Here is a 144,179-nt window from a genome sequence, read left to right on the forward strand (position 1 = left end):
CATAATCGTGAAGGCGATATTAGAACAAACGAAATTAAATGTTTTATTGGAATTTTATTATATAATAAATATATGAGTGTTCCTAGGCGAGATATGTACTGGAAAGAATCTTGATTCTATTCACGACCTTGTAGCTAATGCAATGTCTAGAAATCGTTTCAGATTTACCATATAGAATATTCCTTGCTGTGATATTGCAAAATTGGATACACAGGACAAATTTTCAAAGGGTCAACTACTGATTGGTGTAATCAATCAAAAGTATCTCGATTTAGTACCTCAAGAAGAACACCACAGCTTGGATGAGTCAATGGTTCCGTATTATGGAAATCATGGACAAAACATGGATCCAAGCAGTTTAACCGTGCTAAACCTATCAGATGGGGATATAAGTTTTGGATGGGGACTAATAGGCTAAGTTATGTGGAGTGGTTTGATCCATATCAGGGATCTTTATCCACTATTCAATATAAATATAAACTTCTTGGTTTGGGACCTAGTGTTGTCTTACAGTTTGTTGATGCCCTAGAAGTCAAGGCTTCCAAATTATGGTATCACATATATATTTTGACAACTAATTTACCACGCTGCTGCTTGCTTTTAAAAGAACTTACATCATGGGGATGTAAAGGAAGAGAGGTACAATAACATAAAAACGCCTAGTTAAAGATTGTGATATTGAGGGTTCAGACAACTGAAAAATAAAGGAAGGGGTTCGTTTGACTACTGCACGGCAGAGGAAAGTAAAATAGTAGTTTGCAAATGGAATGACAATAATGCTGTTTCCATAATATCCAATTACAATCAAATATATACAACAGAGGAAGTACAACGGTATTCTCAAAAAGAAAAAAAGAAGGTGCTTGGGGTGTCGTCGATCAGGCAGATGAAAATATCAGTTACTACAGAGTAGCCATCTGTGGCAAATAATGATATTTTCCCATAATAAGCCACATAGTGGATCTAGCAGAATAAAATGCCTGGCAACTGCATAGAATTAGTGGTGGCAAAATGGATCACTTACAGGATCGTCGCTTAATTACAGTAGGGATTCTTGAATATTTTAAAAACACAACAAAAAGAGGACCCAGCAAACCTTCAACCAATTTGCATAGTCACTCAAGATACGATCTGATGAACCACCTTATTGTCTAAGGACACTCAAACTCGTTGTGCTGTTTGCCACAAAAAATGTAATTTTTGCTGCAATAAATATAATGTAAATTACTATTTAAATGGGAATAAGCCACAATTAAAGGTTAAAATACGTTTATTGACGTTTCAATTTTCACTTCGGAAATCGTTCTCAAAATACAAATCCGAAGTGGAAATTGAAACGTCAATAAACGTATTTTAACCTTTAATTGTGGCTTATTCCCATTTAAATAGTAATTAATTTAAAATGCCACAAGAAAATACCTTCAGAACAAAATATAATGTAGCACTACATCCAAAACAATCTTTTTATAAATATCATACAAACTAGCTATTTAAGATTTTTTTATTTTAATTTGTTGAAATAATTAGAATAAAAAACTTTGTTTTGTACTTTTAATTATTTGTTATTCACAACCATTGATTATGCCACCGGGCTTTTAAAAGGACACCATTTTTTGAAAAATGTATTGTATTTTTTGCAAAATTTCTTTCATACTTTATTTCTGTCAATCTTAATATGCCTAAAAATTAAATATCTCGTCAATATAAGAGAATAAAAGTTTCGGCCCTAAATGGGTTCTTAAATGGGCCTTAAATGGGTTAACAGGCTTCCTAACAAATCGGTTCGTCATGTGTTTAATTTTATATCGTATTATCTTCTTAATAGTTAGGTAGTTGTCTTTATGTGAAAGACACAAAGACAGATTTTAGAAATTAACAGACGTATATATCTAGCAAATAGAACATACTATGAATTAAAGAAACTTTTAGTTGTAATGGTTTATTATATATCAAAACTCGTTGAGGATATTTTCATATTTCTTGAAAATGGAAAGTGTGCAACTAGAACAGCAAATTTATTTAACCGAATTCATCAAGATAAGCAACTTTATCACTCATATGTATTATAACTAGTTAAAAAATTTTATGAAACGGAATCAGTAGCTATTAAAAAAAGGGATTGTAAAAAACTTTTTAGGACTGAAGCGACAGAAATATTAATTTTAGGTCAGGTTAATTTGAAATCTACTTTAAGTACTAAAAAGTAGTTCAAGAATATGATTTCTCCCGCACTCTGAGATTATGACTCAGAAAATAAAAAATAGTCATCCAAACTTTCTATACAATATTTGTTTTTTAAATAAAAGTTCCTTTTTTCCAAATAGTACTGTAAATCGACACAATTGCCATAATTGGGCTGATGAAAATCCTAGGGTTTTCCACGAAACAAACCAAACAGCCATTGAAATTAAAGGTATGGGCAGTGATTTTTGGGAAACATATTGTTGGGCAATTCTTTTTGCAATAAAATTTGAATCAGGATACAGTTCATCCCTTTTTAAAACATATAATCGAAAATCATACCAGGTACTCATAAGATGATTGGGTTTTTCAACAAAATGGCGCATCTATGCATTATATCAATATAGGGCGATACACTAATAAACAGTTTGCTAGACAGTGAATTGGCCAAAGCAATTTTATTAAATGTCTAGCAAGATCTCCCAATTTAACTCCCTAGATCTCTTCTTTTGGCATTGTTTAAATAGCAATATTTATAATACCATTCCAATTATCGGAAAAACTAGAACGACGATTTAGTTATGTAACCCCTGAAATGCTTTAAAATGTTCGTCATAATTTCCAATAGCAATTTTATAATTGTATGGACGTTGGTGGATCTTATTTTGAACATTGTTTGGAATTATGAATTTAGTTATTTGTGATGGTAAAAATTTAAAATTGATACTAGCAAAACATAGGCGTTTTATTTTTAGATTTTAAAAGGTGTAACACTGTCAATAAACTGATACTTTTTCACAACAATAGCGTAAATATGAAAAAAAAAAAAATCATAGATGCCTGAACTCTCCAGCGAAATATCTATCTAATGATGTGACACAAATTATGTATTCCCCATTTAAAAGTAAAGTTTTGTCTGGAAGGTGATAATGACAGATATCGTTATCATGACAATATGTCCCATTTATAAACGTGTAAATAAAACGTGTTTAATTTCAAAGGGGACATATATTGTCACAATATCTCAATTTCATTTGACGTGTTTTAGAATTTTCACAAAATCGAGTGAATATTTCCAAATATCAGAATGGACTATTGTGAGTGCAAAACCCTGAATATTAATAGTTATTTATTGTACAAGACGATAAAATTGTACAAGACTTTATCTTCGAGAGCGTTATATACGATAATGACAGATATCGTTATCATGACAATATGTCCCATTTATAAACGTGTAAATAAAACGTGTTTTATTTCAAAGGGGACATATTGTCACAATATCTCAATTTCATTTGACGTGTTTTAGAATTTTCACAAAATCCAGTGAATATTTCCAAATATCAGAATGGACCATTGTGAGTGCAAAACCCTGAATATTAATAGGTATTTATTGTACAAGACGATAAAATTGTACAAGACTTTATCTTCGAGAGCGTTATTTAGCGTCGAGACGTCAATCGAGACGCTAATTATGCTCGACAAGATAATGCGATTTTATCGTCATGTGCAATACAACATTTTTTTCTATAGCAAGACTTCAAGTTCAGGTGAAAAATAGAATTTCAAAGAAAATTGTAATTTTTAGCACAAAAATCGCAATTGTGTTGCTCCGTTGCTAGGGATATGAATTACTCTGTCAACAAATGTCAAACAAATGTTACGTTTTGGTTTTTGCGGAGAATATTGTTGCGTTTTGTGTACAAAGTGAATAAATACGAAATGGACGGAAAAGAATTGACACAAGAAAAGGAAAACTTGCCATCAGATGTACAAAATGCAGCGTTGGAAGCAGAAAGTTTATTGTTGGCACAAAAATCTATGATGATGTATGAGAAAGAATACCAGTCTTTTAAAAAGTGAAAAAGCATTAAGAACATCAATGGCGTGAGTGAAAAAATACTTCTGGCGTATTTTTCTGAAAAGTCGAAGAAAGCGATGCCATCGTCATTCTTCTTCTTCCTTTGCCCTATCCGTTTCGGGCGTTGGCTATTAACAAGGCTATTTTGACTTTGTTTACGGCACCTCTGAACAGTTCGGTCGATGTTAGTCCGAACCATTGTCGCAGGTTATGCATCCATGAGTGTCGTCTTCTTCCCGGTCCCCTCCTACTGTCGATTCTTCATCTTCTTCTACTGTTAACCACCTTACTAAAAAACCTAAGTGAAGGATACAAAGCTAAAAAGTCCAAAATCCTGGAGTCAGATGACATTATTAAATTTCTGACAGAAGCTTCTGATGACGTCTATTTGTTAATGAAGGTTATTGCTATTTTTGGTGTGCATGGAGCGACTAGGTCCTATGAATTGTACAAGTTAGAAGTGTTTAACATGGACGACAGAAAATCGGTGATAATCGTTTCATTATCTGATACTAAAACCAAGCAGGAAAGGTCGTTTTGTATTACTGACAAGAAAAGTGGACTGAGTTTCTTGGAAATTGTGAGAAAGTATATTGCCTTGCGCCCCAAAAACGTACCTCACAGTAAGTTTTTTGTAAATTACCGACAGCAAAAGTGCAATACTCAACCGGTGGGGATTAACAATATATATATAATATCCCCAAGAAGATTGCAGATTTTTTGAAAATTCAGAAGTGTACACGGGACATTGTTTCTGTCGTTCTTCAGCTACTATGTTCGCAAATTCTGGAGCTGACCTAGTAAAAGTTAAACGTTTAGGTGGATGGAAATCGTCATCTGTTGCCAAATCTTACGTTGAAGAGTCAATAAGCAATAAGATTGCTGTATCCAAGTGTATACTTGGTGGACCAGAAAATCAATCCAGTACCTCGAATCAAGTGTTTAAGCAAACGAGTACAAGTTGTGATGCTCCAAAAATAGATATTTCTAATAATGTTAATTGTAAAATTTTAGTTGTTTTTAATCCTTAATGTGTTTGAATTTGTAAATTTTATTAATAATAAAAAAAAGTTAAAACATTTTATCTACTCTTGCTGTTAAAGTGTCACTTTATCTACCCTTGCGGTTAAAGTGATACTTTATCTACTCAAAACAGTTGTTATAGCAACACTTTAACATTAGCTATGGAAAAAAATATTAATATAATGAAAGCTGGAAAACTGAATTGCATGACTGTAAAACATTGTTTGTCATAAACAGAATTCTACGTCATTTAGCTACGATAATACGCGATTACAAAAGTTTTTGCCAAACACACAATTCAATGTGGAGATACCGGGTTGCTCAGATTATACTGTAATTATTATAATTCTTATTATCAAAATATATATTTAACATATTTTTATTGTTATATCATTATTATCAAAATAATGTAGTTAACGATATATTATTTGTATTTTAGGATACATATCGACATTACTAAAAGGAATAAAACTTCAGTTATCCATTTATACTAATGGCAGGGTTGACAATATGAAAGAAATATTACGTGGTGTTCGGGTAATTAAAATGTACGGCTGGGAAATACCATTCGCCAAAATTATAGAGAAATCCAGAATGTAAGTTCAGAAGAGGTTTTAATTATGTTTTCATCGGTTTTTGCCCTTATAGTGTACCTGAATGGTCATAGTTTTGTTTCTTTAATGGGTTTCTTAAAGAACGATTTTCAATTTCTAGAAACTGCCTCCAGGAAAGTCGATTGGTGGATCAATTAGGTCGCTATTTAACATACTAAACTTTATTAATTTTTTCCATATACATAAGTTAAAAAGTTATCTCAACTGAATACTACTTTTTATAACTTGTAGTTGTAAATTAAGTACTTGTTAAAGCTCTGGTTTCAAAAACCACAAAATATCAGGAAACCTAACCATACATACTTTTTTGTAATTTGCAGAATTAACTTTATATATTTTATATTAAAGTTTTTTTTCTCGATATGTTATGCTTATTATCTGGTGCTTGTTATATTTGAGTCCACAAGATGCAAAACTCTATATTTGCAAAAATTGTAAAAATTGAGTTTCAGCTGACAGTTATTTGTCACATGTTATGCTATCTGCTGATGTAGAAACTCATCTGCAAAGGCAGGGATTTGATAAGAAATAGGCAGTAGAAATCTTGAGTCAGATGCAAAACTCTGTGTGTACGGTTCGTAGACTTACTACGGTTGCCTCTTCCGACTAGAGTGGAAATGCTTGAGTTACGTCACCAGAGTACACAAGAATACAAAACCCATTTATTATCACAGTTTGTTCGTGGTAATTATCTTTCAGTTTATTATTTGCTTTATTACATATCGTTTCTTAAATATCTCAGTTTACTTTATATTTTTGTATTTGAAATTTTGGTGTTGTTTTCTATGATAACTTATTTTGAATTATCGAAGAAAAGTTATTTATTGTAGTTGTACATCGTACCTATTGTCTTCGTATCTTTTTATAAGGTAGGTTAAAACTTTAAAATTTCATTGTGTATTAACGTAATAATAATGTTGATGAAATTTTAGAATGCCAGGCACAGGTTGTAGTGTGTAGGAAAGATATTAAAAAAATGGAAAAAACAGTTATGTAATTCGGTAATCCATTCAATAGTTAATCCAGTATTGATGTAAATTCAGTATACGCGACAAATTTTCAGTGTAAAATGGAGATTGAAGTCCTAGATTTACGTAAATCCTGCATTAACATTGGATAAACGTTAACAACCGGTTCTGATTAATTTTAAGTACCAAACTGCCTACATATCAACAGTTTTCCATAATTAGGTATTACATAATCCGCTAGACATCTTTATTTCATAACTATCTTTACTCTTTTCCACACATCAAAGACATAAAAACGACGATTAACAATGTTACGATTCAAATTACTGTACTCTCGTGACGTAATTTCGGGCTTAATGTTCATTGGTTAGTCGGAAGAGGCAACCGTAGTAAGTCTACGAACCGTGGTTTGTAGATTTAACCATTTGCCTATGCCAGTTGCATAACTGTGTAATGACAATTTGCCAATCGCTTACATTGTTTCAGTCACATGACACGTCACATGTGCACATGTCAATTATGCCATCATACGCTATTATGAAGGCGCACATGCGACCGGGTGCACTGTTTGTTGGTTAAGTGCTAAAAAATTTTATTGCAATAATTGACATTATGGATCTTCATGTGCACATTAGACCTTGTGAAAAAGGAAAAGGGAGAAAACGAGTTGTACAAACAGAAAAATGGAAACGAAATGTAATGAAACTTAAGAGGGAAGTGTATTGTTGTAAAGATTTAAAGATGCGAGATGCGGTTACATAATAATATAACCGCATCTCCATTGAATACATAATAATGTATTCAATAACCACATCATTCCGTAAAGTTATCATATTTTCAAACATACGTTAATGAACACTACAACATATCGTTCGGCACTCCCTTGAAAGATGCTTGTTCTGCCTGTCTCAGAACGAAGGAAATTTGGAGAAAAGAAAATTCAGAAGAAGAAAAGTTAAAGGTTATAACAGAGCAGAGAGTTCATATGTTAAGAGCTAAAGCCTTTTATTCTTTGTTAAAAAACGAATCAAATCATAATATACACATATTTTCTTTTGATTATCAAAACAATCTTTCCTTACCAGAGTTTTCTGACCAGGCGCCTTATTTCTCGCAGCAAATAAATTTTTATAATTTCACCATCATGGCTGGAATTTCGAAATCCCATCTTTTTTCTGCAAATCTGACGTCATGTGTGTGGCTGGAGTAAAAACATCCAAAATATTCAAATGCTGTTGCCTCTGCTGTACATGATACTCTCATAAAATTGAACTTTACAAATCAAATCGAAAAAGTTTACCCATTTGCAGATGAATGTGGTGGACAGAATGAAAATATCATGATGATGTCTATGATAATTTACTGGTTGGTTTATGAAGCACCTGGTTACCTCAAGGAAGCAGAGTTCACGTTTCATGTTGTTGGTCATTCCTTTTTGCCACCAGATAGGATTTTCGGTATGATAGAAGGGAAGATAAAAAAGAAAAACGTTGTAATAAACAGAAAAAAATATGAAGAGATAATTGAAAAGTACTCAAAGGTGCTGAGACTTGGTAAAGATTGGCAGATATCAGATTGGAGAAAGACGAGTGGTGTTGTTGTTAAAAAACCTTGCCAGTGGCATTTTAAATGTAATGCATCGAAAAGATTTATATTTTCTAAGGACAAAGATCATATAGCTATGGTCAGGGAGAAATATTTTATCATTCTGACACATCTTGATATTCATCAAGTTTATAATATAAATAGCGAAAAAGATTTCTTTATTGAAACCTAAGATACAACAGATTGGATTTTTGGTTGAAAGGAAATAAATCGTGCATAGTTACTCTCCTTAGAAAACATTTTGGTGAAAATTTTCACCACAAATTTTCACATTTTATAAAATAAGAGATACTGGCGTACAGACAAATAATAACGAGAGTGCTGCAAAAAATGATCATATTAATGATGACGACCCAGAGGAACTGAGAGTTTAGAAATTAATATAAATATATACACATAATTTGTAAGTCCTTCTGTACTTTGGATAAAAATAAACTGCTGACTAAAAGTTTACTTCCACATGCTTTCTTTCTTATTCGTAACACACTAGGTTTGGAAAACAGACTAATCCAAGAACCACTAATATCGTTAATGGTTGACTATTATCATGTATTTGCAAATGTTAGTTGCATAAATCTGTACTAACATAGTTCACTTGAAAAACTCGGTATTTTCAAATTTTTCTTCCTTTCCTAGAAAATACAATAACTTTGAAAGAAAAAAATCATTATATTTTACCTAATAAAGCATTTATCTATCACAAAAAAGTGCCATTTATTAAATCTAAGGCTTTTTTTTGCAAAATTTACCATTTTTTTGCAAATAACTCAGTTTGACATACGGTAAATACAAAGTTTTACATCTGGGGAACTTATTTTTTCTAGCAGCAGAGCGCACAATTCTCAGTTTCTCTACTAACAGGGTCACACAAACACAGCTGTTGGACTGCTCACCTCTTAAATCCATTATTCTCAAGCAGATTTCTCATTCGGGTTTTTCAATTACCCATCTATTTTTTCCCAATTATAAGGCTATTGCGATATCTCAGATTCCGTCTCTGATACTTTATACTGTGTTTTTCCATACTAAATTTCTTTAGCACGGCTGTCAGCTGCCCTTTTAAAAACCATCGTTCATTTAAAAAAGAAAATATTTGTTCTGCTTTCTTTTTGTTTCCTTGTACTCCCGATCTTGTGCCGTGTAGATTCAATTTGTTGTAACTGTCTTTATATCATTTGTCTAACGTACCGGAGGTCATTCCGAACTAAGATATTCTTCTTTTTTAAGTTCCGCCCCTATCGGAGATTGGAAATCAGTCTGCCAATTATAATTTTATTGGTTACGCGCCTGAATAGTTCAATTGCATCCAAACCATTCACTTAGAATTCATAGCCACGATATTTTACTTCTTCCTACGCTTTTTTTTAGCTTTGATTTTGCCCTGCATTATATTTCTTGATAGTTCGTATTTTTCACCTCTCACGATGTACCCCAAGTATTCCAACTTTTTGATTTTTATGGAATTTAAAACTTGCGTTATTCTTCTAGTTGTTCGAGAACTTCTGAGGTTGTTTTGCAAATCACCCATGATATTTTTAGAATACGCCGGCAATACCACATTTCGAATGCTTTCAGGTTGTTAATGTTGGATTGTTTCAATTTCCAGGCCTCAACACCATACAAAAGGGTGGAGAAAATAGAACATCAAAGCATTCTTATGCTAAGATATTATGTACTTGATTTCTGCATCGTTTCTGGAAATGATGCTGCTAAGGACTAGGTTAATTAAACTGTGGATATTCTGACGGTTAATTTTTAAACCTTCCTCGTCTGATGAAGAGTTTAGTGTACTTAACAACTCTTGGACTTTTCAATACTCTCTGAAATGCGTATGATATCGTCTAAAGTGGTTCATGTTGCACCTTTGTAGTAGATGTTGGTTTCCATATTCCCCCACTCAAGTTTCTTAAACATATATCTCAGCAGTATCATAAACAGTTTACTGAGATGTTATATTACTTTGCAGTATTTTTGCTGTTGCGCTTTTATATTCATTTTATATCAAGGTTGCTTATCGTGGCGGCCCTAGCTGGCTAGCTACTGCCTAACAAACCGGATGGCCCCGCTTAAATACCGGCACAGATACCAGAACATTTTCAATTTATAATTTAATTGAGCCTTCACCGTTCTTCGGAAGGCACGTAAAGCTTGGTCTTAACTATATAAGTAGTAGTTAATCGATTGTAAAAAGGTCGTATTTAATCCAATTGACTTCTTGTACATGTATACCTTTCATTAGTCTATCTTTCTGGCTCAGGTTTTAGCTAGTTTTTGAAACAGAAAGTTACACAAATGGAAGATTTTCAATACGCCAATTCGCTGCAAGGAAAGCGTTGCATATCTGTGGTCTACTGTGGAAATAGTTAACTTATTTACTAGTTAAATTAAATTATAGATATTAAAAAGTAGCAACAAATTTCCGGACATAGTTCTTTATCACTCTCACTTATTTCTCCATAATTACTATGTAGATTCTGGTCTCTGGCATTATTTTTACAAACAAATCTTTACGAAAACTCTAAACTTCACCGATCATTTTCTTTTTATTTCTTAGCAGTATTGAGTGGTAAAATCACTTTTATTTATAAATAATAAATGTTATTTTTCGTGAAATGTATTATTATTGACTATATATTGACTTATAAAATGTATTATTATTGTATAATGATTATTATTGATCGAAAATACATGACAATAATAAACAAATTAATTCTCAAAAATTTAAATTTGCTACATACAACATTAGAACCATGAGAACGAACGACCATCTAGAGGAATTAGAGCAGGAACTAGGGGCTATTAAATGGGATATTGTAAGCTTATGTGAAACGAGACTTCAAGGAGAGAAAAAGACCACCCTAAAATCTGGGCACACTTTATACCAATATAATTCAGAAGAGAACCACGGTCAAGGAGGAGTGGCTTTCATGGTCAATCGAAGAATAGAACACCAGATTGTAAAATACTCAGCAGTGTCGGAAAGAGTGATATATCTTGTATTAGAACTGAATAAACGATATAGCTTACAAATAATACACTGCTATGCTCCAACTTCCACTGCGGATGACGAGTCAATAGAACAACTCTACGAAGATATAACGCGAGCTAAAGACCTAGAAAAAACACATTATGTTATCATCACCGGAGATTTTAATGCAAAAATAGGGCGGCGAATACCAGGCGACTCAGACTACATAGGAAACTTCGGTCTAGGCAACAGAAACACCAGAGGAGAGACATTAGCAAATTTTATAAGAACCGAAAAAATGTTTTGCCTGAACACGTTCTATAAAAAACAAATACAAAGAAAGTGGACATGGCGTAGCCCGAACGGCCAGGTTAAGAATGAAATAGATTTTATCCTTTCCAGTGATAGATCAATATGTAAAAACATCGAGGTGCTGAACAAATTTAATACTGGCAGTGACCATAGACTAGTTCGTGCCGATATACATATTAACGTAAAGAGAGAAAGACGAAAACTATTAACAACAAACCCTTTACCAACGGCAGACATCCTAGCCAGTAATAAAGAGAAATATCAAGAGGAATTAGCACGGAAACTAGTAGCAAATACCTTTGAGCACAAGAATATAGATGAACTAGCTGAGAAAATAACTAAAGACATACAAACAGTCACTAAGAAACTTTGTTGCAGAATAAGAAAACAAAAAGAAGCTAAACTAAAACCCGAGACTCTAGAACAGATAGAGAAAAGAAGAAGAACGAACAGAGATAACCCGGACTATAAAGCGCTCAACAGAAGCGTTAAGAAAAATATTCGAAAAGACCTCAGAGCTTATAGAACAAACCAGATTCTTGAAACCATAGAGAACAATAAGAACATGAAAGTACTAAAAACATGTAAATCCGCTGGCAGGAATAAAATCATAAAGATAAAAGACGACCGTGGAACATTGTGCTCGCATAAGGAAGAGATCGTTAGAGAAATCCGAAAATTTTACGAGAAGCTGTATACTTCTACTATTCCGAACCCCGGTATACCAACAAAACATATCTTAAATGTGGGCTCAGAGGATCTCCCTGAAATAATAACATCAGAAATTAGAGCCGCCCTAAAACAAATGAAAAATGGGAAAACACCAGGAGAAGATAAAATTACTTCAGAGATGCTAAAAATGGGAGGCACTGCATTAGAAGAGGCAATGAGAACATTACTGAATAAATGCCTATTGGAAGGACAAATACCAAAAGCATGGAAAAATGCGGAAGTCATTCTACTCCATAAAAAAGGAGACGCCGCAAATATAGAAAACTACCGACCAATAAGCTTGTTGTCACACCTTTACAAACTACTAACCCGAATAATAACAAATAGATTGACAGCTAAGCTAGATGCATACCAACCGGTGGAGCAAGCAGGCTTTCGTAAAGGTTTTAGCACTATCGATCACTTGCAAACAATCCGGACAGTTATTGAAAAAACAATAGAGTACAACATACCACTACATCTGGCATTTGTCGATTATCACAAAGCATTCGACAGTATCGAGAAATGGGCTTTCTTAACCAAGGGCTTGAATATTCAAGATATGCTGCCCTCCTTAAGAATATATACGATGATGCTACTTTTCACGTAAAAATAGATGATGATCTGGAAACTATGAAAATAGACCTTGGCAAAGGCGTGAGACAGGGTGACACCATCTCACCCAAGTTATTTACTTTGGCATTAGAAAATGTCTTCAAAAAACTAAATTGGGTCGAAAAGGGATTAAAAATAGATGGAGTATATCTTAACCATTTGCGTTTCGCAGACGACATAGTACTAATAAGCACAGATATCCATGAACTAAAATCAATGCTACAAGATTTAAATCACAAATCGAATCAAATAGGATTAAAAATGAATCTCGACAAAACAAAGATATTAAGCAACAGCCTAGAAAACATCACGATAGATAACATCAATGTAGAAAAGGTAGAACAATATATATATCTAGGACATGCAATTAAAAACGAAAAGGAAAATCAAACCCTAGAAATTAAAAGAAGGACACAATTATCATGGGCTGCTTTTGGGAAGTTGAGCTTCATTTTAAAAGACAGAAAAATCCCAATACACTTAAAACGAAAAACCTATGACACTTGTATACTACCAGTTGCAACTTATGGATTGGAAACTATGGCAATAACAAGAACAATGGCAGAACAATTAAGAGTAACTCAACGGGCCATGGAGAGGGCCATGTTAAATATAAGCCTCAGAGACAAAATTCCTAACACCGAAATACGTCGAAGAACTAAAGTAACCGACATCATGGAAAAAATAGCGACATTGAGATGGCAATGGGTAGCACATGTAGCAAGACAAGACACCAACAGATGGTCTCATAAAGTGACATTCTGGAGACCTCGAGAAACAAAAAGAAGCGTGGGAAGACCCAAAAAGAGATGGATAGACGATATAACAGCTGTAGCTGGAAAGCAGTGGATGAGAATTGCAAAAGATAGGGAAGCGTGGAAACAATTGGAGGAGGCCTATGTCCAACAATGGATGAATGAAGGCTGAAGAAGAAGAAGAAGAAGAGTATTATTATTGACTTTGTCGTTATCATCATTGATTGTAAAATTGTTTTTCAAATAAATATAACTTTCTAAATTTTCTGAGAGAATGCCCTAACAATTTTTTTCCGTAACACTTTTGAAAGCTCAATTCTTTTTATTGAATATAACTTGATAGGTTCTTCTCAAAACCATAAATAATTTTCTGCTTTTAACTTACAAATCCATAAAAAAATTATCAGTTTCCTTCTCCATTGGTATCTATTAATTCTTCTAATTCATATATTATCTTTACATACAAAAAAGGCTAATATATTAAAAGTAAAATATTTTAGGTCTTGTGAAAATTTGCAAAACATGTCCCAACACATAAGCCTGGTTTTTCCTGACACATAAGGCAATGGTATAATGATAGAACTCTTTTTTTTATTTCGGGAGCAGTATTGGCATCGTGTTCGCAATGTCCGTCCTCTTTCATCTCTTTCTTAAATTCTCGTTAAATGGTGACTTGTTTGAGGGGTGGGAGCCCTTGGAAGTTGCCGATGTAGTGGTGGTATAAGTTTGTTGATAATAAAAAGTCAAATTATTGTTCCTTGAATATTTTCTAAATAGGTAATATGAATTAAACAAAAGCATTTGCCAAATATGAATACCGATTTTTTTGTACCGTCTCATCGTTTCACGGCTACAAGGGTAATAGAACATTAGTTGGTCGAAACGATCGATTCCACTCATATAGGTATTATATTCTATAATGGGACGAGGCTTTACTAACATTTTTCCTCTTTTGTTCTGGATTTCTTTGAACTCATTTTTAAATTCGGTAGACATATAATAGACAATTCTTTTGCTTTCCATGCTCCTACCAATACGTCGTTTGAGTATCTTGCTATAGTTTCTCCTTTCTTGAGAGATACCGAAACTACATCTTGTGGCAGATCTTTTCTATATTTTCGTATAGTACCTGTACAGTACGTATTATTTTGAAGCAAAATTTCTGCTAAGTTTGTACTGTTTTAAAAATTATCCATGAACAAAGAATGTCCCAAGTTTAATTTTTCCGTCATTAGATGCATGACAACTTTTTCAGTATGACCTGATCCTCCCAGTTCATCCAGTTGACCCGTGTATATAACAATTTTTAAAGGTAAGCCATCAGGTTTCGCCAAAATATAAAACTTAACCCCATATTTGTGTCGCTTATTTTTTATGTATTGTCGGAACACAAGTCTGCCACGCTACAGGACCATGGACTCATCCAAAGATAAGTTTTTTCCAGGGTAATAGATTTTATTTACTTTTTCGTTAAAATAATCAACAATGGGTCGGATTTTATATAGCCGATCATTTACAGAAATTTCTGTTGGGGGAGAGAAATGTAAGTACCTTAAGATGGCTAGAAAACGATCTCTACTCATATATTGTCCAAAACACAAACTAAATAATCTATGAGTTCTCCAATAATCTGGCAATCTTGAACACTTTATTGTTCCAGTGTGAAACAGAAAACCAATAAAACAACGCAATTCTTCAGCAGTCACAGATTTCCATGAAAATATGCGAGATTTTTGATAACTACTTTTTAATGTAAATTCGCTTTCCGCATATATATTAGTTTGATTAACTATAAGTTGCACTAATTCGTCATCAAACAGTAGGCAGAAGAAATCAAATGAATTTTTATGCTCACCCATTTCCACAAGAAAGTTCTGTGCTCTCTTAAATGGAATGGACTTCATGGAACATTGAGTTTCATTCCAGACTCTAACTTTATTTGTTATTTTAGGAGTAACGGTTACTTTGTCATTGATAGGTGGTTCTGTTACCTCCTCAATATTAGCGATATGTGGTTCTATTACCTCCTCAATATTAGTGATATTATCATCTAAAAATACTAACAGATACATTTTCGAAAATTTAAAAATCTTAATTTTTACCTAATTCATCATCAGAACTTTCCTCGTCACCGTGACGGACCTGCCTCCAAGTCACTCATTTCTTTTTATAATATATTCCAATAATTGCAATTTACCACGAGTTGCGTGTATTTCAACGTTTTTTATACAAACGACGATTTTAAAAATACTTAGATACTTGACTAGTTTCACCGACCCTTTTACTATAACTTCGATTTGAAGAGCATAAGTGATTTCAACCTTTTTTATTCATAAGTGGATTCTCGTCTGGCATATATATATATATATATATATATATATATATATATATATATATATATATATATATATATATATATATATATATATATATATATATATATATATCAGTTAGAGATAATAATTATATACAATATCTTATATACTTCAAAATTTATTTCTTAAAATATTACCCAGCACAACTTTTATAATGTTGCTACTTACTTTTATTTGTTGATAGATATTTCATTTGTTTATGTATTCTAAAACCAATGTAACTATATGTGAAAGAATACCTTATTTAACAACCTAATAGTAAATTTAAATCATTTGGCGCATTACTGTAAAAAAAACACATATTAAAAATGTGTATAATCAGTGGCATACATGCGCGCCGTCCGCATATTGGTAAAGGCACCTTGTGGCTCACATGTATGCCGTCCGCACGGAATGTGTTAAGTGAATAGATTGTGAAGGAGAGAACTGCTTTAAGTTGCTCATTTTGAACATATCTGTATATTTTAATTTGTTTATTTCCATAGATTCTAATAAAGAGAGTTTAAGGCCTTTATTTTTAATGTGAAGAATTTGAAATTCGTCATTAAAACAATGATTATGGTCTATAAGGTGAAGCTATTTTTCTATTATTGAAAGCCCGCCCTTGTATCTGCTATACATTTGTTAAAAGTTCTACTAGTTTGACCGATGTAAGTTTTTGGGCAGTCGCCACATTTAAGTTTGTATACACCACTGTGTAAGTGCTGTTTATTTTGGCTGTTGTTCTTTTTAATATACTTGCCTAAGTTGCTGTTTGTTATAAAACTAAACAAAAACTAGCCGATTAAATCGATATTTGATTGCTGCCTATAAATGTGTGCTATTAAATCTATGGGGAATTATTTTCCTACAACTTTAAGTCACTAATGACATAACGACTGCCCTATACCATATGCTCAGTTGATCCGCAGGTGCAAATTTGGTAAGACCTCGCGCCGTATCGGGGTTGAGGACTCTCCCGTCTGTCCGTCTTCCGCGGAGTACATAAGAGCCCCTACTCAATTCAGAACTCCTCCATGCAAGCTGAACAGACACGGTTTGTTTTTTATTCCTTGTTTATTGTACTCTTTTATTGCTTTTTTTGGGTTTTTGTAAACTCCAGGTGATTCTATATACAATTGACGATAAGAATAATTATAAAAATAACAAACTCGTTTGCTTAAATTATCATTTTTAATCAGTTGATTTATTTCTACCTTTTAGATATGAACTTAATGCAATTTCCAAGCAAATATTCGTAAGATGTATCTCCATTTCAAGTTTAATGTTTATTCAGTCAACAGCAGTTTTTCTGACCATAACCACTCAAGTATTATTGGGAAACATAATTACAATAGATGCTATATTTGCGCAAATTTTAATTTTTTTTAATCTTCAGCAATACGTTTGTTACTTTTTTCCAGAATCCGTCGAAAGGTAGGTATTTTTTATTTAAATATGTTTAAATAAAGCGAGATACTGTTCTTAACTTCTGAGTGTATTAAGAATACACGAAAAAAAAAATGTATTCTTTTTTTTTAAATACATAAAACTATGAAAAGAAAATAAAAAGACTCCATTATTTCAAATATAATATGGTTCTTTTTTATACCATAATGTATCAAGATACCATTATGTATCAAGTTTCACGATTCAATGACTAGTTTATGAGAATATGATATAAAATATCAATAAGGTTTTCTCGTATAAAAATTGAAAAATCTATAACCGAGAATAATCTTTACATATAGGCACATCAAGGAGAAGAATCTCTTTCATTGCTTTGAACATTTCTGTTCTATTTACAGAGTCGTAGTCTGCGTTGTAATTTTGTTATTATTTTTCCTGTTGTTTTTTCTGAAATTTGTCTCAGAATTGCAGTTTGATGAACTTTCGATTTACCACCTCTGAAATCAGCTTAATATTTTCCTGCTATTCGTTCTGCATATGGTGTCATACGGTGGCATAGTACTGTGGAAAATATTTTATACACTTTATTTAGAAGCTTCATTTTTCTGTGGTTAGAGCATTCAAAGATATCTCCTTTTTGTGTATGATGCACAGTATTCCAATATTTAAATCACTGGGTAGGGATTTCTGTGTCCATATTTCTTTTATGAGCTGCTATAGTGTCATAATGGTATCGCAGCCACCTCCTTATTATTATCTATTTAGGATGACTTGTTTCTGGTTAGTTTTTTAACTGCGTCTTTAACTTCAAGAACCGTTGCTCGTTTCCCTTCCCTCTAGTCGAATCCACTTACCTCATTTCCTCCATATACCAAGAGAAAAAATGTACTAAGTTTTAAGACTATATTTTTTTAATTCATGAATGTCCACTTGAAAAAGTACTGTATGCCTGTATCTAAGTACCATATCGTCAGAAATCATCATATATTCGGTATATCTAATTTCACTTAAAATATTTTACTATGTTCCGATTTAACTGTTACATTGCTCAGGTTTTTTCGAAGTCTAAAATTCTCGTCTACCCCTTTATAACTATTTGTAAAAGAGGAAGGTACAGTAGGGCTCCATTACTACCATTGGTGTGCTGCATGAGAATATTTAAAGAAGAAGAAGACGTGTTGACCCAAATTAAATAAATTTATTCGTTACATCAAGGTAAACCTATGTATTGAGTTGCGATAAGACATAACTGTTCACTTAAATAAATATTACTTTTCGAGATACACCTTATAGTTAGAGTACCCGTCGACAAAAAAGTTTGTAATAGATACTCTCTCCAAACTTTGGGTATCGCCTCATTAGGCAAAGTCTCACAGGGTTTCCTAAAAATTTTCTATTTTTCTCTAAAATTGCTTAAAAATGTAAGAAACACATAAAAATAAAATTGTCTGATGATAAATGTATGTCATTAAACGCATCTGACGATTCGAACATGTTGGAAAAACTACTGTGACGAAATTCATAGATAACCAGCTAATTTTTTTAGGATATTTTTGTTAACAGCAGCAAAAACAATTTTTCTTATTAAGTATCTGAAGGAACTGGTTTTACGGAAATGTTTCGGAGAAAATCAGTGGAAAAACGCGCCAGAACCAAAAAGAGTCTCAGAAGGAAATCTTGTCAGACTCGGCCTAATGAAGCGATACTCAAAGTTTGAAGAGAGTATCTATCTTAAACTTTTTTGCCGACGGGCACTCTAACTATTACAGTAGATCTAAAAAAAAAAAAGTGAAAATGATATATAAATTGAGCTATATTTGGTTTTTGTATATAAAATTTATTCTTGTAATTTGTAAGTCCCTGCTCATTCAATCTCTCATAGATCATAAATAAAAACTTTTTATAGGTTTTTGGAAGCCAAGGCATCAATTAGAAGAATAGAAGATTTTTTTACAATGGAAGAAAAGGGGGAACAACTAAAAATAATAAATTGTACGAAAGGAATTAGAAAACCAGGATCAATTATTGTTACAGATGCTAGTGCAAAATGGGGAACTCAACTTGTATTACAAGTAACTATGAATTATTACAAGTAAAGTCTCTTTTAATCCATAAATTAGTGCTATTTGAGAGACTGTGTATCTTTCGTATATATGAATGTGTACTGATTGTGAAATAGACGTAAAAACATATTTTTTACGCCCTGTTTTTAAAGTTCCTAATATATCTACCAAATTGCTATAACTAAAATGGCTGCTTACAGTTAGTGTGAAAAAAAATACAAAAAAGTTAAAAAATTCCCGTAACGTTAATAAAAGAGTTAATTATTGCAGTCCATTCATTTACCCACACAATTACACATCAATTATTGATGTTACGGTCACATATTTCTTAGTGCAAATAATTCAATTTTATTTAGTTTATTAGTTGTTCCTAGTATCCAGACTTAACGAATATGCCTCACGCTCCCTCTCACTCATAAGGAGAAAACTCACTTATCCCAGATACCTACGGTATCAAAAGAATTTATCTCTGATGGAACTCTTTTCGTGTTATCGAGACCTAGGTGACTTGGTATGCTGGAGTATCTTAATTTATATTTAAATGGGAATAAGCCACAATTAAAGGTTAAATTGCTGGAGTATCTGCCAAAAAGGAGTAGAACTAATCCGGATAGTAGGCACTCCAAACAAACTAAAATTCAAGACTAGTGGCTAAACCTATCTACCAGCACTATCTCCAATAGATACGATGTATTAGAGAACGAAGAGTTAGAGATCAATGAAAAAGAAAGCAGTTATATATCCAAAGATAAGACAGCAGCCAGAAACCAGCCAAACCACCATCATTAAATGAGTCAAAACTTTTTTTCCGCTAACCAAGCTATCAGAAAAAGGAGCCAAAGACAGTTATAAAATTAAAGTATTAAACTTCGATCAGGTCAGAATTCAACCAAAAAACTCAGGAAGTTACACGGTCATTAGAAAGGCAATAATTAAAAATAGCACAGAATTTCATACATTTAAGCTAAAAGAAGAACAAAGCTTCCGGGCTGTCATAAAAATATGCACTACTCAGTCGACGTCGAACGAAATAAAAACTGAATTAAAAAAGAGGACATGATGTGGAAAATGTGTGGAAAGATGAAAACTATAAAAACAGAATTCCACTTTCTATGTTTTTCATTAATTTATAGCAGACCAAAAATAGCAAAAAGATATACGATATCGAATTTCTTTTAAATTAGAAAATTAACATCGAAGCGCCAACACTTCGAAAACCCCGGTGCGCTAGATGTCGAAGATGTGACACACCAAAAACCATTGCCATCTAAGATTACGATGTGTCAAATTTACTGGTGACTATGGAACTAACCAGTGCCCCAGGAAGGAAATATCAAACAATGTGAAATGCATGTTGTGCGATTCAACTACCCTGCTAATTACAAAGGTTGTCCTAAGATCTACTGAAGAACAAATACCTCCGTCAGCAGAAGGCCCACAGACACTAAACATAACAAAAGATTTTTCAGAACTAAAAAACGTGTTAAACACTTGATCAGAGCAGGTGTCCATAATATTCAACCTGCTAACTACCGTCATAAACAAGCTGGTTAAATAATTAAGTTTTTGAAGATGGCAATTTGGAACGCTAACGGCCTATGACAACAAAAAGAGGAATTAAAGGCTTTTATTGTTAATAATAGTATAGATAACAGTATAGATATAATACTTATAACGGAGACACAATATATGACTTTCAGTATCTGGACGGTACGGCCCATGGTGAAATATAGCTATTATACTAAAAAAACAATTTAAAATTATGAACCCAATAAATACCAAAAAAACTAGTTACAGACCACCAGCATAACCATTTCCTGATTCTTCAATCCTACATACAAAACCGACAATTCTTCGTGACTCAGTATAAAGAATACTCTACCGTCCGTCCAGTCCAGGCTGAAGTTGCTTAGGGCAGTGTGCTTGGACCTGTCCTGTACCTTTTATACATTGCCAACTTGTCAACGACAGTTACCTCCACCATAGCTATATATGTTGATGTTATCTAGCAAACTGCAAAAACAACTCTCCACTATTAATTTTTAATAATTAGCAAATTTCCCAAAAAGAAGATGCCAAATACCTACGTATGCACCTGGACAAAATACTTATTTGGTAAAGACATATCTTCTCACAAAGGGAGCAACTGGAGCTCACACCCAGCAAAATGTACTGGATCGTGGGCCGTAAATGAATATTGTTACTGGAAAATAAGCTTCTTAATCAATTAATCAATCAGTTTATAACGTTCTACGTCGTCTTCTGATTTCCAGTCTCCATTTATCTCGGTCGTTCCAAAGGTTTTCTTCAACTTCCCTCTCCCTTAAGTCTTTATCGATTCCTTCTCTCCAACTTATCTCGGTCTACCTTGCTTTCTTCTTCCACGCGGTGTCCAGTTCAATACTTTTTTTGGTATTCTGTGTTCATCCATTCTTTAGACGTGTCCATACCATCTTAGTTGATTTATTCTGATGTCCTCTGTTATATTGTGCCCCATAACACCCATAATTTCTCGTATTATTTCGTTTCTAACTCTGTCTAATCTTGATTTTGCAGCAGCTTTTCTCCAGAAGTCCATTTCTGTTGCTTCTAATGCTTATAAGTTTTTTCCTTTCAGTGGCCATACCTCACTTCCATATGTAACAATGCTTTTTATAATGCTGTTATATATTTTGTGTTTTTCTTTGGAGATTGTTTTGTCCCACAGTACACTGTTTAATTTCCTAATGGCTTGTCTTCCCCGGTTATTTCTATGTTAAATTTCTTCATCTAATTTGCCATTGTTGATTATTCGCATGCCTAAATATTTGTATTTTTGACAGTGACTTATTTCTCGCTATATTTCTTCCAAGATTACATATGTTGTTGAATTCTTCCAATACACATGTATTCAGTTTTTTTTTATATGTACTCCTAGCCCCCATAGTTCGCATTTTTCGATAAGTTTACTGGTCATATATTCGAGGTCTTCATAGTCTTGGGTCATCACTATCTGGTCATCTACAAAACTTAATGTGTACAATATTGCGTCGTTTAGAGGAATTCCCATGTTTCTGCATTTTTTTTCTACGTCTTCATTGCTTGCTCCGAGTAGATGTTAAACAAAGTAGGAGACATGCAGCATCCTTGTTTGAGTCTTTTGCTGCTAGTGAAACCCTTGGATATCCCCTGATCTTTCTTTATTTTACTTGTGTTGTTCTTGTAGCGGTCTTAAACAGCATTGATTAAGGTTACACTAATATTTGATTTCTCGCGAGCTTTCCAGAGTTGTTGTTGTGGTACACTATCATAAGCTTTTTTAAGGTCTACGTAGAGGAGATGTATTGGTCGATTTCGTGCTACTTTTTTTCGATTAGCTGGGTCACAGTAAACAGATGGTCAATAGTTGATCTGCCTGCTCTAAAGCCGGCCTGTTCTTCGGCCTCCATTTCACAGAATTCATCTTCCATTCTCTTTTTGATGAGTTTCCCGTAAACTCCCGAGTTGGTGCTAAGGACTGCGATTCCTCGATAATTGTCACATATACATCTTTACTTTCCTTCTTATGTATTGTCGTGATAAACGATGTCCTTCACTCCTCCGGTATACCTACTCTCTCCGTTAATACATTTTTGGTAAAGGCTGGCTAGCTGCTTATATAATTTGCTTGTACCGTACTTGAGTAGCTCAGGTGGGATATTGCCAGGGCCTGGTGATTTTCTATTCTTAAATTCTTGGTACTCGTGCTACTTCTATGTCGTCAATACTAATTGGGGAAGCTATTGTATGTACTTGCACCTCTGATTGTATTTGAGGTGTTTGCAAATATTCTGCCCTTTTTTCTGCCAGTAGATTTGCGAAGTATTCGTCCCATTGATCTAGGCTGATCGGTGAGATGATGTCTTTAGTCTTATCTTGTCGAAGAGATCGAAGTATTTTCTAGCTTTCGGTGCTTCCGCTACCCCCAAGTAAGTGTTTATTCTGAAGCAGTTTCTTTCCCGAAAAGCTTTCGCTTTTCTTTTTAGTTATCGCACCTCGTACGTTTCTTTGGGCTGTTCGATATTTGTTTTTACTTTGATAAGTATTTATATTTAAATGGTATTTATCTAGTCTAATCTTTATTTTTTCTTCGATTTCTTCTTCCCACCGATATGACTTCCTTCGTTCGGTTTTTTCATATTTACTCAGGGTTTCTTCTGCTGCACTTTTGAGACATTGTTTTATGTAATTGTAATGGTGCTCAACACTATCAAAGTTTTCTTGTAAGAGCTTTTCATCGAGTCGCTATTTGAGCAGTGCCTTTGTGCTTTCATGGTTGAGACTATCCAAGTTGTATTTGGTTTCTATTGTTTTTTGCTCTTGTTCCTCATCGTGTTCTTTTTTCTTGGCTAGTGGTATGGGCAATATTTTAGCCTTTACTAGGTAGTGGTCGCTTCCACATGTGCTTCCTCTAAAAGCTCTTTTGTCTTGTATATTAAAATGCGTATTTTGTCGGGCGATCACATAGTCTAGAATAGATTTCAAATTTCTTGATTGTTGGACTCAAGTGAATTTACGTTTTTCTCGGTGCTGAAAAAAGCCGTTAAGTATTCTCAGATTGTTTTGTTCATATATGTTGATAAGCCTATCTCCATTGTCATTTCTAGTATTTTCTCCAAAATGACCAACTATTTTATCTTTAACTTTTTTGCCCGTTCTCGCATTTAGGTCTCCTAATAGAGGTATTTCTTTTGATGTTCCTATTTTTGTTATTTCGGAAGATAGTTGCTCAAAGAACTCTTCTTTATCTTTTAATAAAGCGTCCTCGTTTACTGCATAGATGCCAAGAATGGTGACTACCATGCAGGGTCAGGTTAAGTTTGATGAAGCGCTGATTCACCTGCTTCCTACTATATAAGATAATCATAAGGCCTATCTGGAGTTAGGGAATACAATTCTGGGGTTCAGCTTCTAAGTCCAACATCGAAACATTAGAAAGATTCCAGTCTAAAGTGTTACGCATAATTACCAACGCTCCATGGAACATTCCAAACTGTAATATTGTGAAAGATTTTAAAATGATGACGGTTAAAGCTGAAATTAGTAGTTATTACAAAAACTATGCCCTACGCTTACGCAGACACTTGAACGTCTTAGCAGCGGAATTAATAACCGATCCAATTGCCAGACGCAGGCTGAAACGCTTCGTTTCTAATGATATACCTAACAGATACCGTTAGAGTGAAGTGAGGTGTAGTGAATACTAATCCCCTAGTTAATATAACAGTTTTAGTTTAATAAGATTATTTAGAATAAAAAGGAATATACCAGTGGATGGTTATAAAAAATATTCTTTATCTTTATAAATCTTTTAATTAAATTATAATCATTTTGTAGGACATCAACTTGCGAATGAAGCCTACTAGTTTAAATTGTATTTTTGGACTGCCTGGATCAGCGAAAACGTCTTTTTTACAAATGCTACTAAAGGAGTTAACACCGTATTCTGGAAGAGTTGATGTAGTGGGAACTATATCCTACGCGAGTCAAAAACCGTGGCTTTTTCCTTCTACTGTTAAAAGTAATATTCTTTTTGGACAACCATACAATAGACATAAGTAAGTGTCTATAATAAATATTTACATCATCATGATATATCATAACGCATGTCCCTAAAGTTTTCGGAAAAAATAAATATGTATTTTCTGTGTAAATACGTGTAAATTAAGTTTATTTTATTAACTAAATACAGGAAATTAAGTCTACATATTTAAGGTTTATAATGTATCTTTATAGAACAGAAAGAGGTCCGTGATCTTCGATGGCACGTAAATTTGGTCTTGCATGTGCAATAAGCCTTTGGACTGTTTTTAAGTCGATCTCACGAAATTTTTGCAAAATTCTTTGCCTTAGCTGATCTTTATTTTGGGCTTCCCAGCCATTATTATACACTATTCGACTCAAAACCGCCCAAAACTTTTCTATACACCTCGCCTGAGGCACATTTGGAGGATTGTCGCGCTTGAACAAAATTTATATTTTGAGCAGCTAACCAATCTGTCGTTCTCCTGGCGTAATGGCATGACGCTAGGTCGGGCCAAAATATGATTTTATTATTAGGGTGATGAGTATTTATAAATTGAACAAGCTTTGTAAGACACCTGTGCTGATATGGTACACTATACCAAAATTTTATTGGTAAATTTCACTTTTCCCTTAAACCTAATTTCGTCCGGTGCATCTTGTATATTGCGTGTATAAAACTCGTCGTTGCCTTTCATTTCGGAATTGGATAAAGTAAAATACTTTTCATCATCAATATTGAGAATTTTACCAGGAAAATGAATACGTCTCAATACACGGCAATATCTAGGAATGTTTTCTAACTGGGCTGGTGAGTACTTAGGAGCTTTTTTTCTTTTATATCGTTTTAAATTATTTCTAGAAATTGTGCTACTTACAGTCATTCGTGAAACATTATATCTATGGCCAAAATTTCGCAGACTTTCCTAATCGCATTCTTTAATTGTCTGGTAAATCATTGACACAGAAATATTTTGAGAACTAAAAATTCTTACAATATCGGCTTTTGGTACATGTCCAACTAAACGATAAATACTTTGACGAATATTAAATTTGTACATCTTAACGAACCGTATTTGTCAAAACTGACATTGTTTATATCGTTTAAGTTGTTCACTAACTTTGGTTTCCAGTGGCAACTTGATTCAATGCTTCCTACCAATAATACTTTTAAATCTAAAATTTTCCGAAAACTTTAGGGACATGCTTTATGAGAAGATTAAAAGTAAAAAATTTAAGTTCACTTTTCTAAAAATATAAGCTAAGTACAGATTCGCATAATTAAATGGTATTGTAAGTTGGTGGTAAAACGATTTAAGTATATTTCGCTCTATATAGCTGTTACCACAATATTTAACATGAAAAAAAAATGCAGTTTGCATTAGTAGTAAACGAGTTTAGGTGCACTTGAATAACTTATTTCACTATACTGTATTTTAAGAAATGGCTACTGTTTTGCATTATCGCTAGACACTCTACAGCCAATGGTCCATTCTACACTACAGCATCAGAAGTACAAAAGTTAATTGCTCTAGTATAGAAAATATGAAACAAGTAATTTCTAAATTAAATTAAAAAAATCCTTTTATAATCTTTTTTATAATACAGTATTAATAAAAGTTTACTTACAGTAAATTATTTTGATATACTTTATGTGCATTGCACATTTTACGCGAAAATGTTTGTTTACCTAGTAGTTTTACCTCTTTTGTTCAACATTACAGACAGTTCCTTGTTAACACGGTTATGAAAAGATTTAGATTTTTGAAATACATTTTTATTTTATATTTATCATTAAAATATTATTTGTTACAACCAGATTAGTTTTTTATTTAGTTTAATAGTTGTTTAGTTTCGTTGCTTAGAATTGTTTTCCTTAGTTATTGTTTTCTTTGCGATCTACAGTCCGCTTTCGAGAAGCTTTTTATTTATGTTTTTGTTAACGTGGTCAATTCGGTCTTGATTAGGTAAAGGATCTGATTCGGACTTACTTGCTAAGACCTTTCGGAATTCCTCTCAATTTGTTCTTACTTTAAAGGCATCTATCCGCATTGTTTTTTAAAGATCCTTTTTTTATATTCTTTCATGTTAATAATTATTCAGCAATGGGGCACTGCTAGCGTCTCCAATACAAACATCTTACAGAGATTCCAAAACAAAGTGCTGCGTGCCATAGTCAATGCGCCTTCCTATGTATCCAACGAGGTGATTCAACACGACATCCCCTAGAGTCCGTGAAAGAAGCCATACAACGTTTTAGTGCTAAATACTCGACAACTAAATGTGCGTAACATCTTTGAAGTGCGTAGACTAAAACGGCAATTGCCGTCCGACTTGTCCAACTGAACATAATAAGTGTATTCAAATTAATAAAATTTTAATTTTAGAATTGTAAAGAGGTTACTCAGTAGAGTAACTCTCTACATGTCTGCATTTTATACCATACCAAATGCTTAATGCCCAATGGGCAGATTGTTGTACTCAATGGAGTTAATAATAAAAAAAAATGTTAATAATTGTTTTCGCTCTAATTACACAATGGTCACTACCAGTTGTTACTGATAGTTCCGTTAGGTACGATCCGTGTCTACTTTCTGTTGGGTTTCTTTTTGTAAAAAGTATTCATAGCATACCATGTTTTCTTGTTTTAGGAATTCTATAAGTTTCTCTTCTCTTGTGTTTCTTGTGCAGAATCCGAAATTTTCAATCTTGTTTTCAGAGTCTTTAATCTTTCTTACAAATTGGGGCGTTAAAATTTCCCATTATTATTATTACTTTAGATTATTTGTTGTTGTCTATAGCTTTTTCAAGATCTTTGTCAAAAGAATTTATTTCGTCATCAGTTGCTTTTTTAATTGGAGCATGATCCTGCATTATCTTTATTTTGGTTTGTAAATTAAGTATTAAGATCATGTATGTAACCCTGCCCGAGATGCTATGAATTATTTGAATTTGTGATTTTCTCTTTTTGTTGATTAAGAAACCTACTCCACCATATGTATAGTCTTCCTTGCCTTTGTAATCCCTTTTCTAGTGAGCAGAATTTTTCATATTTTGCCATGGAACGTTTTTTTATGTTGCTATATGAGTTCTTTGGTGTTTACCTTCTTGTTCAATGTCGACTTTCCCCACCCGCCCCAGAATCCTTGGTGCAGATTTTTGTTTCGGTGTGGATTGTGGAATAAAATTCCTGTCCACCTAAGGTACCTCCCGTGTCTCTGTTAAAATCGCCATTTTTGTTTTTTAGAGATTTTGGCCATATCCCACCACGTTCACCAGACGAGTTAGCGGTTGAAAAGAATATGTAATGTCGACCGTTGCAACAGAGGTTAAAAGGCCTACTTATTTCAGCCAACATCTCCGGGAAAGACAAGTCGACACCATTCACTCTTAATGGAATTCTTCTTCTTCTACAGCCTGGATTCCGTTTTCCTTCTATTTTTCCTTGCATTTTATTTTGAAGTAATGCGTATTTATGTCCTCTCATCAGGTGACCCAAATATTCGAGTTTTCTTCGTTTGATCGTTGACAAAATGTCTGGGTCTTTTCCTATCCTTTGCATTACTTCATTAATGGAATTACATTACATTAATGGAATTACATTTCCTTAATTCCAGGTGTTACAGTTATTCCGCTGCTACTCAGTCGTCAGAGCTTTGTTTGTGATAGCAGGGTTCACCCATGGTACGGGTTTACCAACCTTAAGACGAGGTTGACTTTTGAGTAGAAGAGGCTATTTGAGACGCTTTACTACCCATTAAACCACCTGGTATAACCTACATATGAACTAAGTACATCTTACATAACTATAAAATTGAAATTTGCACGAAAAGCAAGGTCGATATTATTATTGGTGTGTGTGTATAAATAGGTCCTACCTTAATCGTTACCTAACAAGCACGTTGTTTAAATTATTAACAAACGTATTGTGTTGCAACGACGTGTTAAGTTTGTCAACGAGTAAATTAAAAAAGGTCTCTGGTCTCACCTGCCGAAAGATAACTAAATCATTCTAGGATCAACCAACCATCACAGTGAGACGGCAGTTTCTGTTTATTAAAAAAAACGACTAGTTTTTGTTCGAGCAGGCTGGGAACATATAAAAAATAATTCTTAAAAGTTTGTTGTTTGCATCATGACTACAAAAGATTTTTACTAAAGTACGAAATTATATAAAATAATGAAGATTCTAAAAAGGATTCCATTCGTCATACATTGCAGTAGCGCAGTACTTCCTGGGTGGCATATTTTCAGACAGAAAAACTTGCTTTTAGTTACAAGTATACTTTAACCAATTAGCGCCCACGATTACAGATTTTTAGAATTAATATATTTTGCCTTAGGTATTTATTAGTAATATTATTTGGAATAAAACTTTCAAATGTAACTGTATTAAAAAAAAAATAGAATTACTTAGATATAGATATGTACCTAAATGAGGACACTGGGCACTACAGCGTCTTAATCAATAATGAAGTAACAGAAAAAATTTATTTAAATAAAAAGTTTTAAAACAGTCTCAATACAAATAATTATATTATACTTTTCACAACTTCATCTGGCTCTTTGATGACACTGAGCACACCTTAATTATTTAATAAGTTTTTTTTGGAAAGTGTCCTCCTTCATGTTTTTTTAGGGTAAGTAGAATATTTCCAAAATGTCTAGATTTCATAAAGATTGATTTGGCATTACAAACTAAATAATGTCGTATAAGTACTCTTTGAAAATCAAGAAGCCAGCTGATACAATCTCCATTTTTTTACAACAGTCATTCATCAGTTTATAAGATTATTAAAAACACCCACCATCATTTTTTATTTTATTCCGGTCCGGTAACAACTGTTTAGTTGATGATCTTGTAAGTCTACACCACCCATGGACTTATTATAATTTTTATATAAAGCAGGTTGAGAAACATCCACTTTTGCCTTAGCAGCAGTGTTGACCATCGTTTAATTTGTGCTAGCAGGTTCTATAGAGTCGTAATTTGTAGATATAGTTATTATATTATTATCCTTCCATCTTACAAATAATATAGCTTGAGCCTTGTCATATTGATATTTATAATAACCTCTGTGTTGTTTTTTTAATTGTTTAGTATCTCATAGGGAACATTTTTTTGTTCCATTGTCTCTTACAGTTTTAGTAGCTCTAATTCCTATTCTTTTTAATTTCTCCAACAGAGCGTAACTTGTAAAAAAGTTATCAAAAAATAATGTGTGATTTGATGGGCAAGCGATGTGGTCTAACATATCCAGAACTACTTGTGATCCTAATGGTAGGCTACTTTTCTTATTAATATTTTTGTCTCCACAATAAGTATCTACGGCATAACAATAACCATTGGCACTTTATAGCAACCAATATTTGTAGCCAAATCTAATGGGATTTCATTTTATAAATTGATTATTGGTATGTCTCCCAAAACATTTAAACATAGATTCATCAACACATAAATGTTCATAAAAAATATCTCACTGTCTGTAATTCCGATTTAGTTGTGTTAGCAGAGGTCGAACTTTTGCCATTTTTTCATGTGCTGGTAATGCTGTATTATCATTGAAGTAAATTTATTGCTTTATATGTAGAAATATATTTCTAGACATAGATGCACAAACACACGGCACATTTAAATCTTCGGAAAGACTCCAGTACATTTTTTCACTGGCTAGTTGGTGATATCCTATTAGTAATAATACACCTAAAATTGTTTGTATATCTGCCTTGGATACAAAAAAACTATGATTGTTGTATGGAGAAGAATATAAATTAGTTTGCGTAACTATATTATCAAATATGTCGTCAGAGAATAATTTGTCAAATATCTTAATTTCATTTAAGTCTTGCAATTCATGTTTAATGATTTTAAACCGCTCATTCCACCCTGATGTTCATACCACACTGTTATTTGTACAAAAGTTTGTCCATTGCGGGCTTTAAGACTTGTTCTCGTAATATTTTTAACCGCAGTGTCAAAAGTACATCCTCTAAGTCTTCGTCTTCACCTGAAGAGCAATAAACTGTAATTTCCCCTACAACTTATTTAAGTAGTGTCAATTTTCCTTCTATAAGGTTATTATCCTGAATATCTTCTAAAGCTTAAGGTAAACCTTCGTGTTTTTTCCATAGAAATTTCGAACACTAATAATCCTAAAATCATCTACAGATGCCATGTCCGTAACAAAATTATAAAATATCACAAATACTCTGATAGTCCATTGTACTCATATTATCATCATCATCATCATCATTATCATTTTCGGCATATTCTACCGATTATGGTGCAGCCTCCCTTAAATAGTCGTCCTTTATTTCTGCCCACGATTGTCTAAAATTCGCTGTTCTGTGCTATGTTGTACCGGTTTGTTTTTTTATGTCATAGTCCCATCTTAAATTTGGACGTCGTCTTGGTCTCTTAACGCCTCTTGGATACCACAGTGTAATTCTATTGGGTCACCTATTGTCAGTTCTTCTCGCTAAATGTCCAGCCCAGTGCCAGTTTAGAGATTTAATTAGATTTACTGATGTAATCCATTTATATGGATTACATTAGTAATCTTGGGTTTTTGTCTGATCCGTTATATTCTTTTTCGATCTCTCTTTGTTATACCTAGCACGTATTGCTTCATTGACCATTGAGTGACTTTAAATTTTGATGCTATCTCTTTTTTAAGTGTCCAAGTTTTGCAGCCGTATTTCATGATTGTTAGTATAGACTGATCGAATGCTTTTTTCTTCAGGTGGATTGGCATCTTCGATTTGAATATAACTGCGTTTCTACCAAAAGATGCCCAAGCCATTTTACTCGTACTGTTTTCGTGTGGGGAATCATCCTATTCTGGGTTTGGTTTTACAGTTTCTGCTGTGACTTCTGTTTCCATTACTCTTTTCTTCATTCTTCTCTCTCTTTGATTGTCCTTTCTATATTTCTAACTTTTATACTCCTTAAGTCTTGGTCTACTTGTTGTCTTCATCTCAGTTTAGGTCTGCCTCTGCTTCTTTTACCTGGTGGTATCCATTCCATTATAATTCTTGCCCTAAGAATTGCCCTTTTCTTTTCTCATTATTGTACTCATATAAGTACACCAAATTCTAACAACAAATAAACCATGTCGTAATTAAAGTTCTGAAAAATAATCACTTAAGCCCTTTACTAAACTTATTATAAACCACCGTAAACCATTTGATGGCAAATAGAAGTAAATGAGATAAACTTTTACTGTAAATTTACCAAGTCGATGCCGAGAAAATAAAAAACGCACGTGTTGACTTAAACAACAACTCAAAACTAACAGACTAAAAATCATTCAACGAAATCTGTTAAGGTTGTCGCCTTAGGTGTATTTAGTTTTCTGTAATTACTAACAATTGCATCTATTTTATTGTAGATGGTACTAGTACATCAAAATAGCAGTTGTACTTAAATGAGTATCGTGGGCGCTAATGGGTTAAATTAACTCACATTACTCACATTACCAATTAGAAATGCCAAATAAAAATATGCTAATTCTTTTGAACTATATTTCCTTAGGTCAGGATTGCTGTTGCTGCAAAACTTGTATCAGCTAAAGCCAGAGACGACGCGATGAGAATGATGCCTCAAAAGATATTTGATTAGTGATTGGAGTCGGATTACAAATGATACTTTACTTACTTACTCCGTGGCGTTAAAACCCTTCGTGGGTTTTAGACGACTTGACAGTATGCCTCCATTCATATCCGTCTTGAGCAATTTTCATTCACTTTTCCATGCCCAGAGCTTTAAGTTCCCCTGCTATATTATCTCTTCACCGAAGTCGAGGTAGTCCACGTGGTCTTCTTCCAGTTGTGACTTCTTCTCATATCAGCCTTACTATTCTTTAGTCATTATACTTTATCTGGTAATATTACAAGTAAATGGTAATGTTCACATTATAAAGTTTAGTTTAAGAATTTAAAAATTATTATTATCTTCACTTGAAACATTTCAAACAGCTTGAAACAAAACAGCTCAAGTAAATTTTTTTAGTTATTAAAAAATGATGGATAAATCAAGCCTAACAATATAACCTTTCATTTACATTTTATAGAAATTGTAAACTAGACATATTTTAGTTTATTAATTCCTAGAATCTATAAACCTAAATTACTTTTCAACTATTTACATCAGAACCATAAAAACTGCACTTAAATATAAATAAATAGTTTTGCTTCTGTCCCTTTCATATATAGCTCTCAGTGGAGCAAGAGCACATTATGGATGTGTCTTAATTGTTAAAGATAATTGTTGTAAAAACAACATTTTATATTAATTTCAGTTTATTTTTCGTTTCCACAAATGTTGAATTTTATCTTAGCGACAGACTGTATTTGACAGACTGTCAAAAGTGCGGTGAAAAAGTGCATTTAGTTTTCTCTATAGTCGCGCGCCCCTAAAACGCCGGTATAAAAATGAACAATTTATTAAAGCGAACTCTTTATTTAGTAATAGTGCCTTTGTAAATATTTTCTCGTTATTAAATGTGTAGTATCGATTAATTACGCTTATTTTTCTCTAAGTACAAACCCCTATAAAACCAAACACATACTGAACCATCGCCGTGAAGTCTGCTTATCTATATCGAAGGAAACTCTTGTACAGTCCATGGTCCTAAAATATTTGGTACTGTACACGCACGGGGAAAGGAATTTAATAAGCTTTCTCCCGAACAATTGTTGGAGATCAATCAAAGTTCCAACATTATTTTTGGTCCTTCGAGCCGGATTCTGTGTTTGGTGATCGCGTTGTTTGTACTTTACTCTTAGGTTTGCATATTTATATAAATGTGATTAAAAGACCCTCGAAAAGACTAATGTGTCGCGATAAACTCTAAAACAAAAGGACAGAAGTGAATTTTATCTGGTGTTTGTGCCTGTTGCTGTAAACTACTGGACAAATTGGGTGAGATTTTTCCATATTATAATTTCGCTTATGCACAAAGTGAACCGCTTTTCAAAAAGACTATCTCTTTAAAAAATTTATTAGTAGACATTTGTAGACATTTACCGCGTGTGCGAAAAATTTAATTGAAAAGTAAACTCTCAGTGTAATTTAAGACATTTATAGCGTTTTAATAAACTATAAACTCTCTCGCCGTGTGCTACACATGTTATTATATGATATAAACATTATTGACTCTATTCTCGTTGTGTGCTCTACAGGTTATTATAATATAAACATTATTGACTCTATTTTCGCCGTGTGATACAGATATTAGTATATAATATAAACATTAATTTCTCTAAAGAATTCGGTGTTTGCACGGCCTTAGGCATTTGTTTTTGGAGTAGTACCTTTTGTTAAAGTCAAAATGGAAGATCTCAAGAAGAAGAGAAAACCACTGAAGGCCAAGATTACCAGAATAGCAAACTGGTTACTAGAAAACGCAGATGCAGAAACTGACGGTCTCCAGTTTCAACTCAGACACACCGAATTGAAAACATGTTATCTGAAATATGAAGACGTGATGGATCAGATTGAAGAAATCGATGAAACCGATTCTGAAACAGAAGACAGGGTACTGATGGAGGAAAAATACTTTTCTACACTAGCTGGACTGCAGCATAAGATGGAAGCTTTAAAGTTACCCTCCCACTCGCTCATCTCAAACGATACTCCACCAACTGTAGCCACTGCTAAGGTTAGGTTGCCGGAAATTACGATGCAGGTATTCTCAGGAAACTTCGCCGATTGGAACGCGTCTTATCAGCTATTTGAAACGCTAATAATCAATAATGTAGAGCTAAACAATGTGCAAAAATTTATATATCTGAAATCTTTCTTAAAAAATGAACCTTTACATTTGATAGAAAATATAGAAGTTGTAGAAGAAAATTTCCGGATCGCTTTGGACACGCTTAAGAATAGATACGAAAATAAATCGCGTGTGATTAGTTTACACATCCAAAAATTGTTAAAGGCTCCATCTTTAGCTAAAAGTAACGCAAAATCATTACGAGAATTTTTAACTCTTTGTAAACAAACTTTACTTGCTCTTAAAAATATGTCTGTACCTATCGAACATTGGGATTTACTATTGATCGAAGTATTTTTACAAAAATTAGATTTCGCGACGCATAGGTCATTTGAGTATGAAATAGATTCAAAGGCTTTACCTACTCTCTCACAGTTTTTTAGTTTTCTCGAGAAAAAATGTGATATACAAGAAAAATTAAACGTTTCTGATAATGATAAAAAATTTAATAAACCTCAATTAAAAACATCTTTGTTTTCATCAGTTAATTTACAAACAAACTCGTTTTCGGATACTAATTGTATATGTTGTAAAAGTAATTCTCATAAAATTTATCAGTGTAATGATTTTAAATGTCTCTCTTTACAGGAAAGATTTAATTTTGTAAAAGGTAAGAAACTTTGTTGGAATTGTTTGGGTAATAAACATTTTTCTCAAGATTGCAACTCTTCACGCTCATGTAGTATATGTAAGAAAAGACATCACTCGCTCTTGCATAGTACCTCTGAAAATGTCTCTTCCTCTAGGAACACGAATAGGCAATATTTCTCTATTGATCGCAACGCTCAAGCTCCCAAACATTCTCAAGGCTCTTCCAGTCGTGTTGCTTACACATCTACTCCGCCCTCTTATAATGCTCATGCCCAAAACGAAGCTTCTACCAGTTCGTTCAAACCTCCTTTAGAAGTACAAAATACTGCAGGTTCTCATACAGCCACTTCTCTCTCTGCTTTATCAGTTAAAACTGATGTATTGTTGGCTACCGCTTTAGTGACAGTGTATTCTAAAGATGGCAGACCTATGCATGCCAGGGCGCTCCTAGATAATGGGAGTCAACATTCGTTCATTTCTCGTGATTTGGTTGAGAAGTTAAACCTCACCCCTTATTTTAAACAGTTACAGATATCAACCATATCCGAAAACACCTCAATGTCAAATCAAATGATTAACATAGAATTTTTTCCCTATAATGTGAAGGATAGAAGTTTTAAAACTTCTTTTGCTGTACTTGATAGTATAACCTGTAGGCTTCCTAAAGCTACCCTAGATAGAAGCAAAATAAATGTTCCACCTAATCTCACTCTCGCAGATCCCTCGTACTCTGTTCCCGGTAAAATTGATTTGCTTCTATCTGGCGACATCTATAGCGAATTATTGACTGATGGATTCATTCGTTTAGGAAAGAATCTTCCCATTCTTCAGAATACCCACTTAGGTTATGTTATTTTTGGTACTATTCCCCCTCATGTCTTTCATCGGAGTTCAAACTTGGCTATTTCTCAGTCAAATGTTTCTCTCTTTGTTCAGTCCGAATCCGAAGAGAATAATTTAGATAAATTGATACAACAATTTTTCGAAATTGAAGAAGTTCCCCACGTTAGTAAATTAACCCCCGATGAGGAATTGGCTGAACAAATATTCAATAAAACCACTCGTATTTTACCTTCGGGTCGTTTTCAAGTAAACCTACCACTTGTCTGCGAAAATGCGCATAAAAAATTAGATGAATCTTTTAAAGTAGCTTTAAAGAGATTTATTAATTTAGAAAATAGGCTCTTAAAAAATGAAAATACATACGCTCAATATAAGTCGTTCATTAGTGAATATCTTTTTCTCGAACATGCTAGAATAGTTCCTCTCTCTCTTACTAATGAAAATTTAGAAAATAAATATTTTCTCCCGCATCACTGTGTAGTAAAGGAAGAATCCTTAACAACAAAACTTAGTGTTGTTTTCGATGGTTCGATGAAAAGCTCTAGTAGTTACTCGTTAAATGATATCCTACTCAAAGGTCCCACTCTTCAACCGGAACTTTTTGATATTTTGCTACGCTTTCGATTATATTCCTTTGTTTTCACAACTGATATACAAAAGATGTACAGACAGGTTAAAATCAATCCTGATCAAACCTTTCTGTTAAACATACTTTGGCGTGACTCCCCGGAAAAAGATATTGAGTGCCTGGAATTGCAAACAGTTACATATGGAACTAAAAGCGCCAGTTTTCAGAGTACTCGCTGTTTAATGGAACTGGCAAATACTCATCAAACTGAATATCCCCTGGCCAGTGACGCTCTTGAAAATAATTGTTATATTGATGACATTCTCTACGGTGCTAATGATGAGCAAACTCTCCTCAAAGCTCACAAGGAATTAACTAGTTTACTTGGAACAGCATGTATTTCTCTACATAAATGGTGTTCTAACTCGGACTCGTTTCTAAAAAACATTTCTTCTCTCTCTTCAAACTCTTCTTATGTCATAGCTCCAGATAATTGCTCTAATAAGGTTTTAGGTTTATGCTGGAATCCTGTTCTTGACACGTTTTCAATCTCTCTTCCAGATTTCACCCTAAAGAACTCATACACTAAGAGAGAAGTACTGTCAATGATTGCCCAAATATTTGATCCTCAAGGTCTTATTAATCCCGTTACAGTTGTCGCTAAGCTTATAATGCAAAAGATTTGGATTTCCAAAATCAGTTGGAACGATACCATTGACGCAGATACGTTACATGAATGGCTAAGTTTTATTAGCAGTCTCTCTCATTTTAAGGACTTAAGTATACCTAGATGTCTCTTTTTAAGTCAAGAAATCACTGGTGTTGAGATTCACTCATTCTCAGATGCAAGTTTAAAGGCTTATGGAGCTTGTATCTACTTACGTGTGACCTATAAATCAGAACAGGTGTCTTGTTCCCTTCTAGCATCTAAGGGTCGCGTTGCTCCGTTAAAACCCTTGACCCTTCCAAGATTTGAACTCATGGGTGCTCTATTGTGTAGTAAACTCACAGCAAAGATTGCTAATATTGTTAAAGAAAAGTTATCTCAATTAGACTTTATAAATATGTGGTCGGATTCAGAAATTGTTCTCGCTTGGCTTCGTTCACATCCTTCTCGTTGGACCCAATTTGTAGCAAATAGGGTTGCACAAATTTTAGATAATTCTCCTAATGCTCACTGGAGGCACGTACGATCCAAAGAGAATCCTGCCGACATACTCTCCCGAGGAATGCTACCCTCTGAATTAATAAATTCGTCCTTATGGTTTCATGGTCCTCCATTTTTAAATCAACTTCGGTTGGATTTATTGAAATACAACCCAAAGGGGTATACTTCCAAGTTGCCTGAAGAAAGGAAAATCATTCTCCACGCTCGAAATGATCAAATAGATGTCTTCACCTCACTTTCTGATAGGTTCTCCAATTTTTCAAAGTTTGTAAGAACTTTAGCCTATATGTTTAGATTTGCTAATAATGCTAAACCGCTTTCTCGCAAGTTAACTAATACCCTTGAAGTCAACGAACTTCAAAACGCTGAACTTAAGATTATTAAGATGCTTCAGTATTCCAACTTCTCAAGTGAGATTTCTGAGCTTAAGAAAGGTAAAACTCTATCTAATAAGTGTCTTTTACCCCTAAATCCCTTTTTGGATGAGAATGAAATGCTCCGGGTGGGAGGTCGCCTCAGAAACTCAGAAGTTACCTTTGATCAAAGATACCCTCTTCTCCTCCCCTCAAAAAATCGTGTAGTTCGTCTCATCCTCCACAGAGAACATGTCAGACTCTGTCACTCAGGTCCTCAAAATACTTTGTCACAAATTCGTCTCAAATATTGGCCTTTAAATGGACTACGAGAAGTCAAGAAGGTCACTCACCAATGTATGGTTTGTTTTAAGTTTCGTGCCAAACCCGCTACCCAGATCATGGCAGATCTACCAAAAGAACGTTTAAACTCCTCTCGAGTGTTCGCTCACGTCGGATTAGATTTTGGCGGCCCCTTTCAGATAAAGTCTTCCAACCTTCGTAAGGCTCCTTTATTAAAATCGTATATTGCTCTTTTCGTTTGCTTGTCGACTCGAGCTGTTCATATTGAAGTCGTTTCCGGCCTCTCTACGGAGACGTTTCTTCTCGCTCTAAAACGCTTTATTAGCCGTAGAGGCCTCCCTCAAACAATATTCAGTGACAACGCCACGAACTTTCTTGGTGCTCGCAACCAGCTGTTTGAACTCTATAAGTTTTTCAAGGAAAAGGAAAGCTCTCGTTCTATTAAGGAATTTTTGGCCTCATCTCATATTCGCTGGAAAACTATAGTTCCTCGAGCCCCTCACCATGGTGGTATTTGGGAAAGTGCTATAAAGAGCGCAAAGCATCATATGCGTAGGCTCCTTGGCAATGTTAAGCTTACGTTCGAAGAATTCACTACAGTTCTCGGTCAAATTGAAGCTGTGCTCAACTCCCGGCCTCTTTGCTCCCTTTCAAATGACCCCTCCGATTTTACGTATCTTACTCCTGGACATTTCTTAATTGGACAATCTCTTACGTCCTTTCCTGAAAAGGATGTGATCCACATTCCTGAAAACAGATTGAATTTATGGCAACATTTGTCCAAACTCCAACAAGTGTTTTGGAAAAAATGGTCTATCGACTATTTGAATAGACTTCAAAATCGCCCTAAATGGTTTCTCCCTCATAAAAACCTAGAACCTAACGATCTCGTGTTGCTGATTGAAGACAACACTCCTCCTCTTCATTGGGTACTAGCAAGAGTTATTGAGGTCTTTCCCGGAAAAGATGGGAGAGTAAGAATTTCCTCGGTGAAAACTAAAGATGGAGTCTTCAAGCGCTCTATTACAAAATTGTGTCCTCTACCCAATGACGATTTAATTTAAGTTAGTATAAGATGATAATTGTAATGTATTTTTTCTTCCGCATGCTCTCTTGGCATAATATAATCTGTTTATTTGTGTTAAAGCCAGCGCTTCAACGGGGGCGAGTATGTTGTAAAAACAACATTTTATATTAATTTCAGTTTATTTTTCGTTTCCACAAATGTTGAATTTTATCTTAGCGACAGACTGTATTTGACAGACTGTCAAAAGTGCGGTGAAAAAGTGCATTTAGTTTTCTCTATAGTCGCGCGCCCCTAAAACGCCGGTATAAAAATGAACAATTTATTAAAGCGAACTCTTTATTTAGTAATAGTGCCTTTGTAAATATTTTCTCGTTATTAAATGTGTAGTATCGATTAATTACGCTTATTTTTCTCTAAGTACAAACCCCTATAAAACCAAACACATACTGAACCATCGCCGTGAAGTCTGCTTATCTATATCGAAGGAAACTCTTGTACAGTCCATGGTCCTAAAATATTTGGTACTGTACACGCACGGGGAAAGGAATTTAATAAGCTTTCTCCCGAACAATTGTTGGAGATCAATCAAAGTTCCAACAATAATGATGAACAAGCTTCTAAATCATGCCTTATTTTTAGGCCTTGTTAGGCCTGAATTTTACATTTGATTCTGCTTTGTTATCTTTTTTGCCTTATTTCTATTTATTTTTTAATATCCTCCTTTTCTATTGTTCTTTCTCATGTGTATATTTGTCTCCCTTTTCTTGTTTATTCTAGAGTTTTGTAATACAGGACTTGTCTAGCAATAGCTCTTGTTCCGTAAAATGAATTCCACGTTGGTTTTAAAAAAATGTAGCTTTATTATCTTATGTTAGATGTTATTTGAAAATCGGATCCAGATAGCTAAACTCCTAACTCTCTTGGTTTTCGTACTACTGCTTCTATTTATATTTTTGTTTATTAGTAGTTTTGTTTTTTACACTTTATTTTTACTCCGGTTGTTTTGCTATGTCATTCAATCTGGAAAATTATGGTCATCATTAAACTCTAAATCCTATAGCTTATCGAACTCATAACTGTACGACTGTCTACGACTATTCTATGACTAGTCCGTGTTTGGAAATAGTGTCAGTCACAACACACCTTGCTGCCTTACCGCATTTTAAATATTTATTTGTTATGCTAGTTCGTGCACATGTGTTACTTTTGCTGTGTACTCGTCGTACAGTAATCCACATTATTAGAATAATTATTAGTTAGTGGTATGGATCTTATCTACTTCTAGCAGTTCTTAGAAGTACAAGAATATCTATTCAACAAGTGGATCTTTTGTGACTAGAGCGATTTAGTTTTATGTTTCCTCACACCCATGTACGATGCTGTTTAGTATCAGGTTTAAATAATTGTAAATCTTTTATTATAGACAAAATGTCTGTTATAATCTTCATATAATGCATTATTAAAATCCATAAAATCTTTAAATATGCAGTTACATCACCAGATGGTCGAGTTTTAGGTACTGAGCCTGTGTTAGCTTAAAAGTGCTTTCCTGGTCTGTTAACATATAATTAATAGAATCACGTTAAAAAATGTAAAATCTTAAAACTGTCCTTTTTTACTTACAGATATCGCGAAATTGTAAGAATATGTGCGTTGGATGTTGATTTTCAGAAATTACCATATGGAGACCGAGCTTTGTTCATGGACAAAAGGGTTTTTGGAAATAATGTTCTCAAAGAAAAAATAAGTCTAGCAAGAACAATTTATAAAGATGCCGATATTTATATCATCGATGACTGTTTTGGATCCATAGACTCACAGACAGAGAAATTTATATTCAAGGAGTGCTTTTTAAAATATTTAAAAAACAAAACGAGAGTATTTGTTTCCTCCAAATTATATTATGCTAAAGAAGCAAATACTATTGTGGTTTTCGAAAATGTACGTACAGTTAACTGATCTTTATTAGATTTATAAGAAACGTGATTTTTTAATTTATATTTGTTTATACTTGTTTGTTTATAATTTATAATTGTGCTTTAGGACATCATATATTTCTTAATATGGTTCATTATTATATTTCTTGCTGTTCAATAGTTTCAAATAATTTTGTTCTCCGTTTCACATATGTTCCAACAAAATCTCACTGATCATTGTTGTTTTAATTGTCGATGATTACGTACTATAAAAAGGCCAAATTAAATTACACACATTTGATATAGAATGTAGATTATCAGAAACTATTATAAATCAGAGGAATAACTTACTATTCCCACAAAAATATACTAAAAGATATGCAACCAAGAATTCAGTTGGATTCATTAATAACTGCCTACACTCACAGATCACCTAGTGGTCTGTGGCCTACACTAAGTTTCAATAGTAAATGTAACATTAGGGGAGAGTGGCCCAAAATGATCCTCGAAAGACAAAAAATCCAAATAATGCTTAATTACAAGGCAAAAAATGCGGAAAATTATTTTTAGACTCATCAACTATTCTGTTCCCAGTATGGTATATACAATTAATATTTAAAAATGTATAATAAATGTATTTTATAATATTTCAAACGTTGCAAAATGATCATTTTACCCAACCGGGTGGGGCAAAATGATACCTACCATTTTTTTTTTGGAAAAACAGGTATTTGTTATTAGAAATAAAGTAAAATAAATTAGTGAACATCATTTAAAAAAAATATTATATATCTACTAAGAAAATGCAACCATTTAAACTCTAATACAAAAATGTAAACTCCTTATAATATGGTGCGTAACCAAACATGGATTATGTAGTACAGCAATTACAACTTTCTGCGAACTCGATCTATCGTGGGATTTTCATTACAATATTCGCAAGTGTAAAGGTCGCAGTCATTGTTCTCTATTTCAGCACCTTCATCATGGGCTCACTGTTTGCAAATATTATACAGCACACAGCCCTCTCCTGCGGGAGATCTTAGAAAAGCATCAGAACACGTAAAATACTCTGCATCTTCTTTAACATCCGACTCTTTATCATCTAGGTCCTTCTTTTTGTCTTTTATAACTTTAATTGAACGTGGTTTCTTGTTTTTCCCTTTTTGTTTTCCATTAACTGTAGCTTTATTTTTAATTTAAGAGCTGTTTTTTCGTTCAATTCTTCCTTTTTTTGTCACTCATCTAAAAGCTGGTATTTGTAAGAGGTGGTTGTAAGAATAACCGTACCCACAGATTTTCGTTTAGTAGTGCGTCGTGCTAGTGGCGACTTGAGAAATGGACCAATTTATGTCGGAAAAATAGTAAAAGATGTGCAAGGTACAGATGAGGGGCCAGTGTCCAATATGCTGAATAATAAGGAATAAAGTAGGCCCAATTTCTGATTTGTCAAGGTCATCGTTGTCTGAACTGGAGCCCTGACCAGAATTTTTCTTACAAGGAGTTTAATGAACTTAAGTTGAAGGAACTGTTATGATGACATTTCCAGTATGTTGCATCTTTTCCCGTTCGTCTTCCTCTATAACTTTAGCAGCTGCGAAATCGACTTCTAATAAAACATCTGGATTCTAAGGTACGATTCCGGCTTTTTTAAAATCATTAATACCATTTATAGGGTTGCAGGCTTTCATGTAGAATTCATTCAAAATTCTCGAAATTTAAAATGGTGTAACAGCTCTTCCTGGGTTATTAGTCAGCCATTTTTCTAGTTCTCGATCATGATGGTGATTAAGGAAATACATAAAGGTAAGATTTAATGGACGTAGCCTGTGTGTAGTATGCGGAGGCAAGCATAACATGGTAACAAAACTACTACTTCATCCTCTTTCGGAAAAAAACTAACATCGGTGAAACATACGAACCTCCCACAGACATACAAATCACTGTGGTAGTAGATACACCTCGTTTGGCAGAAACTGTTCTACCAACTTTTTTCCTACCTTTTTGGCAATAATTTTACAGTTTTTTGCTGGAACCGTACACACAGAAGTCTCATCTACATTATATATCCTGAATGTGGAGAATTGCGTTATATCCAATATGGTCTTAAGCAAAGTGAAAATGTTTTTTACAAATGTTCTGTTAAAAGCACGACTGCGGGCAATCGATGTTGCTTCAGGAGATCTCAGTGAAAGTAGAGGGTGTCTCGTGCGAAAACCCTTTAACCAGTTTTTACCAGCAAGTTTTAATGGGTCTAAAAATCTATGCACAATGGAATTTCTAACTTCGAATTGGTACGCCATAGAGTTTACTTCTTTGGTATTGATACATTCCGCTTTCCATGTTAAGAAAGTAGGTTACAACCCAAAATTTCTTGCTGCATGTTGTATGCAAAGCCATTATGTACACTTTTTATAGCTTGTCGCATTTTATCTTCGTCTGATTTTTGTCTGTCGGTCTTCTGTTCATATTTTTGAACCATTTTGTCACCCTGAAAAAAAAATCAAGTGGATTTAAAACATCAAAATAAACTCTGGGATCATTTAACCCGACACCATGAGGAATCATTTTGCCCGAACGAGTACACTTTTATATCAGCCATGTTTATTACGTAGCGGCTACGGTTTGGTATTTCGTAACTATCTCAAATTATCGGAAAAATGTTGGACTTACAGCAGCTATATCACAATTGAAGATTCCTACTTGTTTAAAAGTAACATTACAACAGCTTTAAGGGACTAACCTTACTTATATAAAATCACTGTTTACGCTAAAGTCCAGAAATACGATGTTTCTACGCTAGAGTCTTATATTCAACTGACTGTGAAAGTGCGTTGGATGATGAGTTTGCCACTACAAATACAGATGCATTACCAATCCTAAAAATAATATGAAGGATCGTTTTACCGCAAGGATCATTTTGGGCCACTCTCCCCTATAAATAATCAGAAATCAATATATATATATATATATATATATATATATATATATATATATATATATATATATATATATATATATATATATACTGAAAAAGCGATAAACGCTTGTCATCAACGCTGATCAAATAGAATACAAAACTCAAATATTTGGGTGTGCAGCGGAAGATAGGACAAAGAAGTACTCTTTTTAGTTAACCAAGCTTTCGCAAATCTTTATTTGCATCATCAGGGTGCTACAATAAACAAAATTAGTACAAAATACAGAAAAGAATTATTTTGCATCTTACACTAATTGAGGTTAGTTGTCGTGATGTTTATTAAATGAAATGGATCAAATGAGTTGCACATTTCATTTAATAAACATCACGACAACTAACCTCAATTAGTGTAAGATGCAAAATAATTCTTTTCTGTATTTTGTACTAATTTTGTTTATTGTAGCACCCTGATGATGCAAATAAAGATTTGCGAAAGCTTGGTTAACTAAAAAGAGTACTTCTTTGTCCTATCTTCCGCTGCACACCCAAATATTTGAGTTTTGTATATATATATATATATATATATATATATATATATATATATATATATATATATATATATATATATATGTATATATATGATCGTCAGCCTCTCTCAATCCACTGCTAGACATAGGCCTCCCCTGTTTGTCTCCAAAGTGTTATATCTTGTGCTTGCTGTATCCAGTTTTTTGTTGTCTTCTGGCAACGTGTCCAGCCCATTTCCATTTTAAGTTACAGCTTCTTTCAATGACGTCTATGACTTTGGTCTTAGCTCGTAGATCTTCGTTTCTAATCCTGTCTCGCAGAGTGGCCCCTATCATTGATCGCTCCATTCTTCTCAGCGCTACTCTTAGTTTTTCATCAAGGTCATCACCGGTAGCACGCATTGGTCGAAAATTTTTTTCTTCATATTAGTTGGGATATCACTCTTAAAACGTTCCTAAGAGCTCAGTATGCTGCCCATCCTTGTATTATTCTTCTGGAGACTTCGGTTGTTTAATTGTTCTTACTTATCTTAATTTCGTGACCCATATATATATATATATATATATATATATATATATATATATATATATATATATATATATATATATATATATATATATATTGGAATGGTATCTCTCGCAAAACAGAAAACCAAAAAGGGTATATCGATGGAAGGCAACCGCATATACGTATTTCTTACTTTTGGTCGTCTTCAGTACGGTGCAGCCAAGTTAGAAAAGGACCATGTTAATTTGAAAAAGGATCACTACAGGAGCAATGCGACCAATTTGTGACATTAGAGTTCCAAGACGCTGATGGTTTCTAAAGCAACAACTAACAATAACCACGGAGGAAGCTACAGCTACCTGAGGAAAGGAATGCCAAACGTTAAAACGTTTAAAACAAATGGAAAATGATAATGAGAGTGAATAATATCCTTTTCTATTTGTTATAAACGTTTCAAGGTTTGGCATTTCTTTCCCCAGGTAGCTGTAGCTTCCTCCAAAGTTGAAATGCTGTGTAAAGCATAACCACTCTGACGTAGAGTAGTCGCAAAAAATAAATCGGTACAAAATTAGTTTTATAACTTAAGGTTTCTTTCCAAATACCTTGTGCTCTATTTTCCTTTATTCTTAAATAATCGTACAACTTTATTTACTTTCTTTGAGAGACTCAAGATATTCTATGTAGGTACCACAATTCGTAATTCTTTTTCGTGGCTTAGTCCGTCTTATCATTTCTTTTCTTGTCTAAGGCATGCGATAAGGTTTTGTAATAGATATTTTTGGGGAGCTCGCCTATCACTACTCGTACAGCCCTACTCGTAAAACTGGCATTGGAATTATAAAAAATGACTGAAGTTATATAACTCTCTCCTTAGAATAGATTAGGTACAAAACATTAATAATTTTCACGTATTAAGTAAACTATATCCCCTTAGACAAGATACACTTGATCAAAAAACTGCATGAAAACTAGTAATGTTTTTTTAAGAAAAGGTTTTAAGAAATATAAAAGATATATCTAGGAATTTATCTACCTTTGCTATTAAAGTAAGGTAAATTTTATTGACAATATAATAGTTTAGAATCTAATAAATAAGACGTTTTACTTTACTTAACTAATTATTTTCTATATTATAGGGAACAATAAGTAAAACTTTAGATCGCGACGAACTCACCGAGGAAGATTTTCAATACTTAAATTCCAAAGTCTCCATGGAGAAGAATCATTTTTCCTCATCTAATATAAAACCATTTGCTGATGAAACAGACGTAAGTCTTACTTGAAAATATGTAGAAGTTATATATTAAAAAAAATATTTTTAGCTCAGCAATTACGAATTCGAACAGTCACCGGTTACTTCAAATAGACAAAAACGTGGCTATTTTGATACTCTTGCAGGTTTTCTAAAAGTATCTGAAAAGAAATATGTGGTGGAAATAGTTCTAATTCTTTTTGGAATAAGTCAGCTTTCTGCTGGTATATCGGATGTTTGGCTGTTACAGTGGTAATATTTATAAATATGTGTGATTATTAAATTAAAAAGTATTGTATAGCGCCAAATAGTACTCTGCCGTCCTTAGGAAAAACACCGCATAATATGCAAAAATTATGAAAATTTAGTTGGGCGCTAAAATTAGATCTAGAGAGTTTATATTACATGATTATTTAAGAAATATATACAATCCCAAATATATATTTTGAAAGAAATACTAAACCTAGCATCTACGAAAACATGCATGGAACTAAGGAAGAATCCCGCAACTACAGCATTACTTAGGTAAAACCCCGCATATACTTGACGGTGCGTGCAGTTAGTACTGTGTCTATTTTAAGAAAAACACAATTGCGGTGTTTTTGCTACGTAATTGGCGCAATTTATCAATTTATTTAGTTTCTTCTTAACTTGTGTATGGTGCGGTTGTGTTAGTTTGTGTCTGCTTGTTTGATCAAGTAACAACGTAAATTCTTTAATGTTAAAAAGCGGGTAGGTTAAAATTGAGGATAGTTTGGAAAAAAGAAAAGAAAGCAAGAAAACAGAAACGCAAAAAAAGCCTTTAGTATAACCACCTTGCAACATACAAATGTGTAAATTAGAATGTTTACAAAAAATATCAGAAGAAAGAAGAAGTGCTATTAATAACATGTATTGGCAACTAAATTGGATGGAGAAAAAAACATTTATCCTTAATTACTTGTAAAAAAGACATCAAAAGAAGGACAACATCTGTACTGAATCTTCTCAAAGAAAAAACACGTTCAAATACTTTCTAACAATTGAGACGGAAGAAAAAATTTTGGTATGTAAATGTTTTTTTAACAACACTTGGTTATCACCAGAAAAACGATTGGCCAATCCAAGCATTTGTCAGACAAAATGTGTTTCAATTGTCTACTCCCATCTGCTCTAAAAAAGATGGACGTGAGAGGGCGGCTTGTAAAAGTAAAATATCCACTCTAAACATTGATACACATATAGAAAGTTTTAATCGGGCAGGTAAATTTAAACCTGCCTAGTTATTTAACCATACAGGACATGCACAAGGATTATTTAGAAACCTATCCTCATAATAAATGCTCGTATGAGGTTTATCAAAAGCATCTTAAAAATAAAAACGTATCTCTCACAAACCTGGGCGATTAAGAGTGCGAACTGTGTGTGAAGCATTCCAACTACACAATAAAGAGCATAATTCTGAGAACTTGAATCCAGCATGTAGTGAATGTGATAGCTGAAAAGAACACATTCAACGAGCCAGCACGTTGGCCAACGTGCCAACGGGCAGTTGTGATATAGAAACTCAGAGCCATCATCATTGGCTCTACAACCCAAGGTGGGTCTTGCCTGTTCCAGAATCATCTTACATTCCTTCCTATCCTTTGCCTTGGATAATTTCATACTCTTGATACTCGTAAGTCATCTTCCATATGGTGATTAAATCATGCTCTGGGCCTGCCACCTACCACCAGTGTGCCATACCAGTGTGGGCGAGACCCACACTGGTATTTGCCTATTATGCTTTCACAATGTCCCAACAGTTGATTGTAGAGAAAGTAGGATAATATTTCTACTATCTACTGCGCACAGGTAAATCTTTTGTCATATGCTCTGCAAAGGAGACTACAAATACATGCTGTTTATATGTACCTGCTGATCTTTTCCAAATGATTTGATATTTAATGGTAATATAAGACTTTGACTCCCATCTGTTCTAAAAAAGATGGACGTGAGAAGGCGGCTTGTAAAAGTAAAATATCTACTCTAAACCTTGATACACATATATAAAGTTTTAATCGGGCAGGTAAATCTAAACCTGCCTAGTGATTTAACCATACAGGATATGCACAAGGATTATTTAGAAACCTATCCTCATAATAAATGCTCGTATGATGTTTATCGAAAGCATCTTAAAAATAAAAACGTATCTCTCACAAACCTGGGCCATTAAGAGTGCGAACTGTGTGAAGCATTCCAACTACACAATAAAGAGCATAATTCTGAGAACTTGAATCCAGCATGTAGTGATTGTGATAGCTGAAAAGAACACATTCAACGTGCCAGCGATTGAAGGGAATTATACCCTTTGGATACAAATGAACCAGATATATCAATGACCCTTAAAGGCTCTGTTAACTGAGAAAAAGTCATAATGTTACCAAGGATCGATATGTTTAAAAAAGCAATATTTACCCAAAGAATATCGACATTCAATAAAAGCTTTGTACCCCTGGGTTAAGGAAAAAAACTTTTGCATGTCTATGGCATGACGATATTGCTGGACGGGGAAAAGAAGAAATAATTAGCTCATATAATGCTTTCTTTTTACATTACAGAAATATTAAACATTTTTCCTTTCGGTTGCTTACTGTTGAGGAAGATAAGGATTAATAAGATAATTTCTTTCTATATTTATTTTTTTTATTTTGTGTTAAATAATAAATAAATAATAAATATTTAGTAAATCATTCATAAACTTATTTGCTTGTTTAATTATATTTTCTTTAACATTATGCTAAGAAAAAACACCGCATAATCATAACATCCGTAGATGCTGTAGTTTTACTTAGCAATTCCTAACTTACTTACAAGTTTTTCCCAGTATCTGCCATAGTAAGCATAAAATTAAGATAAACTACTGCTTTTCATTTATACATATCTTATTCACATATTTATTGATTAAAAGTAAAATCATTTCTAACCTCATTTTTGTAACAATTTTGACACTTTTTAAAAGTTGCAGATTCTGAAGTACATTTACTCATTATTATAAGTACTGCAGATGCTGTGGTTTTCCTTAGGAGGACAGTACTCTAGTCGTACTCGTACAAAAAATTACGCAGATTTAGGACAGAAATACCACTTATGACCACTTTAAGAACTTTTTTATTATTTTTCTATTAAGAAACATGTAGGATTTAAATAAAATATTTCCGCTCAATGCCATTTTTACTTTCGATTCAGCTCTAGGTACTAGGATATCAACTAATCATAAAGATTCAGTTCTTAATGAAAATATAACGTTTTATATTTTGAACCACAAAATCACTGCTTTTGGTCATCTGTTTCTAAAAATAGAGATACAAGTTGATATGTATTTGCTTAAATATTTATTGAACTACAAAAATAGCTAAAACAAACTAAATTTTTGGTAACATAAATGAGTAAAAATCATTGAAAAAGTCTATAAATAGTGTTCATGATTTCATATTTGTTCATAAATGTCTAGTTGTCCTGAAAAATGCTCTTAAATTTTCTTCCTTGTTCCTGGACAATGGGCTCGGGTAGTTGTCCCAATATGTCGCCTTAATCTATACTGAAAACGTGATTTTCTATAGGACAATACACAGTTTTATCTTCACTGGCACTTTTGAAACATTGTATGTCTCATAAGAATATTTATAATTTTGGCAACATATTTATATGTTGTCGTCCGTCGATCTTGTACAAAGTTGCTTAAATCTGATAAGCATAAAGTCTCCCAATTTGATACCATCGGTATTAAACATTTCAATATTTTCTTGTTTTGTTTCCATGAAATTAACATCGTCTCCACTACTACCGGTTTCCTCCCAGTCTTCGTGTTCATCTAAAGGAGAACCTGAATCTAGGTCTTGTTTTGAGGTTTCGTCGTTTTAAGTTTTGTTGTATGCAGACGACGCAATACTACTCTCACAAAGTGAAGATGATTTACAACGTATGCTGCACCAATTTAATATAAGCGCCAGAAAATTTAACACGTTAATTTCCCCAACAAAGACAAAATGCATGGTTATAACAGCAAATTTACTAAGATGTAAATTGGAGCTGGAAGGTCAGATCTTAGAACAAGTGATGGAGTTTAAATATCTAATATTATTCTGAAGCTATTTTCTTGTGGCATTTTAAATTAATTACTATTTAAATGGGAATAAGCCACAATTAAAGGTTAAAATACGTTTATTGACGTTTCAATTTCCACTTCGGAAATCGTTCTCAAAATACAAACATAAGTTAATTAAACAAATTTTGTTTTTTTGTTACTTAGTGAAAAATTCTTCTAATAATTTAATTTTATCTGACTCATCTATATTGACAATTTAGACATACATTATACATTTTAAAGTAGACGACTTTAAAATGATGTTGCCAATATTGTTGAGTTGCGTTGCTGGGACGACTTTACTTAAAAGATAGTTCATTCGATTACATGAAATCAACTTTAACTTGAGAATATCCGTCAGAAAAGATCATAACATGTAATTCGTCTTTAAAAAGACAAATATATGCCATGCTGACAGTAAAATTCTCCTGTTAGTGATTCCATAGTAAATTATGAGGGGAAAACCAGGAAAAAACCTCATAATACTATTCCGAAATGGTAAGTATTTGATCGTGCATTTAGTTTACCTTCAATAAACACCAAATTCCGATTTTATATGTTTGTTATTTAAAAAACATAAATGATGTATTCTCTATATGTTACTGACTTACCAATACTGGTATTTTCCTTTTAATAACTTCCTCTTTCAATATGGGTAACCAGATCCTACTACATTCTGCCGAGGAATTCGCGACACAATTGGCCTCATTTAGCATAATTAGAGCCGCTTCTTTGATTTTTCTCTTTTTTACCATCCGTTTCTTTTAGGACTATATTTGAATCATTCCATTGAACCCGATGTTCATTATCCCATGCGTGTTTACATATTTGAGATCTATCAAATTCTCTATTTTTAATATAGGATTGATGTTCACTTATTCTAACATTTAATGGCCTTGATCTTTCACCTAAATAAAACTGATCGCATTTACAAGGTATTTTATAAATGCAATTCCTTGTCCTTTCTTGTTCATTGTTAGGTTTGGTTTTGGACAAAATAGATCTTTGAACGTGTTTGTTGTTTTGAATGTTGTTGAAATGTTGAATTTATTTCCTATCCTTTTAAGCTTTTCCGATAATCCTTTTATGTATGGTATTGTTATTTTCCTCGTATTATTCCTTGTATATGCTGTAGGATCTCGTTCTAAGTTGTTTTGTTCTATTCGATCGATTGTTGAAAATTCCTTATTTATAAACGATAAAGGATAATCATTTTTTAATAAAACAGATGTTAACAAATGTTTTTCATCCAAGAACGAATTTTCGTTAGAACAAGTAATTTTGGCTCTATCGTATAAGGATTTAATAATTCCCTTTTTAATATTAATATTGTGATTTGATTTGAAATTTAAATATCTGTTGGTGTGTGTTGGTTTTCTATACACCTGAGTTTCGTATCCAGTATCGTTCTTAGAGATTAAAACGTCCAGAAAAGGTAATGTGTTATTATATTCCTTTTCCATGGTAAATGTTATTGTCTCTTCTTTATCGTTTATATCATTTAGGAATATGTCCAACAACTCTGATCCATGAGGCCATATTGAGAATACATCATCTACATATCTCCACCATACTGAGGGTTCTAAATTTTGTTTAGAAATAATATTTGTTTCAAAATCTTCCATAAATATATCGGCTAATAATGGAGATAAACTAGAGCCCATTGCTAGTCCAAAACTTTGTTTATAGAATTCATTATTTAGTTGAAAATATGTATTATCAGTACATAATGTTATTAACTCCATGATAGCCGATATATTTAGTCTTGTTCTAGTTGCCAATGTATCATCACTCTCTAATTTTTCTTGACTATATTTAAAGTCTTATCTAATGGCACATTCGTAAATAAACTATTTATTAATAGTTATTTATTAATAACGTAATATTTTAACCTTTAATTATGGCTTATTCCCATTTAAATAGTAATTAATTTAAATATCTAGGCATCACATTATCTAGCTACGGAAAGCTCGAAACCGAATTGGAAGATCAAGTGAATAGAGCAAACAGAGCCGCAGGCTGCCTAAACGAAACAATATGGAGAAATAACAATATCGGGAAAGAAACGAAAGGCAGAATTTACAAAACAGTCATCAGACCAATAATGACATACGCGGCAGAAACAAGACCTGACACAGAGAGAACAAAAAGGATGTTAGAAACAGCAGAGATGAAAACACTTAGAAAAATTGATGGTAAGAAACTATGGGACAGAGCTAGAAGTACAGATATACGACATAGATGCAGGGTGGAGAACATCAAAAACTGGGTAAGAAATAGAAGAGTAGAATGTAACGATCATATAAGCCGAATGACAACAAATAGAGTAGTAAAGACGGCAAGAAACGGTTCCCCAATAGGAAGACGATCAGTAGGAAGACCACGCAAACGATGAAATGACAACTTACTGGAGGCACATTGAAAAACAGACAGAGTCATGTCTATATAAAAAGAAGAAGAAGAAGAAGAAGACGTTTTGTTGTCTATTGTTCCATGTTTTAGATTTTTTTTGTGCCTTCATCTGTTTTTCATGCTCTCGAGCCTACTTCCTTTCTTATGTTTGTTTTCTTTATCATTTTGAAGTTTCTCACATTCTTCATGATACTCCACTCACTTATCAGATGTGACTACACTTGGTGTGTACTATTTTTTTAATTTTTTTCTTTGAGTCCGGTTCCTTTTGGTGAGGGAAGGAGAACATTGTAAAATACTGTTAAAGGAATCGGTTTTTGTGCAAAAAAAATATTACGTTTGACTTCTTCTCCTTTACTGGACGAAAACTGCTATCCATCGCAATATTGCTAGTAGTCGATTCGGAACTTGATTGCCTAAATAATTAGAATTAAACTATTTTGAAAATACATTATTTATCATATTTATAGTAGATACCAGGGGACATAAATTTGGAAGAGCATTATTATCAGGTTCTGGATATTCTCCCGCCAAGTTTGGATGATCTATTCCTACTTCTTTTGTAAAATTTGAAAACAAATACTGTACAGCGATTTGTCTTTAATATTATTTTCCCAATCAGGAAACTTCATTTTGTTGTTTTAAATTGGTCCAGGAGAACCACATTAATTTTTGATTCTAAATATTTAAGGAAAACTTCACAACTTCAGTGTTAATACTGTTAGTTTAAAACATATCGAGTTTTCTTAATACAATTTTACAGTAGTCCACATTATTTTTTGAAAACGGATACAGACGTGTGGCTTTAAATCCCGATAATATATTTGAGATCATTTTTGGATCTTCTATCAACTGAGCTACTATCATAGGTAAGAATGCTTTAGTAATCTCCTGAACGTTGTTCTCTATCTTGTGGTAGTTCGAATCACCCTGTAATATGTTAAAACACCGCAATATTTTCTCAATCCTTTTACGTCACTAATATTGATAATATAAACATTTTAAGTTGTTTATATAACTCAGACGCGTAATCCTTTGGTATTTCTTTGATCGTGATGCCGCTTAATATTGCGCGTCAAATAAATATCCACTTAGGTTGGTAAGAAAGTATTGCAGAAAAGAGAATTACATCACTCTACGATGAGTCGTTAAAGTGGTCAGTTCATTGTTTAGTCCGGATTTTTCTTTTTTAAATTCGTCATTGTTGTTCGTTATTCGTTTTTACCATGGAAACATATATTTTAAAGTGATTTACTCTCGGTGGAATTGCTGCCAAAGTAAGTCTGTTTCATTGTTTAGTCCGGATTTTCTTCTACTTCGTTATTGTGTTGTTCGTTGTTCGTTTTGGTTATGGAAAATGTGTGGATAGTAGCAATGTGGAGTGTAAGTTAAGTTTGGATTGAGATTTTGAAGGAGATAGATTTCGGCGTATGTAGTCTTCAAAAGCCAGCAAATTTTTTTGTGGAGAGGTGAATTTAAGTTAAAATGCAATGTGGCAGTTTTAGTTGAGTCAATCACCGATTTGTTGTGTTGTGCCTTATGTGGGAGATTTGTAAAGTAGCGTTACAACAATTTGAGAGATTCACATGGTTTTAAACAGGAGCGTTTAAGAGGCCGAGTTTTGAAGATTGCAGTTTTTTGTCAACCAGGATAATCCGAAGCCCAAATCCAGTGTCTAACTTCCAAAGAATTGTCCATTTGTGTTCTCTGGTCACTTCAGACCAATTTGCAGCTTAAGTGAGACACAGTTATGTTTATTTGCAGTTTTTTAGTCCAATTCTAATCCCAAAAATTATTGAAGGAAATACATCAGCCAGAGTGATATAAGGTACTTTTTGTTAAACATTTTTTTAGGTAAAAATAGACATTTTTCATTAAAATAAAAAAAATTGCTTGTTGTTAATCGTTACAAATAGTAACAATAAAATATGTAATGTTTCTCTCTAAATCAGCAGTTGTAGAATTATTTTTGTTAAAAATATTTTATCATTATAGTATTGGATTGAAAACGATGATTTCAGATATCTTTCTTAAGAAAATTCGTTAGTGAGCTTAACACGTGCTAGATACTACCATTTAAATATCAACAATGAAATAAACAGATCAGTTAGATAGGTTTCTATCACTGTTCCTACTTACTACGGAATTATTTGACGTTCTATCTGCTTCGTTCCGCTTCTTGGTTGATGGACGCCATGCTTATTATCCTACCAATCATAGTGAAATGGCCATAAGCGGGGTAGTGGCTGTAAGCGGAGCGTCTACCCTATATACAGAGTGTTCCAAAAAGGTATGTCATTAATTAAATCAGGCATTCCGAGGACAAAAATAAATTGATTGAATCCAACTTACCTTAGTACAAAAATATACACAAAAAAAGTTACAGCCCTTTGAAGTTACAAAATAAAAATTTTTTTTTTGCATTATCTCCTAAACTACTTGACATTTTGTAATAAAAATAAACACGTTACTTTCTTGTTCTAAAAGCATTTTTCATAAAAAAGAAACAACAAATTCTAAGCGCACAGAAAAATGTTAAGGGGGGTGTGCAGCCCTTAATCCCTCCAAACTTTTGACTACGTTCAAATCAAATGAATTTTGTGGCATTATTAGTTTAACACATTATTTTTAAAAATTTTTTGCCTCCTATCACTTTTTTCAAAAAACAGTTTTTATTAACCTTTAAAAAATTACGTGTAACTAAATAAATGGCTTAAATGAATTAACAAGTACAAAAAATGTCTATAACCTCTATAAATATGATATTACAATAAATGTTTTAAATGACCCCCATTTTCTTCAATACACATTCGGTATCGTTTTAATAAGGAAAACCGAATGCGCTAAAAAATCATATTTTTCTGACGAAATTGATTTGCAGCTTCAATTATTCTAACCCTCAATTGTTGTTCGTCCTCTATTGTTACAGAATACACTTTCTCTTTCATAAACCCCCAAAAGCAAAAGTCCATGGGGTTAAGACCTGGACTTTTGGGTGGCCAAGAAATAGTTGCGTCACGACCCCTTCCAATCCACCGACCAGGATACTGCCTGCAAAGGTATTCCCGGACTTCATTACTCTAATGTGGTGTAGCGCCATCTTGTAGAAACCACATATTTTGCATTATTCCAATATTCGCTTTTTCCAAATACTCTTGTAAATCGTTTTGGCAAGAACTGCAAATAATTATCACCATTTAAATTGCTGTCACCACAATTCCTGCCCAAACATTAACTTTGAAAGTCCTTTGATGATGAGTCGTTTTTTTGGTGTGAGGATTTTCGTCGGCACAAATGTGCTCATTATGATGGTTTGTTATTCCATTTCTACTGAAGGTAGCCTCGTCAGTAAACAAAATATTTCTAATAAAATTGACATTTCGAGTGTTTTCCATTAACAACCAATCGCAAAATCCAATCCTTTTAGGATAATCTTGAACCAATAACTCTTGAACCGTTGTTAAGTGATAGGGTTTAAGCAGCTAATCCTTCAAACGCCTTCAAACCGTTATGTGAAGAACATTTAGTTGAGCAGCTATTACCTTTGTACTTGTTTCAGGGACTTCTTCAATGATTTCCAAAATGTTTTGATCAGTCGCATCCATTATTGGACGACCACTATTGTCAGCAACTTGCGGTTAGAATGTACCTGTTTCCCGTAATCGACGATCAATGGTCAGAAATAATCGTCTATCGGCTGTATTTCGATTGGGGTATTTTACTGCATAACGCCTCGCTGCTGCTGCATTACATATTTCCTTTACATTCACCTACGATATTCCCGATAGTTTATTGAAATCATAATTATTTAATCTGATCCAACTTACCCAAAGTTCATATGCATATCTGCATATAAAAATTTTTAATATTAATCTTATTTTAAATTATTGACTATTATTGATGGAACTTTTTGTAATTATTGTATCCGTAGAAACTAATTGTAATTTTATGGTCAACTAGGAAAAAACTAGTTTTTCGAAAAAGTGATGAGGCAAAAAAGTTTTAAAAATAATGTGTTTAACTAATGATGTCACAAAATTCATTTAATTTAAACGTACTCAAAAATTTGGTGGGATTTAGGGCTGCACACCCCCCTTATAATTTTTCTGTGCCCTTAGATTTTGTTGTTTCTTTTTTATGAAAAATTCTTTCAGAACAAGAAAGTAACGTGTCTATTACAAACGTTTTATTACAAAATGTCAAGTAGTTTAGGAGATAATGCAAAAAAACAATTTTTATTTTGTAACTTCATAAGGCTGTAACTTTTTTTGTGTACACTTTTGTACTAAGGTAAGTTGGATTCAATCAATTTATTTTAGTCCCCGGAATGCGTGATTTAATTTATAACATACCTTTTTGAAACACCCTGTATTTACATATATACTTCCAAGTCAATGTTGTAATTGTGTTTTCTTATATTGATTTTCCACTAAACGGTTAAAATAAAAACAAAACTAATAGAATAAAAACTAATAAAACAAAACGCTACTATCAAATGGTTTCTTAGTATTTTGAAACTCGAGTCTATTTAGTAGAAACGGTCATCGTTTTCATTATTGTCGGCTTACTAGTCTGAATACAAATATTGTACCAAATTAGTTGTTGTTTTGGCTCGAAGAATTTTTCCACATTACTCACACGTTTTAGTGAAACTTACTAGATTATGTGTAAAGGTTTCTATAAAGCAGTGGACTATCGAACAAATATATACCCTAATAGAGGCCTTCCGGAAATATAATAGAAGTTTGTAGTATTAAAAGATTGGCAACTATAAAAATGGATTAAAGAAATTGCCAGTTGTTTGACACCAAATCGAACGAAATTAAATTAAAAATTAAAAACATTTTTTTTACAACAATTTTACAATATCAAAGTAAAAGAACGAATTATCTATTTATGTTATAAATAAGAAAAAAAAAGCAAAAAATCTGGTGCAGGACAGCATTTTACACTCGAGGGGTTTGGTTATACAATGAGTTTTATGCAGGATAGAAATAAACTCTTTCTCCCTGAAGTCTGTAGTCTGAAGGACTTCAGTACCGACCAGACAAGTACGAATAAAAAAATCTTTTTCTCTAAACATGTTGATTGGTTATTGAAGAAAAAACTGTATTTGGATTCTTAAAATAAGAGATTTGGATTTGTTTCAGTATCGCTTTTGTTTTTCAAGTGCAGAAAAATTAAAAAAAAAAAACATAAACTTAACTGTCCGTTTAGTGGAAATCCGCCATTAGATTTCTCATTCGTTTTTCTAAAGCATTTGACACATTATCAAACAAACTCTTCGATTCCGGAATTTTGGGATATTTCAGGAATTATTTTCCTTCAATAATTAACTAGCGCTATTCTATACTAATCATACTTAAATCCTCTTGACGTAATAAATCGAAGTGAGTTCTAGACAAACTTTTCATATTTAATCGTCCCTGACTACTGACTACCATATTTATCTGCTTCGGCTTTTATCTCCCACTTCTTACTCGAACTTGATACTCAGACATTATTTGTACTGATTTTACTGGTTTTCTAACAGACTCTTTAGGTCACCAAATTTGTAGTTGATATTTTGGACTTTCTCGTTAGTTTTTAGTATTTTTTTGTTTGGCTTGCTGTGTACTTTAAAAATATGATTTTGAATTTTGTTCAACTTTATAAAATTTTATTTTAGGATTCGACATTCAGCCAAAAATTTTACACATCAACTATTTCCTAGAAATGAGTACTTATCCCAAAATAAAACTTCAGCCAGCCGTACGATATATCACAAACTAATACAAGACTTCCTATTCGTATTAGACAAAAATCACACCAAATATATCACAGTGATTGAAACCGATACAAGCGGAGAAACCAAAATATTTGGAATTTATGAAAAGGATCTCTACATAACCTTGTATGCGGCATTTATAATTATCTGCATAATATTCACCGTTGTAAGGTCCCTTCTGTTTCATGCACTCTGTATGAAAGCATCAAGGGTATTGCATAGTAAAATGTTCGAGAAAGTGCTGTTTTCTCCAATGAAGTTTTTTGAAAATTACCCATCAGGTTAAGTATTAATTTTTAATTAAATGCAACTATATATATTTATTTTATTAATTAAGGCATTTTCTAAATCTTCGACACTATATTAAACTATACGAATATGATTTTGTATAATTTATAGGACGTTTAAAAACTTTTTATATATCTTTTATATATATATATATATATATATATATATATATATATATATATATATATATATATATATATATATATATTAAATTCTTTAGTTTGCAGTATAGGCTAATGTGTATAGGGTTATCCTAAAAATGAAACACAGTATTGAATATGCAACTTTTCTGTAGATTAGCTAATGTACGATAATTTTTCATTTCAAGATTAGTCACTCTATATAATACAAAATTAATAAAACATAAATCATATTAATCAATAGATGAAGTAAAAATTACCATAATTCATTTAATAATGAAAACAAATACAGCTAATATTATTTTTTAATACGTACAAAAACTATATCTGTATAATAATCTGTGAGGACATACATCTGTGATCTCTGAGGATTAATGCAAAGTTGAGATCCACATTAATGGTAGAGGTGTTTTTTAAATGCTTGTTCACTTCATTGATGTCAACTTGCACTAAATTTGGCAACAGCCTGGTATGCTAAGTGATATGAAATTACCGCTCGGTCAAGCTGTAAGCAAAATCACTCTTGTTTTTCAGGCATACTCGTATTTGTATACCTGTTGTAATACCTGTTGAATTTGTGGATCTCTGCCGATACAACCTTTGAAGTGATCGTATTGTGTCTTGGCCAAAAATTAATTATAACAAGCCGATCAAATAATGTTACCTAAAGTTAAACGTAAACTTCTATAATGTCTATTATTATTAAGTAATATTAGTGCTAACTTTGGAATTTTGTTTGTCATCCATATTGGTTTTTTTTGCCTCAACGTAATTGACCCTATATTTGACAGGTTTTATCAATAAAGTAGATTTGTGGTAGTAACGCCATATTTCATTTGTTCTAAAATTAATCACTCTGACTTTCTTACTCAGTTGGTAAAACACGCACCAAAACAGCAGTTGTAATGTGCATGCACATGGTGCAATAGCACCTGTTGTGTTTTGATGTGGTGAATACATTAAGGTGAGTGAAAATCAGTTTATTTTTCAAATGTGTTCTACAATGCTGCTACTGATGCAAGAAAGGTTTTGTTGCTTGATATAACAGTTGTAGAGTCTAAAAATCAATTTTTCATAAAAAATGCTGTAAAATTTTCAATATGTCAGCTATTTTTAGAGTATCCAATTTTAGGACATCACCTGGTAAAGTGCTATAAATTTGACATGTAGGTGTCAAATTAAGGGACACCTAACTATTAATATCAGACGTATGATTTCTGTATCATCTCACAGAAATTACTTATAGTTTTCCTTTTTTGATATATTTCATTACCAATTTTTTAAAAAACTAATCTGACACTTCAGTCAAATTTAAGATCAAGGGGTGTCAAAAATAGATACACGAAAGTTGCTATATGAAAAATTAAAATAATTTAGTATTATTTTTTTAATAAGTAAGGATAACCATTTTTAGATATGCCTCACAAGGGAAATATTTATAGAAAATATTCTAAGGAGGATCTGAGTAGAGCTATAGAAGCCTGTAAAAATGGAATGTCTTTTGTTTCAGCAGCTAAACAATTTAATGTGAGACGTATTACTTTGACGTATAAAGTGCCAGAAAAAATTTCCTATGAGATGCAAAAGTAGAGTGAGCACTTTATTATCTGAAGGCGAAGAAAGTCTATTAAAGGATTGGATAATAAGTGTTGCTAAAACCGATTTTTCCGTAACAAAAGATCCACTGTTGGTGGATTGTGAGAGAGTGTGGCTCTGCTTATGAAAAGGTCTAATAATTTTACAAATGGTAGGAGTAGTAGACATTGGTTTGCATGATTTTTGCAGCGACATCAGGAATTAAGTCAGCGAATAACCCAAAACCTAACAAGCTCTAGGTCTGCTGTCTCGGAAACAAATATCCGAAAGTGGTTTAAGGAAATAAATGAATATTTTGTTGCAAAACAACATTAAAATCACTTACCCCAGACAAATATTTAATGCTAATGAAACAGCCTTTTTCTTTTCACCAAAGGACAAAAAAAGTCTTACTTAACAAGAATCAAAAATAATAACACTTTTCTCCAATAAATTTTCGTGTTTTTTAGGCAATGCTGCAGATAAAGTAGCTCCGAAGTAGCTCCATCCTTATGATTATTATTAAAATTCCTACAACTTGGGTGGGCAATAGGACGCTCGGACTCTGGCTGGATGACAGCTGAGAGTTTCTTTGAATTCATATCCAATAATTTTTACAACTAGTTGTTAAAAAATAACGTCCCATTTCCAGTTGTTCTACTTGTTGATGATCGTAAGTCAAACTTAATCTACAATTTAAGTGCCTTTTGTTTCAAAAAGAATATACTGATAAGCTTTCTGCCAAACGCCACACACATTTTACATCCTATGGGTGTGGGCGTTGTTCATCCATTAAAAAGTGGGTGTCAAAATTAAGTTCATGCTTAGAGATTAGAAAATAAAACATTAAACCTTTAAAAAAGAAGATTTTACGCCATTTCTTAATAAAATTTTGCAGTAAGTCCTTGGTTCGGGACAAGAGCAAGTACAAGTATTTGACGTTAATGGTATCGATTTTTCCAAAATGTTGAGAAAATAAATTTCATCAACTCTGTCAAATGTACAAGATGCATACCCCTTGAAATCAAATAAAGTTAAAGATGATTTAATAGGTGCTTTAAAGTCATATAATCTTTTCTAGTCAAAAATTTACTAGATAACTTTCGAACTAAGGTGAAATTGGCTAAATGGAATGAAAAGGTAGAAGATACAAACTTATTTTTTCTTTGGAAAAACACTTTGGTACAAGAAAACAAATACCCTAAAGGGGAGGTCTCGAATGATATAATAATAGACATTGCACGTCATGTTGTGTCCGAGAATATATGTTGGGAAGACGTAGGTATTGACACAGAGAAACAAAATATTTTACATAACGGAGAAAACGCAGGAGTTATTAAGGAAATAGAAGAGGCAAGTGTAACAATATTAGATAAAGAAGATAATATTATTTTAGACCCTAGTAAGAAATGTGAAGAACAAACAGCGCACTATAAGACTATCACTAGTATAGATAGAGTGATAGAATGAAAAGATATAGTTTTAAAAAACAATTGCAAATATTTGGAGCAAACTGATAATGGGAATATAACCAAAATAATAGAAATAGTAGGAAACAAACAACAGAAGAAACGATTTTCAAGGCTGGGGGGAAATTAAATGTAGCGAGCAACTAAGTGATGAGACAACTAAAGTCAGAGAAATCAATTGGAAAGAAAAAGAAAAGGTAAAGTCAACTTTAAAAAATAGTGAGAAATGTAGCGCGCTAGCCAGCCATGAAATAACAGTTAATGGAGCTGAAACAATAGAGAAAGAAATCGTCGAAAATAATAATAAAGAAGTGATAGACAAAACAAACAAAAACAAGAACATGATTTTAAAGAAAAATAAGGATTCTTTAGTGATACCTTCACCTTTTAAATTTATTTTGTTTTGGCCAGATGGAAGTACAAACAAACAATCAGGAAGATCCATCAAAGAGAAAGTTCCAAGTATATGTTCATCAGATCAGTGGAAAATTATTATTTGAATATATTATTTGAAAAAAAAAACAAGAAGACTGAGAAAGAAAATGCAATTCTAGATGGAAAAAGACAGTGTGAGGAGAAAAACTTCAACTTCAGGAAAAAAAAGAAGAAAAAATCAGTAAAGAAACTTTGTAAACCTAGCGCAGTCGTATTTGTGAAGAAGGATATTTTTTTAAATAAAAAAAATATTAATGATAATTCAGTCTGTGTCGAAAAGAAAGAAACTGCTCAAAAATCTTAATTTAATGTGACCGACTACGTTATAGTTCGCTATAAGGGTGAAAAATTCCCGGAAAAGATCAAGAAAATTTCAAATTACAGTAGTTTTTTGTTATTGCTATAGTAACAAATGGACTAAATTATTAGAAGTGGTCATCAGAGCCTTTGGTATTCTACAGAACAAATTACAGAAATCGGAAAATATTGTAGTTATGTAAAATAAAAAGGCTGCTTTTCTCTACTTAGGTACCTACTTACCTGAATAGTAGATACCTATGTAGGTATAATTTTATTTTCAGTAAAAATGTTTATTTACTTATCATCATCATCAACCTATATGCGTCCACCGCTGGACATAGGTTTCTCTCAGCTCTTTCCATCTGTCTATCTTGTGAGGCTTGCATCCAGTTATTGCTAACACGCTTCAGGTCGTCAGTCCATCTAGTTGGTGGGCGTCCTCTGCTCCGTATTGCTTCTTGCCTTGGTCTCCACTCTAAAATACGTTTTGTCCATTGGTTGTTTGATAATCTGGCGACGTGTCCTGCCCAGTTCCATTTTAACGACGCGATTTTTTCGATAGCGTATGTTGTTTTTGTTCTACGACGTATTTCTTCGTTTGGGATTCGGTCCCTCGGAGAGACATCGAGAGCTCCATAGCCATCTGAGTCACCCGCATCTTATTAACTACCGTTTTTGTGAGTGTTAATGTTTCCGCTCCATCAGTGAGTACAGGTAACATACATTGGTCAAAGATTTTCCTTTTGAGGCATATGGGTAGATCCGATTTAATACATGGTTTAATTTACCAATCGCTGCCCAGGCTAATCCTATGTGACACAGCTCACATGTCTAGTTATCTCTGCCCAACCAAATTTCATGTCCTAGGTACTTATACGATGTAGTCTGCACCTTCTCTGCACCTCTGCACCTATCCCTTCCATTAACAGTAATATTTCGATTACCACCAGATTAATCATTATTTGTGTCTTGTTCATATTAATCTTCAGTCCGACCTCTAAGAAAGCGTGATATAATTTTTAAATATTATTATTGCATCATCCATACGATCGGTTATAAGGACGATGTCATCTGCAAATCTCAAATAACTGAGCTTCTCTTAATTTATGTTGATACCATGCTCGTTCAGTTGCACCTTCTTACTAGTATGTTCTAAAAGCTTCGTGAATATCTTTGGAGAGACTGTGTCTCCTTGCCGTATTCCTCGCTGTATACAGAATTTATTTGTTTCTTGTTCAGATAGTCTTACGCTAGCTGTGGCATTTTGGTAGATATATTTGATTATGTTAGTGTAGCGATTTTCTATTTGGCATTCTGTCAATGCTTTTAACATTTTTTGATGGCTTATGGTATCGAATGCTTTCTCGTAGTCGACAAATATCAGCGCCAATGGTTCGTTGCATTCTGCGGACTTCTCTATCAGGTTCTTTATCACTAGTAAGTGGTCGTTAGTGCTGTATCCCGATCTAAATCTAGCTTGTTCTCTAGGCTGATAGAAGTCAAATTTAGAGTCCAGTCTTTTTTTGATAATTTTTGTGAAAGAAAAGTTTATATATGTGTGAAAACAAACTGACAGGACGGTAGTTTTTTAAACTTGTTATGTCTCCTTGCTTGTGTAATAAAGTACTGACTGCATTATTTCATTGAGAAGGAGTTTTTCCTCGGTAGATGCATTCGGTAAAAAGCTTGGCCAAAGCCTGTATAATATTATGTCCACCTAGTTTGATCGCTTCAATCAGTAGTCCGTCATCGCCAGGGGATTTGTTATTTTTCAATTCTAAAAGTGCCGTTTTGATTTCGTATGGAGTTATTTCTGGCATTAATTCTGATCCCTGGTTTGTGATTTTGGGCAGGAGCTGATCTTGCTTTTCGTCGGTGCTCTTATACATTTCGCGATAAAAGGATTCGACAACCTCAAGGATTTTGTTTTTATCAGTAGTAATGTTTCCATCTTTGTTTTTTATTTTGTACATATTTTTGTTGCCTATGTTCTTCGTATTTCGCCTCAAAACTTTTAAACTTTGGTTTCCTTGAATTATTTTAGGTATTTTTCTTGTATTGTTTTCTCTTACGCCTTTTCGGATTGACTGATGGATATCTTTATTTAATTTCTTCATTGTTGTGTAGTTGGAGCCGTATTTTTCCGTCAGCTGACTTCTTTTACCTAGTAGCTCTTTGGTATTTTGGCTTAGTTTTTCTTTATGGATCAGAATGGTCGAGCAGCACTCCATTTCCATTTCTTTTAGAGCCTTCATTATGCCATCATTTGCTTGATCTACATCTTCTATTTCGTCTTGAATTTCTTGTATATGTCTGGTTAGTGTATTTTCAAACAGGTCGTTGTTTTCTGGGAGAAACCTTTTTTTTCTCTTGTTTTTAGGATCATCTTTGTTTTTTCCAATTTGACATTTAATAGTATCTTAGCTCGGATTAATCTGTGGTCGCTTCCTATTTAAAATTTTGTTAAGTACTTCGATGCCTTTGATTATTTCTTTTCTGTTTGTTATGGTATAAACTATTTCATTGTTGATACTGCCATCTGGGCTAATCCGTGTCCATTTACGCTGAGGCTTTTTATCGAAAAACGAGTTCATCATGAAAAAATTTTCCTGGTGTAAGAAGTTCATTAATCTTTGCCCTCGTACTTTTCTTTCGCCATAGCCATACTTATCTATTGCTACTTCTACATCATCTTTTTTTGCAAACCCCATTTTTGCATTAAAATCGCCCATAATTATTATGTTATATGCTGGTGTAGCATTTAACGTTGTTTCTAGGTCCTCATAAAATTTTTCAATGTCTTCGTCCGAGTTGGTAGTCGTTGGAGTATGTGTCTGGATTACCTTAAGGTTATATCTTGCATTTACTTTAAAGATGAGATATACAATCCTGGGGCTTATGCTGATAATTTCAACTATATTTTGTGTGTGTTTTCTATGTATAATGAATCCTACTCCACCATTTGAAGTGTCTTCTTCACCTCTTAAATGAAATACGTGTCCTTATTTAAGAGTAATTTGGGCTTCTTCTCTTCGTCTTATTTCACTGAGGCCGATGATGTCCCATTTCATGTATTTCTGCTTTTCCTCCAGATCCATCATTTTCTGGTCTGATATAAGAGTTCTAACGTTGTATGAAGTAATATGCATTTGTCGCTCCTTGTAGTAGTCTGATTTTTTTCGGTGATTGGTGCGTGTTGGTGATTTGGTTTGGAAGTGGGGGGAGGAAAGGGTGAAGATGAGAATGCTTTGGGTTTGGAAATGGTTTCCTCGGGGATGGGAGGCTGGGAAAATCCATGAGCTCGCGTGGGCAGGTGTACTATTCCTGAAGTAGATCTATCCCCTGCGGGATAGCAGAGAAGTATCCACCCGCTACCCCTTATTAACTTATCACCTGACACAATTAGTATTATCAATCTTATATTCCCTAAGTAACTAACATAAGTAAGTACTGAGACTTCTGAAAATTAATTTTGAAAACTGTAAATGTAAGTAAAGTATAGATACAAGTTAATGTCAATTTTTGGGTCGCTGTCAAAATTGCTTACAATTTCATGTCAAACTTATGAACAAAATTCAAATTTTGCTGTAAAATTTAAGGTCACTATTATAAACTACTTTTAAACGATTTTATGTCTTAAGGTGTTAAATATGGGGTCAATTACCTTACTTACACTAAAGTTTTTTTAACATGTCTGTTCTTTGAACTCTTTTTTAACTTTTACAAAACTAACTTAGCTCTGTTTTTTAAACTCAAACTAAACGTTTTAATCTATATGGTTCATAAATTAAGCTATTTTCACTTCCATCATATTGCTGCGTATCTTTTGTAAGCAAACCATGTGAACATTTTTTTGTATCTATGTTAGATGATGAGCGAACAGAATATTCCGTACTCAAGCTGCCATTAGACGTTCATAGAAAACCAAATGCAATGTGTAACATTACAAAAGAAGTGAAATGGTTGCAGTGAGGCAAATAAGTTCGGTTATTATCTGGGAGAAATGTACTATGACTCATAAACATTTACTCCAAGCATTACATAGAAGTATGCAAGGTATAAATGGCAACGTCAAACTATTCCGTGGTGCTGTCTTACTACTGTTTGGTGACTTCCGACTTCTTCTTCTTAATGTGCCGTTCATTTCTGCGTAGGCGTCCATCGTACATCGTCTTGTCAAGTGAGATGTTAAATAGTCAGGATTAAATAATTCTGTTTTTAGAAGCATTGCGAAGCATTTCATAGCTGTGGATTCCTGTCCATTGTCGAATATTGCGCAGCCATGACATTTTTTTACGTCCCAGACCTCTCCTACCCTCTATCTTCCCTTTGAGTATCAGTTGCTGAAAAGTATATCTTTCTTATCGTAATATGTTTCCCAAGTATGCAGTCTTCTTACTTTTTACATAACTAAAAAGTTCCCTATCCTGTAAGCCCGCTCTTCTGAGTACTTCCTCATTTCAGACCCTGTCCGTCCATGATATTCTAAGCATTCGACGCAGGCACCACATTTCAAACACTTCAAGTTTGTTAATGGAACTGGCCTTTAACGTCCATGATTCCATTCCGTACAAGAGAACAGGCCACACGTAACACTTAAGCATCTTGTATCGGAGGTTGAGGTCTAATTTACGATCAGTCAGAAATTTACGAAGCCTCAAAAAAAGCCTCAAAAAACTGTGACTTCCGACAGACATTACCAATGATTCCTTTCTTTACATATGCGGATAAGATTAATGCATGATTAAAACAATCGTTTTTATGTCGAAATGTCCAAACAGTTCGATTGACCATTAACATAAGTGCATAATTTCTGCACTTTTGTTGAGACCAAACATGAATTAATTGTAAGTGTTTTCCCGGCTATAGTGAATAATTAGTTGAATCATAATTGGCTCAGTACGTGCCAATTTTGACAGCGAAAAATGATGATGTTAAAGAAATTAATTTCCATGTTACCAGGTGATCTGATATCTTTTAAATATCGTCAATCGACAGTATTGCTAATGAAGACGAAGCCGTAAATTATCCAACAGAGTTTTAAATTCTCTGAATATACCAGGTATGCCATCACATAATCTTCAGTTGAAAATTGGTTCACCAATTACTTTGCTACGCAATTTAAACCCACCCAGAATACGCAACGGCACACGTTTGGTTATTACAAGTATCACCGGAAATATTATTGAAGCTTATTATTATCATTTTGACTGGACGATTTGAAGGAGAAATCGTCCTGTTGCCACGTATGCCAATGATACCCTCATCTACCATAATATAATTAAAAATACTTTAATTTAATTTAATTTAATTTAAAAACATCAAATTTGTTTATATTAGCACAAAACAAATTAATGAAAAATATTGTGTTCCAATTAGCAGTTAGTTTAACGTTAATTAATAGGTAAAATTTAGAATAATATAATTATTTGGAATAAAAATCGAATAAATATCGTTAAATAAATTGAACATAATATTAGTCGCATAATAACCAAGTCACAGCAAAGCCAAGCCGGGTCAGCTAGTATATACTAGCTACTACTACTACTATATAGGAGAAAAGAAAAAGCTAAAAGTGCTAACTATTCCATATATTGCGCTCAACGTTTCGTTCTATATTTACAAAACTGCGTCAGCCCATATATGTGAAGAACAAAGCTGCTTTTAGAAGAAAACACAGTTTTTAAAATTAAAAGAAGGGTGTCGATTAAACATAGCATCTTCAAGCAAAGTAAAAGAGATAAATAATATAAAAGACAACATGCGAAGTAATTCATTCCTTTGGTTAAAAAGTTAAAAATTGGTCGTAACAATCAAATAATCACACAGTGAATTAAAAGTGAAACTGGAACAAACCATGAAGTGGAAATATCCAGGAGTGGCTAGTATACCTGTTGAATACAAAGCACGTGGTGTTCGTGTGTATTAAGGTATAAAAAAAATTGCTTATTACAAGCTTAAATTTTTATTTTAAGAAGATCTTTTCGGAATTAAATCATTCCATCATCAGTTAACTAAAAGAGAGAGTAAAAATACCAATATTAAAAAACACAAGTTAAAATTTAAATATATAGAAATAACACGTTGGTTTTTTACTACTTACATAAAAAGTTGTTAAAAAACATTGTATGGCCACTTAAAAAAAAAAACTTTCGAAGGACATCCGTATTAAAATATAATCCTCATGGTTTTATCAAGGTAAATGCAATAGACTTAACTTATTGATTATTAAAACTGAAGATGGGGGCATCTTACATGACCCCCTGTAGCTGGTGAAGTTTTTTCGACTTACATTACCTCTGATCTGTTCTGGAGTCTTGGGCTAACTGATATAAAGATGGTATGAAAAATCAGTTAGTACCCATCAATGTCAAGTGGAATGATGTAGTAGGAGCAAAAGTCATTGTGCTTAAGTTTGTGAATAGGCAGTTTTTAGTGAAGTATTGTGTTTTGTGTGTAGTAAATTCAATAGCAATTTTTGGTATTTTAAAAAGGTGGTAGAATGTAAAACAATGAGTGACTGTGATGTAAAATCAATTTGGTATACCAGGGTAAGGCAAAATTTAAGTTAGGTAGTTGAAATTAATAAATCATTTGGAAGTGGTAAAGAAAAGGTTATTACCCAATTGTTTCCTTGTATGAAGTAGATATAAATAAAAGTTGGTTTGAAATTTGTGGAAGATGAATCGAGGAAAAAGAAAAAGAAATAAAAGAAAGAGAAAGAAAATGAAGTAGGAGATGAATGTAAAGATGTAAGCTGGGGATACTGAAACTGATTGTGATAAGAGATTGATAGATGTGGTGTGAGTATTTATAAGAAAATCTGTGTGATTAGTCAGATGGTAGTTATTGGAGAGGATGGGAAATGGGATATTGGAAAAGTGATGTTAGTGTATTAATGGTGACAAGAATAGAGTTAAGTATGGCGGATTAAATAAGGTGATATTAAGATATGGGAAATTAGAAAGAAATGTAGAAGTAAGTAAAACTGGATGTGTAGTTAACAGAAAGAAAGTTAGATCAGGAAAATAATTGTCGATGAAGTGGAACAAAGTCTCTATTGATGCTGGTGTGACGATTAACACAATTGGGACTGTTTTTCTTTTCCTTGACTATTTCCAAATCCTCAAAAAGGTCAAGTTTGAGATAATCTCTACCTGGGATGTTATGAAGAAGAGAAATATCATCTGGTACCTTGATTGTGTGATTGTGATATTTGAGATGATGGGAGAAAGAAGAAGTGTTATCTAACTTAGAATGTTCAATGGCCCTGGTTACTAGAGATCTACAAGTTCTACCAATATAAGTGGCATCACAGTCAGAACATTGAAGTTTATAAACCCCACTGCGTTTGCTGAAGTCAATAGAGTCCTTACTATTGCATAATGATCTACTCAATTTATTGTTTACTTTAAAGGAAATCTTAATATTTTCAACAGAATTCAGGATAGTGTTTTTAATTGATTCAGAAAGTGTTGGACAGTGAAATGGTAATGAGAAGTAAGATGGGGAATCTGAAGTAATGTTATGGTAAGCTGATTGTTGAAGCAATTTACGTTTCTTTTTATAAATGAGTTTATGGATGATATCTGGGTTGTAGCCATTATTGAAAGCAATCTGTTTGATTATGTTTAGTTCTTGGATGTAGTTAGTGTTGGATAATGGAATGGTTTCTAAACGATGAATGAAGCTGTTGAATGCAGATAATTTGTGTGAAATGGGATGGTTAGAATTGAAATGTATGACATGATCTGTTTGTGTGGGTTTTCTGTAGATGCTATAATCAAAGACATTATTAATTCTATTGATGGAAAGGTCTAAAAAATTGATGGAGAAGTTAGATTCTAATTCCATAGTGAATTTGATGTTGGGGTGAATATTATTGATAGTGTTTAATAAGGAAAAAGCTGTATTTGAGTTACCTCTAATGAAAACTAAGCAATCATCAACGTAACGGAACCAGTGTAGAATTGTATTGTTAGTCATGATTTGAGTGGATTCTAGATGATTCATGAAGAGGTCGGCTAAAAAAGGGGAAAGACAACTTCCCATGGCCAAGCCATCAGGTTGTTTATAAAAAATATTATTGAAAGAAAAATAATCTTGTGATAAACAAAAGGAAAGTATTTCTATTATTGGTGTGATGACTGAGGGATTAGTTGATTTAGATGTGAGAAGGTCCTGGACTAACTGAATAGTTTCAAGTTTAGGTACAGAAGTAAAGAGATTGCTAACATCAAATGAAAGCATAGTCATATCTGGTAGGAGTTTCATCAACACCCCGGTCTCCATAATCTCTAAATTCATACTCAGGGTAATCAAGGACATAACAGGTTTTTCTCCCACTTTTTCTATCAAAAACTCATCCCAACTTATATCCAAACTCAATCACATAAAACTCCTACCAGATATGACTATGCTTTCATTTGATGTTAGCAATCTCTTTACTTCTGTACCTAAACTTGAAACTATTCAGTTAGTCCAGGACCTTCTCACATCTAAATCAACTAATCCCTCAGTCATCACACCAATAATAGAAATACTTTCCTTTTGTTTATCACAAGATTATTTTTCTTTCAATAATATTTTTTATAAACAACCTGATGGCTTGGCCATGGGAAGTTGTCTTTCCCCTTTTTTAGCCGACCTCTTCATGAATCATCTAGAATCCACTCAAATCATGACTAACAATACAATTCTACACTGGTTCCGTTACGTTGATGATTGCTTAGTTTTCATTAGAGGTAACTCAAATACAGCTTTTTCCTTATTAAACACTATCAATAATATTCACCCCAACATCAAATTCACTATGGAATTAGAATCTAACTTCTCCATCAATTTTTTAGACCTTTCCATCAATAGAATTAATAATGTCTTTGATTATAGCATCTACAGAAAACCCACACAAACAGATCATGTCATACATTTCAATTCTAACCATCCCATTTCACACAAATTATCTGCATTCAACAGCTTCATTCATCGTTTAGAAACCATTCCATTATCCAACACTAACTACATCCAAGAACTAAACATAATCAAACAGATTGCTTTCAATAATGGCTACAACCCAGATATCATCCATAAACTCATTTATAAAAAGAAACGTAAATTGCTTCAACAATCAGCTTACCATAACATTACTTCAGATTCCCCATCTTACTTCTCATTACCATTTCACTGTCCAACACTTTCTGAATCAATTAAAAACACTATCCTGAATTCTGTTGAAAATATTAAGATTTCCTTTAAAGTAAACAATAAATTGAGTAGATCATTATGCAATAGTAAGGACTCTATTGACTTCAGCAAACGCAGTGGGGTTTATAAACTTCAATGTTCTGACTGTGATGCCACTTATATTGGTAGAACTTGTAGATCTCTAGTAACCAGGGCCATTGAACATTCTAAGTTAGATAACACTTCTTCTTTCTCCCATCATCTCAAATATCACAATCACACAATCAAGGTACCAGATGATATTTCTCTTCTTCATAACATCCCAGGTAGAGATTATCTCAAACTTGACCTTTTTGAGGATTTGGAAATAGTCAAGGAAAAGAAAAACAGTCCCAATTGTGTTAATCGTCACACCAGCATCAATAGAGACTTTGTTCCACTTCATCGACAATTATTTTCCTGATCTAACTTTCTTTCTGTTAACTACACATCCAGTTTTACTTACTTCTACATTTCTTTCTAATTTCCCATATCTTAATATCACCTTATTTAATCCGCCATACTTAACTCTATTCTTGTCACCATTAATACACTAACATCACTTTTCCAATATCCCATTTCCCATCCTCTCCAATAACTACCATCTGACTAATCACACAGATTTTCTTATAAATACTCACACCACATCTATCAATCTCTTATCACAATCAGTTTCAGTATCCCCAGCTTACATCTTTACATTCATCTCCTACTTCATTTTCTTTCTCTTTCTTTTATTTCTTTTTCTTTTTCCTCGATTCATCTTCCACAAATTTCAAACCAACTTTTATTTATATCTACTTCATACAAGGAAACAATTGGGTAATAACCTTTTCTTTGCCACTTCCAAATGATTTATTAATTTCAACTACCTAACTTAAATTTTGCCTTACCCTGGTATACCAAATTGATTTTACATCACAGTCACTCATTGTTTTACATTCTACCACCTTTTTAAAATACCAAAAATTGCTATTGACTTTACTACACACAAAACACAATACTTCACTAAAAACTGCCTATTCACAAACTTAAGCACAATGACTTTTGCTCCTACTACATCATTCCACTTGACATTGATGGGTACTAACTGATTTTTCATACCATCTTTATATCAGTTAGCCCAAGACTCCAGAACAGATCAGAGGTAATGTAAGTCGAAAAAACTTCACCAGCTACAGGGGGTCATGTAAGATGCCCCCATCTTCAGTTTTAATAATCAATAAGTTAAGTCTATTGCATTTACCTTGATAAAACCATGAGGATTATATTTTAATACGGATGTCCTTCGAAAGTTTTTTTTTTTAAGTGGCCATACAATGTTTTTTAACAACTTTTTATGTAAGTAGTAAAAAACCAACGTGTTATTTCTATATATTTAAATTTTAACTTGTGTTTTTTAATATTGGTATTTTTACTCTCTCTTTTAGTTAACTGATGATGGAATGATTTAATTCCGAAAAGATCTTCTTAAAATAAAAATTTAAGCTTGTAATAAGCAATTTTTTTTATACCTTAATACACACGAACACCACGTGCTTTGTACACAGTGAATTAATAGTTAAAATAAAAAAAAAATAAATAAAAATAGATAAATAAAAAAAAAGATTGTAACTTGTAAAGGTGTTATAGTTTTTAAAATTTTTTCTCTAAGAATAATAAACTTGAATAATGATAATACATAATAACCCTTGATGTCAACTTATGATATCACTTATTATCACTGTCAGGATAAGAAAAGAATATGCTTGCTCTAAAGCTTATGAGTGATTATGCTTTTGGATCCCTTTTTACCCATTTACAGTTCCTAAGTAACATATTACAGACTAAGCTAAATTAGACAAATGAAATTTGCAGAATTCATGTTCTATTCAGATTTTTTGGATATTTTAAAAATATTAAAATGAATGTAGCAGCATATTTTAAAAATAGTCTTATAGTTGAACATTTGTTGTGAAATAAACTAACTAAGTAATTTAATAAATAATTTATTAGGTTATTTCCAAAGATCAAGCCGCGTTTTTGTAGACTGTTGCAAATGTTAAATTTGATATGACAATCTACTTTTTCAGGCAAAATCTTACAAAGATTTTCGAAGGATATGGACGTAATAAACCAGTTACCACACAAGAACTTTATTACTTTGCAAATGTTTTCAGCGGTGTACGGCGCTCTGTTACTAATTATCTTCGGTATCCCATCTATGATTCTTCCCATGTTTTTGATTGCCATAATGATATATTTTTTGGTATCTTGTTTTGTCTCTACTATAAGAGGTTTACAGAGACTTAATAATAATAGTAAGTAATGATTAGATTTTTTTTTAATTATTACAGAATCCAATTAATTTTATTATTATGATTAAATATTTTAACTTTTAATAATAAAAACAAAAATGAATTTCTAATTTAAATTAAATTATTTGATGCAGTTTTATCTGGGTGGTCACAGAAGTATCCGGCCTGGCCCAGAGATGGCAGTAGTTGTTTGACATAGTTTGTATCACTGCAATAGAAAGTACACAATAGTAAACAAAGTAAGTTTGAAGACTCCAGGTTGGCATCGTCTTGGCAGTTTGAAGACGTTGTTTAGTATTTGTTTCGCAGCCTTCGTTAGTGAACGTTTTCGGCGAATTTGTATAAATAGAAAAAATTGGTCATCGTTATGTGATGCGATACTTTTATTTGAAAAACTTTATCCCAACCAATACAACAGCTGAACTGGATTTTACTCTGGGTGAGTCTGCTGATTCGTTAGAACTTGTAAAATATTGTGTAGCAAAAGTTAAATGAGGCCATACGAGCTGCTCAGACGAGCATCGCAGTGGTTGACCAAATGATGTGACGACTCCAGAAACGGAGAAGAAACTCCACAAAGTGGGACTGGGTGATTATTGACTGAAACTAATCGATCTAGTGGACTTAGTAGCCATTTCAAAAAATACGGTACGTCTTATATTAATTGAAAATTTGGACGTGAGATGCAACATAGGTTACGCGTTTACTTTACTCTATCAAAAACAGTGCCGTGAGAATATTTCAATTGAGTGTTTAGCAAAGTTTTACAGCAAAAAAGCAAAATTTTGCGCTATTTGATAACCATGGATGAAACATGGATCCATCATTTTACTCCTGAGACAAAAGAACAATCAAAACAATGGACTTAAAAGGAAGAAAAGGCCTTCAAAGAAGGCAAAGACCGTTCGATCAACAGGCATGATGATGGCTTGGTTTTTTGGGAGGCGCATAGGGTAATTTTCCTTGATTATCTTGAAAAACGGAAAAACTATTAACGGCGAGTATCATGTGAAGCTATTGCGACATTTGAGAGAACTAATTAAACAAAAATTGCCACATTGGTCTAAGAAGAAAATGTTGTTTTATAAAGACAATATACCAGCTTAAAGATCTCTTAGTGCAATGGCCAAAATTTATGAAATAAAGTTTGAACTACCACCTCATACACCCTATTTGCCAAATTTATCCCCTTTGGATTATTTTCTGTTCGCAAACTAGAAAAATTGGCTCAGTGGTCAAAGATTGTTCAACCGTGAAGAAGTAATGTTAGCAGTTAATGGCTATTTTGAGGAGCAAGACAGTTCTTATTAAGAAAAGGAGGTTATGTTGAAAAATAAATAAATACGCTTCTTTACAAATTTTTTTTATTTTCTTTTTTTGAATTGGGTACTTCTGGGACCACCCATGGACGTATCTATAAAAAAATAGTATACCCGTATTTAAAAATTCTGAGATAAATACAAAATTTACATGTACAGTCTGTCCCAAACCCTTTTTTCAGCGCGTCACTAATTTTGACGTCATATAGGATTTTAAGAATGTCGAGAATTATTGCATGACATTTTAGTTAAATTTGACAGTTGCAGGATGGTAATCTGTCTTTTTCTAATTGAAAATAATTTAATAATTTTAATATTAGTCTTTGTTATTTTTCGATATATCTCGGCATATTTAAAATATTTTTATGACAATAAATACACAATTAAATTTTCACTGGAAAATGTCTAATAATACTAACATGGAACTGGAATGACAATAATTATCATTTTATCAGTTGACATTGTGAAAGTACTGTCACGATCGAGACAGTCTGCGTCAAATTATATTTATGCGCAACATTGATTGGATATCTATTTAGTGTATTCTAAACTCCAACCAATTATACATCCGTAAGTAGAATAGTAAAGAGAAGGATACTCTGATTTAAAACCCTGGTCCTCCAAGTTGGGGGTTGAGGCATCGGGCCAACTCCTCGATACTCGGAAAAAATGATCAAAGGGTAAAAATTTCAGCAAAAAGCCTTGGAATTCGGACGGATTAAACTATAAACGAAATTCGCAAAGAAAATGGATTATGAATTTGGGTGCTTGAAACATACAAGGAATAAGGACAAAACAGGAGGAGGTCTTCCGTGAACTGAGTAAAATGAAACTAGACATCTGTGTATTAACTAAAGTAAAGAAAAAAGGAAGAGGAAATGAAAAGATAAACGAATAACTGCATTTCTATACTGGCATAGAAAACCAGGAATTTAAAATTAATAATTGACTATTTCATTCAGCGTAAAGATTCTAAACTAAAAACGAAGGACGTGAAGGTGTTTAGAGGGCCAGAATGTGGAAGTGATCACCATATGATTATTGCAAAAGTAATGGTGACATTTAAGAGAGAACAATCAAGTCACAAAAATGATGAAGTAACAGACATAGGAACAACCATAGAAAACATAAAATATAACCTGGAAAGCTTTAAACAAGATTCGACAAAGTTCTTATATAAAATTAGAATAGCTTAGAAAATAAAAAATATAGAAACAAAGGACTTAGACCCTGAAAATCTGTATGAGGTAATTAAAAAATATATTCATGAAGCGGCAAATGAAGCACTGGAAAAAGTTGAAAATCGAAAAAAAGGAAAACCTGAATGGTTGTCAACGGAACTAGAAGAGAAAGTTCTCAAGAAAAAACAAGCATATCACATATGGCTTCAATCCAAAGATCCTCAAGACAGAAAAATATACGCTAAATGGAATAGAGAAGTTAAAAAAGACGTGGATAAAGCAAAAAATATAAACTGGGACGCTAAGTGTGATGAACTGGACAGATTTATGGGTGGAACAAAAGTGGCACAAGCTTGGAAAACATTAAAGCAGTTTAGGAAAAATGAGAAAAATGAAGACATTTCTCTCATAAAATTAAATGAATGGAAAGAATATTATACGAAACTGCTGAAAGAGGATAGAGGAGAGTACAGATGGGAAAAGATAAGGGAATTAATAGACAACAGAGACGAAAGACAGGAAATCAATATAACAACATTATCTGAATTGACGGAAACCTTAAAAGAGGTTAAAAACGGAAAAGCCGCAGGGCCTGGAGACATTCCCATAGAGCTGGTTAAATATGGGCCGACTGCACTTTTAGAATTAATAGTAGACCTTTTTAATAAACGTATGTATGGAGACCAGGAAATTCCTAAAGATTGGAATAAATCTTATATAAGCTCCATATAGAAGAGAGGGAATAAAAGAGACTGTTTCAATTATAGAGGTATTAGTGTGACGAGCTCTGTGGGCCGGTTGTACGGCAGAATATTAAAGAAGAGGATTGAAAGACAGATACAAGATATTGAAGAACAAAGCGGCTTTCGTACCGGGAGATTCTGCCTTGATAATATATTTATCCTACGACAAATAATTGAAAAGCGTGTCGAAAGAAGTAGAGAGACCCATTTGGTATTTATAGACCTTGAGAAAGCATATGATAGTGTCCCGTTAAAGAAAATGTTTGAGGTCCTCGAAAGGTCCGGATTGAATTCGACGTATATCCGAGCGATATATAAATTGTACGAAAATGCAGTTAGTTGTGTAAAAATTAAAACCAGAACCTCAAATGAATTTAAAGTCACTAAAGGCCTAAAGCAAGGATGCTGTTTGTCACCGACACTCTTTAAAATATACGTCCAAGAAGCATTGAGCAATTGGAGAAATAAATGTAGATTTATGGGCATCGAAGTGAGACAAGAAACTCTGTATACATTGTTGTTTGCAGATGATCAGGTGGTGGTTGCAACCAATGAGGAAGATATAAATTATATAAATCGAAAATTATTTGAGGAATATGCCAAATGGGGGCTTACTGTAAACATAAGCAAAACAGAATATTTAAAAATTGGAGGAAATACCACAGATCTGAGGTTTGAAAACGCAGTCATAAAAGGCTACAACTAGTATAAATATCTAGGAAGCATCATATCAGCAGATGGCAGAGTTAAGATAGATGTACAAAACCGAATCCCCCAAGGAAAAAATGCATACGAATACTGAATTCATTACTGTGGTCTAATAAAATAAAGATGCATACCAAACTTCGCGTATACAGAGCAATTGTAGAACCAATTACCACATATGGTGCCGAATGTTGGACGATGACAAAGAATGAACGAGATATAGTAGACGTTGTGGAAATAGATTATCTTAGAAGGTCATGTCGAGTATCGAGAATGGAAAGAATCAGGAATGAGAAAATACGAAACCGTACAGGAATTAGAGATACTCTTTCAGATAGAATACAAGGAAGGCAATTACAATGGTATGGTCACGTGATGAGAATGGAGGAGGAGCGGTGGCCAAAGAAAGCCTTAATGTATGTTCCGCCAGAAAGAAGGAAAAAGAAAAGACCACCAAATTCCTGGAGAAGAGAAATTACAAAAACAATGCAATCTAGAGGCTTAGAAGAGGGAGATTGGAGAGATAGGAAAATATGGAGGCTGAAATGCGGGAAGCGGCAATCGCCGTAGGACCCCCGTTATATAATGATGATGATGAAGTAGAATTAGCTTTACGATAAATAATTTTCTAAGTTCTATGTATAAAAATCACAGACTCACGTTTTTTTCTGTCACTTCTAGCTTAATGTGTTAGAGAGAATTCGATCAACTATGACGCACTGAAAGAAGGGTTTGGGATGAACTATATATGATGTGCACTCTTCAGTTAATACAAGATGTTTAATCTTTTTTCAGCTAATGCCCCATTACAACTATTCTTATCCAAATCGTTACTTGGAGTGTTTACGATTAGAAGTGCTGAAGCTGAAGCCATAATATCTGAAACATTCGAGAACCTCTTGGATCAACACACAAGCGTTTGGAGCCTTATTCTAATGTGTAGCGAATATTTTTGTTTATATTTGGACCTAATCATTATTTTATTTTTGGCCGTTGTCACGTTCTTTAATGTTGCAGTAAAAACAGGTAAGGGTGTTTAAATGCAGTCAGCAACTACTGATATTTCTGACCATTTTTCCTTAAACATTTCGATTTTCTGTTTTCTGTTTTGTTAAACTTTTCCGGTTTCTCAGTATTTGATCTTATCTGCTCGGTATAGATCATGACCAGCCTCCTGCTGCTTTGTAATTCTTGGTCCTTTCGCTTATTACTAGATTTTTGTTGCGCTAGATTGTATACTTACAAGGCACCCCTAAGTTTCGTTCACTAACTGAACACGTAGGCAGGGCAAAAGATTGTATATTTAAGACATCCTATTATCCTCTTGACTTTACTTATCCGTTCAAAGATAAGTAGTTTTACAAAAAATTAATAATAATATTTTCCTTCAATTAGATAATTAAAAAAATTATATCCGTATCTGGTGATGAAAATCAATCAGACCAAAACAAAATATATGCAGGTAAGTAAAAACTCAAAAATAAGGCAGCCACAAAATATAACTATATATAATATATAAATAGGAGAATACAACATTGAGGTGGTAAGAAACTTTATATACTTGGGATCCCTAGTCACGTCTGATAATAACGTTGCGAAGGAAAAAAAGAATGAAAGAAGGCGGAATACCAAACAAAATATTCAAACAGATGCCAGTAGGAAAAAAACAAGAGGAAGACCGAAGCTGAGAAACTTAGAACAAATAGAAAATGATATAACAACCTTAAAAATAAAAAACTGGAGAAAAAAAGCACGAAACAGATCAGAATCGAGAAGAATCCTGCAACAGGCCAAGACCCAAAAAGGGTTGTCGAGCCAGTGATGATGATGATCTGGTGATTTAAATGGTTCAAATGAGTTTATTCCTCATTGGATTTTGTCCTGATCTACCTTTTCCTTTCTCTCAAAACGGTCCCTACAGCCATAAGTTATGGTCTACAGTCCAATGTGCTGCCATATGTCTAGTAGTGTCAGTTTTGTTTTGGAATCAGGAAAAGAGGATTAATTGACCCCTTTTGGAGTGATAGTGTACTTATTTGAGTCCTTAAAGAAAACTTTATGGTGCTTTAACATTTCTGAAGTCTGTTTTTGATCTTATTTGACTTTGATAATAGTCAGTTAGAGCTTTGCAATAATTGCCCCACTAACATAATCTTTTGGCGACAAGACAACCTCTTGAAATTGTTGGGCAGTCACGTGTAGGTTCAGTAAGTATATGCCTTATCGTCTCTTTCACTATGCTTAAACAATATTCCAGGTGTGCTTAATATGCTTTTTTTTTTATTTTACAAGGGTTACGATAAGTTTTCTTGATAGACTTATTACCTGTTGTTTCCACACGAGTCGTCGCCACACTGCTTTTATTGTCCTAGGTGTGAATCATGTTTCACTACAAACTGTAGTAATGACTCTTTAATGTTTGTGCTGGCCCAGCTAATGTTACGCATTAGTCTTACAGCAGATGATTAGTTGTGTTCTATTTATCCTGCAATATCTTACTAACTATTCTATCTCCCTTGATGGTGATTGTTCGTGATAATCATACGGAAGCTATGTTGATCTGAAAATTATCTCCTTCATAAGTCTCTGTTATTTTTATCTTTATCGTCGTTAGATTCGATGATAATATGAATAACATGAACATAATATGAACAGAATAATATTAATATAATGAAAGATTTTATGTCTAAGCCTTCTGATAGCAACAGTTAATTCTGCCGAAGCTGCAATTGTCTAGAAGGAGACCTTTCCAAATATGTAATATATATATATATATATATATATATATATATATATATATATATATATATATATATATATATATATATATATATAAGCGAGGTTCCTACAGCCTCTGCCGCTTCTCGCATTTCGACCGCCATCGTTTTCTGTCCATCCATTCGTCTTCTTTGATGACTTTATCTCTCATTATGTGCTTCTTCTTCTTTATTGTGGTATGTTATTTAAAGATTTCTTTGGCCATCTATCTTCATTCATTCGCTTCACGTGACCATACCATACTAGTTATCTCGTTTCAATTCTGTCCACACTGGAATATACAGTATTTGTCCTCCTTCTAATATCTTCATTCCTGATATGTTCTTTTTTGGATACACCATACGCTTTCCCTAGAAAATCCATTTCTACTACTTCTATTCTTTTTCTATCTTTATGCGCGATCTGCCAAACTTCTGCCCCATTAGTCATAATAGGCTCTACCAAGGTTCGATAGATTGTCAATTTCGTTTCTTGTCTAATATCTTTAGACCATAGTAGAGAGTTTAGAATGTTTACTTTGGTACACGATGTCTCTTTTGGTAGTGCCTTCTTTAGATATTATAGATCCGAGTTATTTATATTCATTACATGTTTTTCTGTTTCTAATTTCTAACTCTGGATCTTCTTCATCATCCCCTATTTTAAGATACTCTGTCTTTGACATATTCATATTGAGGCACCATTTTTCATATTCTTTCTTTAGTTTTATAAACATGTAGTCTATGTCGTCTTCATCATTCGCTACGACTACCTGATCATTTGCGAAAAATAAAGTTGTTAGACATTTACCACCACCTATGTCTATTCCCATTCCGGATACTTGTTTCCTCCACTGCTCTACCGATGATTGAATATATATTTTAAATAAGGTCGGAGATAGACAACATCCTTGTTTAAGCCCCTCTGTTATTGGAAATGATTCAGATATAAAGTTTTCTTCTTTAACGACACTTCTTGCATTTTTGTATATATTTGCAATAGCATCCACATACTCTCTACTGAGACCTACTTTCGTCAATGTTTGAAACAGTTTTTTCAAAGGTACTGTATCGTATGCCTTCTCTAAATCTTCAAACAATAGGTGGGTAGAGAGATTCCTTGCCTTCCGTTTTTCGATTATCTGCTGCAGAACGAATATACCATCAGTGCACGTTTCGGACAGATTGGAAGCCTTCGTTATAGGCCTACAGAAGGATATTAAGAATAAGTTGGGTGGATAGAGTCACGGAGGTCGAGGTGTTGAGAAGAATGGGAAAAGATAACGAGGTTTTAAATACAATTAAAGTAAGAAAACGGCAATATCTGGGACATGTCATGAGGGGCGAGCGTTATAACTTGTTGCAATTAATAATGCAAGGAAGAATACCGGGTAAAAGAAGTCGCGGAAGAAGACGCATCTCCTGGTTGAATAATTTAAGAGCTTGGTTTAACTGCACTTCTGCTGACCTCTTTAGAGCAGCGGTGTCGAAAGTGCGAATTGCCATGATGGTTGCCAACCTTCTTAGAGGAGATGGCAAGCGAAGAAGAAGAAGCACGATCTTTCTGCACGAAACCCATTTTGTTCTTCTATGTCTTCGTATTCTGATTCTACTCTTTCTTTTATTATTCGACCGTACAACCTCCCCACTGAGCTGATAACAGTTATTCCCCTATAATTAGAGCATTTGCGTTTATTTCCTTTCTTGAAAATTGAGCTGATGTATCCAACATTCCAATCATTAGGGATATTTTGTCCTTTTAAGCATTTGTTAAATAGTTAAACCAACATCTCGTGTAATATTTTTGGTCCATACTTTACCAATTGGGATGTCTCCAGGTCCTGCTGCTTTACCGTTCTTCGATCTTTTGAGGGCATCGCTTAACTCTGCGGTTGTTTTCTCAATTGTATTGAGATATAAATATCGAAATATGTAATATGCCTCGAAATTATTATCATTTAATGCTTTATGTGAGACGAGGGTGAAGACTACAAGGCGCTTAAGGCTCTTGATGCAATCATCAAGAGAAACGTTTACTTCCTCTCACAGGCCATCCATAGCCACATCAACAATTTATTTCATGGTATACTCGTTAGCACACCTCACCCACAGATCCCGGCGCTAAACGTTGTTTTGTGGAACAGTTATTCCTGAAATTCGTTAGGAGCTTCATTAACTACTTGTTCCAGTTCGTTGAGGACTAGGTCTACTTGACCTATTTGAGTATCACGATGATGTCTGTGTACCATGGCCATATTGCATACTTTTATAAGATTAGCATATGATCTAGTCTGTTCGTTAGAGGCTCTTTGCTAATTGTGTGGATGGTGTTTCTGTTGCATATGTTTTGAATTGTATTTAATAAAATCTGACTGTTTGTTAAAACAGTTTTTTATAGATATATAAGGCAACGTTATGTTTCATGCTTTAGCTGAGAATAAAAACCGCATCATTCTAGGATCATTTAAATCCTGTTCAGACTTCGACGACGACTTCTTTCCAATGTCGTTTCTTGGACCTGGTATTTACTTAGAGACTGTTATCTAATTATACAATAATGTCGTACCTTATTTCTAACTTCTTACTAAAATTAAAGTTTTAGGAGTCACTAAGGTTCTATATATTATTGTGTTCCTCGTCTGTGCCTAGTATTGATCGACCTACTTTATCCCAACTCTTGCCTAGGCCGAGTAATGATAAGTTGTTCACACGGTTTTGAGTACTGACCAAAGATCGTCTTTTGCCTCACCTATCCGAGCGCTGCTAATATTAATTTTTTATTTTATTTTAAAAGATTCATCTTTTTATTTCTATTGTACATAATATATAGTAAGTAAATTTTATTTTTGTTATGTATTTGACTATATTTTTATTTAAAATAAACTTATTTTTATAGAGTCTGGTGTCTACCAGAGCTAACCCGTCGCAGTTTTGTTTTCATTGCTCATGAAATCTCCCATCTGAGTTCACTGTTTTGCATTAGATACTTCAGATTAGCTCGAAATTGTCATATTTATATAAAAAAAAAGAATTTAGATCAATCGAATACCGATGCAGGTCTAATTAAAAATATCTATCATTTACCATTCACGTTCCCTATGTATCTGCGTTTAACCTATGATCGTATAGTATACAGAGTAGAAATAAATTTGAATAGAGCAGGTTGACTTGTCATTATATCATGCTTCGTCGTAAAAATATACCAAGTGACATAGAAATCCGAACACCCAGTTTAAATGATTTTATTTCAATAAAATTTGGTGTAATTTATTTATCTTACTGAAAAAAACAAGTGATAAAGTTTTTAGCCTTATCAGTTGTAGATTCCGGTTTTTATACTTTTTGTTTTTAAATTCACTAACAATCTAAAAATGAATATTTCAGCCGCAGTAAAGATCCAAATTTGGCAGATTGTGGTTCTTGACATTCTTTACGATTGGTTACGATGCCTAGAGTACGGAGACCTGTACGATTTCGTCAACAAGTGAGTTTGATAGGGGCCGTATTTATGGGACTTCGGGAAGCTGGACTTTCTTTTCGGGAAGTTGCAGTTAGAGTGCAAATAAGTGTAGACACCATGGTTAAATGTTGTCAGGCATTACTTCAAGAAGGCCGTACGCAAAGAGCAAAGGGCACTGGACGCCGCCATAGAACAACAGACCGTGAAGATCGCCGCCTAAGATTATTGGCCTTAAGAGACCGCCTAAGTTTTGGCCTGTTCTCATACCGACCACACTGGGTCCTCCCTTTAACTCCAGAACACCGCCGTAATCGCCTTGAGTGGTGCAGAGAACGGTCACTTGGAATCAGGAATGGAATAGTATTGTATTTAGTGACGAGTCTCGATTTTGTTTAGGCATGCACGATGGTCGAGCGAGGGTTAGAAGGCGACGTGGTGAAAGGAGGAATCCACAGTTTTTTGTTGAAAGACATGTTCATCACACTGTTCGAGATATGGTTTGGGGTGCTATAGCTTATGATTCCAGGTCACCTTTAATCTTTATCAGAGATAACATAAACGCGCAGCGTTATATCCAAGAAGTTCTAGAACCCCACCTTTTACCCTATCTTGACACCCTGGCAAATCCAACTTTCCAACAAATAATGCACGACCACATGTTGCAAGAGTCACAATAGACTTTTTTCAACATAATGATGTCACATTGTTACCATGACCACCAAGATCTCCTGACTTATCCCCAATTGAGCACGTGTGGGATATGATGGGTAGGATATTGCTCAATTTGCAACGTCCTTCTCAGACTCTACAAGCACTTCGAGAGGAGTTGGTGGTTGCCTGGAATGAGATACCACAAGAGGACATTGACCACCTGATCAGAAGCATGCCTAGGCGCGTTGGAGAATGCGTAACACATCGGGGTGCATCCACACATTATTAAAGGTAAAAGGGCTTTAAAGCAATGCAAACATTTTGAAATTTTAATCATTTACTTATTATGCTTCATTAAGTACTTATACAAAATTTTATTAAAATAAAATCATTTAAACTGGGTGTTCGGATTTCTATGTCACTTAGTATAAATATAATGTCCTTGTATTCTGTGCTTTTCTTTCTAGAATCTTTTTACTTCATTCGTTTTGAATTATTTTTTTTACATATTTCGCGAAGTAAAAACACTCGTTTTGTAGATCATATAAACAATGTATACATTGGTCTAGCAGTCACACAGAGCATATTACTCACGGAAACACTACATGTAGGTATAAGAGAAAACATAGAGGTATTATCACAGAACCCTGTGGTAAACAGAGCATTGGAGTATACACAATTGGCGACAGAAAAAGTCAACGAAGCAACATTGGTTCCTAAAAACTGGCCTTATTGTGGAAAAATTGTTTTTAGAAATGTCTACATTAAAGACAACGATGGTCACGGTTCGTTTCTCAAAAATTTAAACATAGTTCTTAAACCGGCAGAAAAGGTATGTTTTTTCTATACCCTCGTTGCCATATTCAATAACTTTAGATATATTTTTATTAGGTTATGTGTTACTAAGTATATAACATTTTTTTAGATAGCCGTTGTAAGTAGATTTCCTGAAGAAAAGTGGACTATCGTGAATTGCTTATTACGCTTAGTGCCAGTTGAAGGCCTAGTTCTGCTAGATGACGTCGATACAGGACAAATAAGTTTAAATAAATTAAGATCTACAATATCTGTTATCACCAAAGATCCAATATTATTTTCTTCCTCAATAAGATTTAATTTGGATCCTCTTGACTATGCCAATGACGAAATGATATGGAAGGTATTAGAAGAGGTGCGTATACTAGAAATAAATATAACTAAAGATTTAAAGTAAACAGATGATTAAATTTTTTGCTACCATGTCTTCTTTGTTACCGTTTTTATGTACGCATCTTTAGTCTATCCATCCTGCTCTTAACATAATCATCATCATTATTTTTCCACCGCTTTGTAAAGACGAGATTAGGTACCTAAAACTATTACTTAAACCAATGTTGAGAATTACAATTGTATTTAAATGAGCAATTTAATTTCGAGATCACCATTCTAAATATTGAGTCTTCAATCTACAATTTTCTCACACACAAAAAAACGTTTTTATTGCTTCTTCTAGTTCTTCCTAGTTTATTGAGTTTTCTGTATTATCTTCCAATATATTATTTTCTTCTTGGTTAATATCTTGGTTTGTATCCGTTGCCAATATTTTTACCTTTTATCTTTCATTTTTATATTTATTTTACTTCTGATTTGATTTATCTTTTAGATATTGTTTCCATGCATTTTTCTTTACTTTTACTTGCGTTTTCATTTCTTCGGACCACCATGCTATCTGTTTCTTTGTTGTGTCCTTTTTACTTCTTCCGCATACTTCCTTAGCTGCATCCATTATTAGGTCATTGTAGTTGTTCCATAGGTTGTTTATATCATTATTATCGTCTATTTGTTTTATTGTTCTAAGTTTTTCGTTTTTTTTCACAAATATTTTTTCCATTTCTTTATTTTGTTGCTTATATGTTTTTACTTACTTACTTACTTAGTCCTAAGCCTTTCTACCGTTAGGTGTAAGGCTGGTGGAGTTAAGTTTTGCAGTGTTGTCTCCATGCTTTCCGGTCTTGTGTTAGATTTCGTGCACTTTCCCATGTCAATCCTTTCTTCTCAACTTCTTTTCTGATTTCGTCTACCAACCTAACTCTTGGTCTTCCTCGTTTGTTTTTCCCTTGCACTCTCGTTTCAAACACTCGTTTTGTTAATCTTTCATTCGACATTCTACACACGTGCCCGAACCATCTTAGTTGCCCCTCTACTATTTTTTCGTGTATTGGTTCTAGTTTTAGGTTTTGTCTGATTGTTTCGTTTCGTATTTTGTCTGTCCTCTTTCTGTTTGCTATTTTCCTCAGGAACCTCATTTCCATAGCATTGACTCGAGATTTTTGTCTCCCAGTCAATGTCCTTGACTCGCTATTATACTTGTAGGTCTAACTACTGATTTAACGACTGCCGTTTTTACCTCCTCCGGTATTTTTTTCCCCAAAAATGTTGTTTTTATAGTGTTAAATAAGCTTCCTGTTCGTCCCATTCTCTTATTTATTTCCATGTCTTGTTTACCGTTTGATTCAATTATTACTCCTAGGTATTTAAAATGTTCCACTTGTTCTAGTTGTTTTCCATTTAATTGTATTACGTGTGTCTTTCTCTTATTTGAAATTATCATTGTTTTTCTGTATTTATTTTCATATTAATGTTTGACAGTTCTTCTTCTGGGATTTCAAGGTTGTTCTGTAGGTCTTCTCTGTTTTCTGCTATCAAAACCATGTCGTCTGCAAATAGAAGCTCTGATAGTTGAGTCTGTTTCATTTGCCAGTATCCTAATGTTAGTTTTCCCATTCTTCTCTTGGCTTTCTTTATTGCTTTATCCAGTACCACTGAGAACAGCAGTGGGCTCAACACGCATCTTTGTTTGACGCCTTGACTTGTAGTAAATTCTTTGGCTTCCTCGTTGTTGGTTCCCATTGTATTTGAATTATTATTGTACATATCCTTTATTACATCAATTGTTATCCTGTCAACTCCTCTTTCCTTTAATGTCATCCATACGGCCTTTCTTTGTATTCTGTCAAACGCCTTTTCCAGATCAATAAAGCATATATGTATTTCTCTATTTTTATTGATTACTTTTTCACTTACTTGTCTTATTGTGAATATGTGGTCTTGCGTGCTTCTCTCCTTCCTGAATCCACATTGTGTATCTTCCATAATTGGTTCTATTTAGGTTTTTATTCTTGCGAATACCTTCCCAGGAATACTTGATATAGTAATACCTCGGTAATTACTACAGTTTCTCTTGTCGCCCTTTTTGTGTATTGGTAGTATAATGTCTTTCTTCCAGTCCTGTGGTATTTCTGCTCTCTTTATGATATCATTCATTAGTTCTTTCATGCTGTCCACTCCTTCTATTCCCATGAATTTTATCATTTCCGGGGTGATATGATCCTTGCCTGGTGCTTTGTCTAATTTAACTCTTTCAATTGCCTTTTCTAGTTCCTCTGTTGTTATGGGTTCTACTTTTTGTTCTTCATTTATTTCTTGTATCTCCACTATGTTGTCTACGTCTGTACGAGTAAGCTCTTTGAAATGTTCTCTCCATCTTTCCATTATTTAGTTTTATTCTGTTATTACCTTTCCATTCTTGTCTTTTATATTCGGCATCATGTGTTCTTTCTTTTGTCTGAGCTGTTTTAATGCGCCATAGAAGAGTTTTTGATTTTCTCTATAATTATTTGTCATTTTTGTCCAAACTTTTCCCATGACCTTTCTTTTTCTGCTTTGACAGCTATTTTAACCTCTTTTCTTTTTTATTTATATGACTCATAATCTTCAGGGCGCTTTGTACTTAGATATCTCTTCCATTTTTCTTTTTTGTTCTTTACTTTCCTTCGTATTTCGTCCGTCCACCATTCAGTTCTCTTCATGCTATTATTTGCTATTTTTGTCTTCCCGCAAGTTTCCTCAGCAGCTATGATTAAGTTGGTCTTAAGATTTTCCCACTTTTCTTCTGCAGTTTTTGCCCTACCTTTCAAAATATTATCTAATTTTCCTTGGAATATCTTCTTATATCTTTCTTCTTTTAATTTGTAGCTTTTTACTTTTTCATTTACTACCTTTCTCCTCTTTTTTTCTTTTCTTTTGCTGTTCTCATTCTCATTATTACTAGATGATGATCACTGCCAATCTCTGAGCCTCTTTTCACTTTCGTGTCTTGTACTCTTTTCCATTTGTTGCTACTTACCAAAAAGTAATCTATGATTGATTTTTCATTTCTGCTTTCTTGTACTCTCGTGTATTTGTGTACTTTTTTATGTTTAAATTTTGTATTTGTTATAACAAGTTTATTCTTCATACATATTTCTATTATTATTTCACCATTTTTGATTAGTATTTCTTTTCCCATGCATTCCTCAAATCCATTGTTATTATTTCCGACTCTACCGTTTAGATCTCCCATTACAATTATATTTTCTTCCCCATTGTCAATTTGCATTTGGAGCTTCTCGAAAAATTTATCCTTCTCTTCCTTTTTTGCATTTTCACTTACTCCGTAGGCTGTTATTATTGTTCATATTTCCTTGTCTATCAGTTTCATTCTCAGCGATAATATTCTCTGGTTAACATATGTTTCTTCTATAACGTATTGTAGTCTATTCGGTGCAATTATTATCCCTACGCCTTCTTTTGCTTTCTCCTTTGCATCAGCTCCTACCCAAAATAACCAATATCCTTTGTGTATCTTCTTTAAACCTCTTCCTTTCATTTTCGTTTCCGTTATTCCTAATATTTCTATTTTTTGTCTGATCATTTCTTCTACAAGTTCTACCTCTTTTTCATTGATGCTTCTTACGTTCCATGTTTCCATTTTTATCTCTTCTTTTTTCTGCGGTATATCTTTCATCTTCTTCCTATTTTCATCCTTGTTTACCTTTGCATCGTGCTTTTTCCTATCGTTATTCCTATTCGTCGCCCTGGTCATCATTGTCAGATCCTTTCCGTTGCTTTGGTCGTTATCAATATTCCTCTTGTGGGTGTAGTTTTCTAGTTTTTTTGATGTTTTTCCAGTTCCCTTTTTATTTTGTTCCATCTCCATTCTTCTTGTTTTACTAACACCTTGTTGTAACCAATTTTGACGTCTTTGCCTTTCTCTTTTTCGTTTTTTGCAAAATTTCTTAGGTGTTTCTGCTTTTATTTCTCTTCTCTAGTCAAGTCATCATTGATGAATACTTTCTCTCCTACGACGTTTTTTAGTTTATATTTTTTTGACATGATCTCGTGTTTTTCCTCTTTATTTCTTAGTTGTATTACGCATGTATTCTCGCCTATTTTTTTACTGTTTTAGGTGTAATATTAATTTGAAGATGTTTATTAAAAAGTCCTTTTATTCTTTCTTTTAGGCTGCTTGGTTCATTTGTATCCATTTTTAGACCATTCATTACAATGTTGTTTTTTCTTCTATTTTTTTCGATTATTTCGACTGCTTTTTTCATTTCTCTCCTTATTTCTGAATTCTCTTTTCTTATATCCTGATTTTCTTTTTTTAATTGTTCGTTTTCTACTGTCAGTTTTAGTAGAGCTTCGTTTGTTTTGTTTTGTTGGTCTTTAATTTCTCTTATTTTAGTTTTTATTTCTTTCTGTTCTTGCTTCATATCTTTTTGAGTTGTGTTCATTTCTTTCATCATTATTAATAACTGGTCTAATTTCTCAGATTCAGTTGTTTGGCGTTTTGTAGAAGTTCTTGGTGTTTTTTTGCTGTTTACAAAAAAATCTATATTGTCTCCTTTTCTTTTTCTCCCTTCATCTGTAAAGTATTCGTCGCTGTCCATTCTTACAATACTTTCCTTGGACTTTTCTTGTTATTTCGCTGTTTATCTCCTTCCCTGTCCTACACCGCGAAAAGAGTCGTCGACAGGTCAACCCGTCGAATCTCCGACCCTTATCGGTGTTTATATGTGGGTCACTTCTACCGAGTTACTTTTCGTTGTAAGTCCCGTTTTCCGAGTTTTCTTACAGCCGAAAATTAAAACGATATTTATTCACCAACGCCACTTTGCCGTAGATTTTAGTGTGTGGTCACCTTTATTGTAGCGAACCGTAATTACTGTTTGGCAGAAAAACGCTACTTACAATATAAAAAGTTAATATGTTAAAGTTGATAATACTAAAAACTTTTACTTTAACTTTAAACAATAATTTAAGGATTTTAAACTCTTCTCTTAATTGTATGAATAATTGAATTATATTTCTGAACCGCCTTCGTCTCCAACTCTTCTTTGCATCTATCGGTATAGCGTCTGCCAGATTTTTAATTTAAATATAAAGTGTACATACCCAAATTCACAATTTTTCCTAGAGAGCACTTTTAAACCTACTTGCTTGTAACAGGTGACCATACACCATCTCTATATGTTTTTATTGTCTCTTTAATAACTGGTTTTTCCTTGTCTGTACACGTATTTTTCTTTTTATCTTTTATTTCGTCCCGTATCTTTGTTACTATTTCAAGTTCTCTGTGTTCTTTTGTATCCATTTCTTTTTTTCTATCATTGCTTTTAACTAGTATATAGTCAATTATGGATTTTTCATTCTGACTCTTTACTTCTCTAGTATATAAAGTGTGTTAATTATTGTCATATTCTTTAAATTACAAAATTCTAGCAAAATCCTTCTATTGTTATTTCTAGTCATTTCTCCATATGGTCCTATATGTATATTTTGTGTTTTATTCCGACCCTAGTGTTGAAATCCCCTGCAATGTATATTTCTCTTCTTGCGGCTTCTGTTGAAAACGTTAATTCTTCCCAAAATGTATCTTTGTTTTGTGCGCTATCATCTTCGTTAGATCCATATACTACCATAATATTTTTATTACGGCTACACTCATTATCTCTCATTTCTGTTAGTAATATTCTTCCTGACCATACTTTCCAGAAGTATATCTGTTTTCAAGTCTTTTATGTATTATACAACCTACACCTGCAGCTGCTTGTTTATCATCTGATACTCCGCTATATATGAGGTCTCCCAATAAGAATGTTCTGTTTTTTTTTTAACGAAAACGGTAAAAATTGTAAATTAAAAAAAAATTTATTGCAAAATATAGTAGATAACAATTATGTTCCGAATAACACATCATTTAAATGTCCACCGCGACTACGTTTGCAGGAGCGAATTCGATGAACCCAATTTTCGGTCACTTTATGCAAAATATCCGCATTAATCTTATGAATGGTGTGCTCTATGTTCCTATTCAAGTCTTCAATAGATTGTGGTTTGTTCACATAGACCAATGACTTAACACAGCCCCATAAAAAATAATCCAACGGTGTTAAATCGCAGCTTCTTGGAGGCCAAGCATCTGGTCGAAGTTGCTAAATTCTCCTGGGATCTCTGGCATCAAGAGAAATCAATGTTTCCGGGAACTTTTCCTTCAATAAATCAATGGTTGGGGCAGTAGAGAGACATGCGGCACCGTCCTGTTGGAAAAAAATGCTATCCAAATCCATTTCATCCAACTGAGGCCACAAAAAATCCGTTATCATCGTTCCATACCTTTCACCGTTGACTGTTACACCATGTTCGAAAAAATAAGGTCCGATGATGCTACCATGCCATAAACCGCACCAGACAGTGACTTTTTCTGAATGCAAAAGCTTCTCAAGAATCTCATGTGGATTATTTTCACTCCCAAAACGACAATTTTGCTTATTCACAAAGCCGTTTAACCAAAAATGAGATTCATCGGAAAAGTTTATTTTTTGAAAAAATCATTTTCGAGTTTGTCTAGAGCTTAATCAGCGAACAAACGACGCTTATGATGGTCAAGTGGCTTCAGTTCTTGAGTCAGAACAATCTGGTAAGGGTGTAGACCTAAATATTTTCTCAGAATTTGCCAAGTTGTCATTCTGGTGAGTCCAAGTTCTTGAGAACGATGATTTACGGACACATTTGTATTCTCTGCTACACTGGCTCTTACAGCAGCAATATTGTCCTGAGTTCGTCAATTTGGGCGTCTAGTTGGTGGTTTCGTATCGTACAGAGTAAATTCACGTTCAAACTTTTCCACGATTCGACGAATTACACCCACATCAGGACGATGATTTGGTCCATAACTTTCACGTAATGCACGATAGGTATACACAAAACAACGATTATTAGCATAAAATTTTAGGATAATTTCCAAACGTTGTTCAAGCGCATATATATATATATATATATATATATATATATATATATATATATATATTTCTATATACCATATTATTTATCTATGGTTCAAGCGTATATCTTGCCATGGTAATTTGTTAGAGTATACTAAATACAAACGTCAACAATTGACAGTTCTACCATTTTCAAAATAGCCGCTATGACATTTTAAAAACAGGACGTCCCTATTGGTAAACCCACTATTAAGATATGATTATTTTTCATTTATACTACTCCTTGTCCTTTTTTCTTGGTCTCTGACATTGCTATCATACCTAATTCTACAGCCTCAAACTTCTTTACTAGTTTTATTTCTTTACCATTCATACTCTTTATGCTGCAAGCTCCAATACCAGTGGATTTGGTAACATGGTGATGTATGACTCCACGTGAAGTTGCTGGTCCTGAGACGATGTGTCTCGTAGACACATCGTCTCAGGACCACTCACAAAAACTTATAGTTCTTTTTCACACACTGTTCTCAAACTGAAATTCTTGTTATGGCTGTTAAAAACACAATAATGATTCCACACACTGTTCTTAAAGTGGAATTCTCGTTCTAGATCTTAAAAACACAATAATTTAAATCTCCTGGTTTAATTTTCAAGTCGACTGTCCTATTCGCCTCCACAAGTACTTTCCAGCCAATCAACATTCATTCATACAAAGTCATCCCACTACCAAACTTAAAATTTTCCTAATTTTAAATTTCAAGAAATCAAGCGTGTTTACTGTAATTGGTTTTTTCCCCAATTAACAGGATATGATACCGACTAACCTTTATTTTGTTTTGCTACAGGCAAATGCCTCTTTGTAAAAGATAACATCTACTCATAGCATTACCTTCGAAGAAAATAATATACAACCCATTATATATGTAATATTAATTTTGAATTCTTATCTGCTACAAAACCATGTATAATTAATTGTAAAATTTTAAACAATACTTTCTTACTTTCTAAATAATCCCGAATTGTTTTTCTATAAAAATGTTCTTAAAACTATTTATTATTTTAAATCCACTCTTCTCCGAAAACACTTATTACAAATAAAAAATTATATTTATAAATTTTTAACCTATACAGGGTCTTGAATATTTATCATCTCATGGTATTCTAAATAAAAATTTATTTTATTTTTGATCTGTTTTAGAATCATAACAATATATATATATATATATATATATATATATATATATATATATATATATATATATATATTACGTATCTGAATTGTTTTTTTTATATATTATTTAAGTTGGTTTAACCACGTTTACTTCACTTAATAACTAAATCCACAGAAAAACGTAACATTATCATACATTCTCTCTTTGTTTTGTTAATTATTTGTTTAATTTATTATTTTCCCATTTTTTATATTAGATTAATATTCACAGTCTGTCCTACTGTTTAATAACCAGATCTGATATTACCTCTAGGAATTTTATTTTTTTTAATGTAGTAATTTTTAATGGGCATGGATTTTGTACTTGAAATCTCAATATTAATCATCCATAATACTATTAATTCATATACATATGTTTGCTAGATTGGATTGAAAACAAGTATTCAAAGTTTGTCCCAACCAATCGTTGACGGACAGTCCAATTTTAGTGGCGGTCAGAAACAACTCTTATGTTTAGCACGAGCTATATTAAAGAATAGTAAGGTAATAATTGTTGAAAACAATCCCCGTGATATTGATTCCAAGTAAGTATCTTTATAATGTTTTCTTCTAAAGCCTGCTAATATCTGTAATTATACCGATGATTTTTAACTGATGTTTAGAAGTTCGAGTTGTATTTTAACGTATATCTCCTAGTAGCAAAATGTAAAAATGAACTTGTTCACAGAGCAGTCCTTAACATAGCGATCCTGGCCATAAATGACAACGTAAATACGTGCGGGGTAATATTGTATTTTGATGCAAAGTGAATTGTTAAAATCGTGCAATGATCCTAAAAATAAACTGTGAAACTTACTAAATTATACTGAATCATATTCCCAGATCAAATGTTTCTGAAGGTTATAGCCTGCGAACGGTTTTCCTAGTATGGTATATTTTAGGAGGAACACCATTAGAGATTACAGGATAGAAAAATCAGTGACAGGATACTTAAATATTAAAAATGTAATATATAAGGACATATAGCTAATAAATACGTTTTAAAAAAAAATAGAGAACAACTTGATTGATTAAAAGAAATAAAGTATAAAGAACAAAGGGCGAAAAAACTCGTTCAAGGCTACAAATTCTGGGATCCAGGCAAAGAAAGACTAAAACCGTAGTAACTATAACGTAACTATAATGTAAGTGAAAGATAACTTGGTCGAAAATATTAGAACAAGTGATAGAACAAGTTGGAAGAGAATAAAAGGAAAAGAATATTCTGAAGAATATAGTAAAGCTATTTTCTTGTGGTATTTTAAAGTAATTACCATTTTATTGGGAATAAGCCACAATTGAAGGTTAAAGTAATGTTTTGATGTTGTAAAGATGTTTCATTTTCCACTTCGGAAATCGAGAACGATAATAAACAATAAAATGACTTTATTCTTCAATTGTGGCTTATTCCCAATAAAATAGTAAATACTTTAAAAGGAAAAGAAAGGAAAATTTTACATATTTGAGACTTTAGTAAAAATTAGTTTGTTGTATGAATTTGAGGATTGAGACTAACAAAAAAATTAAAAAAAATAGAAGCTGTTGAAATAGATGCATTGACAGGACCACTTAAGATTTTAAGAAAAGGCAGAGTCAGAAATGACACAATTAAAGAAATGATATGTATTGAAGCAGCCATGAGTGATGATAGCCAAAAAAAAACTGTTCGTGGTTTGAACACATTCAAAACAAGTATGTCAAAAACAAAAACATCTAGGCAAGTAATAAACTGGAAACAGAGAGAATTTTGGAAAAGAGGCAGGCCAAAGTAAAATGTAATGGCATGTCTCGCAAAACAGAAAACCAAAAAAGGTATATCGATAGAAGGCAACCGTATATACGTATTTCTGACTATTGGTCGTCTTCAGTACGGTGCAGTCAAGTTAGAAAAGGAGCATGTTAACTTGGGAAAGGGTCACTACAGGAGCAATGCAACCAATTTGTGGCATTAGAGTTAGAAGACCCTGATGGTTTCCAGCTACAGCTACCTGTATTATTATTTATTATTTTTTTATTTTTATTATTCACTCGCATTATCATTTTTTATTTATATATATATATATATATATATATATATATATATATATATATATATATATATATATATATATATAATTCAAAACCTTTTTTTTAAACATTAGAGAAGAAATGCCTCAGAACCAAAAAGTCTGAAAGTTAGATAAATGTTAACTAAATGGTGAAATAGTATCTGTACGTGCGCACAAAAACAAAGAAGCTGGTTAATGATGTACTAACTTCTTCTTCTAATGGCGACTTTTTAGGTATTGGCCTGTTTAACAACGTTCTTCGATTCTGCCTGTCGAATACTTTATTTTGCCACTGCCCGATGTTTATGGTTTTAGGAACTTTCTCTACATAGTCTATCCACCTTTTACGGGGCCTTCATCTTGTCCTATTCCCTGAAGGTTTTTCCATCTCTGGATTACTTTTACAGCTTGATTGTCTGGCATTCTTTTTAAGTGGCCAAGCCAGTTTAGTCTTTGTGACTTTACAAATCTAACCATATCTGCGTTCTGCAATAATTCCTCCAACTCATCATTATCAGAGTCATTAACATCTTAGCAGATGAGTTGTGATTCATCATTGAGCTTCAGCAGCTCGAAAATTCTAATCAATGACCGCGATCCACTCATCTCCATCTTCACTGATCGCGATCATCTGTTACATGTACTGCCTCAGTCGACTGCTTATTGAGAAGCTTGTTTTTCCTGCTCATAGTTCATTTTTATTCTCCACGAACTTACAATGCGTTGATCCAAATATCTTTCTCAATGTTTTGCGCTCAAATATTCTCAACTGATTTTTATTAGTGGTTGAAATGGTCCACGTTTCACATCTATATGGAACCACTGGTCTAATTACTGTTTTGTATATTTTAAGCTTAGACTCACGATTCAATAATTTACTTTTTATTAAGTCTTTGTATGCATAACAGCACTTATTACCGCTAAGAATCCGTGCTTGTAATTTTTGAGAATGATGTACTAACTATACATCTAGAGAGCTAGGTAATTCCTTCACGGAATAGCAAGGAAAAGCCAAGAAAAACCAGGTAAGGGACGATTAGGCAAGACATATTTAAAAGGGATTTATATTTGTATGGAAATAACTAAGTAGCGGGTTATTATATTGCCTGGTTAGACTATAAAATATTACAGTAAAGGACTTCTTTTGTAAAGACTATATTTACAAATTGTTCTTAAGAAATCTTCCACAACCATTATGTTATAAATTGCCTAGCATTCGAACTTACAAGTTGGAGATTTTGTAGATTAATTATTTTGTTATGTATAATGACACTGTAAATTTATCTCAAAAACTATATCTTTCTAACAAAATTATTGTAATCTAAAATTTAATTCTTATTGTAGCTCAAGCATTATCATGAAAAAAATACTTCAAGAAAAATTCAAAAATTCTACGGTTATTACAATAGCAAACAATATAAGCACGATTATGGATAACGACAAGATTTTAGTTATCGAAGATGGTAAAGAAGTAGAATACGCACATGCACATGAACTGCTTAAAAATACGAATGGATATCTGTCCAGGATTGTAAGAGAAGCTGGACCTACCGAGGAAAAAAATTTAAAGAGAATAGCAAAAGAAAATTTTGACTTAAGGAACCTTGAAATTGAGTTTAAGTTTGAATAAAATGTAAAAAATAAATCTTAGTTTTTATTTAAATAATTATTATAATACCTTAAACATGCTGTATTATTCATTTAAAAATACTAAATTAATTAGCAACTATGTCAATAATAAGAACAATATACTTTTTAGTCTGTGTGGTTTGAAAGGTGTAATGACAAAAAAAAAACTTGAAAAATGTACGCAAATACTTTCATTCAAGGCATATATTATAAAAAAATCGCAATTGGGAGGTTGTAAAATAAATATTTCATCGATTGTAAGGTAAGCCACTTCAATACATTAATATAAATACAAATGTAACCTAATCTAACTTTTAGACTGCAAGCACATGAGACATTTTTAAGGGGTTATTTGACCAAGCATGAATCACATATAAATCAATAGTACAATGTGTAATATCAACTTGTCAATTTTTATCGGTACACATGTAAGGTAAACCTACCACTCAAGGGGGGTATTTTGGTCAAACATATTTGTACGACATTTATAACTTATACAAATTTTTTTTTTTTTTTTTTAGCCCTTTTTCTATCCGGATTGTCGAATAACGGCCTCTCCCATGCTAGGCGTTTCCACATTGGTCCTGCGACTCTTTTGATATCGTCGCTCCAGCGCATTTGAGGTCTTCCTCTTGGTCTCTTCGCATCGTACGGTCGCCAGTTTCCGACTTCTTTGTTCCATCTACCATCTTCGAGACGTTCGTTCGTTGTGTCCAGCTTTTTTGCAGCCCATTTCCATTTTAATTTAGCTGCTTGTTTCGCGGCGTCCTTTATTTTTGTTTTGTTCCGGATTGCTTCGTTCGTTTGCCGATCTATTAGTGAGATACCAAGCATCTGTCGTTCCATGGCTCGCTGAGTTTTTCGAATCTTGTCCATGTTCTTTTTTGTGAATGTCCAGGTTTGAGCTCCGTAAGTGAAAACGGGAAGGATACAAGAATCGAACACTTTGGTTCGAAGGTTTTGGGGTATCTTTTTGTCTTTCAGTATGTATGAGAGTTTTCCAAATGCGGCACATCCCATTCTTACTCGTCTGCTTATTTCGGTAGTTTGGTTTTCTTTGTTTACCTTGATATTCTGACCCAGATATATGTATTCTTCTACATGTTCCACTTTTGTTCCTCGGATGGTTATCGTCGGTTGATCATCTTTATTATACTGTTATTGCTTATGCTTATATTATTATTGTTAGCTTATACAAAAATAATGACCTACGACCTAATGACGTAAAAAAATATTGGTACCAGTAGCAAGGACAATCTTTGATTTTCGGAAAATTTTGACCACATTTTCGGCAATTTGATACAGTAAGGCATTCATACACATAGTTTCGTATCTTTATTTCGATTACTGTTTTGGCAGTGCCGTAATCGGTTGGTACAGGTGTGAGAAATTTAGGGCGCAATCCTTTATTTCAACCCCAATTCGTTGTGGTAATTGAAAAATGTACAGGATCAATTCTAAATAATTACTTGATGCGTAAAAGAAGTTATGGTTTTTGCAAATATTTATAAACAGTTATCTGTGTTTGGGAATCATCATCATAAGTGGCTCGACAATCCATTGTGGATCTTGGCATGCTCACAAAGAAGTCGCCACTCCTTTCGATTGCTGGCAACTTCCCTCTATCTTCTGACCTTTAGAATCTGTAGATCTTCTTCCACATCATCAATCCATCTCCTTCGTGGTAGTCCTCTACTTCTTGTGCCCTTTGGTTTTAATAATGTTAATCTCTTCGTGTATTCGTGATCTGACATCCTAGCAATGTATCTAGCCCATCCAAGTTTCTGGACTTTAACGAATTTCACAATATCTGGATCGGTGTATAATTGATACAGTTCAAAGTTGTATCTTCGACGCCATAGCCCATTTTCATTTACGGCCCCAAAAATCTTTCTAAGATTTATTCTTTTAAAAATACCAAGAAATCTTTCATCATATTGAGATAAGCTCCACGTTTCAGCCCCATATGTCAAAACCAGTCTTAAAAAGGTCTTGTATATATTGAGCTTTACTGCACGTTTTATATTTTTATTTGTTAAATGTTGTCTGGAGCCCGTGAACAGTTCTGTTTGCTATTGCTATGCGTCTTTTTATTTCGTCGCTTGTCGTATTTTTTGCGTTTACTACTAATCCAATTTATATGAATTCTTTGACTTGGTCAAAGGTATGGTTGTTAATTTAAAGTCACTGTTTAACGTTTGGGGGATTTTTAAAAACCAACATATATTTGGTTTTTTCCTCGTTTATTATAAGTCCTAATGCGTCCGCAAGCCTTATAAAACACTGCACCAGGACTTTCATACTTCTGTCCACTATAACTAGCGTCGATCTATTAAAAATGGTTCCATTTATTCCAATATTAAATTGTATGATTGCCTTTCTCAAGGCAATATTAAAGAGTAGACACGCTAGTGCGTCCCTCTGTCTTAGACCATTAATGTCAAAGAACATAGAGTTTTCTCCTTCAATTCTAACGCATGAGCTTACGTTTTGCATTATTAGTTGGGTCAACTTAACTAACTTAGGTGGGATTCCAAAGTATATCATTGCATTATATAACGTATTTCTTTTCACACTGTCATAGGCTGCTTTGAGTTCGACGACGATAGTGTGTGTCATTGTTATATACTGGTGACTTTTCTAGAATCTGCCTATGTGCTTAAATTTGATGTTTACTTGTCTTTCCAGCAGTAAATCCGCATTGATATTGACCCACAATATCCTTTGTAAAATGTTTAAGTCTTTTAAACAATACATTGCCGAAGATTTTATATGCAGATGCTAACAGAATAATGCCTCTATAGTTCTTACACTCCAGTTGATCACCCTTTTTATACAACGGACATATTATTCCCTTTAGCCACTCTTCTTATACCAATTCATTCTGCCATATAAGAACTATTAGTTTATGGATTGCTGCAAAAAGTTGATCACTACCTTTTTTATGCATTTCCGAACACACTTTTATTCTTTTTAAGTTGTTGGGAGGGTAAGTATAGGCTTGTTTGGAGGGTAAGTAATATCGGTAATTTCTCTTTTCACAGCGCTCCGAAGTTTACCTGGATTTCTTGAATACCCGCCATCTTGGAATATGGGATGCACAAGATATTCGCACTGTATCTTGTAAACTACCAACCCTACAGAAAATTTTATTCAACATTATTTGTAAAAATTAAATTGTCTACAACTTTATTTCTATTAATTGTTAGTGTAAAATGGAAAATAAAAAAGTTATTAACAAAAATAACTTATTTATAATAATAATTTTCTTTGGCCCTTATAACTTTTTTTTTAATTATTTTACGATAAAATGACATCAGAGCAATATTATAGAAGGTTTTTAAAGAATAAGTTTCACTACAAATCATTTCATTAATTTTTCTGGGTTTTACAGCGCCCCGAAGTTGAACGGGTTCTTGATTATTCGTAAGAATACGATAAAAACGAACCATTAGACTTAGTTTTCTATTATATATTTTTCATTCATTTTATTTTAAATCAATTTATTATTTTATATATATATATATATATATATATATATATATATATATATATATATATATATATATATATATATATATATATATATATATATAGATCTAGCGGTTAATGGGGGCTCCGTACTAAAACGGTATTATACTAACTCCAGGCGAATATACATCGTGTATATTATTATCTGGGTAGCGCTTTATGTGGACTCCGACCAACACGTCGGATTAAGTGGACTCCGTAATAGGTTAAAACACTTTTGGGATCCGTTTACATTTCTTTGCGTACACAACTAAACTCCTCCGATGTTGCCAATAATTTGATTAGTCGTAGATTTTTAAATTTTACAGCAGGTGCGTTTTGGAACTTCAAATTTATTTAAATATCAATCAATTTAGTCATCGAGAAATTTCACAAATAGGTACTCGGTTAATGTAGTTAAATATTTTATGGTGGTTATTTATATTACTTGCTTTAATTATTTTCAAACTTAAAAAAGTATTTATTATAAGCTTGGAAATGGCTAGTTTTCGTTTTATTTATTATTATTTTTTGTTAAAATGAATATGCACTTAAACATTTAGTCTCTAAATGTACTAACATCGAGAAAAGTAGTCGTGTAACAGTTTAAGAAAGTAGAAGCCCTTTGGTAGGATTATAATAAACTACATAAAATTAAAAGAAACTCTGTAAACAGGAGATCTTTGTAATTTTTCAATTCCTGCAATTTATGACGTGCAATATTTGTTTCATAAAGTAGTTAAATTTAAACTATAATAATTTATGGGAAGCGTTTAAAGAAGTAATCGCTAACCTTAATTAGAATACGGCACAATAAGAAGATGAAACTTACTGTATTTTTACTTATTATATTCACAGAAAGAATATCCAAAGTAAAATTTAACACGTTTTAATGGAGTTGTAGTGAAATTTGACTTCTTATTACGATACCGGATCCTGTAAAATTTTAAATACATTAAATCTCCCATAAATTATTAAACTTATTCTTAGAATAAAATAATTAGTAATAAGGTACAATATACCGTTCACAATTATGTGATAATGTATAGGTGTCAAGATTGCACGGTCATGTGCCATAAGGTTTCATCTTTCATATAAACATCGATAGTTTTTAACTTTGGGTGTATTTGATTCCACTGTGCTGTAACCGATCCAACTTGAAAAGTGTTATTTTACATAAAATTAGCACGTTGGCCCTAATAATGACCTATAAATATACATTGCTAAAAATTGTATACATTTATCAATTTAAAACATTCTTTGTCGTCTTCTGATCTTCATCTCCATTCGTTCCTAATTAAGCACATGTTATCCACAGGATACCTCTCTCATTTTTAAATCATTACTCTTTTTGCCTTTTGCCATGGATTTCTTTATTTTGTTTATTCATATCGTTTTTACTCATAACAAATATTGGGTAGATTATTGTACATTAAACTTTCTCCTTATATGTCCGTATCATATAAGTTGTCTAGTTATTTTAGCGTATATAATGTCGTATGTTAATTCCATTTTGTTTAACAATAAAACAGCAAAACTTCTACAAAATTATTTCTATCTTATCACTACAGCTATTTCGGAGAGTGCCTTTCTCAAGTCTGAAGTTTCTCGAATCCATCAATCATCCATTGTATTTCTTATACTTTCATTTTAATCCTCTCCAATCAAAGATTTTGAAGCAGCTTTGCTCCATAGTCCATTTTTGTTGCTTTTTGTCACTGTTTCTCCTTTCTCTTTATCATTATCAATACGTAGCGCTACAACACTGGGTAGGTCTTCGCTGACTACAACTTATCTCCAAGTTGATCGATTTTCCACGAATCTGCAATCAAATGAAATGTTCATTTTTTGAGATATGATTGGATGTTTTCTCTCCATTGTATACTGACATGCCCAAGTGGCATTCTTCTGTGCTAACTTCCTTCCACACCAGTAAAGTTTGACATCTTGGCGTCTATGCACGTGTCCGATATACCTTAAGGGATTTATTTTCCTGAACAATATCGTTATGCGAGCTTTCTTTATTCAGTATGCTTTCTTATTCTATACGGATTTGTAGCGATATGATAATGAGTTCTGAAGCTATTTTCTTGTGGCATTTTTAAGTAATTACTATTTAAATGTGAATAAGCCACAATTAAAGCTTAAAGTTAGTTTATTGACGTTTCAATTTCCACTTCGGAAATCGTTCTCAAAATACAAACATTAGTGAGAATGATTTCCGAAGTGGAAATTGAAACGTCAATAAACTAACTTTAACCTCTAATTGTGGCTTATTCCCATTTAAATAGTAGTTATGATAATGGGGTTAAATAAAAATTTCTGATTATTTTCCTTTCAAATATTCGGAGTGCTTCCTTATTTGTTTTAGTCATTCTTCATGACTCACATCCATGTATTAAAATAGGTCTGAAGTTTGAATTATGCTCTGTATTTCTTTAGTGGCATTATTACTAACCGTGATTAGTGATCTAAGATATTTAAAGTGTTCCATACTTACGAAATTGTAGTTGTTGACTTTAATGTTTTTTCTAAGTTTATTGAATTGGTTGATTGGTTTTCTGTTGATTCGCTTGTATTTGGTTTTTATTTCGTTGATTTTAAGTCAAACATTTTTTGTGCTCTCTTCACTTTATTGAAGTTTGTGGACGAAAGAGTTTCTCATTAGAGTTATGAGTTCTATATCATTAGCATATGCTAGGAGTGCTTTGTCCCTTGGGCCGTTAATGGATTACATCTTAAATAGGCGTTATTTCTATTTTAGTAAGCTGTTCATTAATTTTTTGATTATTGGAATCGAGAATCTGTATTTTATTCGACTGTTTTATAACACAGAGTTTCTTGGAGCATATTTTTATCTTTGGTTTCCAGTATCATTATTACAAGGATTTTGCTGGATATGGACATAGTGAACCCGGTGGTATGTACATGATATTTTCATAACCAACGTTCAAAAATTTTTCTTACTGTAAATTTATGATTATTTTACTAGGAAATATAGTGCTGTTTAATAATAATAAAGTTCAAGCAACAATTCCTATATGCATTAACTCGGTAATGATAATTCTGCTCCCCGATACCAGGTAGCAGTACCGAAAACATTAAAACTGCTACACTCATGCTTCTCATTATCCAACAATTAGCCAGTCCAGAACTATACGCCTTATTATGGTACTGATGTTGCTGCTGCTCCTCATAAGTGAATAGAATATGCAAGGAAGGTTTTGACAATTTAATAGGATTTTGTGTGTTAGAATATTATTTCTACGAGAAAGTGAAGAATATCTATTTGCTATCCGGATTTAATCCATAAATTAAATAATAGAATGCTCTAAAATAATGCTAGTAGCAGCAAAAAAAGCGGTCTAATAGTCATCATCATCATCATCAATCAGTCATGAGTTGTCCATTGTTGAACATAGGCCTCCTCTAGACTTTTCCATCTGCTTCTGTTTTGCACCTCTGGTATCCAATTGGTCACGATTCTTTTGAGGTCGTTGGTCCATCGCTTTGGGGGTCTTCCTCGGCTTCGCTTGTCAGTCCGTGGTCTCCACTCAAGCAATTTTTTGGTCCAACTGTTGTCTTTCATTCTTGCAACATGTCCTGCCCATCTCCATTTTTTTTGTAATATGTTCGATAATGTCTTTCACTCCGGTTCGTCTACGAACTTCCTCGTTTCTTATTCTATTGCTTAAGTTTATTCCAAGCATTGATCTCTCCATCTTTCGTTGTGTCCTTCTCAATTTTTCGGCTGATGTTTTTGTAAGAGTTAAGGTTTCTGCTCCGTATGTGAGGACTAGTAGAACGGACTGGTTAAAAGCTTTTCTTTTTAAATGGATCGGTATATTTGTTTTAAATACGTCTCTCATTTTTCCGAATGCAGCCCAACCCAGACTTATTCTTTTGAGTAGCTCGCATGTTTGGTTATCTCGCGTTAACCTTATTTCGTGACCCAAATACACATATTTTTCTACAAGTTCTATGGGCGACTTTTTAATTTCTATTAGCTCATTGGGGACGAGATTGGTCATCATTTTTGTTTTTCTATAGTTTATTTTTAAACCGACTTTCTGGGTTACTTGCTGTAGTTGTTGTAGCATAACTCTGGCTTCTTCTAAGTTGTCTGTTATGAGAACAATATCATCGGCATATCTGAGATGATTGAATATCTTTCCATCGATTCTAATACCCTTTGATTCCCACTCTAGCCTTTTAAATGCGTACTCCATGACTGTTATAAATAGTTTTGGCGACAAGGTATCTCCCTGCTGCACCCCTCTGCCAATTTTTATCTTCTCAGTGCAATGGAGGTTAACGGTTGTTGTCGCATTTTCGTATATATTTCGAATAATATTTGCATACCTTTGATATATTCTGCATTCTGATAGTGCTTTTAAGATAGCAACTGTTTCGACTGTGTCAAATGCTTTGTGGAAGTCGACAAAGATAAGAGCAAGGGGTCTGTTATATTCGATAGACTTTTCAACTAGAGTTTTAAGGCATTGCAAATGCTCGTTTATTCCGTGTCCCGCTCGAAATCCTGCCTGTTCTTCTGATTGATAGAAATCGAGTTTTGCTTCTAATCTGTTTGTCAGTATTTAAATAAAGAGCTTGTATAGGTAGTTAAGCAAACTAATTGGCCTATAGTTTTCGAGATCTGCTTTATCCCCTTTTTTGTGGAGGATGATTGTAACCGAATTTTTCCATTTACTTGGAATGTTTTCACTATGCAGACATAGATTAAAAAGTGATTGGATTCGGGACATCAACAGTGGACCTCCTAGTTTAATTGTCTCAATGACTACACCATCTTCCCCCGGACCTCTATTATTTTTCATATTTTTGAGGGCATGTTGAATTTCCTCTCGTGATATATCTGGTATATCCTCCGATCCTACATTATGTACCTTTTGTATTGGTTGTTCGATGAGCTCTGGAATAAGTTGACTCTTATATAATGTTTCCATATTTGTCTTTAAGTTGGAAGATTTCTTTTTTGTCATTTTCTATTTTTCTCCTCAACGCTTTCATGATTTTGTTGTCTTCTATAGTTTTTATAATTTTCTCGTTGTTGTATTTTCTAATATCCCGTCTGATGGCTTTAGAGATTTCTTTATTTATGTTGTTTATATCTTGTGAGTCAACATTTCCTTGACTTCTCAGCATTCTACGATCTTCCATTTTTTGTTTCGTTTCTTTACTATTTTTTTGTTCTTTTCCATGTTTAGGGCCAAATTTTTCCTGATCTTGTGTTAATGTATCTACTATTTCTTCGTTTAGGTTATTTATGTCTTCTCTTGTTGTAGTTCTGAGTAAGTTACTGGTGATATATTTTTCAAACTCAAGTTCATTCGTTGGGCGCATCCAAGGTTTGAATTTTTTACTTTTTATCATGTTCAGTCTTTCGTGCTTAATATTGACTTCTACAGTTGCTCGGACCATTCTATGATCGCTTGCAACCGAAAATTGATTTAAGACTGTAACATCTTTGACTATATGTTTTTTGTCAGTGATGATGAAGTCGATCTCATTTTTTGTCTTACCATAGGGGCTCTTCCAAGTCCATCTTCTATGGATCTTCTTATAGAAGAAGCTATTCATTAAATATAGATTGTTTTCTAATAGGAAATTTAAGAGTATTTCCTCCATTTCGTTTCTACCTGGTGTGCCAAAATTTCCGAGGGCATTTTCAGCTGGGTCAGTGCTTATTCCTATTTTGTCATTAAAGTCGCCACATATTACCGTAAAATGTTCTTGGTCTTCTGAAACAGCTGTGTACAAGTCATCATAGAACTGTTCTATTTCTTCGTCAGCGTGACTCGATGTTGGTGCATAGACTTGAATGATCTTTATGGAGTAACGGGTGTTTAGTTGTAATTTTGCAAGTATAACTCTTGTGGAAACTGCTTTTACTGATATGATATTCTCAGCTAGTTTTTTATTAATAAAGAGCCCAATTCCTCCATTCCCATAGTTTTCTCCGACATGATAGAAAATGTGACCGGATTTTAAACTGGTTAGGCTTTCTTTAGTAGATGTTCTTTAACATACAAAAGAGAGGATCGAGGGTAGCGCATAACGGAACAATAAAGCCATATAATTTTGAAAGATTGCAGCGTCTTAGATGCCGTAGGTAATGTTGTTACATAAAAAATAAAAGGGAATATTTAGGTAGCTAACTGATGTTTATGTATATATAACCCTCTTTTAAATCCAGAAGTCTAATTCGAGTCTCTAAAATCGGGATATATAAAATAGTGATCAAACCAGTGCTAATGTGTGGATACGTGACGAGAACGTATTAATTAAACCAGGATTGCTAGAAAAGCCATCAGAGGTATTTTCCGACTTACAGAGGTCCGAGTACTAACCAATACCGAACAGAGCTAATTCCAAGATCAAACACATATATAAAGATAGCAACGTCGTACAAGAAACTAAATCTCAGTGCTAAAGTTGCGCTGGCTTTATCCAAAGACTCTATAATAACTGCATTGCCAAGTTAAATTGGGAGGATGCCCCAAGAGAAAAAATGCCTTTAAGACTTCCACAAATGAAGGAGGAGGTAACATAGGGTCAGATTTAGGAATAATGAGACTATCTACCGACCCATTATATTTATTAATACCTGCTATCCTACCTACAATCAATACTTATCTGTTGTGGAATATCAAATCAATTACATGTAATCAAACGAACTGGGCTTAAAAAAAATTATCCAAAAAAAAGGCACTTCAGAAATATTGACATAAATTTTAAAAACGTCTTTTACCTGGCTGTATTTTCAATAGGAAAGGGAAGACAAAAAGAAGAAAAGGCAATAGAATCTTGTTCCGTTCTGACTATAAGATGACGATGATCTTTATATAACATATAGGGAGAAAGAGAGAATAATGTTTATGTTTAATTTAGAATTCGCTGGTTTTCTCCCTTTTGAATTGGGTATGTATATGTATTACCATAGAAAATAAAAGCAAGAGAACTATAATTATAAAACGAAAAAATTACGAAATGAAAAGATTATATAAATCCCTTCTATTTACACAGACTGTTTTACAAAAGGTGACCGAATGAGCATAAACGGACAGCTGTTTTACAAACTTAATATTATTAGACGCATTTAGGATCAATTTCACTCAAAATATGATATGCTAAAATATGATACGACACGAAAAAGGCAATGACTTTTACAGCTGATTGCCACATAAATATCAATGTAACCCAAGTATAATGATTTTTGCCACAGCAAATTTAAAATGTTCCATACTTTCAATTGTAGTTGTTGACTTTAATGTTTTTTCTAAATTTATTAAATTGGTCTCTTCTGTTGATTCGCTTGTATTTGGTTTTCATTTCGTTGATTTTAAGTGAAACAGTTTTCGTGCACTTTGTTAAAGATGTTTGCGGACCGGAGAAAGTTTCTTATGAGATCCATATCATTAGCATATGCCAGGAGTGCTTTGTACCTTAGCCCGTTAATGGATTACATCTTAAATAGGCGTTATTTCTATTTTACTAAGCTGCTTATTGATTTTTTGACTATTTGAATCAAGAATCTGTAGTTTATTCGACTGTTGAATAAAACAGACTTTCTTGGTGCATATTGTTATCTCTGGATTTTTGTTTGCCGTCTCCTTATTACAACGATTTTGCTGGATATCGACATAGGGAACCTGGTGGTATGTACATGATGTTTCCATAACCAACGTTCGAAAATTTTTCTTACTGTAAAGTCATGATGATTTTACTAGAAAATATAGTGTTGTTTAATAATAATAAAGTTCAAGCAACAATTACTATATGCATTAACTTGGTACTGATATCTCTGCAATCCGCTAACAGATGGCAGTCCCGAAAACATTAAAATTCATGCTTCCCATTATCCAACGATTAGCCAGTCCAGTACTATACGCCTTATTATGGTACTGATATTGCTGCTGCCCCTCATAAGTGAATAGAATATGCAAGGAAGGTTTTGGCAATTTAATAGGATTTTGTGTGTTAGAATATTAATTTTCCGAGAAAGTGAAGAATATCAATTTGCTATCCGGATTTAATCCATAAATTATTAGAATACTATAAAATAATGATATTAACATATAAAAAAACCGTCTAATAGTCAGTAATAAAGTATATAAATGTTCTTTAACATACAAAAGAGATGACGTAGAGTAGGGCATAACGTAACAATAGACCCATATAATTTTAAAGGATTGCAACATTTTAGATATCGTAGATAACGTTGTAACATAAGAAATAAAAGGGAATATTCAGGTAGCTAACTGATGTATATATAACTCTTATAATACTTTTAAATTCAGAGGTCTAATACGACTTTCTTAAATCAGGATATATAAAACAGTGATTAAACCAGTGCTAATGTGTGGATATGTGGCCAGAACGCTAACAAAACAATGTACGTAAAACTCAGGTATTAATTAGATCAGGATTGCTAGAAAAGCCATCAGAAGTATTTTCCGACTTACAAAGGTCCGCGTACTAACCAATACCGAACGGAACTAATGCCAAGGCCAAACACATATATAAAGACAACAACGTCGTGTAAGAAGCTAAATCTCAATGCTAAAGTTACGCTGGCTATATCCAAAGGCTCTATAATAACTACATTGCCAAGTTAAATTGGGAGGATGCCCCAAGAGAAAAAATGCCTTTAGGACTTCCACAAATGAAGGAGGAAGGTAACATGAGGTCAGATTTAGGAATAATGAGACTATCTACCGACCCATCATATTTATCAACACATGCCTGTTTAACTACCTGCTATCCTACCTATAGTCAATACTCATCTGTTGGGGACTATCAAATCAATTACATGTAATCAAACAAACCAGGCTTAAAAAAAGTTATCTCAGGAAAGGCACTTTTAAAACGTTATTTACGTGACTTATTAAAATTTAAATTTTTAATGAAAAGTAAAAGATTAGCCATTTGTTATGGGGTTCAGAGAAGAACCTTCACGATGTTAATTTTTTGAGATATGATTGGATGTTTTCTCTTCATTGCATACTGAGACGCTCAAGTGGTATTCTTCTGTGCTAACTTCCTTCCATACCAGTTTTACAAGTTTGACATCTTGGCGTCTATGCATGTGTACGATCTACCTTAAGCAATTTATTTGCCTAAACAATATCGTTATATGAGCTTTCTTTATTAAGTATGTGTTCTTCTTCTATACGGATTTGTAGCGATAGTCATTGATAGTCATTGTCCATGATTAGCATATATATATTAAAGTAGGTAAAAAGTTTAAATTATGATCTGTATTTATTTAGTGGCATTATTATTAACCGTGATTATTTATCTAAGATATTTGAAGTGTTCCATATTTACGAAGATGTAGTTGTTAACTTTAATATTTTATCAAGATGTATTAAATTGGTCTCTTCTGTTGATTCGCTTGTATTTCTTCTTAGCTTGACGAATTCTTCTTTTTTCATTCTGTGAACTACTAGTGGGTTCTTTTTACGGAATTTTTTCATCACGTTTAGGTAATCATCAACGGTATATAAACGTTGTTGAAATTTTAGGGCATTTTTAAAATCTCCAAAATCACTACCATTGGGTAAAAGCTATGACTAGGAAAGAAATAGCGTAATGTAATTTTTTCAATGGTAGGATGAGTTTCCAAAATCATTTTCAGAATCAAAACTATTTTAATGCTGCGGTTTTGGCCGCCACAAGAGTCTGACCACAAAATTACATGTTTTGCAGAAGTAACATTTTCTTCAATGTGTTTCTTAAGACAACTGCCTACGTCCTGGGCTCCCCGACCAGCTTCACCTTCTATCCAAATATAACAATGACTTTTTTATCCTTGGCGCTATAGATACCAAGGTTGTAAATACATAATTGACGCTTATAATATACAATATTTATTAGAATTCTCGAAAGGGGAAGAGTTTTTCTTTAAATCAAAACAAAAGGTTTCCACTTCTGGTTGATCGTTGCTTATCTTCATGTCTAGCTTTCTTTCTTCTAAGTGCACATTTTTTCTTTTTTTAACTCTTAATTGTTCGTTATCTGCGCAATTTTTAATTTCTAATTCGAAACAATCACATCTACTACAAGTATCTTTTTTCAACTTTTTTCTTTGAAGATTAAATCGTGTTAAAAACATTTTTTTGTAAAACGAAAATTTAACAAGATCATTGTCTGCTTCTTCAATATACAATTCATACATTTTACTTAATGTTATGTCTTTTGTTAAGTATTCTCTTTCTGTGTTAGCTCTTCTGTAATGTGACTATTATAGAAAAATTTAAGCAATAACTGCCACTACTTCTTAACCTAAACGCCTCAACAAGTTGCCAACGTCACCATTGTTAACCACGTTTATGTACATATGTTGCCAAATATTCGATTTACAATCATTAAAACGCTCACAAGAGGCGCTTGGTCCAAAACTAATACACAAAAATTAGTCGCTTGCTCTAGTTATGCAAAATTCAAAATCCAAAATAAAAAGAAAGGTACTTAATCTTTTTAAATATATCTGGTTATTCGTTACTAACAGGTTAATGGGATTTATTACGTAGATAGTTTATGCCTTTTTCTATCTTCTTCTTTAAGTTCCATCTTCTATCGAAGGTTGGAAATCATCATGGCTATACGGACTCTGTTGACTGCCGTTCTATAAAGTTCTGCACTACCGCATTCAAACCATTCCCTTAAGTTTTTAAGCCAGAATATTCTTCGTCTTCCCACATTTCGCTTTCCTCAGATTTTGCCTTGCATAATAAGTTGTAATAATGCGTATTTTTGCACTCTCATCACATGTCCTAAGTACTCAAGTTTTCGTCTTTTGATAGGTAATAATATTTTCGCCCCATTTCCTATCATTCTAGTTACTTCCACGTTTGACATTCTTTGAATCCATGATATTCGTAGGATTCTTCTGTAACACCAAAATTCAAATGCGGCCAACTTATTCAGATGGACTTGTTTTAGTGTTCACGCTTCCAAGCCATAAAGAAAAGTAGAGAACACGTAACATCGAAGCATTCTCAGGCTCTAACTTTATATCCCGAAAACAAAGAAACTTTTAAAGTTTGAAAAATAATGCACGTGCTATTTCAATGCGTGTCCTAATTTCTTTTGTTTGGTCTACATCTGATGTTATCCTGTTGTTCCTCTTTTCCACCAGAAAGCGCCATAATCCACAATTTAAGAAATTGGGGCTGGGTCTAGTGATGCACAACGCCGTTCATATAGCAATTTGTTGTCACATGTTTATAGTTTTTTAAAAAATGAACTTCGATTTAAAGATTAAAACTTAAAACAAAAATATAAAAACCTATTGAACCTTATTCAGAAAATTTCAGAAAAGAATAACTTTTGTGAAAGATTGTGGGACACAGTCATATTTTAAGATAAAAACTTCAATTCAGAGAGTGGACATTCTTAATAAATGTATAATCTAATATGGAAGCATGTTTATGTTTTACAGACTGAGAAAGCACTGAGCACACAAGTATTTATTTTTTTATGTACTAGGTCGTAAAATAAGTATACTCAAAACAAATAAATATTATCTACCAAGTATTCTACTCCACTTTAATATCAATGCATCAGATATATTATAAAGATTTCGTCGTAGTTGTAAATTAATAGGAGATAAAGCCAAATGTAGAGCATATAGTGAAATCTGAATATCTTAGAATAACTATATCGAGCGGGAACATTATTGATGAGCAAAAGAGAGACCCATCGCTGAGAAAGTGACAAAGCAATTGGCAAAAGCAAAGGGTACTTTGTACTAAAGTACCCATACTCTAAAGCCTAAGCATGTCTTTTCGTACTCTTTTAGTAAGTGATAGGTTCGACCGTTACTTGATGGAAATTCATTTTATCTAACAATTAAACAGGTATGCGTTTACACGTCATATTTTGTAACTGAATAAGTTGAGGAGGGGATAACTGTTTGTCTCAAGTTGGTCATTCAGAATTATGTCTGTATTTTTTAATTTGCTAATTTCCATAGATTCTAATATTCATGGAATCTACAGATAGCTTAAGGCCTTTATTATAAATACACTTTTTTAGTAATAAAAATATATAAATAGAACCTAGAATACGCCTGTAAAAGTATGTAACCTTTGATCTCTGGGATAAACCCATCTCCTGAACAATGGTGCCGATATATGTAGGTAAAATTTTCTACACCTATTTTAACCTGTTTATTTCCTCATTATCAATATATATGAGTTGTAACCGATACCACAAACTCATTTACTTATAGAGACTATATATTGACTATAGTTATTACTATACAAATCTGACTCGAAATATCGTCTTAAAATAACAGTAACAGAAAAGTGAAAGATTAGTCATTTTTTATGAAGTTTAAAGTAGAAGCGTTCACGAAAATTAAAGTACTAATAAGACCACCGCAATCGGGCGTACCCTGGGTAATGAATAATTAAGTAATCGTTAATTCTTAAATCACCCGTTCAATATGTTTTTTGTCAAATTGGTCCTTTTTAGGACCAACTATTCTAATTATGTGTATAAATATTAAGAGTATATCTAGAGATAAAGACACTCCACTTTACATTTGCGCTTAACAAAATGCAGGAAGCACGTAGATGGCCAATCCTATGGTATTTGGTATTAAGCTAATCGCTGAAAATTACATATTAAATGCAGGCAAAGAAGCAAAGAAAAACTTATAATGAGAGAAAACAAAACCAGTCAGCTGAGAGAACCTTTTAACGATGTTGAGCTTGGATCCGCTATCCACGTATATAATGAACAATATTACGGCTCCTGGCTGAGGATCTGAGCACGAGACTAACTATAAAATTGGAACTAAAAATACAACAATGGCTAATATTCAAAGTCTTTAGACAAGCAAAGCAAAGACAAAGTTGTTGCCTTGCTTAAACCTGGCAAAAACTCCAACGACCACAAAAGCTATCGGCCAATATATCTATTTATTTTGTCAGCTATACAGAATACTTCTGTACATGATCCTTAATATAAACCGATAATAGAAGAAAAACTCAAATTAAAAGACAAAAGTGGCTATATATGACAGGTTAGATCATATATGTCACAAATACTAAATCTTGCCCAACACAGCGAAGAGAAGTACAAAAAATATCAGGTATGAGTAGTGGTATTTGTTAATCTAAATGCCGCTTATAAATAGTTATTTAAATAACTTATAAAATATTTAGTTATAAATTAGTCAGCCAAATTCAGGGAATATTAAGACTCACATCCATACATAAGCTCTACAATATCGTAGCTATCAATCCACCTAATATCCGAAGATAAGTAGCTAGAGAGCAAAAAAAAATAAAGTCCAGATTCGTGACATCCACTCCACGAATACCAGCCCATTTTATGACTAGAATCAAGGAAAAACTGGCTATATCAACACATCTGCAAGATATACAAAAAAAATAAGCTGCTCCTCTCCATCTGATCCCTCGAACGGAACTTCCTTATGGTAGTTATCTTCCTTAAATCTGCCAGGAGGACTCTTGCCTGCAAACACCGGTTAACTTGTGTGCATGTGGGGTGGTACAAGACTTATCGCACTTTCTTAGTTAACTTTACCGTTCAAATCGCTCTTTTTGAAGGGACAAGGTTTATTTATGTGAACTGAACATGTAAAGTACAGTCAGTAAGCTATTACTTATAAAGATCATTGCAAATTTGACACTAACTCCACTTATATTAATTACATATTACTCCTAAATACGAGATAAAACATTCAGAAATATGTAATATTGGTGAAGTGGTATAATTCATGTTAGAAAAATTAAGCATTCTTCCCTTTTTTGTGCACTACTACCCATTTTAACAAAAAAATATCTATTTTAGCACTTAAAAATTTATTTTGAGATAACCTTCTATCCAGAATTAAAAAATAGAATAATAAGAAATAGAATCCAGAAAAAAATAAAATAATAAAATAGAAGAATTAAAATAATAAAAAAGCTGTATATAAGATATCATGAAACAATGGATGAAATAAAAGAAGTTCTTATTAACCGGATTCTTAAATAAAACGTATAAAGACATACTCACGTTAACAAAATACATTAGAAAATTTTCGCATATGAAAAAACACATCCAACTTGGTAATGAAATCCTTTTGTATCTATAAATCTATTTTTAGAAAAGCACGTACCTACCAAAAACAGGTATTTGGTAGTACACATATCTGTTACATACTGTAATGCGTATGAATGATAACAAAAGTAAGGAGTCTATATGAACCGTTTAGAACATACGCTGGAAATAAACGGCTTAATCCCATAGTTGCCAAACTATCAGAGCTTACTTAAACCGATATACGTATGGTTCCAATATACACGGAACAAGATCTGAACGACCCCTATAATATATACACGTGAACTAAGCGATATACATTCATGATACAGGGGTACTTAGGGGCTCCACAAAATTTTTAAAAATTGTGAAACTATACATGTTGACGAATCGACAGAGCCAATATTATGGAATGGTCAAGTGAGCTCCGTATATCGGTGGCCACTTGACCACGGAGCTCACTTGAACCTGAATTTTAACATGGGCGGAGTCCACTTTATGCCGTAGATATATATATATATATATATATATATATATATATATATATATATAGGTAAACGATTTTGACTTTTGACTGTATATATATATATATATATATATATATATATATATATATATATATATATATATATATATATATATATTGATATGATTGGTGTTTAAAGAAAATAATTTATAAGTTATATACTAGATAATATTAGATATAACAAGTATTTGGTTATTTTAAGAAGTTATATACTAGAGAATTTAATAAAAATTATTTATGTGAGAGCATTTTTAAGAAATTAGCATATAAAAAGTATTTTTTTTTTATATATATATATATATATATATATAATGTTGTAAAATATATTAAGTGAGCCATGTGAGCCCAAAAATTAAAATTGTTGGTGCTATTTGCACCGGTCTCACGTGCACTTACTTTAGTCTCGGAGAATTTTGTTTTTAATACATTAAAACTATCAGATATAATAAAGATTCCAAAAATTAAAATTATTGGTGCAAATAATAAGAAGTTGGGTGAAATTGATAAACTAGCCAATTTTAAAATTAATATTCTTAATAAAGAAATTAATATGCAAGGATTTATTGTCAAGGATTTATGTGTTGATATATTAATGGGAAATGATGAATTGGAAAAGAAGAAAGTAAAGATAGATTTTGAAGAAAAAATGGTAACTTTGGAAGGGCAAATAATTAAATTTATGCAGAAAGATGAGGTGGAAGAAGGAATAAGAGTTGATAGGATGTTATTGAGGGAAAATAATGATGTTTATGAAGAAGAAATGTATTTTGATGATAGGGAAATGTCCCAAAAGAATGTAAAGAATAATTATTGTAGTGAATATTTAAGGAATGGAAATTTTAAGCAGATGGATGCCTACGAGGTGGAGTGCGTAAAATTGGAAGCAAGGAATAATGAGTACATAATGAAGAATAATTTTATTTGTAAAGAAGAAGATATGATAAAAGTTTTAAATTGCCCTGAGGAGTATAAATCAGTGGTCGTTTCCATATTGCAGCAACACAAGGGACTTGTCAATAAAGAAAATAGAATTGCACAAAATTATATCCATAGTATAAAAGTTAAAGAAGAAAAAGATTTTAAAACAAAATCATACCCAATACCATATAAATACAGAGAAGAAGTATACAGAACAATTAATAATATGTTAGAAGATGGAATCATTGAGAAGGCAGATACACGTTTTATCAACCCTATAGTAGTAGTGCGTAAAAGATCAGGTGAAATCAGGTTATGTTTGGATGCAAGGAATATTGACGGGATCACTGAAAAGCAATTTGAGGCACCAATGAGTATAGATGGAATACTAGGAAGAATTACAGGAATGTCATTTTTCACTAAAATCGATTTACAGCATAGTTTCTGGTTAATACCTTTAGAAAGAAAAAGTAGACAGTATACAGGATTTCAGATAGATGGAGTAGTATATCAATTCAAAGTAGTACCATTTGGACTTCAATCATCTTGCAGTGCTCTATGTAGATGTCTTCATGATATTTTGGATCAATATGAACATTTTGTAATTCACTACATTGATGATATATTAATTTTTTCTAAAACGGCTGAAGATCATGAGAAACACCTAAAAATTATAATAAATAGATTAGACAAAGTTGGACTAAAAATAAATCAAGAAAAATGTACATTTTTTCAAAAAGAAGTAATATATCTAGGTTATAAACTTAACACTAAACATCGAAATGGATCCAGAACGGACACAGGTCATTCAGGAATATAAAACACCACACAATTTAAGAACTTTAAGAGGATTTATTGGAATAATTAATTATTATAAAAGGATGATACCAGATCTAAGTATAAAAGAAATTCCATTACTTGAACTACTAAAAAAAGGTGTAAAATGGAGATGGGATCAGAGAAGAGAACTAGCATTCCAAGAAATCAAAAACATTTTTCTGTCAAATTTAAAAATATATCACCCAGACTACACAAAGCCATTCATATTAAGAACAGATGCATCAATAGAGAGATTTTCAGGGGTATTATTACAAATACATGATGGGGTCGAATACCCAATACAATTCATTTCAAGAATTACAAAGCCACACGAAAAGGGTTACTCAGTTTCAGAATTAGAACTAGCAAGTATTATACACTGTGTCACAAAATTAAGATTTTATTTGTTGGGTAATGAATTTACTATAGAAACAGATCACCAAGCTTTAACATCTATATTAAATAACAAATATGGAAACAGTAGAATACATCGGTGGAGTCTAGTATTGAGTGAATACTCTTTTGAAATCAAATACATTTCTGGAAAATCCAATATAGTGGCAGATGCTTTATCGAGGTTAGAAAATACATCACAAAAAGGGCAGCGAACAATAAAAATTGGATTAAATCAGTTAGTAGAAAGCACTGGATTATATTCTAAAGAAGAAATCATAAGAGATCAGATCAATTTGAGTGAAAAACAAAAAGTCCTTAAGAAAGATGGAGTTTATTATAAAATAATAAATGGCATAGAAGTATATGTAATAACTAGAACTTTAGCAAGGAAAATATTGAAAAATTTACATAATAATTACATGCATATTGGTTCAAGAAAGCTATGGATGCTATTTAGGGACAATTATTTTGCAAAGAATGACATAAGTATAGCAAAAGAAATTACTACCCAATGCCCAATATGTCAAATAAACAAAGAAAAGAATTTCAAAAACCAGAACACATATAGATCTAATGTTGTATATGAAAAACTAAATACAGTGTCCATGGATTTTATCTCAAATTTAGTTCCAAGTCCAACAGGAAAAAAGCATATACTAGTGATAGTTGATTTATATACAAAATTTATTAAACTATATCCCTGCTCAAGAACAAATGTGAAAACACTAAAATTATATATTAATCAATTTTTCGAAGAAATAGGACCATTTAGAAATTGCATAATAGATAATGCTACATATTTTAACAACCAAAAATTTCGGGCATTTTGTGAGAGAAAGGGAATCAACATTCATTTTACAAGTATCAGACATCCTCAGGCAAATCCGGCAGAAAGATATATTAAAGAAGTTATAAAATATTTAAGAATAGTGTGTCAGAATCAACATGAAACATGGCAGCAACATATACCACAAGTAGAATATTTTTTAAATAATACACATAATTTAAATACAGAGGAAGTACCAGAATATTTAATGTTTGGCCATATAGGAAACAGATAATGGATTAGTGAATATAATCAGGATATGTTAGAACAAGTAATGCAGAAAGTGAATAACCGAATTAGGAGGAAAGCTGAAAAATATATCAGAAGACAAAATCGAAAAATAAAAAAACCAATCACATTTCAAAAAGGAGATAAAGTGTTAATTCGTTCACTTAGAAAAAGTAATGTTAAAGAAAACCGTTGTAAGAAATTACAACCAATGTTTGAAGGTCCATACAGAATTGAAAATCAGAATGGACTAAATAGTTATGTGTTAATAGATGCAGAGAATAGAATAAGAGGCATGTTTCATATCAACGACATCTTTAAATATTATGAAGAGATTAGATAATGTTTTCTATACTTTTAACACTAATATAAAAACACTAACAGTTCACTAATATATCCATTTTATTCAATAGACTTGATTTGTTAAATAGATGGTAGATTTCATTATTGTGAATCAATTTGACATCATACTTGTTGTCTTGTACATATGGAAATTATTTCGTACCCTAAAAATCATAATTTGGGGGTTAGATACAAAATTGAATTTATAAATGTCTTTCTAATATACCTAATAAAATGTATAGCTTACCAATTCATATGGATGAAAGCCTGTTGATTGGAAATAATTCCTAGATTTTGTCTATAACTAAACATAACACAATAATAGATGATTAGATTATATGTTTATTTTCTCATATAGCCTCCAATTGCTCTATTTGACATGACAGTTTGACATAGACAGCGAACAGGGATGTATTTAAAAAAATTGAATTATTAATTTATTAAGGTATGTGGATAAGAAAATTAATATTTAAAAAAATAATAAGTAAATTATTTATTTTAAATATTATTTTGGGGTATTGAAATGATTGGTGTTTAAAGAAAATAATTTATAAGTTATATACTAGATAATATTAGATATAACAAGTATTTGGTTATTTTAAGAAGTTATATACTAGAGAATTTAATAAAAATTATTTATGTAAGGGCATTTTTAAGAAATTAGCATATAAAAAGTATTTTTTTTTATATATATATATATATATATATATATATATATATATATAATGTTGTAAAATATATTAAGTGAGCCATGTGACTAGGCAACCAGATATACATACTCTGAAGTGACATTTAAGGAATGGTTGTGAATATAAGTGGGGTTATAATAATAAAATGTATAGTTTATTAAATTAGAATGTTAAGTTAATGATTTAAGTGTATATTCTGATCTGAAAAGCCTAAATGTCAACAAAATTATCAATAGAAGATTAAAGAGTTCTCCAGAATAGAGAATTTAACCTTTGTTTACGGTCGAACATTCTGGAAATAATGGTTATGTCTGTGGATCCAACATATATTTTTTTTCGAGAACATCCATATAGAAGAAATAGAACTAAATCGAACATGACTTCTTACCAGATGGTTCTGGAAGATTGAAAAGATATAAATACCCATGATTTGGATTCAAGATGGCAGTTTAGTAAGAAAGTTAGTCCACTCTGTTGGTCCATTCAGTTAGTTATGAGTTACAGTTACTATGATGGCCAGTTTTAGTATGAAAATTAGTTAGAGGCAGTCAATCAGTTACAATTGTTCAATATAGTGAGTTAAATCAAGATTGGGAAACAGTATAAAGAAGGTATTATTGAAGATTAAAAATTATGTTATGTATAAATGATGATAATGGAAGAAGTATTAATTGAATATTAAAATTAAATAATATTTTTGGTGATTGGATATTGATATATTGAAAAGAAGAATAAAAATAAATGCTGTTTGCTGGTTTGCTGGTTTGCTTGGTGGTTTATAAATGCTGTGAAGAAAAATATCTTAAATGGGTGGAAGCTGATAATTGGAAAAAGTAATTTCACAAAAACAAGGATAACCGAAGCTGAGAAGAAGACATTTGAGTGGTAATTATAATCTATATAGTGGGAAACAGTTCATTTAGGCATTCAGTGACAGAAAGGTACAAAATTTTGTTAATATAATTTAGTTAGGGTCATAACCATTTCAATTTTGTAGATAGTTTGTTTAAATTTTACATTGTCTATAGAATTTAATTAGTTTCATAAGAATTTCAATTTAAAGATAGTTTATTTTAAATTTACATTACCGCGAGAACCGCGATAAAAACCCTATATATTATATTATTAAAAATACTCATTGCTCATCATTAACAAACAATACATCATAACAATATTTATATATTTATATATATATATATACATATATATATATATATATATATTTATATATATATAAATATATTTATATATATATATATATATATAAATTGTTATGATGTGTTTTTTGTTTGAATGATGAGCAATGAGTATTTTTAATAATATAGGGTTTTTATCGCGGTTCTCAAAGAATTAGCTTGTAAGTACTTTTTTAAATTATCTTTATTATAACTATTATGAAACACACATATATATCTAACCTAGTCAATGTAAATTTCAAATAAACTATCTTTAAATTGATATTCTTATAAAAATTAATTAAATTCTATAGACAATCTAAAATTTAAACAAAACTATCTTCAAAATTGAAATTGTTATGACACTAACTAAATTATATTAACAAAATTTTGTACCTTTCTTTCACTGAATGCCTAAATGAACTATTTTCCACTAAGTATATAGATTCTAATCACCACTGAATGTCTTCGTACTTCAGTTATCCTTGTTTTTTGTGAAATTACTTTTTTCAATTATCAGCTTCTACCAATTTAAGATATATTTTTCTTCACCAGCATCTATACACCACCAACCAAACCAGCAAACAGCATTTATATTTATTCTTCTTTTCAATATACCAATATCCAATTATTATAAGTTGATTTATACTAATCTCCAACCATAATATAATTTAATTTCTTCCAATATACCTTTTTTTTTTCTTCAATAATTATTTGTGTATAATTATAAATGTGCATTAAATTATATGCATAATTTTTAATCTTCATTTAACTCACTATATTAAACTATTGGACTATTTTGTACTTGATTCACTGACTCTAACTAACTTTCATAATAAACTGGCCTGACTTCTGACTAAAACTTAAAAACTGCCAAAAACTAACATCTTGAATCCAAATCACGGGTATTTATATCTTTTTGAATTTCTAGAACCATCTCGTAAGATATCATGTTCCAATTTGTTCTATTTAATACTTGTCTGAATTTTCTGGAACAAACCATTTCGCAAACATGGCCATCTCCGGAGATCCAGAGAATTCCATTCTTTTCTATTAATAATTTTGTTTACATTTAGGCTTTTCAGATCAGAATATATAATTAAATTAGTAACTAACACTCTAATTTAATAAAATACACATTTCAAACAATATATTATATAACCCACTTTATATTCATAAATATTCTTAAACGTCACTTCAGAGTATAAATATCTGTCAATCTCCGAGAGTATTCTTGGTTGCCTATGCACATGGCTCACTTAAATTTATTTACAACATTAAAATTACTAGAATACAACTTTTTACAATCATTATATGCTAATTTATTAAAAATGCCCTCACATAAATATATTTTTATTAAATTCTCTAGTATATAACTTATTTAAAACAACCAAATATCTAATATTATGTAGTATATAACTTATAAATTATTTTCTATAAACCCTAATCGTCACAATACCCCAAAAATAATATTTAAAATAAATAATTTACTTATTATTTTTTTAAATATTAATTTTCTCATACCTTATTAAATTTAATAAATCAATTTTTTTTTTTTTTTTTTTTTTTTTTTTTTTTTTTTTTTTTTTTTTTTTTTTTTTTTTATTTAAAATGTGTTAAATACATCCCTGTTCGCTGTCTATGTCAAAACAGAGAACAACGGATCACAGTTCAGCTATTCTATGGTCAAACTGTCATGTCAAATAAGAGAATAAAATATAACCTTAATTAAAATATAATAGATATGGTGTTCTGTTTATTTATAGACAAAATCTAGGAATTATTTCCATTCAAAATAACTTCATCAATATAAATTGGTAAGTTTTTTTTTTTTTACTTTATTATATTAGAAAGACATTTTTATAGCAATTATAGTATCAATTTTGTGTCTAACCCCAAATTATGATTTTTAGGGTACAAATTAATTTCCATATATACAAAATTCAACAAGTATGATGTCAAATTTATTCACAACAAAGAAATCTACCATCTATCTATGAAATGGATCTATCAGTAAGTTATTAGTGTTATTATATTTGTGTTAAAGGTATAGAAATCATTATTCAATCTCTTCATGATATTGAAAAATGTCGTTGATATGAAATATGCCTCTTAGTCTGTTCTCTGCATCTATTAACACATAACTATTTAGTCCATTCTGATTTTCAATTGTATATGGACCTTCAAACATTGGTTGTAATTTCTTACAACGGTTTTCTTTAACATTACTTTTTCTAAGTGAACGAATTAACACTAGGTCTCCTTTTTGAAATGTGATTGGTTTTTTTATATTTCGATTTTGTCTTCTGATATATTTTTCAGCTTTCCTCCTAATTCGGTTATTCACTTTCTGCATTACTTGTTCTAACATATCCTGATTATATTCACTAATCCACTTTCTGTTTCCTATATGGCCAAACATTAAATATTCTGGTACTTCCTCTGTATTCAAATTATGTGTATTATTTAAAAAATATTCCACTTGTGGTATATGTTGCTGCCAAGTTTCGTGTTGATTTTGACACAGTATCCTTAAATATTTTATAACTTCTTTAATATATCTTTCTGCAGGATTTGCCTGAGGATGTCTGATACTTGTAAAATGAATGTTGATTCCCTTTTTCTCACAAAATGTCCGAAATTTTTGGTTGTTAAAATATGTAGCATTATCTATTATGCAATTTCTAAATGGTCCTATTTCTTCGAAAAATTGATTAATATATAATTTTAATGTTTTAACATTTGTTCTAGAGCAGGGATATAGTTTAATAAATTTTGTATATAAATCAACTATCACTAGTATATGCTTTTTTCCTGTTGGACTGAGAACTAAATTTGAAATAAAATCCATGGAAACTGTATTTAGTTTTTCATATACAACATTAGATTTATATGTGTTCTGGTTTTTGAAATTCTTTTCTTTGTTTAGTTGACATATTGGGCATTGGGTAGTAATTTCTTTTGCTATACTTATGTCATTCTTTGCAAAATAATTGTCCCTAAATAGCATCCATAGCTTTCTTGAACCAATATGCATATAATTGTTATGTAAATTTTTCAATATTTTCTTTGCTAAAGTTCTAGTTATTACATATACTTCTATGCCATTTATTATTTTATAATATACTCCATCTTTCCTAAGGACTTTTTGTTTTTCACTCAAATTGATCTGATCTCTTATAATTTCTTCTTTAGAATATAATCCAGTACTTTCTACTAATTGATTTAATCCAATTTTTATTGTTCGCTGCCCTTTTTGTGATGTATTTTCTAACCTTGATAAAGCATCTGCCACTATATTGGATTTTCCAGAAATGTATTTGATTTCAAAGCAGTATTCACTAAGTATTAGACTCCACCGATGTATTCTACTGTTTCCATATTTGTTATTTAATATAGATGTTAAAGCTTGGTGATCTGTTTCTATTGTAAATTCATTACCCAACAAATAAAATCTTAATTTTGTGACACAGTGTATTATACTTGCTAGTTCTAATTCTGAAACTGAGTAACCCTTTTCATGTGGCTTTGTAATTCTTGAAATGAATTGTATTGGGTATTCGACCCCATCATGTATTTGTAATAATACCCCTGATAATCTCTCTATTGATGCATCTGTTCTTAATATGAATGGCTGTGTGTAGTCAGGATAGTATATTTTCAAATTTGACAGAAAAATGTTTTTAATTTCTTGGAATGCTAGTTCTCTTCTCTGATCCCATCTCCATTTTATACCTTTTCTCAGTAGTTCAAGTAATGGAATTTCTTTTATACTTAGATCTGGTATCATCCTTTTATAATAATTAATTATTCCAATAAATCCTCTTAAAGTTCTTAAATTGTGTGGTGTTTTATATTCCTGAATGACTTGTGTCCGTTCTGGATCCATTTCGATTCCCTTAGTATTAAGTTTATAACCTAGATATATGACTTCTTTTTGAAAAAATGTACATTTTTCTTGATTTATTTTTAGTCCAACTTTGTCTAATCTATTTATTATAATTTTTAGGTGTTTCTCATGATCTTCAGCCGTTTTAGAAAAAATTAAGATATCATCAATGTAGTGAATTACAAAATGTTCATATTGATCCAAAATATCATGAAGACATCTACATAGAGCACTGCAAGATGATTGAAGTCCAAATGGTACTACTTTGAATTGATATACTACTCCATCTATCTGAAATCCTGTATACTGTCTACTTTTTCTTTCTAGAGGTATTAACCAAAAACTATGCTGTAAATCAATTTTAGTGAAAAATGACATTCCTGTAATTCTTCCTAATATTCCATCTATACTCATTGGTGCTTCAAATTGCTTTTCAGTAATCTTGTTAATATTCCTTGCATCCAAACATAACCTGATTTCACCTGATCTTTTTCGTACTACTACTATGGGGTTAATAAAACGTGTGTCTGCCTTCTCAATGATCCCATCTTCTAACATATTATTAATTGTTTTGTTTACTTCTTCTCTGTATTTATATGGTATTGGGTATGATTTTGTTTTAAAATCTTTTTCTTCTTTAACTTTTATACTATGGATATAATTTTGTGCAATTCTATTTTCTTTATTGACAAGTCCCTTGTGTTGCTGCAATATGGAAATGACTATTGATTTATATTCTTCAGGGCAATTTAAAACTTTCATCATATCTTCTTCTTTACAAATAAAATTATTCTTCATTATGTACTCATTATTCCTTGCTTCCAATTTTACGCACTCCGCCTCGTAGGCATCCATCTGCTTAAAATTTCCATTCCTTAAATATTCACTACAATAATTATTCTTTACATTCTTTTGGGACATTTCCCTATCATCAAAATACATTTCTTCTTCATAAACATCATTATTTTCTTTTAATAATATCCTATCAACTCTTATTCCTTCTTCCACCTCATCTTTCTGCATAAATTTAATTATTTGCCCTTCCAAAATTACCATTTTTTCTTCAAAATCTATCTTTACTTTCTTCTTTTCCAATTCATCATTTCCCATTAATATATCAACACATAAATCCTTGACAATAAATCCTTGCATATTAATTTCTTTATTAAGAATATTAATTTTAAAATTCGCTAGTTTATCAATTTCACCCAACTTCTTATTATTTGCACCAATAATTTTAATTTTTGGAATCTTTATTATATCTGATAGTTTTAATGTATTAAAAATAAAATTCTCCGAGACTAAAGTACTTTCTGAACCAGTATCTATCATAATCTTAATCATTTTATTTTTGGCCAAAGCATTTTTATAAATTAAATTAATAGATTCAATAATTTTCTCTTCATCTAAAGAAATAAATTCAGAAGGTTTTTCATAATAGCAATGGCCTAACTTGTAATTCAGAAAGTTTACTGCACAAAATTTTGATTATTAGAATTGTCAGATTGTATCTGACCACTTGGATCTGATGTCCTATGTCTTTCCCTACTATGACTTCTACTCACATTTTCCTGACTTGTACTACTTCGTTCCCTGTCTTCGCAGCTTCTATTCCTTCGAACACAATTTACCTGTCTGTTATAGTTAGGTCGCTCTGTATTTCTTCTATTGTTAAAATCTTGTCTATTATTATTAGTACTGTTATTAAAATGTTGTCTATTATAACTAGTATTGTTATTACAATTTTGTCTAATTTGATTACTGTTATTATTATTAAAATTTTGTAAATTATTACCATACCTAGTATTATTGTTATATGATTGTCTATATTGTTGATTATCATTTTTTTTATATTGAAAGTTATTATTGTTTTTTCTGTTGTTAGTATTACTTGTCATATTGCCTCTTTGTATTCTTTGAATAAAATTAATGAAACTATCTATTGTTTGAATATTTTGTACAGTTACGGTTTGCACAACATCAGCATCAAAATGTCTAGATACATTTAAGACTGTTTCATCCTCTCTAAGTGGTGGTTCTAAATATTTTGCAACTGTTATCAATTTCAATGCATAATCTACCATATTTGATTTTAAATTTTGATTATACTTTCCAAAATATAGAATTTCTCTAAACTTGGCTTGCTCTAATTCACCCCAATAATAATTTAAAAATTTATTTTCAAATGTTTGAAAATTATCTAAATCATTTTCAATACTAGCAAACCAAGTTGCTGCATTGTCATTTAATGTCATTCTAATATAATCTTTAATATCATTAATATTATTCACAAATCTTAATTTATGTTTTAAACTATTTATGTATACTCTAGGATGCAAATTTTTTATATTACCAGAGAATTTAATCCCAGTCTCATTTGTTAAATTTAAGTAAGGTCTCCCTATGTCTCTCATTTGTGAAATATCATCTATTCTCTGTTCCACATTTCTTATTTGATTACAATTTATTTGGATATTTTGTCGTATATCGTCTAATTTTTCTTCTGTGTTTCTCCTGTCTTCGTTAATTTTTACTTCTAAGTTACATTTCTGTAACTCTATTTTCTGTTCTATATCTATCTTATTATCTTGAATAATCCTCTTTACTTCTGTCCTCTCATTGTCTATCCTTTTCTTGTAGTCATTCCGTATACTTTTTATTTCATTTGCTACTTTTTTCTCTGCAGCTTCAAGTTTTTTATCCATTTGTTTTACAATTTTATTATTATTATCTTCTATTTTCTTTTCTAATTTTCTATAATTCTCTTCCAATTTCTGTTCCATTTTTTTCATGTCTTCTTTGACTTCTTTTGAATTCTCTTCCAATTTTTTTATGTCTTCTTTGATTTCTTTTGAATTCTCTTCCATTTTTTTCGTATTCTCTTCCATTTTCTGTTCCATTTTTTTTATGTCTTCTTTGATTTCTTTTGAATTCTCTTCCATTGTCTTGTTCATCTGCATCATTAATGACATCAAAGCTGCCATATTGACATTTTCCTCTCTTTCTGGATTCATTTCTGTAGTATCTTGTGGAACTTGAACTAAACTCTCCTCTTGTATAGGTTGTGTTTCTACTTCCACATCTTCTTCATTCTTTTTGCTTCTTGTACCTTTCTTTCCTTGAGACATTTTGAGACTTTACTTGTTCAAATATAATTAAAAATAAAATCTATAATTTTTTCTTTCTAATGAAAATTAATTTAATTATATGAGAGCACTTATCTTCCCAAACTAATTCTTTTAAATAGAGAGCCACCGCGTTGGGTGCCAAATTGTTAAGATGTGTTTTTTGTTTGAATGATGAGCAATGAGTATTTTTAATAATATAGGGTTTTTATCGCGGTTCTCAAAGAATTAGCTTGTAAGTACTTTTTTAAATTATCTTTATTATAACTATTATGAAACACACATATATATCTAACCTAGTCAATGTAAATTTCAAATAAACTATCTTTAAATTGATATTCTTATAAAAATTAATTAAATTCTATAGACAATCTAAAATTTAAACAAAACTATCTTCAAAATTGAAATTGTTATGACACTAACTAAATTATATTAACAAAATTTTGTACCTTTCTTTCACTGAATGCCTAAATGAACTATTTTCCACTAAGTATATAGATTCTAATCACCACTGAATGTCTTCGTACTTCAGTTATCCTTGTTTTTTGTGAAATTACTTTTTTCAATTATCAGCTTCTACCAATTTAAGATATATTTTTCTTCACCAGCATCTATACACCACCAACCAAACCAGCAAACAGCATTTATATTTATTCTTCTTTTCAATATACCAATATCCAATTATTATAAGTTGATTTATACTAATCTCCAACCATAATATAATTTAATTTCTTCCAATATACCTTTTTTTTTTCTTCAATAATTATTTGTGTATAATTATAAATGTGCATTAAATTATATGCATAATTTTTAATCTTCATTTAACTCACTATATTAAACTATTGGACTATTTTGTACTTGATTCACTGACTCTAACTAACTTTCATAATAAACTGGCCTGACTTCTGACTAAAACTTAAAAACTGCCAAAAACTAACATCTTGAATCCAAATCACGGGTATTTATATCTTTTTGAATTTCTAGAACCATCTCGTAAGATATCATGTTCCAATTTGTTCTATTTAATACTTGTCTGAATTTTCTGGAACAAACCATTTCGCAAACATGGCCATCTCCGGAGATCCAGAGAATTCCATTCTTTTCTATTAATAATTTTGTTTACATTTAGGCTTTTCAGATCAGAATATATAATTAAATTAGTAACTAACACTCTAATTTAATAAAATACACATTTCAAACAATATATTATATAACCCACTTTATATTCATAAATATTCTTAAACGTCACTTCAGAGTATAAATATCTGTCAATCTCCGAGAGTATTCTTGGTTGCCTATGCACATGGCTCACTTAAATTTATTTACAACATTAAAATTACTAGAATACAACTTTTTACAATCATTATATGCTAATTTATTAAAAATGCCCTCACATAAATATATTTTTATTAAATTCTCTAGTATATAACTTATTTAAAACAACCAAATATCTAATATTATGTAGTATATAACTTATAAATTATTTTCTATAAACCCTAATCGTCACAATATATATATATATATACATATATATATATATATATATATATATATATATATATATATATATATATATATATATATATATATATTTAGAGATTCTACAGTATTCACTGCCTTCCCTTGCTCAACCGTTTCCATCTCTCTCTGTTGTCCCATTCTCCATCGTTTAGGCCTCTTTTACTCATGGTGTCGTCTACTTCGTTCCTCCAGGATTTTCGGGGTCGTCCTCTTTATGTCCTTCCTATGGGGCTCCATTCGGTTATTCTCTTTATCCATCTGCTGTCGCTAGTTCTTCTTACATGTCCATACCACTTTAGTCTTTTTTTTTATATATGTTAGTAATTTAGAGTTATTTGAACCTTCGTAGTGTAAACACATATTGTAGACTAGCTCATTATAAAACAATTAGTGAACATTGTGTTTATTAATAATTTACAAAAAAGAAAGATAAATTCTATTTCAAATAAAAGTGATTATTTTCATTTTCTTATTTAAATATTGTGAAAAGAAATGGTAAGGGAGAGTCTCTGAACTGTTGAAGTTGACTGTACCTTGGCGCCATTCCCTGCATATAAACAAAAAATACACACACATACATACATACACACACACATATAATATATATATATATATATATATATATATAAAACTGAATAAGAGATTAAATTAAAACAATCAGGTTTTAGTTATCGTTAAAGTAATATTTAAAAAGTAATTAACGTAATTGGAATATAAAAATAACAAATACCAATTTGTATTTGATTGAAAATAAAGCTTTATAGTCTAGGAACTGTTCACCAAAAAGGCGGGTTTGACAAGAATAAATAATTTATTCCTAACAAGTTAGCTGTGAAATTCATTGCGAGCGATATCCAGTAAAACTAAAATAAAAGTTAAAGGTTTAAAAAGTTACTGCTATTAATATTTAAAGAAGATGGAAGTAAAATATGTCAGACAGTGACGATACTAGATCAGATGATGGTAAAAGGAAGAAAAAAGATGAACCAGAAGAAATATTTGGCAGAAGTAAAAAAATACACTGATCAATAGCTAAGATAAAACAAAAACAAATGAAACAAATAACCGAAATGAAATAATGGAATTAATGAGACAACTAGTAGATGATAAAAAAAGGAAAAACAGCGAGCTTGAGAATATAAAAAATATAATGGGAAATATTGAAGATGATATGAAGGAGATTAGAAAGGAGAATAGTAAATATAAACTACAAATGAACGTGTTAATACAAGAACACGAAAATATGAAAAAGGAGATGGCGATTATGAAACAAAAAATAGAGGAAATATAATTAACTATGGAAGTATGCCAAAAAGAAAATAAGAAAAACAATTTAATAATTAAAGGTTTACCGATAGATACATCAGATGAAGAGCAACTAAAAATCAAAACAGAAAACTTCATAAACAAGAAATTGGGGATAATAACAAAAACAAACAGACAGAAAAAAATAAATAATATGACGTGTGTCGTTGAATTTATTTACAGAGAAATTAAAAGTATTGAAGGCCAAAGGTGAATTAACATAATCTAAACAACACCGAGTATACATAGAAGGGGAACTGACACTAAAAAAGATAGAAATACAAAGAAAACTTGAAAAAAGGAACGTAGCCGCAAACGAAGGAGAAAATGGGAAAGGGAAAATAGGTTAGGGATTTATGTTTATAGAAGACATAAGATGGAATTGAAACCAAAAAATACATGTCATAAAAAAAGCTACGAACAAAACAGTGCACACTAGTTTAAAAAACTAGTTAAAGAAAATATGTGGACGGAACAGGAAATGGAAAAAGCACAGAATAAGGACATGAGTGTATATAAAGATGATAACACAGACAGAAAGAAACCACATTTAAAAGGAAATATAACGAGAAACAAGATGGACATTTTAAAAAAGGCAACATGGAATGTAAGAGGTATAAACGAAAAAAAAAGTAGAACACGGGAAGAAAATAGAAGTTAAGAAGTTTGAATTAGTAGCTATAACGAAAGAACAATTAAAATGAAGAGAAAAACTGAAACTTAATAATATACAGTGGGGTAGAAGAGAAAAAGAGAGCTCAGGCAGGGGTAGCATGCATGGGGAAGAAAAATATCATCAATAAAGTAAAAAATTGGATATATTTTAACGAGCGTATAATTTAAGTTGATATAGAAATCGGCACAAATAAGCAATTACAAACGTAATTATATGCTATGTACCTAATGAAAATGCAACAAAAAATGAAAAAAAAATGAGTTTTGGGACAAATTGCAAGAATTAATAAATGTTTGCACAGCGAAAATAGTAATTACATGAGATTTGTATGCTAGAGTGGGAAAAGAAGTATAAAATTGGAATGAAGAAGTATAAAATGGGACTATATGAAGAGAACAAAATCAACAATAATGAAAAACTATTACTTGAATTTTGTTTGGACAATAGCATAATTTTTATGAATACACATTTTCAACAGAAAGATATACAGAAGACCACAAGAGAAGTCATATCAAGAAACGAACAATCAATTATTGACTATAATATACTGCAAAAAAACAGAGAGGAGCTGAAAAAGAGACATAAAGGTGAGAAGAAGCTATGAAATAGGCAATAATCACTACTTACTGGAAACTACATTTAACTGCAAAGGACTAGAAATAAAAAACACAGAAGACAAGAATAAGAAACACAAGTAAATAATTAAACTACATAAACTAAGGACAGAATCAACAAAAATCAGATATAAGAAAGAGTTAGAGAAGGAAATGGACAAAGAAGGAGAAATAACAGAAATAGTAAAAGAAAAATGAGGAAAATTCAAAAATGCTATGATAAATACAGCAAAACTAGTATGAGGGACCACAAGAAATAATAGGAAAAAGAAACGGACACCATGGTGCAATAAGGAGATAGCAATTGTTAATATTTAATTAATTGTTAATATATTAACAATATTTCGGACAATCCTCCAATCCAATTGGCGGCATTCTAGCTTTAACATAGCTAACTTTTGCACGTTGGACTCCAGCACTTGCTGCCTAAATTAAAGTAATGTTTCCCATACATCTCGTTAAGTGTGTTGGCCATAGGCAGTGTCTTTTGTTACCAGATAAAAAAGGTAACGTGGTGCTTAACTGCTCTGGGTACTGGTTGGAAATAAATACTCGGATGGGCTATTGTGACATCTGAAGACAAGCCCTCGATTGTAGTCCTGTGCTCTCTATGGTACAGGATAGCATGGCCCCAAATTTGAGTTCTCATCCTCCTTCTTCGTTAAATTTCCTGACAGGGTTGAGTGGATAAAACGAGAGCCTGCACTAATCCGTTGTAGCGGGCTCACCTGGTTCACGGATGGGTTCAGAGTAGACGGGCAGGCAGGTGCTGTAGTACATGGGAGCAGAAACGGATTTGAATCTGTCCGGGGCTCTCGGCCCCCATGCATCAATCTTTCAGGACGAGATCTTTGTAATCCTGGTATGTGTTCAGGACATAATAGATAGGGCTTGCTTAGGCAGGACAGTCAAGCAGCTCTAAGGGCTTTGGAAACGCCTGAAGTCAGCTCTAAGCTGGTTCTTGAATGCAAGAGAGCACTTGCTGGTGTTGCTCGGACTAATGAGGTTAACTTGGTATGGTACCAAGGACCACAGACGTGGAAGAGAATAGACGGGCTGACGGACTGGCACGACAGGGCTCATTCACTCTGCCGGTGAGACCCGAACCTGTGATTGGAGTGCCCTTTTGTACTGGTCGGGTTAGTATCAGAGAGCTTCTTCTGTAGAGGTTCCAGAATTTGTGGGTCAGTTATGGAGGTATGAAACAGGCTAAGCTCCACATAGTGAGACCATTCAAAAGTCTTACAGCCCAATTTCTCAAACTAGAGAGTAGAAGGTGCTCTCTGGTGATCAGTATGCTTACCGGCCACTGTAGACTCAGGCGCACCTTCAACTGCTTGGTTTGGCTGATAGCCCACGGTACCGTCTTTGCAATGGGGAGAAGGAAACCTTCTCATATGTCCTCTGGAAGTACTTGGCACTAGCCTACCAGATGTGGCAGATCCTGGGTTCTATCTTTATGCAACCGAACCAAATAATGAGGAAGTTATCCTTTAAGAGACTTATGGCTTTCTGTGAGGTCACAAAGCTACTAAAAGATTAGACGTTTAGAACGGCAGGAAGGCTCAGTGTTGGAGTCCCTGCTGATTACTGCAAATATGGGACCCCGAAACAGCCTGGGACCCAAAAACGCCGAAGAATAGGTCTTTATGGGCCTATTCCGTATGATAGGGGTGATCCAATAGACCCATCTTAGTAGATCTAGATGTCTAAAGGGCTTATAAATGGGATTTGTCCTGATCTACCATAACCATAACACAAGGTCGGATATGAAGATTGATGGTGAACACGGAGAATCCTAGAATGCAGACCACGGAAGATGCCAAGAAGCATGGAAATACCTCAAAAGAGATGGGTAGATGACATAAGAGCAGTGGCAGGCCAACGATGGATTAGATTGGCTAAAGATAAAGAAAGATGGAAGCAATTAGAAGATACCTACATTTAGAAGTGGATGAAAAATGGTGAACGAAGAAGAAGAAGCTAATTGAAATCAACAACTGTGTTCCATTTTAAGAATCATCATCGTTTTTCAGTACTAGTTTAAGCAAGCCGTCCTCCATGATAAAGAAGTCCCACTGGGTCAAATACGTTTTAACTACTGAACATAGGTGTGACATTTCTTGCCAATACGGTCGACGGTTTGCTTGTTTATATTTTCAAATTTTATTTACTTTTCTCTTGTTCTTCCCTAATCTTAGTAGGCGTCCACTAGTCGTTAACCAATGTTATTCATAACACTGCTGCTTCCTTGAATTCTGTTTCGTTGCAGTGGGAACAATCTGCTGGACACGGTCTTCTAGAGGAGAATCAGCGTTCCTCTGGCTAACTCCAACCCAACGCTCAATCCTAAAATCCTATTCATAGAGTCGTTCAGTCCATCTGGCTATCTGACCGTCTAGATGCTTAAACCGCATTAATAACTTACAGGCGGTTCGGATTGAACTTCCTTTCATAAAGATTTTGATAAAACTGTTCTACTGATTTGACTACTACGCAATAATTGCGACGTATTAAATGCGCTTTACTAAAATATCAAAGGACTCGTTTCTGTCCTCCTTGAATCCCCACATTACTTGCATGCGTATCTAAGATAAATTCTCCTTCTGGCAGTGGACACTCCTATAGGAGATTTAGGATCAATATGCAAACATGATTATTATTTTAGAAAATATAAAATATAATAATATATACAGGTGGAACTTATGTGGAGATCTTAAAGTAATTGATATGTTACTTGGTTTGCAGACTAGTTATACAAAGTCTTGCTACTTTTTTTGTGAATGGAACAGCCAAGGTCGCAAACGCCATTATAAAAAGAACTCATGGCCTAAGCGGAAATCCCTTGAACCTGGTAAGAAAAATTCTGAAAACATGCCTTTGGTTGATCGTAAAATAGGTATACTATTTTACTGTTTACTGTTACTACCGCATATCAAGTTGATTGGTGAAAAACTTGGTCAAAGCTATGGACAAGAATGAACAACAATTTTTATACTTAAAAGAAAAGTTTTCTAGACTAAGTAATGCAAATATCAAAGAGGGAATCTTTTAATGTCCACAAATATGAGATTTAATAAATGATAATAATTTTGGAAGCAGACTTAATTATTTAGGAAAAGACATCTTGCGGAACTATAAAGACGACAATTACAAGGAATATGTCAACAATCTACTGATAGCCTACAGTGATTTGGGCTGCAACATATCTCTTAAAATTCATTTTCCTAATTCCCACTCCTACAAAATGATGGTGGTGTTAGTGATAACTATGTATAGCGTTTTTATTAAGATATTTCTAGTATAAAATAACGGTACTAAGGAAAATGAAATTCGGGAATGCCAGCTCACTACTGCTGGACACTTAAACGGGATGCGGCAAAAACGCAAAATACTCAAGAAAAAACCATACGTGATAAAAAATATCATTTTTGGATTCAGTGTAAAAAGTACTATAAGAATTAGTGAATACAACTTTATTTGTCCAGTGTTATTTTTTGCAATTGGTAAGATGTCAAAATATAAAAAAATATAGTTTAACAATTTTATTAAGATAAAAAATACGAATAGTTATAAATTGTTACTAGATAGGGATGGCGGTTTTTGACAAAACACCGGTTTTCGGTTATACCGGTTTTTTTTGCTTACGGTTTAACCTGGCGGTTATAACCGGCCAAAAAAATCGGTTTTTGCAAAAACCGGATTTCGGTTTTTTTAATCCAATAGGTTACAAGTTTGCTTGTGTATTTATAAAATAAAATAAAATGTGAATTATAGTTTTGTTTGAAATAATTACTTGAGAATAATAATTATGATTGGGATTCAAAATAATACCGAACCTAATCCTAATCACCCCTAAACACCTAATAACCGGTTTTTACTTTAAAAATAAAAAACCGGTTATAACAGGGACAAAAAAACAACCGATAAAACCGGTTATTGCGGAGTAAAAAAACCGGTTTTCGGTTAAAACCGGTAGGTTTTTCCCATCTCTATTACTAGACAAGGCGAAAAGCTCGGGATCGTTCGGAAAAATATTACCATGAGATTTTTTTGCGTAATCACTTTTATAAGATACCTCAACATAGGTTCAATAGGTCGCCCAGGCGAAAAGTTGTTCAATTTTTTTTTTAAACAAACTGTAATAATAATTTTTTTTGGCCTGGACAAATTTTTTTGGATTATTCTGAATAAAATAAGTATGTTGTAGTTTTTTTGTAAACTTCGTTACAATCTTTTCGAGTAATAAATAATTTAATACAAAGAAAAATACAAAATTACGATACTCAAGGCTCAAAAACACAAGTAAAAACATTATTTTTGAATTCACCAAGAACTCAAATTCAAGTTCAAACCTTGTTCTATAATTTTCCGATAAGTGTTTTGGTCCTATTTTATTTTAAAACATTGTTTTTTAATCGCGAATTAAGTGCTTATGACAGAAACAAGATCTAGGGCAAAACTTTTTGCTGGTTTCAATTCTCATTGTATAAATAAGCGCCCGCTCTGCCATACGTGTTTCTTTATCAATTAAAAATCAATGGTTTAATAGTTATTTATACACCCAGGGTGTTTACGCCAGATGATTAAGATGTGATTACGCCAGAAGAGCAACATAATCCAGCCAGAAGACCTCTGGCCTAAGGGGTGAATGTTACTCGATGGGCGTAATCATCAGGTAACACCAGTGGTACATATAAGACATACAATTAAATTCACATAATATGAAAAATAAAATTGAATCGTTTTTACTTTTATTTTACTGCACCTACAAAGTCTATCTACATATTTTGTATGTACCAATGCTATAACAATGGTTATGTTAAGATATATGTCCGAAACCTGGTAGTGTATAATTACTATGTTTCATTTTCATGTTACTATGTTTACTATGGGGCTTACCGTGTTAAATGACGGTAAGGCACCTACATTTGTGAGAGGTAATAGTGAATCCTTTCTGGACATCACACTGGTTTCAACCACATTTCTAAACAGGGTCGTAAGCTGGACTGTTTTGGAAGAAGAATCGTTTAGCTTACACAAGTATGTGAGTTTTGAAATAGCTAGCAAAAGACAGAAACGTAAAAATGGGAATATCAATCTAAAGAGATGTTTAAATGATGACGTTTTTGTAGATGCTTTTGGCTTGATTGGTCCGGGACGTGAGAATGTACGTGAGTTCATTGAGGGTCTGAGTGATGCACAGGAGTTGGCTTGTGTAAGATTAAATGGGAGGTATGAAACAAAAAAAACATACTGGAGGAACGAGCAGCTTGAAAATCTGAGAATAAATTGCATGAGAGTAAGAAGGGAGTGTAAGAGGTTAAGAAGAGAACAAGCAGGAGATTTGAAAGAGAGAATAAATGAATTAAAGCGAATGCAGAATGAATACAGGAATGAGATAAGAAGATCCAAGAAAGAAAGGTGGAGTAACCTGCTTCAGGATCTCGAAAGGGATATCTGGGGGCAGGACTTCAAGATTGTCTGTACCGAATTGAAGGGAAAAAAGACACCCTACCCCCTGCCTAAGGAGAAGAAACTCCGTTTAATACGGAAACTCTTTCTTCAGGTGGAGAATAGGCGTAAAAGGGTGATTGGTTGCCTAGAAGCGAAACTCGGTAAGGCTGTTAGACGGATGAAGATCCGAAAGGTACCTGGCATAGATGAAGTCATGCCGGAGATAGTAAGGCTCGCCGCACTAGGATACCTGCAGGTTTTCCTGAGATTGCTAAACAAACTACTTGAACAACAGCAGTTTCCAACAATGTTGAAAGAAGCTAAGGTTGTTCTTATCCCGGAAGGTAGAGGTGAAGAGGAAGAGGTGCAATTTCGGCCAATTTGCCTTCTTAGCTCGATAGCTAAATTGTAGAACAGCTTGTAAAAGGCCGCCTTGAGCGAGTGCTAGAAGAAAAGCATGCGCTGAGCGACCGCCAATATGGTTTTAGGGCCAAAACGTCTACCATAGATGCGGTCACAGAAGTAACCTCTTTAGTTACGCAGGATGCAAAAAGATGGGTGGCTCTCATCCTGCTTGACGTCAAGAATGCCTTTAATACGTCATCATGGGAAAAATCATGTCCAGGCTGAGATAATTGGGCGTTAGTGAGTAACTGGTCAATGTAATTGACAGATACTTTACTGACAGATCCATAAGACACAAAGATACCAACATCAGTTTGTCTCAGAGTGTTCTGCAGGGTTCAGTACTAGGTCCCATCCTGTGGAATGTCTTGTACGACGGGGTGTTGAGGCTACACGTGCCAAGGGGATACACTCTTGTAGCTTATGCCGATGATCTCGCACTGGTTGCGAAGGCGAGTCAGAAAACGGACATGGCTAATGCGGCTAACACAGCCCTGTGTCTCATTAGTAGGTGGATCAGAGAGAACGATCTACAGAAAACTGAGGTGTTAGTTCTTAAAGGGAGCAAAGGCGAATGCTCCTCAGGGTATCTAGCGCATATAGGACAGTTTCAAATGAGGCTCTCTATGTAATTGGAGCGGTGATACCGATCGTTTTGTTGTGCAAAGAGCAAGCGAGGGTGTATGCGAGGAGGATGGATGTACATATAGATGAGAATGAGAGAGAAAGAACGATAGTAGAGTGGCAGAGAGAATGGGCGAATGATAGCGGAAAGGCAAGGTGGACGAAGGAGCTTATTCCCTATCTGAAGCCGTGGTGGGAATGTAAGTTCAGGAAACTAAACTACTTCCTGACGCAGTTTCTGACCGAACATGGTAGTTTTGGCACCTTCACAAATAGAATAGGCAAATTTGCCTCGGCAGACTGTATTGTTTGTGGGGTACCGGAAGCTCCCGCCCACATTTTCAACTGACAGAGATGGGCAAATGAGAGTGGAAACATGATATTAAGAGGAGGGAAATAATGGAGAGAAGTACACTGTCTGATTTCTGGGGCGATGAAGAAAAATGAGCAGAAGAGAAAATTGCACCAGGGATCTGAAATTAATGGTTAATATTATTTATTAGTTTATGGCCTAACGTCTGAAACATTTTCCGATTTACGGTAATAGGTATGGTTATTTATAAATTTTTAGTTTTTTATTTTAGTTATTCATTGAGTGGCAAGACCACTTCTCTGGAACGGTGGTTAAGGTTTTAGCTGGAACACGGTTAATCCGGCACTACCCTGGGGTCTTCTGGCTTAGTATCCTACTCGGCTGAAAGATGCCAGGGTGTCTTGTTCCGTGACGTGGATGTCCAAAAAAGATTTCCCCCACCGTTGTCTGTCAGAATTCAATGGATAAATGGATACCTTTTTAGGCCTGGTACCTTCGGGCCAGAGGCCACCTGGCTGGATTATGTTGCTCTCCGGGCGTAATCGTTATAATAACACCCTTGGTGCATATAAATAACTGTTAAACCATTATTTTTTAATCGATAACAAAGCGACTATAGCAGGGCGGATGCCCGTTTGTAAAATGAGAATTTAAACCAGCAAAAATGTGTACTCTAGATCTTGTTTCTCTCTCTTGTCATGCCCTCCTTTCATAAGCGCTTTATTAACAATTAAAAAATATATTTTAAAATTAAAAAGGCTAAAATACTTATCAGAAAATGATAAAACAAAGTTTGACCTTGAATTTGGATCATCGGTGAATGCAAAATAATGTTTGTAACTTATGTATTTAAGCCTCGAAACTCGTAGTTTTACGTTTTTCTCAGTTTTAAATTATTTATAACTCGAAGACGATCAAGTTTACAGAAAAACTACAAGAGACCTATTTTATTCAGAATTATCAAAAAAAATGGATGGGCTGAAAAAATTAATTTTTTTAATTTGCTTAATAAAAAATATGTTTAAAACAATTTGAACAATTTTTTGCCTAACGACCTCTTGTACCTTATTTTGGAGTATCTCATTAAAGTGATTACGCAAAAAAATCTCATAAAAATATTTTTCCGAACGAACTCGAGCTTTTCGCCTTGTCTAATTCCAATTTGTAAATTTCATTATAAATGCAATTAAACTATTGTAATATGGAACAAATAGTACCTAATCATTCTTTTAATTGATTTATATTACACTGTCACTGTATAGTTAATGTTTTTATACCTCTCGACAAAATAATAACATTTAAATACTCTTCTAATTGGAAACATCGTCTCATTTATTACTCATTAGTATACGGCAATCAATAAATTTCTGTTTAGTTTTGAAACAATCAAATAACCAAAAACTAAACAAAACACACAGATACTGAAACATTTTGACCAATGAGTAAAAACTCCTTAATAATCTGATTTACGATGGTGCATGCAAAGAGTCACATGGTGTTTTCTATACTGGGCGGTAAGTAATATAATTTTTAATTTTTTTACAAATATATACTGTAAAATATTATTTTTGGAGATAAATAATGCTAGACAAAGGACAAAATCAATGAATTATGGAATTTTCCGTATACGTAGCTTCAGGATTTAGGCTTTTAGACAGTTATTGTTATTGCAAGTTTCTAAATTTTTGGCACAGTACTGAGATAATTTCAACACTACTTGCTTTTTACATTATACATTATCATCAAGGATGCAGATACTGGGCAGTTGGGGTAGATATGTATATGTTCCATATTTATTCATATCATTCAGAATTCATTATTTGATTGGTTTTCACTGATGTCACGCCGGCCAGTTCTTATTTGGTTCAGTATTTTACATACTAGCAGTTTGTGCCACTGGGCATCTCATTGACTAGTAGGTAGTTGGCACGTATACCTTCTAGGGCTACATCGAAGAATCTACTACGGGATTTTAGTTTTTAAAATAACCTTTGGCTGCGGACAAAAAATGGTGTTAATGATTCCATTTCATGAATTGGTCCATTTCATGAATTTTTGTGCTTTTCTGCGGCAGCTGGGACTAGCAAAATAGGTGCCTCTCCTGAGTTTGTCTAGATGTTTCGTACATATTTTAATGTAAGTCCATATGTTTCGTTTAGGATGACATTTTTTGTATTATATTGATTTGGATAAAATAGGAGATGAATACTCTGCCGCACAGTAGCAGAGCGAATGGGTATTGTTCCTTAATACGATCAGATTGATCCCGCAGCTGCTATTAGCAAGTTTTCTGAGTATATTGTTTTTTAATGCTACTTTCTGACGTGGTTTCTCACAGTGATATCTGTATATCAGTGACCTGTCTAGCGTAACACTTATGTACCTTTGTTTTCTTATTTGTGATAATTTATCTGTCTGTCTTTTTATCTACCTATCTATCTATTCTATTTTATCTTATCTCTTATACCTTATTCTATTGAACCTACGAACCTATGAACATACGACTGACTCTTCACCAACAATCTAGCTGCCGGTCGCAGTATATCAGTTGGTGACTTTTCTAACTACATTTAAAAAGGGTTACGCATTGATATAGTATCTCTGGCTTAGTTCGAGAGTCTCGGCTGCATTAAATAAATAGTTTCTTGCCCATATCTCCTACCTTTTGTCTTTTGTTTTTTAAATAGTAAGAGCCAAAGAAGGTCTGTGTTGATTATAAGCCTTAAGTATTTAAGTTTTTTTGTCAGTGCTATTATTTCATCGTTGATTTTAAGTCTTGGTGGTCTTACTGGTTTATAGAATATAAAGGCATACTTTGTTTTAGTCCTGCTGTACGTTAATTTGTTTTTCTTGCTCCAGTTATCACAAGCCAGCTAGATAGTCGTATATGGTTTACGTTTTAAAATGGTTTGAGTAAGGTGCTTGTAACTTATTTGGTCGTCCGCAAGTAACTGTATAATGTAGTAACCTGTTGTTTCCGCTTTTTCAGCCAGGTCTCCATCAGGAGAATCCCTAGTATGAAACCCAGGCTCCCCGCTTAAAGACAGCTCCTTTGAGAGTTGCCTGCGATGTCTTCTGTTTGTATTTTGTGTGGTATCTCAGCTGTATTTAGTCTATTTATATTTGTGCGTGTCAATGCTAAGTTAAAGGCGTTTAAGGTGTTTTGTAAATCGAGTATTATTATGATTATCATTATGTTTTTTTTTGTTTTGTATTATTCTGTCAGTAACTTTTTGATAGTGTCTATTGTTGAGTGTCCTTGTCTAAACCCTATTGATGCCATTTAAGATTTGTTGTTTTCCAGGTAGTCTATTAGTCTTTTAGCCATCACTTTGTCCAGTATTTTCATTAGTGTCGAGATAATGTTTTTTATTGTTTGTGTTATTTCATCTGAGGTATATTGTCTCTATATACGCAGTCTTGTGCTGCGTTTGTATTGTCTTTGTATGATCTCTGTATGCTTCGTCGCCTTCCTCTTCGTTCTCTTGGAGGAAGTATTGGTCGTGTAGGTATTGTATTGTTTCATGCCTGAATTTCGTCCATATTCTATCTCATTTTCTAACAGTGTTTAGGGTGTTGTTGTTCTTATTCTTTCGGATTATTTTACATTGGATTTGCGTAATGTTATCTGCGTCATTGTTTGTCAAATATTGTCTTATGGTGTTTTTTTGCTTGTTTGATGTTGTCGTTCTTCATCTTTGTGGGTATTCGTTTTCTGTTCGTCTTCTGTTTACTTCGTCCCTTTCTTATGGGCATTTCTTTCTTAGTTTTTTTTATTTTTGTTTGTCTTAATCTTCAAATTCCACTATATTTGTTTTTTTTTGTTTTCTCTCTTGGTTTTCCCTTTTGTGTTTTTCACTATGTTTATGATTTTTTATTGAGTCTGTTCGGTTTTTAGTGTGCTGCTTCTCTTTTTGTCCATTGTGTTTTTTGCGTTTGTGCTGTTAAGTTTATGTGTATGTCTCCAATGTCAAAGTTTTTGTTATGTATTAACTATTCTGGCGTCTGTGGTTTTCATAATGGTATATCTAATGGATCGGTGGTCGCTTTTCCTCGCATACTTTTTAGTCGTTTATGTTAGGTCTTTTGTCATCATTAGATCTATCAAATTTTCACTTATTATTATTGGGGAATTTGGTAAGCTACAATGTCTGCTGTTGATTTATCTGTTTTTCCGAGTAGTACACTATATTGTCCTCTCCTCTGTCGTTGT

At 32.8% G+C, this 144,179-nt stretch overlaps 3 protein-coding genes and 1 long non-coding RNA gene across 4 annotated transcripts in view; all 4 read left to right on the forward strand.

Moving 5' to 3' along the window:
• LOC140435596 (uncharacterized) overlaps positions 1–5,649 on the forward strand; it is a 12,440-nt gene extending 6,791 nt beyond the window's left edge. The window contains exon 3 of the long non-coding RNA XR_011950183.1: positions 5,502–5,649. This is a non-coding gene — a long non-coding RNA (uncharacterized lncRNA). The remainder of the gene's footprint in view (positions 1–5,501) is intronic.
• Positions 5,650–17,196: 11,547 nt separating this feature from the next.
• Positions 17,197–98,542, forward strand: LOC140435597 (ATP-binding cassette sub-family C member 4-like). Its single transcript, XM_072524341.1, has 13 exons — positions 17,197–17,401; positions 19,281–19,446; positions 24,793–25,013; positions 41,233–41,548; positions 46,615–46,746; positions 46,801–46,982; positions 58,916–59,295; positions 74,516–74,743; positions 79,484–79,714; positions 86,095–86,387; positions 86,481–86,726; positions 95,234–95,394; positions 98,242–98,542. Exons 1-13 carry the CDS (start codon positions 17,250–17,252, stop codon positions 98,525–98,527), a joined length of 2,994 nt encoding a protein of 997 aa, XP_072380442.1. The 5' UTR covers positions 17,197–17,249; the 3' UTR covers positions 98,528–98,542.
• Positions 98,543–138,058: 39,516 nt separating this feature from the next.
• LOC140435789 (uncharacterized) lies at positions 138,059–139,036 on the forward strand. Its single transcript, XM_072524506.1, has one exon. The coding sequence runs from the start codon at positions 138,059–138,061 to the stop codon at positions 139,034–139,036; it is 978 nt and encodes a 325-aa protein (XP_072380607.1).
• Positions 139,037–141,228: 2,192 nt separating this feature from the next.
• The window catches only part of LOC140435598 (facilitated trehalose transporter Tret1-like), a 10,901-nt gene continuing 7,950 nt past the window's right edge, over positions 141,229–144,179 (forward strand). The window contains exon 1 of the mRNA XM_072524342.1: positions 141,229–141,480. Coding sequence (XP_072380443.1) covers positions 141,438–141,480 — 43 coding nt within the window. The 5' untranslated portion in view covers positions 141,229–141,437. The remainder of the gene's footprint in view (positions 141,481–144,179) is intronic.

The sequence above is a fragment of the Diabrotica undecimpunctata genome, chromosome 3, assembly GCF_040954645.1.
Source record: "Diabrotica undecimpunctata isolate CICGRU chromosome 3, icDiaUnde3, whole genome shotgun sequence".
Classification (NCBI taxonomy): domain Eukaryota; kingdom Metazoa; phylum Arthropoda; class Insecta; order Coleoptera; family Chrysomelidae; genus Diabrotica; species Diabrotica undecimpunctata.

Excerpts from the sequence above, each read along its gene's own strand:
- LOC140435597 (XM_072524341.1), top strand. The coding sequence starts at position 17,250 with ATGTTTATTCAGTCAACAGCAGTTTTTCTGACCATAACCACTCAAGTA. Across the intron at positions 59,296-74,515 it reads TTTTGAAAATTACCCATCAG|GCAAAATCTTACAAAGATTT; the intron begins GTTAAGTATTAA and ends CTACTTTTTCAG. Across the intron at positions 86,388-86,480 it reads TTCTTAAACCGGCAGAAAAG|ATAGCCGTTGTAAGTAGATT; the intron begins GTATGTTTTTTC and ends ACATTTTTTTAG.
- LOC140435789 (XM_072524506.1), top strand. The coding sequence starts at position 138,059 with ATGGGGCTTACCGTGTTAAATGACGGTAAGGCACCTACATTTGTGAGA.